Genomic DNA, 135,987 nt, shown 5'->3' with positions numbered 1-135,987 from the left:
TTTGTTACAAGCACAACTAACTCATTAGCTTCTTCATTAGAGAGAGAAGGAAGTTTCGGCCACTCGACGAGAGCTGAACTATTGGTAGCATTGGGTCCCCACAGCTTCTCGTAGGACTCCGTAAAAACTCCCTCAATTTGATCAAGCTCTTGCACCCACCGCTCATCGTCATGGAAGACCCCGAGGATGTGGTTGCACTGGCGATGGATGGTAGCTAAGAGATGAAAGAATTTGGAGTTGCGGTCTCCCCCCTAAACCTATCTCAGGCGAGATCTCTGGAGCCACTTGAGGTTGAGTTGTCAATTGAAGGTAGTCTTGTTATTATATAGACTTCCTAAGGTATGAAGGTCCGAGTCACCGAGGAGGCCGTGTGCGTCTCTCGCTTCCAGCTCTAGGATGTCCTTCTCCACATTGTGGATGTTGGTTTCTAGGCTACCGAGGTCTTCACGGCTCCACTTCCGTAGTGCACGCTACATGGAGTTGACGTGGTGATAGAAGCCATGTAGAGGCCCCTCACGTGCATTACTCTGCCAAGCTTCCTTGATCAGCCGCCCACAATTCTCATATTCAAGCTAAAATAGTTCGAACCAGAATGGTCTGGTGAGACTTTGCATCGAGGTTAGGATAATGAACAAGATAGGGGCATGGTCCTACATAGCTTGAGCCAGGTGACGCACCTTGCTGAGAGGGTTCACCATAACCTAAGCAGCATTGTCGTGCACCCTATCAAGCCAGACCTAGATATTCTTATCTCCTTATTGATTGTTACATTAGGTGAATGGCATGCATTCATAGCCCCAGTCATAGAGGCCTGCGCAATCGACAAAAGCCACGAAGGGCTCAATAGTTTAACCCGAGCTCAATCGTTCCGCAGCTTCATTTTTCATGGCTGTAGAGGAAGGTGTTGAAATCTCCTACCACCACCCAAGGAAGATCAGTTTGGGGGGCGACACAAAGCAATTCCTCCCAAAGCTCCTGTTGAGTAGCAAGGTGGTTACTGGCGTATACAACCGACCACATCAAGGTTGCGCCAGTCCGGTTAGTCACCACCAGGTGGGCGGCTGACAGAGAAATCGCCACAGTATCTACTCAGGCCATGGTAGATTGCCACAGTACAATGATACCACTAGAAGCTCCGATGGCTGGTATGGCAAACTAAGACCAGTTGCATCCCAAGGCTTTGGCCACCTAGCCAGAGGCTTTCCGGTTGGTGTGAGTTTCTAAGAGCACCAAGACATCTACCCTATGCTCTTTGCAAGAACCTTGCAACGATCAAGCATTGCTTTCTTCCTAGCTCCTCTGCAATTCTAAAATATTGCACTTATCATGAAAACAAATGTAAGAATAGAGGAAAGTCAGGTAGTCCTCCTCCTCTTGGAGGCATGCACCGGTTAATAGTCCTTCACCTTAGTAACATTGAGGCCTTCTATTTCCATCTCTCCAGCTTCTCCTTGGGAGCCACCAGTATAGGGTACAATGGCAACGAGGCTATCACCTCATCCAATGCCATGGCATCAACCTTGGTACCCTACACCCTCATTAGACCTTTCATGAGATCATTAGTCGCTCCTTGTGTTGTTGGTTGAGTGAGTCCCGACGCTAGTTCTGGGTAGGCTAGAGTATTAGCGATCCCTGATGGATGATATCTTTTGGGTAGATCTTTTCCACTTGAATGTTTTTGACTTGTCCCCCGCTAGTTTTCATGTAAGCCATTCTGACAACCCTATCATGTCGAGAACCTAGCTTGATTGATGCCATTTATTATTGCCTTCCCTTTTTCTAGGACCAGAACCTCTATTGCAATCCCATTGGTAGCTGCTGCACTTTCCTCCCACTGCCTGCGTAGGCATGTAGCGTCCTCTCGCCCAAGGAGACATTTGCTATTATCTCATTGGCCTCCCTATGAACGCTACCTCGACTTGGTTCATAGGTTGGCACAGATGTCGAGCTGGCTTCACCTGTAGTTCCCTCCTTGCTAGTGTTACGTGAGCAGCTTGGCTCAACTTGGGGTTCCACTGCCTTCCCTTTTTTGTTTGACTTCTCATGGCGTAGTATGGATGCTTTATTAGGTCCCTCGTTGATATGCGAGCTTCCTCTAATAGTGTTTTTGGCTCTACACGGTGTTAGTCTCAGCAGACCCCTTTCCCTTCCCTAGATTTTCTCCCGGGTGAGCTGATTTCCTAGGAATCTCAGATTCACCCGTTTTGGTGATGGATTGAGCACTAGTTCTTGGAGGCACCTGCTGCTTAGCAGTTGGGTTTCTAGAAGCATGAAACTGTTGGTTATAAGCATCCCCCGAGCTGACCCTACCTTTCCCTACTATCAGTGGACTTTTCTGACTCTTGCATTGGACTATGCACTAGGGTCCAAACGTTGAGTAGTCCTCCGCCTCCGCCTCCGCCACCGCTTGTTGGCCGGTGGCCGCGCCAAGTTCAACTTGCACCGGACTTGGTTCCGCTTCCTCCTTTGTTCCCTCCTTGGCAACCTCCCTGTCGGCTACCCCGTATCTGTCCGCTTTCTGGCCTATTGCCACACAGGTAGTAGAAGGTAGGGATGCTCTCATAGACCACTCGTTGATCAACTTGGTCCTGCTTTGGCCTGAGCCAAACCGCCATTTTGAGAGGCGTCTGCAAGTCCACTTCAATGCATACACGCGCAAACCTGCTCTGTTTAAAACTGGCATGCCAAAAATTCATAATGGCAAAAAAGTGAAATTCTAGAAAGGATTGGGGACTATTCTCTTGTGGTGGTAAGTTGCTGCAACTAATTATGAAGTACTAGGAATTCCAACCAAGTAAGGTGAAACATGTGAAAGATTGGGTTCCAAATGACCACAGCTGAGGAGAGAGAAAAAAATGGTGGTATATCTAGTTAAGTGCAATGATTTGGACTCTGTGGTTAGAAAGAAATAATAGAATTTCTAATAACTATGCCACATCCTGTGAAACTTTCCAACATAAGATGACCTTCTTGTTTCTCTAATGGGGAGAGAAAAAAAAATGGTGGTATATTTAGTTAAGTGCAATGATTTGGGTTTTGTGGGTAGGAGGGGATTCAAGAAGAGAAGGCGGCGAAACAAGCTCGTCGACTGACGGATGCTTACTTACTGAATAAGGTGGTAGAGTTGGAGGAAGATTGAAGATATATGGAGTTTTATTTTTGCTGCTCTCTTCAAATATTTTGAGAAAAAGCTGTGTAATTGATGTTAAATTGCCTGCTGTTGCTTGTGTAACTGATATTAGTGTTGATTGGGTAGCAAGCCAATACTTATATAGTATTAATTTGAAGTTAGTATGGATGTTTTCGGTAGAAGAATGGTTATTTGGGTTATTATAGCTTTGATGTTTGTAAGGCCTTTAGGGTCAATTGTTGTTATAGGTTGTATTCACTTATTTTTGGGGACTAGGTGAATGATTATGTTACTAATTAAGTTTCAACGAAAACAAAGGCTGCAGCTTGTTTGTTAAAAAATAAGATTTGATATATTATCTTTAAGTGTTTTATTTAGTCTTGAATATTTTTAATCACATTTTATGTGTTTATATTATAATTATTATGATTCAATTTGTGTTAATTTGTATAATTCTCTAGATATCTTTCTTATTAGATTTATCTTCACTATTTAACTTTTTGACTTAGTTTCGCTCTCATTACCACTAGTTTTGACACCACACACCCATTATTCATGAGCCATATGTATTTCAATATGGTACATTACAACGAAATGACTATCTAACTTGTGTGAAAGCTATTATTACACTAAAATAATTATTGATATAAAAAAATAATGAGAAAAATAAAAAATAAAAAATGCTTTTGAATTAAAAAAAGAAAACGGGAACTAAGTTCGATTTGGCTTTAATTTAGTGTCTTCTTTTTAATATTTGATAACTTAGATTTGTCTCATACTTTAGTGCTTTACTAGAGTAAATTATTAAGACGCTACAATTAAATCTTCTCTTTACTAGTCTGTGTGATCAAACCGCCTAGTTTATATTTATGTATCTAATCCTTCTTGACTTTATAATTAGTATGCCTTCTTATTTCTTTTGTAAAGGGAAATGATGAATTTTGATTTGTAAGCGATTTAAAACTATTGCACAAGGAAATTCTTTGAATTTGGGTAGGTACCTTTTTTTTTTTTTTTTACAAAATGAGATTTAGAATGTTCTATGCATTTTAAGAATTTATTGGTTGAAAAAATAATGTGGATTGGATTATGATTTTATTTTGACATGAATAGCAAGCTATGCATGAATGCTTGGCATGCATAAATTTTTTTTTTCGTATTATACCTGCTTTTTTTCACTTGGTATATTATTTGAGTGCTTCCATGATTATTTGATAATCTCATAACACTTTGTGATATACTCTAGCAGGAATTTATAACGAGTGAGTTTAGATGGTTATATTTAAAAAAAAAAGGTATTTGTTCACAAAATTACTAAAAGAAGAGATTGTAAGGATTTTATGTAATTAACATTTAAAATATTTTAAATGTATATATCTAAAAATTTTGTATGAGCATATACACAACTGTTGAGAAGGTTGCCGAAGAAAATCAAAGTTTAAAATAAAGAATATTGAAATGAGAACAAGTTTTCTTAAAAGTATTCATAAGTCTGTTCAAACACAAATTTTGGTGTTCTTAAATACACACTCAATAAGAGTTTGAAGTGTTGTTCAAACAAGGGCATGCGAACATACTTAGACCTTATTTGAAAACGATAGTTTTTAACCTAACTCTAATAAGCCATCTATTATCTTTTTCGATCATTTTTTTCGACTATTGGAGATATTCTAACTTTGGATGGAATGTGCTGTAGAGTTTAAAATAGTGTTAACGTTCAAAAACACTATAACTATTTTCTAATAGTTCAGAGAGTTATTATGTACCAAAAAAAGAGTTCAAAGAGTCATTATAAAGAAGAGTAATAGTTCAGGATAAAAAGAGAATTATCTATTTAATATTAAAAAAATTTCAATTAATATTTGAACTTATCTAAGAATTAATATTTTTTCAACAATAAAAAGACAAAAAATATACTTAGTTTTATTTAAATATTTTCTTCCTATTAACAGCATTTGTCTTTTCACCTATTTAAATTGATAAGATTTTAATTTACAAACACAAAAGATAAAAAATCATCGATTTTAAATGGTATACATACGAAATATTATTAATATTATTTAAATAAAGAACTTGTCAGGAGTATACATGCAATAAAAAAAAAATAGAAATTTTCAAATCACACCATATCTTTTCTATATATTTTTTTCCTTACGCAAATCTCTGTGTAAATACTCATTACAAAATTGTGTGTATTTAATATAAAATACTTATTCATTTAATTTTAAAAGCCCAATCTTTCTATTATTTACACCTAATAGCTTTTTGTTTCTGCAAATAGCTCCTCATTTTTCCCTTTTAAAATTTTATCTAAAATCCTGAGTTAATTTAACCTATCCATAACCTTAAAGTATACTTAGTAATTTATAAAATATATAGATCAATCCTTAAGGAAGAGGGTTTAGTTTGAGAAAAATAATTTTAGATTTGAAAAGATAATTCAAAGAGTCTAGTTTTAAGAAATATAATTTAGACAATATTTAGTTTTGAAGAAGAGAATTTAGATTTAATAGAATATGATTTAGTTTTAGGAAAGATAATTAGATTTAGTGCAGTTTAGTTTTAGGAACGATGATTTTGATTTAGCTAGTATGAAATAAAATTTTTAAGGATCTTTTAGTAATTTAATTAATAGAACGATATAAATCATATAATAAAACCAATATCGTTAATCAAGATAATTTTAGGATGTTATATAAAAGTTATATAAAAAAAACAAGAGGTTGAATTACAAAATACTTAAAAGAGGGATTGTTAATCAGAAAATAGAAATATAATAGGGTGTGATTGGTAAAATTCTCAAATGAAAAATGTGTCTTAGCCACAAGGATTTTAGTTGTAATTTTAAATTAATCTTAAAACATAATAGTAAGAAGTAATAAATCATTAGTAATAAGGTAGAATCAACAATCAGCAAAGTAGAAACAACAAACAGTCGAACACCCAACATCTACTGATACTTCTACATCGATTTCCAACCATTAATACCACCACAATCAATTAGAACTCCAGTATGACAACCATCACATATGTATCAAGTTATCAACATCTACAACAATGATAAATAGCATAAAAGAGAATAACCAGAAAGATCACCAAACACAGGTATCATCACTGTCACTTTGAAATAAAGGAAAACAAGGATGTTTAAGAACACCAATGATGCTTGCTAGTTATTACCAGCAGTAATGATACAATAATATTGATATTAATATATCAACAACAACAACAACAAGCACTCAACTGTATAAAACAAAGCATCCATAGTAATAGTAATAGAACTAAAAAGAAATTAAAATCATCAACACTATGGTCACAAGAATCACACCACAATAATTTACTCACAAAAAAAATCAATACAAAAACAATCAACACCAGAAACACTAGCATCATTTTGGCAACAACAATCACAATGACAAATCAGTAACAAAAAAATTACAATGAAAGAAGAATTACACAATTACAATAGCAGCAAAAAAACATAATCATCAAACACACAATACCATCACCCCATCAAACCCACCAGAAACACCAGCATCATTTTGGCAACAGTAATCACAATGACAAATCAGTAACAAAAAAATTACAATGAAAGAAGAATTACACAATTACAATAGCAGCAAAAAAACATAATCATCAAACACACAATACCATCACCCCATCAAACCCACCTCAAAAAAAAAAAAAATTCATTCATTCATTTGTAGGTACATAAGTTAACATACACAAAAAGAGAATAACACAACAAAACTATAATCAACAACCACAACAACAGCCATTATCATCAAGATAAACATAAAACATTGACAACAACAAACAAATAGCAGCATAACATGTACAAAATGCCAACAATGAAAAATACTGTAACCACAAACAAAATAACTGCTGCAACATAGACCAACGCCACTAGCAAAACTCTATAGTTATCATCAATCACACCAAAATCTCCATCAATACTAAGACTGCAATGTCACTACCACTGCCACAATAAACCACCACCACTACCAAAACGACAACAACAATAACCATCATCATCACCATGCACAACAATAAAATGATAAATCTAGTATTAGCATAACAACAAGAAAATAATAAATATAACTACCGCTACAAAAACCACACCATTACAACCACAACATCACCACCATAGATCAAGCCTCATGTGAGGACGATCTTTGGTAATGATCTATATACCACTTCCACCACCACCATTAACACAGCAAATCACCTATCATTAATATACCAACACCAACACCAAAGAGACCACAATATTGTCACCCATCACTAACACAACACGCCCACCATAGCAATCAGCATTTTTAATGTAAAATTTATCTATGTTTATTGAGCTTGTGCATATGTGCATGTAATAATTCATACATACGTGTGTGAGTATATATATGCAACTATGCAAGCGTGCACTTATTCAATAGTGTGTGCATGAACCAAGAGTTTAAGCTTACCTGGTGAGGTCGCCCTTGCTGCATTCATTTGCCTATTAAATTCATTTGCTACATTCTAACATATTATAAAGCAAACTAAACATTAGAATTGAAAATCACTACAACAAGTTTAAAGATTACCTTGGATATTAGCTTTGATTGGTGAAGCTATTTCACTATTGTTTACATGACTATTACTTTGACATCCTTACTTAGCGGTCACTCCTGCTGCTGATGAAGATTGCGCTCTTCGGGAGTAATACCTAATAAAATCATCGAATATATTCTTATTATAAAAAAAGAGAATGATAAAACCAATACTTACCTCTCAATTAATCTTGTTTGGCAAATCATCCCTTGCTATTGGCTAGTGGTTAAAATTATAAACCACTATAGGTCTAAAGATTACCTAGTCATTCAACGTTGTTTACAACTCTTACTTGTCTTTGCTTGGTGGTTGCCCCTGCTGCTAGTGGAGATTGCACTACCTGGAGTCATATTTGGTGAAATCATCTAATATATTTTGCATTATTATATAAAAAAGAATGATAAAACTACTACTATCGGTTTAAGTGATACCTCTCAATTGCTGATAAGAACTTCTTACTTGACATCTACATTTAATATGGCCATCTCTTGCTGCTGATATGAACTTCATACATTTAGTGTAGAACTGTTTTACTCGAGTAGATGAAGTCAAGTTTCTGATGTTGATAAACATTGAATTATTTAACACTCTTACCTGTCCCCACATCCTTATTCAATACTTTACACACAATAAATCTTTAGTAGCAATGCTACAAACAATACTAAACATCCATCACCTCTACCATCTCTGTCATTAAAAGCTCTACTACCGGTACCACCATTATCACCCTTACTACAAACAACCATTAAATGAACATCAACATGTACAATAATGATAATAGCATATAAGAGAACAACTATAAATAATAAAACCATTGCTGTTAGCATCACTACAAAAATGAAATAAATAAATAAATAACCATGATATCAATATACCATCAATGACATTTTATCACCAACTCTAAAATAATAAAACAATATCAACAGCCACATTAAAAACATTACCAACAACAACAATCACTTAATAGTATAGATCACAATATCTGCAATAACATTAGTAAAACTAGGAAGATTACAAATCAACTAACTAAAATCCTCACCAATTCACCACTATCACCAATCAATAGAAACAATAACAATATTATCATCATCAACCACAATAATCACCACAGCAAACATTCAGGACATTGTAGCAATGAAAAAACAGTTACAACAAAATCAACAACCACCAGTACCATCAGGAAACAACTATCATCATAAACACCAAACATTAGGAACAACAATATAAACAACTATCATTGCCACAACCACAACTACCATGAACATCAAAATCAGAAAACTAACATTACCAACAACCACTATTTCTAACACCATTATCAGCATTTAATCTAAAAAATAAGATCCACAAGCACAATATGAACATTATTTGGCTCGTGTAGGCATACAACAATACAAAAAATATTTTGTACACAAGTTAAACACACAAAAATGATAGGTTCATGAATGCATTACACATGTACAAAAGAACTCATGCAATAGAAATATTATCATCATCACTACCACCAATCAATAAAAACAATAGCAATATCATCATCAACCACAATAATCACCACAGCAAACACTCAGAACATTGTAGCAATGAAAAAACAGTTACAACAAAATCAACAACTACCAGACCATAACAGTGAGAAAAGTAAAAATCATTTAAAATAACCACTACCACTTAAGCATCACCATCATTAGAGCAACAATAAGAACAATGGACAAGTAGAGCAAGGATAATCACTATTATCGACAAAATATAAATGATAATATCAACAAATATCACTATAAACACCAAAACAATAGGAACAACAATATAAACAACTATCATCGCCACAACCACAACTACCATGAACATCAGAATCAGAAAACTAACATTACCAATAACCACTATTTCTAACACCATTATCAGCATTTAACAAAAAAAATAAGATCTACAAGCATAATATTGACATTATTTGGCTCGTGCATGCATATAACAACACAAAATACATTTTGCACACATGCTAAACACACAAAAATAATAGGTTCATGAATATGCTTGCACATGTATAAAAGAACTCATTCAATAGAAATATTATCATCATCACTACTACCAATCAATAGAAATAATAGCAATATTATCATCATCAACCACATCACCACAGCAAACACTCAAGACATTGTAGCAACGAGAATACAATTACAACAAAATCAACAACCACTAGTACCATCAGGAAACATGCATACAAGACCATAACAGTGAGAAAATTAAAAATCATTCACAACCACTACCATCTAAACATCACCATTATTAGAGCAACAATACAAATAATGGCAACAGAATCAACAAGTAGAGCAAGGATAATCAATATTATCGACAAAATATAAACAATAATATCAATAAATATCACCACAAACACCAAAAAAATATGAACAACATAAATAACTATCATCTCCACAACCACAACTACCATGAACATCTGAATCAGAAAACTAACATTATCAACAACCACTATTACGAACACCATTATCAGCATTTAAAATAAAAAATAAGACCCATAAGCACAATATTGACATTATTTGGCTCGTGCATGCATACAACAACACTAAAAACATTTTACACACATGCTAAATACACTAAAACAATAGGTTCATGAATATGCTTGCACATGTACAAAAGAACTTATGCAATAGAAATGTACACATGCTCTCTGTGTATTCACATTTATGCAAGTATGATCTTGCACAAGAATGAATATATAGTTGTGTGTGGTGTATGTTAGCAAACATGCACTCTGAATCTTGCTTTCACTCATTGCTTAGTATTGCATGTAGGGTCACAGACACATGAATAACATATTGCAGACACATGAACGGCACATATAGGCACACATTAATATACTAATAAATGCATGCACACGCTCATTGCATGTAGACTCGCAGACACATGAATAACACATATTGCAAACACATGACACATATAGACATACAGTCAATGATAGCCGTGCCACAGGCACAGACCTTGTCGACCACCGACCAGCACAGCATGTGCCGTAAGAGAAGGAGAGAAAAAGGTAAATAATACTTACTTTTGCCGTTGCCGTTGCCGGTCGCCTTCGTCGTTGCCGGTCGCCTTCGCCGTCACTGATTGCCGCTTGCCTTTGCTCGAGTGCCCTAGCTCAAGGGAGGAGGGATCTGGATCCGTAACTTAAGTTTTTAACTGATAACCTCCCTCTCTCTCACTCTCTATGTTTCTTCCTCCTCCGTCGAGTTAGGGCACCCGATGCAAGCTCGAGCTACGACGACGATGAAGGCAAGCGACGATGACGAGGTCGATGGAAAGGAACAAAGTTATTAGGAGCGACAACCCTCGTACCACATGCCAAGACATCGCCGGCATGGCCATCCATGCATGCATGTGCCACATGCAATTACAAGCTTGTGCACAAGGAGTCAAACATTGTACGTGCACACACAAACTAGCTATGAGATACAAATATCTATTGAGAATAAACTCATGCAAGAACATGTGCATGCATGCAATGACTCACACAGGAATAATATAATATATTAATATCTTAAGCTGAATATAGGCTCATGCGTTTTAAGGGAACCTTTCCAAAGAGTTGTCTAAGAAACACGAATAGTCTAGAGACTCTACATGATAGAGAATACAAATTTTGATCATAGAGACGAAGAGAGGTAAAGAGTAATGAGTAATCCCACATTACTATACTATAATTGAAGAAATATGGTCCAAATGATAAGGTTCAATATAAATTTCAAATGTAACGACAAATAGTAGATTACATCCAATTTAAGACTCAGATAGTCAGATGAAGATCTTTTACTCTAGATATTGGATTGATGATACGCATAATAGGATCATCATCTAGTAAAAAAAGGATTTGATGAGTGGTTCTTTTTTATGACTGTTGCTTAGATTAGGCCAGAAATAAGATAAAATTATTGTTCAGAAGCAAGAAACTTAAACTTACAAAAACATTGATAAAGAAAATCTGATGAAATGAATTTGGAATCAAAATATGCGCTAGATAGAATTTTAAAACAACAAACCCTTAGCAAACAAAACTATAAGTTAAAATAACTTATGACCAATATGATAGGAAAAATAGCAGCACATAAGGATGCATATCTGATTTTTAGATGCAAAATTAGAATTCAATAAATCAACATACCCTTATTAGGTATCAACATCAACTGAACTTACTTATGCTACTGTTAAAAATCTGAACCATTTGATGAATAGCCAGGATATAGAACATAGCAATGTAGATTATTTTGAACCAAGAAGTCGGATCATCTAGATATTATAAGTGATCAACATAAACTAGAGTTAGCAAATAGTGAGATCATAAAGTAATTACGGCAAAATCAAGGTAAAAAGTATTCAAATCTTTATCAAAATTTGACCAAGATCTATGCAACAAAAATCAGGATCCTCTTAAGATGGCAGAAAGAAGTGTTGATGCAAATCAAAGGAAATATGACGAAAACAGAGAGAGAGAGAGAAAGGGTACATAACACATACAGAGGTCTCGAACTAGAACTCACCTAATCAATCTTTGTTTCTGAGAAGAAAGAACTAGAGAAGCCCAAAATCTTTAGATTTCGTCAATTTGGAGAAGCATAAATAGTTTAGCCACCAAGCCAATGGATGTACATAACACATACAGAGGTCTCGAACGAGAACTCACCCAATCAGTCTTTATTTCTGAGAAGAAAGAACCAGAGAAGCAAAAAATCTTTAGATCTCATCAATTCAGAGAAGCATAAATAGTTAATCCACCAAGCCAATGGATGTATATAACACATAAAGAGGTCTCGAACTAGAACTCACCCAATCAGTCTTTGTTTTTGAGAAGAAAGAACCAGAAGCACAAAATCTTTAGATCTCATCAATCCAGAGAAGCATAAATAGTTAATCCACCAAGCCAATGGATGTATATCTAAACAGTGTTAGGTCATATTATTCATCATAACAATATCTTGAGAATCAAGCTAAGCACAAATGCTTCTATTTTGATCATAATTCAATGTTAATCAAAATATACCACAAGAAATAACAAATCCCACTAACAAGCTATGATGTAGAACCGAAAGAACACCCAATATTTTTTCTAGATCAAGGGGGTATGAATATGTGAAGAAAGCGCTATCCTGCATTAAAAACAGACAGGCAATATTTCTGTGTTCATCTTAATTAACCAAATGTTTGTTGAGTCAGGAAATATTGCAATATTTCTTTAGTTTAGTGGTTTAGTCAAATAATTGCTTGTAAAAGATCATCAGTAAAAGTGTAGAACTTATGTTTAGCTACCATTAGTGAATACGCATATAGCTATCATTAGTGGAAATGTAGACTTATGCTTCTCAGTACAAAAAATTAATATAGAATCTTATAATTTCCCGTCTCTCTCAAGCTATTGAGTTATTGTCACTATTAAACCCTTTCAAAAATTAACTCGTTTTGGAAATATCATCATAAATAGGAATTAAATAGTGAAAAAACAAATAAGTTCTTCAAAACGGAAAGCAAGATATCTTGTAGGAATAAATTCTGTTAAGATATACAAATCTATATTAAAAACCTAATTATGGCAGAAAAGGCTTGGATAGCAATTAAAACATTACTCTATCCAATTAGTAGTTATTAGCTAATGCTCCTACCATCACTCTCCTTTCATTATTATACAAGGTTTGTAAACTTGAAAAATGAATGCACACTATCCCCAACTTACATGAAGTAGGCTCCAAGGACAATGAGTCAAAATAGAAAAGTGACCCTTTCCTGCCAGATTGTAGAGCTACAATACAAGATATATTGTTTCTTTTCTTATGTAGATAATCCTATATTCAGGCACTATTGAATGCAATAATATATTTGCTCATTAGAGAAAAAAACCACAGCATTCCACCAACAGGATATTAAGTTTCACTTATTTCACTAACAACAGCCGGTAAATATGCTTGAATTGTTTATTACATCACTAAAGTCAAGTTAAATTATCATATATGGTATATTATTATGTATCATTTGCATATTATATATATGTATGTATATATGTATGTAAAACCCACTTTTAAAAAATGCGGTGTGATATATATATACATACATTTATATTAAGCATTGATATATCTTATAAATGAGAGATCATTATCTAGAATGGAAAAAAAAAATATAAAGATATATCAATCTTTGCGAATATTCCAATAGTCTCATATCATGAATTATAATTTTAATAATTGTATCAATTCAAATGGGACAAACATGTGTTTGCCATCCTATATTTCACGAAAAACATATTGATATACTAATAAAGTATCTAATATATTATTTGCAAGTTTATACTCAATGAAATCATTTCCTAGAGCAGTAACATATACTATTAATTGATAATAGATAAAGATGAGGAAATAGATTCACTTTTAAAATTCTACATATGATACATTGAGATAATATATGAAAGATGCAATTTCTGAATAACATAATCATTTTGCATTACAATGGATTCCATTAATATAGATTATTCCTTAATACACATACAGAAAGTAGTTTGTTAGACTCCTAGCAATTCCTATTTTTGCACCAAAAAGTGACGAAAGGACTTAATTTTGCCTAAAAGTGCTAAGGAACAACATAATAACTGCAGCTTTAAGCTCACAATTAGGAAAGTAATCCTTATTCACAAAAAGTAAAAATAGTAGCTCCATATATGCATCACAGTTAAAGCTATTACCCAACTCTTCATAATAGTTTTAATGGGCTAAGCTATTTAAAAAAAACAGCTTTAAAAACTAAAATGAAGTGTAAGAGTTAATTAGCTAGAAAGAGAAAGTCTCTGTTCCTAAAATCTAAACTCTTTTGAGTTTTGATGACTTAAAGGCATATATAAGAAACAAAGAGCATGTTATGATCTTCGCACCTTTTAACATGATATCCATCCTTTACGAAGCCTACCTTGTCTGGGTATGCTCAGATTTGCAGATCTCTAAGTTAATGGAGCAGTGCATTTGGGGGTTTTGATGATAACAGGACCTCATCGTCTTTACACTGCAAAATGACATCATTTTAAGCCACTAGTTCTTCATTTCCTATAAAAATTATACTAACAGCAAAAGGAGATATTGGAAAGAAATCTACCTGCCCATTGCAGATAAAATCTTCTTAAGGCTTTGTTAAAAATAATCTTCAGGTAGATTCTCAGCCACAGTAATATGTGCCTAGTAGGAACAAACAGATCAACTAGTGTGATTGGAGACTATGAAATAACCTAGTACAGAAACGAACTTGGAGCCTGCAGTCCTTCCACATCTGATTCAGTGAATGACTGCTGATGTGTGACAATTTTTCCGACTGTCACAAACAAAATGCATCAGTTATGAGTTATAGAAGAAAATATGTACTTAGTTGCTTACATTCGTACCAACTACTTGTGCATTAGAATACTGCATACCTTTTCATTGCTGATAAAAAAATAAAAGATGGTAGAACAAGATGAGTCTAAGACTCTAAGTTAATGAAATAAAGGCAATAGATAATTCCAATAACTTTCAAGTCTCTGTGATCTCCAGAGAGAGAGAGAGAGACATAGGGCGCTATTTGTAGGCTAGAGCTTGAACTTACTGAAAATCTGCAACAAGTGATACTGATTGTGGACAAAGAATAAGAAACACAAGTTAGTTTTGCATTAATTAGAGCTTGATACTCAAAATTTTCCATGTAGATAGCAGATATGCTTTGGAGCAATATACTAAACATTAAAAATTTTAAGTGGCTTAGTCAGACGGACGACACATATAATCTAGTGTGCAAGAAGACAGAGCTTACAACAAAAGTTATTTAACCGAAGCAAAAGTACATGCAATTTCATGCTTAAGTTTGTTCCCACACACAAATATATTGCCTCTAGCATATAACATCAGCCCTTCTGAATGCAAAAACAAATCAATACATAATGCCAATATCATCAAAAAGATCACCTAAATGCAATTGTTTCCAAGGAAAATGCACAAAACTACATAAGTATAAACCTAGTAACAAATTGTGTTAAACTGATCCAATTCTATATCTTGCAACCTAATTATGGCATAAGAGGCTTGGCTAATTATTCAACCATTACTCTATGTCTCTATCCAATCAATAGCTATTAGCTCTCACTCTTGAGCCATATGATTACTCTACCTTCATCAGTATATGAAGGCTATAACTTGATAAATGAATTTTGACTATACCAACTTATTTGAAGTTGGTTCAAGGACAGTGAATAAAATTACAGAAGTTATTCTTTGTTATCAGACTGTGGTGCCCCATTAGCAGATAATATCCATTCTCTTTCTTAAGAAGACGGCTAATGTTTTGTCACTGCTTAATTTATTTGCTCATTAGAGTGGGACCATACCATTCCACCAAAATGAACTTAAGGTTCCCATTTTTCATCAACCAAAAGATTTAAAAAGTGTTTATTACATAACTTGTTGAAGTTGAAATAATAAAGTATAATATTTTGATATGTACCTTCACTGTCACTGCATATGTGGAATATATACATTTGTATGCTAGTATTAATATATTTTAGAAAAGAAAGCTTTTACTCTAGAAGGAGAAAATAGGGAGATGTATCACTCTTTTTTAACATTTTCATATCAAGAATTAATACACAAATAATTGTGTAACTACATGCTATATACATACATTTGTATGCAATGCTATATTAATTTACAATAAACAGAGGAAGTTGTAATCATGAAAGACAAAGACAATAAAATTTTTTCATAATAATAGCACAGATAAAAATGTTGAAAAAGACTACACTATTCAAAAATGCAAGTTTCGAAATCAACATACACATATAAATATCCTAACATATCCTAACATATCCTGATTATTACGTTCCTCAATATCTGACAACATATATCAATCTGCACCACATTGGACTCAAACTAATATAACTTATCCATACATAGGCCTTAATATATATAAAGCAAGTAATTTGTTACATTCATAGGAGTTCCTATTTTGAACTAAAGAGATCAATGAAATATAGACATCTAAGACCTAAGTTAAATCCTTGCCCTCAAAGTGCTATAGACCTAAATAATACTTGCAGTTTTAACTTTCAAACTCACAATTAGGTAAGTAATCCTTACTCACAACTAGTAAACAATCCTCGCAGTAGTTCACATAAGCAAAAATAATCAATAAACAAATTTAAAATTGTAAAACATAAATAGAAGAGTAAACTAGCTAGAAGGAACAAGTCTCTGTGCCTGAAAAGTGATCTCTTTTAATAACTTTAAGACATAAGACATAAGACATATTTAGACAGGGGAGAAACAAAGAGCATATTGTTATCTTGCCACCTTCTAAGAAACATGATAACTATCATCATTTATTAAATAACAACCTTGCTTCCAACATGGGAGATGTTGGTTGTCCACTAGTTCTGATGAATGATAATACAATAGAAACAGAAAAAGGCAATATTGCAAGAAATGTACCTTCCCATTGAGGAGGAAAACTTCATAAGGTTTTGGTAACGATGATCCTCAGGTAGATTTCATCATACATCACAACAATACGTGCCTAGAGAGGGATGATCAGATCAACACAAGTGCTGCTATAAAGACAGAAAAAGCATTAGAGTAATTTAGTACAGAGATGACGGAATGTTTCCTTCATCTCCTCCGGATCTGATTCAGTAAAGAACATCTAACGCCTTACTTCTTTTGATCGTCACTGAAAAGTGAAAACCTTCATCACTTTATTTTTGTTACTAAGAAAAAATAAAAGATGGTAGAACAAGAAAAATCCAAATTGAAAGTGAAAGCCATCCAATCATGCCGATAACTTACAAGTTCTGATTTCTAGTTTTTTCACCTGAGAGATTCAGAAAGCAGGGAGTCATTATGGACTAGAGCTTTAATTTTCTTATAACTACAACGAATGGTAATGAACGCAGCACAGGGAATTATCAAATACTTAGTTTGCCTTAATTAGAGCATGGTACTACAAAGTATTCCTTATATAGACCATCACATATTGCAGTTGTATATTACAGAAATTTAGGGGCAATTATCTGACTAACTTTAAGGTCAAATTAAGGAGGAGATAAAAAAGAATGATACAAAACTGTTAAAATCCAATTCACGAAAATATGAATTATAAAGCGTGAGGAAAGCAATCTTGGCCCTAATATAACCGATGATAGCAAGACTCTCTCTCAGAGAGAGGCTTCAGGAATTAGGGTATCCTCCTTGATGAAGAATCTTGGAGTGTAGACTTTGCAGGTGAGATGGAAATGAAATAAGAATTGGGGAAATATCAAGATAGAGAGCCAGACTAAAAAAAACAAATTAGAATGGACAATGAACACAATAAATTCCAAATTTAAATCAAAAACAGAAACTTAATCCAAGGAGGATTGAACGAATCCCTAAGATCCAATGAAATGATCAAGAATTATTTCTCAAAATGTTGAAAATCCATCATGACCCAAATCACAAGAGAGGGAGAAACGACAAATAACGAGAAAACATAGAATAAATTTCAATTTCGAACCTAAAGACCAACTGAGACTAAGACTAAGGGCTTTGCATCTGACATTCGTTGGGCTTCCCTCTGCGGGAGCCAGCGTCCCGGCCTTTTTGTGAATCGAATTTGATCCATGAATCTAAGAAATAGTGAGAATTCCAATTAGATGCAGGTTTTCTTCTGGCTTGCCATGTGAAGAAAATAGTTTATGTACCTGCGGACGATTTGACTGACCCTAGAAAGAGAGAGGGTGAGGAATACCCTAGTACAGAAACAAACTTGGAACCTGCAGTCCTTCCACATCTGATTCAGTGAATGACTGCCGATGTGTGACATGTTTTCCGATTGTCACTAAAAAAATGCATCAGTTATGAGTTATAGGAGAAAATATGTACTTAGTTGCTTACATTTGTAACAACTACTTGTACATTAGAATACTGCATACCTTTTCATTGCTGATAAAAAAATAAAAGATGGTAGAACAAGATGAGTCTAAGACTCTAGGTTGGTGAAATAAAGGCAATAGATAATTCCAATAACTTTCGAGTCTCTGTGATCTCCAGAGAGAGAGAGACATAGGGCATTATTGTAGGCTAGAGCTTGAACTTACTGAAAATCTGCAACAAGTGATACTGATTGCGGACAAAGAATAAGAAACACAAGTTATTTTGCATTAATTAGAGCTTGATACTCAAAATTTTCCTTGTAGATAGCAGATATGCTTTGAAGCAATATACTAATCATTAAAAATTTTAAGTGGCTTAGTCAGATGGACGACACATATAATCTATTGTGCAAGAAGACAGCTTACAACAAAAGTTATTTAACCGAAGCAAAAGTACATGCAATTTCCTGCTTTAGTTTGTTCCCACACACAAATATATTGCCTCTAGCATATAACATCAGCCCTTCTGAATGAAAAAACTAATCAATACATAATGCCAATATCATCAATAAGATCGCCTAAATGCAGTTGTTTCCAAGGACAATGCACAAAACTACAAAAGTATAAACCTAGTAACAAATTGTGTTAAACTGATCCAATACTATATCTTGCAACATAATTATGGCATAAGAGGCTTGACTAATTATTCAACCATTACTCTATGTATCTATCCAATCAATAGCTATTAGCTCACACTCTTAAGCCTTATGATTACTCTGCCTACATCATTATTTGAACGCTATAAGCCTATAACTTGATAAATGAATTTTGACTATCCCAGCTTATATGCAGTTGATTCAAGGATAGTGAATAAAATTACCAAAGTTATTCTTTGTTATCGGACTGTGGTGCCCCATTAGCAGATAATATCCATTCTCTTTCTTAAGAAGACAGCAGATAATAATTCTCTTTCTTAAGAGTTAAAAAAGACGGCTAATGTTTTGTCACCGCTTAATTTATTTGCTCATTAGAGTGGGACCATACCATTCCACCAAAATGAAATTAAGGTTCCCATTTTTCATCAACCAAAAGATTTAAAAAGTGTTTACTATATAACTTGTTGAAGTTGAAATAATAAAGTATAATATTTTGATATGTACCGTTACTGTCACTGTATATGTGGTATATATACATTTGTATGCTAGTATTAATATATCTTAGAAAAGAAAGGTTTTACTCTAGAAGGAGAAAATAGGGAGATATATCACTCTTTTTTAACATTTTCATATCAAGAATTAATACACGAATAATTGTGTAACTACATATGCTATATACATACATTTTTATGCAATGCTATATTAATTTACACTAAACAGAGGTGGTTGTAATCATGAAAGACAAAGATATCAAAAATATTTCAAAATATTAGCACGGATAAAGATGTTGAAATAGACTACACTATTCAAAAATGCAAGTTTCGAAATCAACATGCACATATAAACAACCTAACATATCCTGATTATTATGTTCCTCACTATCTGACAACGTAAAGCAATCTGCACCACATTGGAGACTCAAACTAATATAACTTATCCATACATACTCCTTAATATATATAAAGCAAGTAATTTGTTACATTCATAGGAGTTCCTATTTTGAACTAAAGATATCAAAGAAATATAGACATCTAAGACCTAAGTTAAATCCTTGCCCTCAAAGTGCTATAGACCTAAATAATACTTGCAGTTTTAGCTTTTAAAGACTCAATTAGGTAAGTAATCCTTACTCAAAACTAGTAAACAATCCTCGCAGTAGTTCACATAAGCTAAATAATCAATAAACAAATTTAAAATTGTAAAACATAAATAGAAGAGCAAACTAGCTAGAAGGAGCAAGTCTTTGTGCCTTAAAAGTGATCTCTTTTAATGACTTTAAGACCTAAGATTTAGACAGGGGAGAAACAAAGAGCATATTGCTATCTTGCCACCTTCTAAGAAACATGATAACTATCATCATTTATTAAATAACAACCTTGTCCACTAGTTTGGTTGTCTGATGAATGATAATACAATAGAAACAGAAAAAGGCAATATTGCAAGAAATGTACCTTCCCATTGAGGAGGAAAACTTCATAAGGTTTTGGTAACGATGATCCTCAGGTAGATTTCATCATACATCACAACAATACGTGCCTAGAGAGGGATGATCAGATCAACACAAGTGCTGCTATAAAGACAGAAAAAGCATTAGAGTAATTTAGTACAGAGATGACGGAATGTTTCCTTCATCTCCTCCGGATCTGATTCAGTAAAGAACATCTAACGCCTTACTTCTTTTGATCGTCACTGAAAAGTGAAAACCTTCATCACTTTTTTTTTGTTACTAAGAAAAAATAAAAGATGGTAGAACAAGAAAAATCCAAATTGAAAGTGAAAGCCATCCAATCATGCCGATAACTTACAAGTTCTGATTTCTAGTTTTTTCACCTGAGAGATTCAGAAAGCAGGGAGTCATTATGGACTAGAGCTTTAATTTTCTTATAACTACAACGAATGGTAATGAACGCAGCACAGGGAATTATCAAATACTTAGTTTGCCTTAATTAGAGCATGGTACTACAAAGTATTCCTTATATAGACCATCAGATATAGCAGTTGTACGTTAGAGAAATTTGGGGCAATTATCTGACTAACTTTAAGGTCAAATTATGGAGGAGATAAAAAAGAATGATACAAAACTGTTAAAATCCAATTCACGAAATATGAATTATAAAGCGTGAGGAAAGCAATCTTGCCCCTAATAAAACCGATGATAGAAAGACTCTCAAAGAGAGGCTTCAGGAATTAGGGTATCCTCCTCGATGAAGAATCTTGGAATGCAGAGTTTGCAGGTGAGATGGAAATGAAATAAGAATTGGGGAAATATCAAGAGAGAGAGCCAGACTAAAAAAACAAATTAGAATGGACAATTAACACAATAAATTCCAAATTTAAATCGAAAACAGAAACTAAATTCAAGGAGGATTGAACGAATCCCTAAGACCCGATTAAATGATCAAGAATTATTTCTAAAAATGTTGAAAATCCATCTTGATCCAAATCACAGGAGAGAGGGGGGGAAACGATAAATAACGAACAAACGTAGAACATATTTTAATTTCGAATCTAAAGACCAATTGAGACTAAGACTAAGAGAAAGAGAAAGGGTGAGGAAGACCAGAATCGTTCGTAGATGTAGAGGCTGAAGAGATTTACCCCCTCCTCCTCCTCCTCCACCACCACCACCACCACCACCACCGCTCGAATCGCGGTCCTCTATCTCAAAAAGAGCGCAGGACAGATCAGAATTGCTTGGAATTCTAGGGTTTACGATGATCTCACGGAGCCGGAGAGCGAGGAATCTGAATTGAGGAAGAGACGAAAAAGAAAGGAGAGAAGAGAGATACGAATTAAGGAAGAGAGGAGAGGACTTATTTATAGGCGCCAGATTCGACTCAAATGGACGGGAAATTCAAAATTACGGAGGAGAGCCGTTTGAAAGAATTAGGAAAAGAGGAAAATCGTCTAACGTTCGACTGGGTGTTTTATTTTAGAGATAATTATAATAAAACCCCTCAACTACTGCTCATTTTTCACATACACTCTCTTATTTTAATGTTTTTATAACTTAACCCCTAAACAATAAATAATCTCGATATAATTAAAGCGTTAAATAGCTATTTTACCGTTGCTTCTTTTTTCTAAATAAGAGTAAAATCATCTCTTAAATACCCAAAATTGATCACATAGCACTCACATATTATTATTTTTAATTAAAAAAGCTAATTGTTAATTAAATAAAGGTATTCCTAAGCTTTTCTTCCATAGTTAAAAACGGAGGTTAATATATCACAAAAAGAAAAAGAAAAATTAAGTATAATTATTTCTAAGTATAATTATGAAATAATTGACGATAGTTAAGAGAATCTAAGTATAATTATTTCTTAGCTATTTTAACGAACTATTTTATTCTCTACTTTACTCTCTTTCTATCCAAAAAATAAAAATAAAATGATCTCTAAAGAGTCGAAGCTTGATTAAGTGACACTCATATGTTTTAATTTTTTAATAGAAAAGAAATATAACTGATAATTATAGGAAGAGGCATTTTGAAAGTTTTTCTAAGAAAACTAATAGCATAATAAATTTGGAACATTAAAAGTAAAATACAAAGATCAGATAAATGATATCAACCATATCAATCAGAAATCATCAACCACATTTTCTTTGAAGTGAGTTTATGAAATCCTTAATCCTTATACAACTATTTATCTAACTTCTTGAGAAACAACAAAATATTTAATTTTGCAGCGTTGACTGCCACAGGCTTCTTTGTTGGGATTTGGGAACACCCTTTTGCTTTGAAGCCTGCTATGCTCTTTGTCAATTGTAACTCTTGGTTCGCCCTCTTTTCTCCTTGTACATTCTAATCTTTCTTAATGTAGTTGGGTACAACCATATTTTTATTAACCAGAAGTCAAAAGGAAAATATTTCAGTCCAGTAGGGCAAAAGTATGAATCATGCCTGATCTTTGATGCATAAACAATTAGGTTTTGAGAAGAGGCAAGAGCACCAACCAAACAGAATTTGCAACATACTTTTTTTGGAGATATGACAAAGATCAAACAAAATTTAATATTCACGAGAACTTTCTCAGGAAGAATGAGGTTAAGATAGTTATGCAGCTAGATCCAAAGCAAAAATAGGGAAATTTAAGTGATATTTTACGAGCAACTCTAATCGGATTCCAAATTTGAAATTTGGAGCCCCACCAAGGCTGTATTTTTTTTAAAGTTTTTTAAAATTTCAAATTTGCATGTATTGCATTCAATAATATTAATTTTATCTGTATCCTTTATTAAATAATTTAAAAAAAATTTCTCACGAAGAACGAGGTTAAGATAGTTATGGAGCTAGATCCAAAGCAAAAATAGGGAAATTTATGTGATATCGAAAGAGCAACTTTAATCGGACCCAACCAAGACTGTATTTTTTTGAAGTTTTCTAAAATTCCAAATTTACCTGTATTGCATTCAATAATATTAATTTTATCTGTATCCTTTATTAAATAATTTAGTTGATTAAACTGAGTATATAATTAATTTTTAACAAAAATAATACTATTGAAAAGTTCTCATCAAGACATTTAAAATAAGTCTAATATTAAATTATTTTTAAGTTAATTTAAAATTTAAGTTTTTTATTATTTATAAAAATGAGTCTAATATTTTATTATTTATAAAATAACTATTTTATTATTATTTAAAATCAATGTGTTCTAAAATATAATTACTCAAAATAATTTTCCAATGTAAGTATGAAATATTAAAATACATTAGATATGAAATACATCAAATAAAAATTACATTAAATATCTATTATTTGTATTATTAAATGTTAATTTCTACTTATTTTGTGTAATATAATTTTGATATTTTTAGTTAATAATATATAATTCTTATTTCAATGTTTATTCAATGTAATATAATTTCGATGCGTTTAATTAAAAAATTAGTAATTTAAAATTACTTCTAAAACTATGGGATATTAGTCTTATTTTAAAGATCTTGCTGAAAGTTTTTCAACTATAAATTTTTATTAAAAAATAATAACACTAAGATGATCTATTAAATAATTTAAAATAGATAATATATATATATATTATTACATTATTATTTTAATAAATATGGAGCCCACTGCGTTGAAGTGCACTGAGTTCTTAGTTTCATATTGGCTCCATATTTAGAATTTTTGGGCTCCAAATTGAAGATGCTCTAAGCCATTTACTCATCTTTTAGTCTAGTTCGTTTGTGGAATAGGACCATGATGTAGTAACTAGACATTTTACTTTATTTTAGATTACTAATTCAACATTTTTTTCTCATCTTATTCCATACAACTTTCTAAAATCTATTTATTAATAACTCAAGATTACCATTTTACTCTTTGAGATCACAACACATAATTACTGTAATCATATACCTTGTCTCTCTCTCTCCTCTCTACAGGTAGCCCTATATACCCACACAATGTGAGGTATTACCCTACACACCCCGTGGTTATAACTCTTGTACCTACACAGTGTCGTATAATGCAGGGAAGTTTTGAAAATATTATTTCCCGATGGCTCAATGGTATTTTTATTATTTGGTTTAAAACATCACTAATTCCCAATACTTTTGTATTAACTTTGTGTCACATTAAATAATTATTATTCCTTATACTAATATTGAGCTAAACATTAGAATAGTTTATACTAATATTAGCTCTCTTCTTCTAATATTAAAAATTAGAATAGTTATGCCTACTCTACCCTTATTACACAAGTAAACACAACCTAACTAGTATATTTCACTGTACATTTATCCTGACATGACCAAATTGTTTGCTGAAATAGTTTCACTATTGAGAAAGACAATTTTTCAAGAAGAAAGTAGAGGTGCTTAAGATTGTATCCAACTAGATGTTTTCCTCAGCTATACAAGAGAAATAGGTGGGGATCTTCCCCACTGATCTAAGAAGAGAAAATAAGAACAGACATACACAAAAACAAAAGACCTCACTCTACATATGAGGTTTGTTATGTACAATTCTTTTCTATGCATATTGGGCTAGTTGACTAGACTTTGTGAACCTAAAATTACGTCCCATGAGGAAGATAAATGAGGCTGCTAGAAAAGGTCTAGTCCAGCCTAACTAGGTTAGCCCTTGCATACAACCAAACTGATAGATGTGCTATTTATGGTAAAAGGAGAATCAAAGTTACTCCTAAAGTAGGGGAGAAAATTATGGTGTGGTGGTAAATGGATCTTAAGGTTTAGGTAGGGTAACCTAGTTGTTTGAGATACCACAAGGCCCCTTCTGCGGCATGTTCTTGTGCAGCTCTCTTTTGCAGCTTAGGTTCACTGTAGCACTCCAAACAAGTTGATGTAACTCCTTTGATGTGCACAATAACCTTGTAAGTGAACCTGCATATACAAAAGAGAAACAGTAATATATCAGATAGATGAAAAATAAATTTTGCTGAGGTGTATGGTGAATTTGGTGAAGAAACCCCCAGATCTACATAGGACATCAGACATTGCAAATGTTCAGACAGAACCTAATTGGTACAGATAGTATGCAATTTAACTAGGATATGCTTACTTACAATCTATTTGTGCCAATGGCACGATAACTTATCATGGATTGTTAGCATTTATCAGGGTTATTACCACTACCATCACTCTAATATCAAGGCATAGCAGACAGACGGAGGATTGTTTATCACAGTTTCTATTCAGCATTGATACTGACAACACGTATATTATTAAATAGCGTCCAGCATTACTTTCTTTCAATATACTAGCTCCTTTCTGACTGGAGTTGTAACTCAAACTACAATAATCCGAGTCTTGAGAATTAGCTTTTTATGGAACATCAGCAAGTATAAAGCTTACATTCTTAGGTGGCTTGGTCCTTCATCTTTACAGCATTCAAAAAAAGGAGGACTCCAATAATTGGCAGCACAGAATTCAAGTAGGCACGACCTTGCCATTTTGTGATCCACAGAACCTATTCAGTAAAAGTAACATTATCAACTACTATGTTTATGAATTGCCATTCTTTTCAACATAAACTCTCACTATTTTATTCATAAGATCATCAGGGGTAAGAATTAACATACTAGTGATCCCATTTAGTTTGCTATCCGTTGCCACCCCATTAGAAAGATCATATTGGTGTATGACTAGTTCATGTTGGTCGTTGCTTCCGATGCTGATCTTGCTGTTGTCAACCTTACAACTCCCACCAGTTCTTGAAGAAACAGAGGCTTTACAGTTGGAAGACAAACAAGCTGCATTGGTCCATCGGAGAGAGAAGTTATTCTCTTCTTTTTCCTGGATCTGTAGCTTCTCAATATGAATGGAGTTATCATTCTGTATTACAATGGGATCTTCATCAAAGCCTATTAGCTCTGCATTCTTCTTCCTAGTTGAATGCACAATATCCTCCAACGACTTGTTTTTATGCTTGCAACCATGAGCCTGCATAACATCAGCTATGTTAGGGTATTTAAACAGAGTCATGTAAATCAAATATATCAAAGATTTGCTATTTGTCTAAAAAAGTGAGTTTAATTTCAGGGATATTGCACAAAAGCATATAATGATGCCTCAAATTAGGTATTACCATTTCTAAAGTGCTAATATTATAGTCTTATTATTAGTTTTCCAATAGTACCGGTCCATACACAATACAATTGGTTAGGGATCTCATGGAGTTATGAGACATTCTCAGTCTTAATTTCCCTTATGTGCATGAAACAATATTTTTAGTAATAGACTATGTGGCCCGTGTATGAGACAGACAAGTGCCCTAGTAGTTTGTGGTTGGATGGACCAGATGTCCCCAGTACTAAGGAGAGGGCTAGCCCCTTGTCCATACCCCTTACCTGTGGTATACTCAGATTAGAAAGAGAACACACTAGATATTATTAGTTCAACTAAAAGAAGGAAATCTATGTTACATAAAATTGTACCTATAAGCCTATAACATCAAAAGTAATCTTTTAGATGGTGTTCTTTTCCTTTTTCTAGAGTTAAATTCAGTTGGTGACTTGGTATAACTTTGGGCATTATTCAGTCTATTATCTATTTATCTTTGATTCAAACAGTCGTAACTAGATTCACAACAAAGTTAGTTAATTAGTCAATCTATTAGTAGTTGCCAACATTTTCCAAGACTTAAACTTAGATATGGAAAAATTAAGGAGTTGGTTCAGAGTCAGATTTGATTGCCTTATCTTGCTCCTTTCTCTTCTTCTACCTCTCTTTCCATCACAAACTTTGATATATTTCTCTAATTTTTCTTTCTTGTCAGAAATTTATCTTTCTCTGCTCTAATACTTATTAGAGTTATTAGATTTATATTTTATTTATTTATCTTATTTCATGGTGACTTTGTATAAAGTAAACCTATTATCGTTTCATGGTATCAGAGTTTTCCGATCTCGAGGGACATTTTAAGTTGGATCTCTCATTCTTCAATAGTCTCTCTCTCCATCTCCCTCTTTGATCTTTTTTTCCACCATTGTCAAGCTCGAGAGCTGCCCCCTCACTCCTCGAGCTTGCTGCCACTACAGCAGCCACTGCTGCAGCAGCCGCAACCTCCACCTCCACCTCCGCTGCAGATGCAGCAGTTGCAACAGCTGTGTGCGTTTCGGCCTCCTTGAGCTTGGTCATCCCGTCGTCTTCCTCTTCCTCGGCGCTAGTTCCCTACAAGTGCAGCAGCAACTGCCACAGCAAAGCTGTAGCCTCTGGAGCAGCAGCAGCAGCACAGCCACCGGTCTCCACCCTCTTTTCGTTCAGCAGCAGCAGCGTAGCAATCCTTTGCAGGCTGTTGTTCTTGATCATGCCACCACGGTCTCATCTCTTCAATTCTGACAGCAGCAGCACTGTGCCCACCAGCAACTACCCACCATATGTTTGACGAAATTTCACTGTATTCACAACTCTCTTTTTCTGCTGCACTGTTCAAAAGTTCCACTCATCAGCTACTCGACGAAAGGCTTGAGTGGACTAAAGTGAGAAAATCTTGAATCGCTCTCAAGGTGTATGATAGATTGCCGTCCTTTCTAATGGCATCTTATGTTCCATTCGGTTGTGAGAGCATATCATTAGTCGAGTTTCTACTTGTCATTGAGCGGGATTGGATCACATGGGCCTCTTCCATTGAGATAGTCCTCCATGGCAACGTCTTCTATAGCATATCAATGGCATCTTTGCGGGGTATGCTCCCCCACGCACTATCATCCAGACCACCACTGTGGCCTCTATTGAGTCTGACACACTCAAGGTTGTTCAGTCGGAGGTTCCGTCTCCATATATGATGAGCAGGTCCCTATGTGACATGGAGATTTGCACCAACATCATCTTGTAGGTTGATCAATCGTTTCGATCTTAACTCTAGACCTCGACTTCTTCTCAGGTCATCTGGGCCCATCTCAGTCGTTGATTCGTTCAATCGAGTCTGATGCGTCGCTTTCAGCTTCGTCGTGATACTCAAGAGGTTAGATGCATGACTGACATATGGTGTAAGCTTACATCAATGGAGCCTAGTCTCTGCTCCTCTGACTCGATGTCTGCTCAGCGCCACCATGACGAGGATCATCTGATGGATTTCCTAAATGCCGTTCGTTTGGAATTTAGGGATCTGACTCGTCATCTATTGCATCGCTCTACTCTCTCGAGCCTGGACAGTACCATAGTCGAGCTATAGGTTGAGGAGCTTAGGCAGCGTCTCTTGCCCTCTCAACAAATCACCACTATATCGCTTTCTGTTGCCATGGAGAGTGCTTGGTGTTGCTCTTGCTTCTATACCAGTCACACCTGATATTGACTGCTACTTGCGTCACTTATGTGCCTGGACGAGATCATCACTTATCGCGTCCTATGTGCACTCATTGTGATCATCCTGGTCATCTTGTCGCTTGCTACTATTAGCTTCATCCTAAGCTTGTTCCCTATTTTGGCAAAGGAGGATCAAGCAAGGACAAGAGTTGTCACTTGGCTTTGTCAACCGCTGCACCAAGCACCACTCTAATATATTTATATAATTCTATTACAGAACTTTCTATGATCAACTACCAATTGAAATATAGAACTGTAAGGTACATTTCATAATAGTTCATACGTTATTCCATTGTAAAATAATAGACCAACAAATTTTATTGAAACACTTACATCTAGATATCATAAATTAGGTTAAGTTTTCTTTTTGTTATACATACCAAGAATGGTCATGTCAGTGTAGTATCAATATGTGGCACAAGGGTGCTGCATGACACCCCTCCTATCACCTCTTAGCATCAAGCAAAGCACACGAAGGAAGTGAGTAATGACGGACAACATTGCTGTGAAGCTGTCGCCCTCCTCTCTCCTCCTTGCCTCATCTCTCTCTCTCTCTCTCTCTCTCTCTCTCCCGCCCTAACGGAGGTTGAAAGCGAGCTTTTCAAAGCTCTTAATGGGCCAAGATAAAAGTATCTATATTGTTGTCAACCCGTTGCCATTTCCATTGTCTTCTCTGGTCTATACCCCAACCTAGCACACCAATGAGGAGAGAAAGGAGAGTGACGACGACTGTAGGCAAAGGTAGCATGGTAATCGCTCTCTCCCTTTCTCCTTCCCTTTTCCTCTCTCTCTTGCACGGGGCCGAAGTTAGAACCTCTACTCTTGCGGCATGGATGACAACTGCTACGGCACATGTTGTGCCACAGGCACGACCATTCTTGTGCATTACAAATGAAACATGTCCTCTATCTTGCTCTCTTTCTTCCCTAATTATAAGCTGAACATTAACATTGACAAACTCTATTTTGCCTGAGAATAAAGTTCAACAATGGATAATACACACCCCCTGTATAATGCCTTGATGTTTTAATCAATAATCTTAGGATAGGATTTGGATATTGAGGTAGTACATGGAGAAGAAACTTAAAGAGGATAAAGCTTTTAAACAAGTGCAGCTAAGAAAATACGTGGAAAGTATACTGCAGTAAATTAAGACATCAAGATGGTGAAAAAATAATCCATGATGGTAAAGTACCTTAGAGGAAATTTTTGCAATATCGTGGATCGACAATTTAGCGGAATGAATACAATGGAGAAATGTCCATTAGACAATAGCAAGACCAACCATGCTTTATGAAATCAAATGTGGGGCAACAAGGAAGCAACATATGATTATGTTTGTTATAGTCAAGGTGAGGATGTTAAGGTGAGTGTGTAGGATTTAGAGACAAAATAGCAAATGAGTATATCCAATAAAGTGGAAGTAGCAGTTATTACAATAACGATTTTTTTTAAGGTCACATTCGTTGCACGTAAACCTCCTTTCTCTTCTCCTTGCCCATTACGCAACAAGGGAAGCGGGTTCGATTTTCTCGATGAGTCATCGGATTTTCGAATCAAATTCAAACCCTATAAATTTCCTCTATAAAAGCCCTAACCCTATTCCTATCCTCCCCATGTCATCATCTCTCTCTCTCTCTCTCTCTTTTTTCTCTCTTTCCTTTTCTTCTCTTCTTCTCTTGACGTTGTTGGAGCATCCATTGTGGGATCAAATCGCCAGACACCGCCGAAACAATCGAAATGCACCCCTCAACTCACCGATGGGTCCCTTCTCCCATGCCATGTATTTCATTTGAATTTAATAGAGTAAATAGTGTATACCTTTGTTTTTGGCATTAGTGGCTTCGTCAGTGAAATTCGCCAATTGACCGCTTTGGGTCGCCACCGCTCTAGTGTGAGAAGCTTCCCGTTGTCACCCTTGTGTTGTGGATACTTTCAAATGGTTCCTATAAGTGATCGAGGGAGGCTACGCCATCCAACTTCCGTCAGCTTTTAGGCTTGCATCTTGCCACTGCCTTTATCGCCTGTTGCATGCGACCTCCTAGACGAACTCCTCTTCTCGTGAGAGTCCTTTGCCATCTTTTGTAGTTGACTGGTTGCCCTTGTAGTCTTGTTGGTTAGATAGCTAACCACCATGGCCAACGGCCATGGATAGCTCTTCTCATCATCGATCAACCCGACCAACCTCCGTCTACCTCAAGCAAGTAGCGATTGGTACAGTCGATGTGGACTGTTGATAGTTTTCCCTCCCTTCATAGTGATCCCTTGAGGAAGATGAGTCGGGCTCAACCTGAGTAGATTTTCATTTAGAGTTTTGTATGCTTTGGATTGGCTGAGCAACCCAACCCATTTTGAAATATTGGGTTTGGGCCTCGGCCCAGCCCATGCTAATTAATCAAATGGGTTGCAGGAGCTGCAACCCAGCTCACCCAAATTACTGCAATTGGTGGGCCACAATCTACAGCCCAACCCAACTATTCAGTCTTGATCGGACCTAATTTTATAATTAAATTAGTTTTAATTTTAGAAGTCATATTTACGGTTAAATCAAAATATACTATTTGTTTATTATTAAAGGTGGCAATTTTTCTTCATACCTGGATGGAGATTTCAATTATTCCACTTAGACTCAGGTAAGTGAATTCACTCACATTTTATTTCGTGAGTATTCTGTGCTTTTACACTGCCATGTTATCTTTGTATGTTTGTGCAAATATTTATGATGCTATTCTTCATGCAAATAGTAATTATTATGATCATGAATAGCTAGTGAAAAACTTAAGTTGTGACTTGTATGACTTAGAACAGTCTCGGTATCAATCGCACCATAACTTTCTGAAGTGACTTAAGTTTACCTAGTAGTCCAGAGACCAGCCTGTTTTAGATCACTGTGATTACTTTCTTAGGTGATTTTAGAGGGATTAGGAAACATTCCCAGATTAGATAGAAAGACTTTTTACGACGACTTTAATTTCTTTCAATGGTTAATGAAAGAGATAGGGGGTGCATTTATTATATAGTGACATCTTCTAGTGACCCTAACTGGAGCGTTATCTTGAGGTAACTCTAGTTGCTAAAGATCCATATGGCACATACCCAAATGAGACTTATTTAATTTTCATTGAGAAGTTCCGCATGTTTAAATACATGTTATTTATCATTTTATTATTCACATTACTATTACTTGTGCCTTATCATTCTAGTTATGAGCATGCTTAGCTCATCTATTTAGCAGTTTTGTTAATAAAACAAAAAAACCTTCTCCATTTGATCTCTAGAACGAGAAATCCTTAATCTCTCTCAATCCCTCATCTCTCTCCTCTCTCCTCTCTCAAAGGTGGACGGCAAGCGATGCACAACAGTGAGCGGTGCATGACGATTCGCCACACTAAGCGAAAAGACGCTATTAGGGCAAAGCCAAAGAGGGTCAAGAGGAGGCTACGACAAGGAAGAGCATGGCGATGATGACGGTTTGGGGTGTGGTGGGGCCCTTGTGAGGATCATGGATTTGATGTCTTTAGTCATTGGATGCTGCTACTAGCATTGTTTGCTTTCCCGAGTGCCTGTTACTCTATTTGGTTTCATTTGAGAAGAGAATTGGAAAAGAAAGTGAGGGAAGAGGGGAAAGATTTGATAGTCATTGGGCGACACGTGGTGGGTGGGAGTGAGTTGTTATCCTTTTTTCTTATTTAGATGTTTTCAGCTTGACCAAGTCCAAGAAGCATCGCGCTAGGCCTTTAGCCTTCGATAAGCCCAATTCTACCTTTAGTAATTGTAGTAGATATATAAAGATTTGTTATTATAGTTGGGAATTGTTATTTTTTGGGAATTATGATCATGAGTATTTTGGTGTATTGCACTATTGAAATTTTTACATATGTTGATCATATATCATATATAATTATTTTTAATTTTTTATGTTTTAAAAATGCTAGATCACCTTAGTGTCCACCTTGCGCTCGTTTACTGCCTAGACGCTATGCGGTGGAGTAACCGTCTACCACCTGCGGTCGTCTTTCAACATATTGGATTCTACTTACTGAGCTATAATTGTTGGCTTATAATATTTTTTCTTTAACATTTTAGATGCTGGTCAGCGTAATGACTAAAGCGTAGTGCATTGGAACTTTACTTACTCTTAGAATCTGGTCTTTACTTTCAGTTGTATCAGTCATTTTTGTTTCCATTTAAACACTATTTGTTGACTTAGTTTACTTGGGAAGTCATTAGTTGTTAAATTGATTTCCAATATTATCCTTTTGGGTTTTTATTTATTATTGACTTGGAGTTGGTAGTTCGTATTGAATTCTTGTATATCATAGATTTTGAAAGTTTATTTATTAAGGCTTCATATATCTCAAGCAACGATTGCTGTACTAGTGGCACGACCCTGTGTGCTAGTGGCATGCATTTAAAATTTTTTAATAAAATATTTAAAAATATTTTTTGGTCTTCGGCATGTCAATCTTTGAATTTTAATTTAGATATGTGTATTAAAACTGAGGTTCGAAAAATCAGGATCAGCCTGATACATATCGGTCGTATCGGTCAGATTGGCCATATTGGCCGCTTGGATCTGATTGGCTAATTTTAATTACATAAAATTCTAAATATTATTTTAAAAATGTAAAAAAATTCTAATTTTTTTAAAAAAAAAGAGAAAATGATAAAATAATAATTACTCACATATAAAGCCTAAAAACTAAAAAAGGTACTTACTTAAAACTACTACAAGGAGAGAGAGTGGAAGAAATGAAAAGGAAAAAAAAACTCTGCCATAGCGAAGGAGAGAGGAAAAAAACTATAGTGAAGTAAAGAGAGAAGAGAGAAGAGAGAGAAATAAATAAAATAAAAAAATCACATAGTCGAGGTCGTTAGAGTTGGATATGCATCGGTGGAGTTTGCTCGAGTTGGATTTCTACTTCGAAGAAGTAATAGCTATGGTAGGAAGAGAAAGAGAGGAGAAATAGTGAAAGAGAGAGAAAGAGGATCGATCGATCCCACCCAATCCCTATGGCCGATCCTTCGAACCATGTTTGGAACCTATATTATAGTGTTTTATCTTTAGATTATTTTTATAAATGATCAATTTTATTAAAGATAAAATAATAGTTAAATATAAATATTATTTAACACATAATATGATTAAAGACATTCACTAAAACTAATATTCAATTAAACACTTCATAATATGATTAAATACTCCATAATATAATTGAACACTTAATAACATTCAACGCATAATATTAATTGATAATAGTTTAATAATTAAAACTAGGGAAATTTGTATATAACACCCTGCTTTTTAGCTAAATTTGCATTTACACCTTACATTTTCACTATTTGCAAATCGAGCCCTATAATTTGAGTAATATGTGCAGAAAACACCTTATCGTTAGATCTGTTAGTTAAATTTAACCCAACCTTTGGGTTAAGTTAACTATACTAAGAAGATTACAAAAATACACTCAACACAACCCAACTTAACCAACTAAACCCAACCCAACCCACTAACCAACTAAACCCAACCGAACCCAACCCAAACCAACTAAACCCAACCCTTCTCCCTCATCATCCCCACTTAACACTCCTCCCTCCTCCCTCCTCGGTCCCTCCTCCTACCTCCTACTAGACCTGATCATTGGGCCCAACCCGCTCGTGCCCGGCCCGACCTGGCCCGCTGCTACAGTAAAAAATAACGGGAAATTTTGTACACCGTACCGTTTTATAATTTTTTTAGCCCATCTCTCCTATCACAATTCAGCCCAAGTACAAGTATTGTTTAAATTTTTTAGCCCATCTCCCATCACATATCAGCCCATGTACTATTTAATTTTTTTTAATATACTTTTTCTTTTCTAAACAAAGAATAGAAATATTTTAAAAAAAATATGTATCGGTAAAAAATATTCTAAAAATAGCTAAAAAAATTCTGAAAATTAGCAAAATAGGACCTCTACTTTTTTTTACCATTTTACCCTTTTAACAGAAATAAACTAGTTTATAGGGGTATTTTGGTAATTTTAACTTTTCTCATGCTTATAAATAGATGATAAATTTTCTAAATTCATCACTCATTCTCAAATTCTCTAATCTCTCAAGTTCTTTCCAAATTAAAGGTTTCAAGATTGTCTTCAAATTAGCAAATTCTCTCCAATATGGATTCCTTTGATGATCATATAGAATCTCAATTGGAGGGCGGAGATTCAATTAATCCTACACCCGCATCTCAACCTCAACCTGATCTGGAATCTCTGGCTTCGGCTTCATCATCAGGCAGTTTTAAGAGATTAACATCCGAAGTTTGAAAATATTTCAAAAGGATTAAAATGAAAGATGGCCAAGGTAATGTTACAGATTGTAGAGCTAAATGTGTTCAATGTAATCATGATTTTTTTGCATTAACTAAGAATGACACTATTCACCTAATGAGGCATATTAAAGACAAGCATAAAAAATGTCAACTTGATATTGGTCAAATGTTGCTTAATCAAGGTGCTTCCGGAATATTTCTAATTTTCAATGGAATTATGAAAATACTCGTAAAGAAATAGTTAAATATATTATTCATAGAAATAAACCTTTTGCTATGGGTGATGATCTGGAACTTGAAGGTTGTTTACAAAGAGGTTTTAATCCGGCTTTTAAAAGAATTTCTCGTCATACAATTAGAAGAGATGTTTTAAAATATATTTTTAATGATAAAAGAGCTAGAACATTTACAAATATGTGTAAAAAGTGTGGATTAAAAGCCAAAAAACTTCAATTGGATGTATAACATAGATGGAACTCTACTTATGAAATGTTAGAATTAGTACTTAAATATCAAAAAGCTATAATTTCTTATGTTTCTTTAGATATTAATAACGAACTAGAATGTCCTACTGATTTAGAATAGGAAAATGCAAAAAAAATAAAAGATTTTTTAAAAATATTTTTTGATGCTACTAATATGTTATCAAGCTCTTATTCTCCTACAATTACAATCGCTGGTATACAACTTGTTAATATTGTTCAACTTTTTATTGTTTTTAAAAATGATCGAACTTTACATAATATCTTACAAAAAATGGAAACTAAATATGCTAAATATTTTGAACCTTTTCCTTTATTTATTGGTTTTGGCATTTTATTAGAACCTCAACTTAAAGAGACCGACCTTTTCGATATTTTTAATGGTTTATATGAAGATAAACAAGATGACTATGTTTCTCGTGCGGTAACTATTAAAAATTATTTTGAAACTCTTAAAAAAAATCCCGCCAAGTGACAGCCCGAGTAAAAAAAAAAATTGGCCAAATGGGTAGTGGCCAACTGGCAACAGCTGGCCACCACCCATAATAGCACAACTCCATAAGATGACATCATGACAAGACTCTACAAGACCACAACTCTCTCACTCTCCGTCTCTCCAATCTGACAATCTCAATTTGCCCATTTGCCCAAGGCCCCAAGCTACGGAGGGGGCGAGTCCGACGAGATCTCGCGACCGAAAGCGGTAGCCTACCTACCTCAATACCTTGGACCCTTGTGTTTGTCACACTCGGATCCTTTCTTGTCGTCAGCAAACCGCCGCCGCTCTGTGCGCTCAGCCGCAGCGAAGAACTCCTCGATCTCGGCCTCAGGTGGCGCCATCCCGGCGATCAATTTCATATTGGCCTGTGTCCCTTAGAGCACTCGTCGACGTCGTCTCTTCCGGTCGATATACCACAATGGCGGCTCTTCCGGCGGCACCTCGTAGGAGGCATTGCTCGAGCAGCGTGAGATCCGCCCGAGATCTATGGTGGAGTGTCGCCAACCATCGGAATTCTACTCCGTTCTCGGCGTCCACGACTTCATCAGGACATTACGGCTCCGGAGTTGGAGGTAGGAGATTTGGAGCTCTGCCGCTGACCCCGCCTTTCGGCCGCGAGATCTTGCCCCCTCCGCCGCGACATCGCCGCCAAAGCCAGCGTCCTGGCTCTTGTCCAATATCTCACGGGTCGAGTTCGCTAAAAATCTTAATTGGCAGAGCCTGGCCCGGCCAGCCCGATATCTCACGAGCCGACCGACGGTAACGAGCTAGACTATTCTAGCCCGGCCCGAGTGATTGGTGGGTCGGGCCGTGGAAAAATGCTTAAGCCCGGTTAGCCCGAAAAACCTGGCCCGAATCCGGCCCGGCCCGCCTGATGATCACGTCTACCTCCTACCTCCTCATTCCCTCCTCCCTCCTCCCAACCTCTCTTGTCGGGACTCCGTGTCTGCGCCGTGATGGTCGGGAGCAGCCCTCCGCCGGGATCGGGGGTCAACCTCGAGAACTCGGGCGAGGCTTGAAGACACCAGTGAGGCTCGAGGACGCCGACGAGAGGTGAGGGCCAAGGACGCCGGATGCCCCATCGAGCGCAAGGTCTCCTCGGCTACACCGCTGGGATCAGGGTCAACCTTCGGGGACGCCGACGAGATCGAGGTCAACCTTGGGGACGCCGGCAAGGCTCGAGGACGCCGACGAGGGGCGAGGGTCGTGGCCGCGTTCTTCGCGGGTCAACCTCGATGTCAACCTCGGGGTCAACGGTCAACCTAAGGGCATTTTAGGTATTTTAGGTATTTTAGAAATAAAATATCTTAAATTAACGGAATATTCTCACGGTGTTAATCTAAATCTAATTCAGGGTGTTTCTTGCATATATTCCTAAATCATAGGACTTAATTTGTAAATAGTGAAAATATAGGGTGTAAATGCAAATTTGGCTAAAAGGTAGGGTATTATATACAAATTTCCCTTAAAACTAATATCTAGTTGAACGTAACATGATGAGAAGGATCAATGATTTCATTCGCCAGCACAAAAATAACATGATAATTATGAGAACTGAAAAAAAAAATTGAGAGAAGAGGACGTGCGCTGCTGCACGTGCGACCCCCTCCCCTCTCCCTCTCCGGCATGCGACGAGGCACAACAGAGATCTCACTGAATCCGAATCAAATTAGATTTGAATTTTTAATCTATAAATTAAACCCTAATTTTCTCTCTCTCTCTCCTTAACTCCCCTACCTCATTTCCCTCTTCTTCTCATTTGTTTTCTTCTTCCTTACCGTCGGATTCACGACGTGGGTTCAGCTCGTCGGAGCATCGCCGGAGTAAATAGGGACCATCACGCTCCTCCTTGGTAGGCCCTTTCTCATCCATCTAGTTTAATTTTAATTTAATAGAGTAAATTAGAAGTACCTAATTTCGGTGTTGCAGCCTCATCGGCCGGCGGCTTTGGGTCGCTACTGCTCCGTCACCGGAAGCTTCGCATTTTAAGCCTAGTGTCGATGATACCTTCCAGGAGGCTCTCGTGGCTCGGGTTGTGGTCGGCCATGGGTGGAAGTCTTCCACTATTGGTCACCGTGATCGACCTTCCCTCCTCTAGTACAGGTTGTTGAGGTCGCTAGGAAGGCTTCGACGAGGTCGGTAGGCCGCCGGCAACAATAGTCGCCAACATTGTTCTCTCTCTCTCTCTCCCTTCCCTTTCACTCTCTTCTTTCTCCCTCACCGATCTCTTTGGGGAAGAAAATGGTGGTGGGCTACGGGCCAGCTACAGCACAGTCCAATCCAATGGGTTTTGTTCAGCCCATTATAGTCATTTATTAGTTTTAAAAATTCAGAAACTTAATTAGGGATAAAAATTAAATTATAGTTATTTTTGTATTGTTTAAAGGTGGTGATTTTTCAGCACGTGGACTGGACTAGAGACTAGAGATTTCAATTATCTAACCTAGACTTAGGTGAGTGGATTTCCTTACATATTTATTTTTATTATACTTTGTACCTTTGTCAGACCATGTAATTTACTGTGTGCAAATTTATTTATTTCATTCTTACGTGCAAATTTAATTGTTACATTTTTTGTGTGCATTTAATCATTACACTTAATGCATTGCCATACCTTGGTATAACTTAGAGAATAGTCCCGGTATAAATCGCTTGCGGTTGGTGACTCAAGTCTATTTAAAAGTCCAGGGGAAAGTCCTATATCACATCATTGCGGTGACTTTCTTAGATGACTCTGGCGGAGTTAGAGAACAGTCTTAGAATGAATGAGAATTTTCCTAGGTGACTCTAACATCTCTCAACGGTTAGTGAAAAAGACAGGATATGTTAATCATATAGTGATATCATTTAATGACCCTAATCGAATCAACTATGAAGAAAAGTCCCGAGCGTCATCTCGAGATGACTTTTAGTTGATGTGAATCCACAAGGTATAGACCCATTGAGATAAATGAAATTATAAACATTGAAAAGATGTTAATATGTTGAAACTGAGCAAGACTACAAGTTATAACTCTATTGTTATCATTGTTATTATTTAAAAGCATGCATGTTGGAATTTGTTATTTATATTGTTGAACTTGGGTTTTATTAACACTATAAAATGTTTAGAATTTATTTGGTTTTTGAGTGGATTCCATTCACTGAGCTATAGTTGTAGGCTCATGAATTTCTTTTTTTTTTTCTTTTTTTTTTATTTATTTATCTTAGGTAATAGTCAACGTCATGACTAAGTGAGATGCACTGGGACCCTACCTCCACTTAGGACCTACATATTTACCTTTCTGCTCTTTTGGATTTATGTTTTAGATTAATTGTTAATTGTTAATTTTATTTCGTTTAGAGACAAACAATGACATTCTTTTATGTTCATTGCAATTAGTTTAAATTTAATATAGCAAATCTTCTTCGTTTATTTATCCTTGCCATTATACACTTAGGAAGTTTTAGTAAGGCTTCGTGTATCTCAGACATATTGAGGTGCATGGCCAGTCATAATTTCGATTTCGGGTCGTGACAATTGTTAGGTTTTTTAATTGTTGACAATTGTGTACAAAATATTCTAAGTGTATTTTTATATGTATATGAGTTTTATACAAGTCTAAAATATCTCTGGTTTGAAGAATTGCAAAATTATTGGAGAAAAGCTGTTAAGTTCACACCGCGTTCACAAACGCGTTCGAACGCGGTGCGTTCACAAACGCGTTCGAACGCGGGTACTGCATTCACACAGACCGAGAGCTGCGTTCACAAACGCGTTCGAACGCGAGTACTACGTTCACACAGACCGAGAGCTGCGTTCACAAACGCGTTCGAACGTGGGTACTGCGTTCACACAAACCAAGAGCAGCATTCACAAACGCGTTCGAACGCAACCTGAAGAATTCAAGCTATCGCGTTCGAACGCACTTGGGCCCGTTCGAACGCACCTGAGATCAAGTCAGGCCGTTCGAACGCACCCGGGCTGCGTTCGAACGCACCTATGAAATTTGCAATTTATTGGATTTTCGTGAGTACGGATAAGACTTAGATTTGGCTCTATCTTGGAGATCATATATAAGGATTGTGATGCCCTATCTCTAAGATGGTTGAAGAAGTATTATTAAAGGAGACTTCTTGAGACTACATTGTTTTTTCAACGAACAAGGTTCCACTCATCTACAAGAACTTAATCTTTCGTTTTAAGAGCTATCTAAACGAAAGTTTAATCTCGAAGGCTACTGAGGTTAGACATCGATTACGAGAAGCAGTGAATCGTGGGTTCTAGCGAGCAAGACTAAGAGGAACAAAGTCGTTTGGATCAACGGGTTATTTTGTGAGTCAGTCTTGTAACTGCTACTATCATAGTGATTAGTTTTGATCCGAGTTTAGATCCGTGGTTTTTTTTCCCGTTTGGGTCTTTCCACGTTAAAATCTTGGCGTTCATCTTTGCTTTCGTTCTTAATATTTCTTCAGACTTCTACTTAAGCGAACGAGGGATATCATTGCCTAGTGTTTAGATACATACGTGTGTCTAGGGGTTTTTCAATGACAATAATGTTACACCAAATACTGTCGATAATCTTCATTACTCGTCCACTAATAGTATTGTTTGTTGTAACATCTCATATAGTCTTCATACAAATAGAAATTTTATAATTTTCTTATGATATGATATAAATATTAAACATGCATGAAAACTCAAGTTGATTTTATGATGATTGATGAAAATAGGAAACTTTTTTTTTTAAAAAAGGGCTCCACATGTTGTGCCAGACGGCAAGAACGACACGGCTTGGCACAGAGTGTGCCACTAATACACCTCGTGCCAAGTGTTGTGTCACCGCTAGCACGACCATCCTTGATCTCAAGTCTACTGAGGTACATGATCAATTATGATTTCAAATCTAGGTTATGATAGTTATAGAGGATAACATATGTAAGAATTAACCATACACATCAATGTTTGTACATGTTACACATATATGTTGGAATATAAATGCACATACATTATTTCATATTGTTACATGTGTGGTGAAATGCATGTTCTTCATAAACTACATGGATGCTCCAAGTTAATTAGTTGCTTTTCTTAGGACTTAAGAACTTTTTACAAGTTTGCCAAAGACAAAGGTAGGAAAGTGTATTAAAGAGATTGACAAGAAAAGCAAAGGACCAGCAATTTTTACCAAGTTCATCACCCTTGAAACTATACTGACAGTTTCACAATGCATAAGCCTGAAAATAAACTTCAATGAATCTAGCAAATGATTTATATATATTCATAATGAAAACTACAGTAAATCTCGAATTTCCGTACCTTCAATTTCAAAAGTGCTTCTTGTGCAGCCATTTTTCTAGCAGCTTTTGTGTTTTTGTTGGTAGCAGTACAAGTCAAAATGCTACCTTTTATATCAACTTCGACTCTGACAAAGTAACCCTCTTTATCTTTTATTGGAACTGGAAGGCACAGTTTCATATCATAAGACTGACAAAGTTCTCGGAGTTCTCTAACAGGGTTAACCTGGAAACTGGAAAAGTTCAAGGCTGGTCCTAGAAGCAACAGCATTAAGCTCCAAACACGATTTAAATCAAATCCCGTATCTAGAAGTACAGCACCAAAACAAGATTCAACAATGTCACCAAGTACCTGTACAAGGACAGCAAAGAAGACTTCAGCACGCAAAATCGTAGATACAGCATGTACAACAAAGAGAAGATAGGTAAATACCCATAAGCACGTTCACAGATAAACAATTTAAGCTATGGATACATGATCGAAAATCTGTTTAGTAAATTAATCTAGTCATTAACTGATATTCATTCATTCTAATCAAAATAGATTTCAGAACACAGTAATCTCCAACCAAGTTAAGCAGAAACCATGGGAAAAGGAAAAGAAAAGCTAAATCTGTTTTAGCGATAGTATCAATATCTCCATATATGAAATATATGTAGGGGTGAAAACGGATCGGATTTTATCCGATCCGACCCGCTAACCGACCCGAGTCGGATCGGATATGGGTCCAAATATTTTACCCGGTCCGGATTCGGATACGGATACGGATAGCAATTTATTAAAATATCCGAATCCGGATCCGGATACGGGTATATCATATATGTTCGGATACGGATTCGGATATCGGATATCCGAATACCCGTATCCTATATAATACTAACAAACATCCTACCCTTAAAAACTAACCCGACCCGTTAATATAAAACCCACATCCAACCCACTAACTTACCCTAACTCCTCAACAATCAACCCTCATCTCTTCACCACATCAGCCGCCGCACTCTCACCATCTCTTCACCACATCAACCCCCATCCCCATCTCTCCCTCACTCTCAACATCGACTCCCGCCGTCCCGCCGTTCCGCGGCCCTGTCTCGGTCTCTCTGACCGACAACAGCGATGTCGTCGCCAAGTACCTTCGCCTCCAATAATCACCATCATCGCTGGGTACCTTCGCCTCCGATCATCACCATCGTCGCCGGGTACCTTCGCCTCCGATTATGTAAGTTTTCTTTGCCCTTTTCGTCTCTCAAGTGCATCGCATGTGACTCTCTCCCTCCTTCGACCCCTGAGTACCAAAATCATCCCTCTCTTCTACTCCCCCCGATACCTTCGTTCCCGAATTTAATGCTATTCTCTGTGTGCATAGCTCTCTAAATCTTTAGCCCGAATGTGTAGATTTGGAGCCCCTATACTCTTTAGTGTTCTCCAAATTTGAAGCTAAAGCTAACTCTAAATTTGGAGCCCTATAAATTTTTGACCTTATTTGTTTTGAGTTAGGATGTCTTCGGAACCAATTCAGAGACCTTTAACATGATTAAGAGATTCTTAATATAGTTCAGTAATTAAATATTTTTTAAAATTTAATTAAGTTTATTTTAAAATTTTAAAAATGAGATCAACTAATTAGATAGTTTTATTCTTTCGTAAGTTTTATAGTATCCTCTAAAGATATACAACATTTGTCTTGGACCATAGAAAGCTTAAATGTGAAGATTAAAATAATAAGAGTGTAAGAGAGTACTAAAATTGACTCAAATTGTCGTTATATATTTACATATATAAAAGATGGAATAAACACATGACTAAAATTGGTGGACGAATGGACTTTAGGGAAGTGCAGAGGGACAGCTAAAGACAGTAGAAAGTATTCGAGAGTCTGGATGTCAGCTTATTGGTGGCGTATTTGGATTGAGAGAAATACTGAACTTTTTCAGAAGCTATCTCCTGAACAACTTGTTGATCTATTCCAATTCAGTTGAAACTTTGACATCCAAATTGTTGAAATTGTTGAAATTGTTGAAACTTTCTGCATTTTTTAAAGATTCTAAAACTTTTAGCATTTTTAATTAGTAACGGCACATAAATGCTACATTGTCTGTTTTCTCTTCCATGTGGGGAGTGAGAAATTTAGATTTTTAAATACTTTGAAAGCATCGTTAATTTTTTATTTTAAATGAAAAATGTTAGGTATATTACATCCAAATGAGTGTTATATCCCAATTATGGGGTCCGCTACATCGATCCTTTCTCTTCATTCTGCTCTTATCTTGGGTACTCTCATTTTCTAATGGAATGATCAACATATCATTGTGTATTGTTAATATTGTCCAAGCCTTTGTTGTTCCTATCATTGTGTATAGTGAGCAAAAGTAGCAGAATAAATTATTACATTATGATTTTCTGCAATATTTGGAACATGTTTTGTGAAATTTATTTCTAAGATAATGTAGTTCATAATTTTTTTAATGACATCTGTAATTTTTTAATGTAGTAGAGAAAATTGCAATGACATCTACAAGTGCGTCAGTTCAAGATGACACCAGTAATAGTGTTACTCAAGATGATAGAACAAAGAGAAAAAAATTGACATCAGATGTCTGGGATAACTTTGATAAAGCTGAAGTGATGGAAGTAATTAATGGGCAAACAGTGAGCAAGTGTAAAGCAGTATGCAAATTTTGTCATAAGCAATTTAATGGGGAAAGTTCTATGGGAACGACACACTTGAGGAACCATTACAAAAATAAGCATGGTAGAGAAAGAGGACAATTGTTACTTAATCTTGCAAGAGTCGGAGAAGATGGAATTTTAGAGTCATACAAATATGAAGAGGAAGTAAGTGCAAAAAAACTTCTAACAGCAATAGTTATGCATGAATACCCTTTCTCTATTGTAGAACATGAGTATTTTCTTGAATTTATAAAATCTCTATAACCTGCTTTTCCAACAAAGTCACGGATTACTATTAGAAAAGAGATCTTAGAGTTATATGTTGAGCAAAAAAGGAACGTATATGATATGTTTGGTTCGCTTTCATGTCGTATGAGTGCTACTATAGATCTCTGGACTTCTAAACAGAATAAGGGTTATTTGTGTGTTACAGTGCATTTCATTGATGATGATTGGAGAATTCAAAAAAGAATTGTAAATTTCATGCATTTAGAAGGGAGACATACAGGATTAAATCTGTGTCAAGCATTTCTAAAGAATATGATTGAATGGAATATTGATGGAAAGCTATTTTCCTTAACTCTGGATAATGATCGTGTTAATGATGTTTGTGTTAGAGATGTGGTTAGTCGGCTCAGTGATCAACAATCTCTTGTTTGTAGTGGCATATTTTTTCATGTCAGATGTGCCACGCATATTATCAATTTAGTTGTGCAAGATGGTTTGAAAAAAATAAAGGATGCAGTGGAAAATATTCGTCATATCATCTTAATTCTCAGAAATTCACCCTTGCAGTGGGAGGATTTTCAAAAGAGAGCAAAGGAATGTAATTTAGCTACAAATAAAGCTCTTTCTATTGATGTACCTACAAGATGGAATTCTACTTTTTTTATGCTTAGAGATGCTATATATTATATGAATGCATTCAAGAGGCTTCAGTGTGCTGATCCAATTAAATTTGCTGCATGTCCAACAAATGAGCAATGGGATAATGCTAGAATGTTATGCAAATGTTTGAAAACCTTCCATATAATAATTGAATTGCTTTCAGGAACTTCATATCCAACTGCTAACTTATTTTTCAAAGAATTTTGTGATATTCAATTGCAAATTAGAGAATGGTGCAGAAGTTTGGATGGATTCGTTCTTTCTATGGCAACATCAATGAAAGAAATTTGACAAATATTGGCAGCAATGCAATCTTATATTAGCTGTGGCTTCATTTCTAGATCCTCGATATAAAATGAGTATTATGGAATTTTACTTTCCTCAAATTTATTCTCTTGGTGGTGTTAAGGAACTTGAGGAAGTTCGTGAAATCATAAAGAAGTTGCATGATGAATATGCATCTAAATTTTCACGTCCTTTTGATCGTGATGTGAATGTAAGCACAAGTGAAGTTATCCAAAGTAGTGGAACTGTTTTTGATGAGTTTGACGAGGATAGAAATAAAAGATTTGAACAATTTTTAATTGAAAAATCTCAACATCAATCTCCTAAGACAGATTTGGATTTATATATTGAGGAGGGCTCACTTCTATGGCAACGTAATAATACTAAATTTGATATACTATCTTGGTGAAAAACAGAAGGTGCAAAGTATCCAATATTATCACGAATTGCTCGTGATGTGTTGGCAATTCCAGTTGCCACAGTTGCCTCTGAATCTGCATTTAGCACAGGTGGTCGAGTAGTAGATGCTTATCGCAATAGGTTGGATCCTGAAGCCGTGGAAGCTCTAGTATGCACTCAGGATTGGATAAGATCTACAAGAAAAGGTATTGATTGTTTTATTTTCTTAATTTTTATAAATTAGTATTGAATACTAATTTCAATATATTTTTTTTCTTATTAGGAGAAGTAGCATCAATTGTTAAGGATGTTGAAGAATTTGAAGTATCCGGGCACGTTTCAGTTTCTGACATACAATCAATGGCATGTTCACTAGATTAAATGTAATGCAATCTTTTATGTTTAAATTAAATTTGAATTGCATATGAAATTGTATGAACAATTAATGGTATTACTTGATATGTTTCAATTCATAGATTTTTAGTTCAACAATTAAACTAATGTCATTCATTTATTTTTGCAGATCCTCTTTAAAGTGTATCACTACTCTGTTGGCTTGATTGAAGATTAGAAAAATGTGAAATGTCACAAAATTGTAGTGGAATTGGTGGTCACTTTGGAATATTGGCCTTTTTATTGTACTTGCATTATTTTTTAAGTTTTGGTGTAGTATGGTTATTATTACTATGTGAACAAGTTGGTCATCTTTTTGTTATCCTCTTTTTATTATATCTAAGCATATATGTCATGAAATATTGTGAAATTATAGTAGAATTGATGGTCTCATGTTCTAGTGAATTGTAGTGTTATCATTTTTTTTATAGTGAATTGTAGTCGAATTGATGGTCTCATGTTCTAGTGAATTGTAGTGTTATCATTTTTTTTATAGTGAATTATAGTAGAATTGGTGGTCTCATGTTCTAAGCATGAACAGAGTAATCTTATATTTTTGCACTAGATGTTAGTTTGTTATGTTTTTAGAATTGATGCTTTTATGTTATAGTGAATTATAGTGTTATCATCTTTTTCTAATAAATTGTAGTGTTATATCTAAGCATGAACAGGGTAATCTTATATTTTTGCACTAGATGCTAATTTGTCATGTTTTTAAAATTTGTGGTCTTATGTTATAGTGAATTATAGTGTTATCATCTTTTGTAGTGAATTGTAGTGTTATCCCTCTTTTTATAGTGAATTATAGTGTTATCTTCTTTTGTAGTGAATTTTAGTGTTATCCCCTTTTTGTTATATCTAAGCATAAACATAGTGAGATTCATTTTGTATTCGTATCCAATTATAATTCAAATTTTTTTATCTAGTTTGTGTTCGTATTTGATTAAGATTCGATTCGTAGCCGATTAAGATTCGATTCGTATCCGATTAAGATTCGATTCGTATCCAATTCGTATTCGTATCCGTTTAATATCCGACCCATATCCGAAAAATATCCGTATCCGTTTAATATCCGATCCATATCCGAAAAATATCCGTATCCGTTTAATATCCGATCCATATCCGAAAAATATCCGTATCCGTTTAATATCCGATCTATATCCGAAAAATATCCGTATCCGTTTAGTTAGGATATGGTTTTGCATTTTGCTATCCGTCCAATATCCGTATCCGTATCCGGAGTAAAAATATGGATCCGGATGTGGTTTGAGCACTATCCGATCCGTATCCGAACCGTTTTCACCCCTAAATATATGTGATGCATGAAAAAGAATATGAGAAACCAAAGAGGTGCAACACTTTCACATAAAAGATCAAACATGTGAGAGAATACATTTGACAACCTGAAGCCCACTTACACTAACATGCAAATGGAGTTGGGTTCCATATATTATAGGTTTCCTAGTTTCGAATGAAGCTTTTCAGATATTCACTACACACTTGTTTTCTTCTACAGCAGTTGGGTTCATGCTCAACTTTGCAATCCTATTTGATACTAATCAAAGAATCAGATAGCACTGACAATTCAATAAGGATAAAAGGACACAAAGACAAAAGATATTCTGTATTTCTGTAAGAGACTGGACTGCTACACAAATGCAACAAGACCAGTCAAGCATACTTCAAAAAAAGGAATTACCTTGGGACATGCTGGTTCCTCAACCAAGTCCTTTTCTGCTTCAGAAAGCTGAACAAAATTCTTGAACTTGTTTACCGCCTCAGTGAGACTATTTGAATCCTTTATGAGATACTTGTGGAGGGATCGCGACACTGCTATATGTGCAAAGGAATTGTTATTGACAGTTATTGATCTTAGATCAGTTATTTGACCAGGCTTCAAGTCTGGATAAGCTGAGAAGAGATATGATGTTATCAAATATTCCAAGACAGCATCACCAAGAAACTCCAGCTTCTGGTAAGAGGGTAAAGGTACATAAATTACAACAGTGAAGAATTACCTTATAATCTGCAAGCACGCAATAGCAATTATACAAACAAATAAACCTCCTTCGAAATGAGATCCAATATTTGGTGATACCGACCTGGTAACATCCTCCCGCATGCTTACTATAGGAAGGATGTATAAGTGCCTGCAGAATGAGACCTTTATGATTAAATCTATAACCAATCAACTCTTCCATCTCGGAAACATCAACAACATTGATAAGTGACAAGTTATTGTTGCTTGATTCACAAACTCTATAAACTTCTGCAGCTTCAAAATCAACTTGTATTCCAATCCATCGGAGAAATGCAAATGCAGCTTTAAATCCACTCTCAACAAGAAATGCTCCAATAAGGGCTTCCACAACATCTGCAATGGTTTTCCTATGCAGCCAATGATGGGATTTGGTGCATTTCTTATTACCAGATTCTTGTCCATCTGCCATGGAATCAGTTTTCCTTTGATGTATACTTGACTCTCTATCAACATCACAAACAATTTTACAAGGACGCCCTAGTGCAAAAAACTGAGTTGGTTCAAACACCTGATCACGTATGTACACCTGAATTTGAAGAAAGAAATGTAAATAGAAAAAATCTGATGTTTTAATTAGTAGATGATTTTGACATGGAAAATCTTAAGAATACAATATCATATATGTACAAGCTAGAACACACCAGTACACAAAAGCAAAGCAAATTGATGTCAAAAGCAATAACAAATATAATTATCGTTCAAGCCTCTACCCAGAGCAAAATGGGGTCAGTTATAGCACAATTAAAAGATGAGAGGACACCAAAAGAATTGACAAAAATTTCTAATTACATCAACCCTCTTAACCTTGGTGCCTAAGTCCTGGCAAATGCAAAATAAAGGGACTTACAATTACCATAAAGGCTATGGCCATTTCAGCAGGATAGAGCAGTGAGTAGAATTGTTTACCTTCTTGGTTGCAGCTTAACTTCATGCCAAAAATTTATTTGAAATATATCCCAAACAATTATCACATGAATTTGTTTGCTAGACAAATAAAAGCAACTTGTTCAAGACATGGAAAAGGTAGGCTTTCAAGAATCTTTGGGCAAAGATCTAGTGAGAAATTTCACATAGTTAACAGTAGAATATCTAGATTTTCTTGATGTATTGAAATACATTACCACCTTAAACCGTTTTTTCAAAATTTTAAATGATAATCAACTTCCACATAATTAACAATATGACTACTAGATAATTGTACCTACTTAGGTTAGAGTGCTCAAAAGGTCTATCTCTATGTCACCATGCATGTGTGTGTGTGTGTATGGGTGCATGTGTGTGCGTGGGTGCGTGTCTGTGTGGGTGTGTGTACGGTTGTGTGTGTGCGCGTGCCTATCTGCGTGGGCGTGGGTGTGTGCACACGCGCGCATGAGCATGCACGTGAGCAAGTGCTCGCATGCGTGTTTTGCGTACACCATCTAGGTTCTTTATTTAACAAATCTTCATCTTCACACTCTAGTCATTTGTTTCACTCAACGCTCTTTAGCTAGGGAAATCAAAGCCAACCTCATGCTATCTCCGTATGGGTTGTTGATGTACATATGGTCATATGTTATACCTCACGGTGATTTATATGAAACTGTATATATGCAACCTCTGCCTAGTCTGTCTATTACTTTTTCTCATGTCTGTCACCTCTGTTATGCTATTTATGGATTCAAGTAGGAACCTCATGCTTGGTTAGAGCGACTATATCGTGCATTTACTGAGGCTAGTTATGTTGACAGTGCTCATGACCACTCTTTATTTATGTGGTCTTCACCATAAAAGTGAGTCATTATCTTACTCTATATAAATCACATGATTATTATAAGTGATGATTTGTCTTCCATTATGTCTCTACAGACACACTTATCTCAACATTTTTAGATGCAGGATTAGAGATTGTTACATTATTTTTTGGGTATTGAGATTGCTCGGGCAACAGAGGCATACTTGTATCACAGAAAAGTATTTCTCTAATTCGATTAGTCAGATTGTAGTATTTGATGATAGAACAGCTGAAACCAACGATTGCCATATTGTTGGCAAGTGTTGTGCCAGCCACCTGTTGGCACACCGTGTGTCGATGGACGGCCCAGCCAACATGGCTAAGAAGAAAGAGAAGAAAAGGAAAGGAGAAGAAGAAAGAGAAAGAAGACAGGAGAAGAGAGACATACCCTGCCATAATTGCCCTACTCTCGCTCTGCCCTTGTCGTTGCCCTGCCTCGTCTTGCCTTCGCTTTAGCTGTAGGAGGAAGAGGTGCTGAAGTAGAAGATGATCCAAATGGATCGAAATAACAAAAAGATCCGCAGCAAGGGCAAAGATGAGATGACAGCAAGGCAAAGGGTATATGCGAGGGACTATTACTCTCTATCTTTTGATATATGTGCATTCTTCTCTTATTCTTCATGCCCATTATGATGCTGATTAGACTGAAGATCCTATTACTCATCGTTCCAACACTGGGTTCCGCTTGTTTCTTGGTGACTCTTATCTCCTAGCGAAGCAAAAGGCAGGACGTCGTCTCTCTTTCTAGTACTGAAGCAGAGTAGAGAACATTATACACTACCGCTAAGGAGATCATTCATTTTTGTCGTCTATTGGGTGATATGGGTGTTTAATGCCTACTGCTCTTTTTTTGTGATATTAAGACTGTTATACAGATTGCACGTAATCCTATAATTCATGAGCAGACCAAGCATATCGAAGTGAATGCCTATTTTCTTCAATATAAATTTCCTGCTGGCATTATCAGTCCTCTTAATATATCTTCTACTGAGCAGATAGCTGATCTTTCATATCCTACTCCTCATCTTAAATATCTTGTTGGTAAACTCTGCATGTTTGATTCACCTTAAGTTTGAGGGAGGTGTTGATGTACATATGGTCTTATGTTATACCTCAGGGATAACTTTTAACATGTTTGATGAATATATATTGCATGGTTCGCCATATCGACCGATCTCGATACGGATCGGCCGATCTGGATCGGGATTGGCCGAACCCGATTCCGATCTAGGCCCAATCCGAACTCTCTCTCTTTCACTCTTTCTTTTCACTTTTTCTCTTAATTTTTCTTTCTTTTTTCTACTCTTTATTTCTTTTTTTCTCTCCTTATATATAATTATTGTTTCTCTTATGGAGAAAATTTAGCTCTGGTGAACTCCGACGAACTCTAGCAAACTTTGGCGAACTCTGACAAACTCCGGTATATAATTTTTTAATTAATTTTTTTATTTCTCTCAGTTTTCTCATTTCTTCCACTCTCTCCCTTCTTCTTCTCTTTTCTTTCTTTTTCTTCTTCACTGCATCATGTTTTTTTTTTTTTTTTCTTCTACTCACGCTCTTTCTAATCTCTTCTTTTCAATTTTTATTGCACCGTAGTTTTTCTTTTTTTTCTTTTCTTATTTTTGGTAAACTTTTTTCTAAATTTTTTAGAAGTTTTCTTGCATTTTTAAATAATATTTAAAATTTTATGTAATTAAAAAGTCTGATCCGATCCAGGCAACCGATACTGCCGATACAACCGATCCAGCCAATACGTATCGTTTTTTCGGAAGGCCGATCCCGATCCTAATCCCGATTTTTCGAACCTTGATATATTGTCTTCATAATGAGAAAAAGATAGAAAATAGATGTAATATCCGAAAAAAAAAAAATTGGGTGCACCCGATAGGCATGTGGTCTATAGTGCTTCTTCTTCTCTCTCTAGGAGATGAGGTTTGAACACGATTAGTCGTACTCATCTTACTACTCTTCTATAAAACCCTAGGCTTGCTCCTCTTCTACGAGAGGCGGTCATCATCTTCTCCCTCCTCATCTTCGTATTCTTTTTCCTCCTGCCATAACTCGTCGAGGTCATCATTTTGGATCCATCCATTAGAGCACACAAAGACAACCCTACAACTCCTTGGTGATTACTCTTCCACCTCCAATTAATTCCAGTTTAATTGAATATCTGGGATTAATATTGATACTATGAGGTAACATCATTTTAAGGATCCACAAGAGGGTTGGAAAATCAAAGTAATTGCATATAAGCTGTGATAATCAATAAATAGACCCATAGAATGATAGACAAAGTCCTGAGTAGAGATCTTAAACAGAAAATGCTCCACGCTGATAGGACCCAATAGTACGGGAAAAGGTTCCGATGCTCTAGATTCTTATTTTAACCAGTGCCTCTTTGAATAATTTGGAGATGTGCCTTTGTATGTGATGTCACATATTTCTATAAAAGAAGTTTTTCACTTGCATAACTGTATGCATAGGCACACATTATTTGTGTACAAGCATATAATATATGGGCATCCTAAGCATATTGTATCACTGTTTTTTTTCAGTATTTGACGTATAGGTATATCCATATTGTGCAAGTTGTGTCGCATACATGTCCTGTCCATGCCTCATATGCTCAAACTAATCTAGAAATAATACCCTAAATGTTACTCCTGCCTTTGTAATGGTTTTAACTTGTAAGAGAAGTAAGAAAAACAAACTCTTGTCTAAGGAAAGAACTAGACATATTTTCAACATCTAAATTGATCAATTGTACATGATTAATTTTCAGAAGTCATCTCAGATTCTCAATATCCAGTAAAAAGGTGTCGATTTTGCAAAAGATAATTACCAGGTTTCATATGATAAGCCAACAGAGAAAGTACCAGCCTTATGGGCAAAATATGTTTTGCCAATTAAAGTATTACGATCTTCTATCATGCTGACAATACAGGAATTGTAACAAAACACTAAATTCTAATAAAGTACTTATAAAGGAAAACCATTCAAAAATAAGCCAGCAAGAACTTACACACCAGGTAAAGAGAAATTTAGATTGTTAACCAGAAAGCTATTCCATAAGACATGAATGGCATTATTCAGTTTAACTTTACCTGTAAATTTTTTCCAACAGCTAGTTCATAAAGATTGGAATTATTTACTATCATTGAACGCCTGTTGGTCAGTTGCCCCTCGTCCAGGCCTTCATATGATATAAAACTATGCCGGCCAACTGCATACTTTAAGAAGGCATCTCCAAGGACTTCAAACCTCTCCAAAGAAAGCCGCTCCAAGCATTTCTCTGTAGTGAGTGCTTGTAGGATCTGAGATTTACTTCACTTGCTTAGAGTATGAGGTTTCAATAAGCATGACTAATATTTTTTGTTCTCACATGAACTTCTAACATAACTTTATATGGATTGACAGATTAGATGGAAAAGGCCTTACACAATCAGCTCTAATTTCAGAAGCTTCAGGAAAAGATGATACCAACACATCCTTCAACTCGATGGCCACAAGTAAATTCTCCAGCCGATGCATTAGAGAAGGCAACAAAGACAAAGAACTGCCAATATCTTTTGAGAACCCAACAATTTTCAAAGAACACAATTCGGGAGGTAGCTCTACAAAGTGCTCCACCAACTCACGAGCCTCTGATTTTGCAGAACCAACCATAAAAAAAGGAAGCATTATTCAAGCACAATAAGGAATAGACAGGACCATACTAGGATTGACAAGAGTAGCAACAGTACAAAAACTAACACTCTAACCTTAAAAATGACCATATTTTGTGAGTTTCAAAATTAAACATCAAGTTCACCAACTTAGCATAGAAGGCTTTGCAAATACATCGAACTAAGGCAGACCAATTAATGCCAGTGAAACACAGATACTTGTTCATGATCAGAACAAATTATATATATATATATATATATATATATAATATCAATAAAGCTAGGTCCAAATCAAATCAAAGCATTTCCTTATACTGAAATATTCGTTTATTTATTTGTTCTAAAACATATTAAACTTGCATTATGAGATAAGTGAAAATTGGTAAATTCAGCCCTTACCAATCAGTCAATTATGCGGTCTCCTCAACATATACTCAAAATTCTTTTGTACTTTAGTCACATATCAACCTTAAATGATGATAACCCTAAGTTTCCATGAATGAGGATGAATCCCTTACAAAGCAAAGGAATGTTAGCAAAAATGATATCCCCACTAATATTTCTAAAAAGGACAGTTATAAAATGGAACGAAAAAATGCAGTAGCAAGAGGATAATTTGCATTATAGGCTGATGCTGGATAAATGAAGATATATGCAACTTGAAGAACAATAATAAATCTAGATGTTCAACTAAAATGAAGCATCAAATAGTCACGTGCTCAAATATTTTCCGAAAGTGCAGACATTAGAGAATGCAAAATTAGATGTATTTTCGTAATAGGCTAATAGCAAGTATCTAGAAAAAAATAGGAACATGTAAAAGTCAGGAAATCCTTTCACTAGCAATGATATAAGAAATCTGACGAATCCAAAAACAATCTGTGTAAATCATTAAAAAGCTATTGTAACAACAATAATAGTAACATAGTGAAGGAAGATAACAAAAGATGGTTAGAGTAACTGATTTGCATGAAGAACATAAATCAACATAGCGGACAAATGTGAACTATGACAGTACATCTAGTTCCCACAATCTAAGATCGTCTTTATTGACATATAATTACAAATACCTTTTGATGTTCCCATATACTTCTGGAACTGACCTCTCACTGGTTATAGTACGTTAGGGCAACAGACAATACCTCCTACTTTTTTAATAGATATTAACAAGGATTGTCATGTCGTCGGCACGGCAGGCCATGCCCCAGCCGTGCCGCAAGCATCAATCCGCCTCTGCCTCTCCTCATTGTTGTAACCTCTATCGTCTCCGCCTTCATTTCTTGTGTCAAACTGCAAAAAGCTGGCCTCCACCTCCACGGGACTCATCTCCCTTTGAACCTTAAAATGGAGAAGAGGAGGGATCTCACGGGGTGGAGGAAGAAGATGACTCTTGCAAATCGGGATTATCTCCGAATCTGCTTGGAAGATAAATTAAGATCTATTTTCTTAGCATCTCTTAACTTATTTTTCGGATCCTCTTTGAGAAGTCAAGATCCGCTAAGAAAGTGGATCTTAACTTAAGCGGATTGGGAGATAAATCCGATCTGCTAAGAGTTATCTTCTTCCTCCACCCCATGAGATCCCTTCTCTTCTCCATTTTAGGGTTTGAAGGGAGATGGTGTTGGCGCCAGCAGAGGAGGTGGCGAAGGCCAGCTTCTCATCTTCTTCCTCCACCTAGCGCTGCAATGTTTGCCTATCACCCTAAACTATTGATTTTGGAGGTTGCCGTCGGCACCCCACGTGCCGGCTCCCTGTAGCATGGGCCATGTCGTTCGGCACAGCAATCCTTACTAAAAAGTTTAATAACTGAAAATGTCAAGCATGCAGTGGTTAGATAAATCAGCAGCTTAATAGGATCCTTTTTAGATAAATCTTCTATAGGGTTGCAGGGAATATCTTTTTAAAAAGAAGATAGATACCATCTCCTTTTTTGGATCCATAAAGCAAAGAGTGTTGTACTCCAATAGTTTGATTTTCCTTATATTTCTTATCATTTCCTAAGAACAAAATAAAAGAAACTAGTAACTTCAGCGGAACATAAAAGCTAGAGAGGTTAGGAAGATGATAGCATTGGTATCTCTAGTTGACTAAGATTTTGCAAAATTTAGCAGAACTAGTTATTATACGTTAAACTTCTGTTACTGTTATTGTCGATATATGACTTGCTATCTCCTGAAAAATATAGGAGAAAACCAATTTATTGGTCGTGTGAGAACTGAAAAAAAAAAATTGAGAGAGAAGAGGGTGCACGTGCGCTGCACATGCAACCACCTCCCTTCTCCCTCTCCGACACATGACGAGGCAGCCGCAGAGATTTTGCCAAATCCAAATCTAATTTAGATTTGGATTTTTACTCTATAAATTAAACCCTAATTCTCTCTCTCCTTAATCCCCAGCCTCCTCTCCTTTTTCTTCTTCTTCTCCTCTGTTTTCTTCTTTCTCACCGTCAAAGTTACGCCGTGGAATCAACTTGCCGGATTGTTGCCGGAGCCATTGGAGACCACCACGTGACTCCTTGGTAAGCTCTCTCCCACCCCTCAAGTTTAATTTCAATTTAATAGATTAAAATAGAAATACCTAATTTCGGTGTTGCGGCCTCATCGGTGAACCCTGTCAGTCGGCGGCTTTGGGTTGCTACCACTCCGTCATAGGAAGCTTCGTGCTTTAAACCTTGTGTCAATGATACCTTCCAGGGAGGCCCTCGTGGCTCAGGTCGTGGTCGGCCATGAGTGGTAAGTCTTCCACTGCTGGTCACCATGATCGATCTTCCCTTCTCTAGTACAAGTCGTTGAGGTCGCTAGGAAGGCTTCGGCGAGGTCGGCAAGCCGCCGGCGACATTTGTAACACCCCAATATAAAAAATAAAAAATAAATAAAAAAAAAAAAAAAAAATTTCTGACTGACGCACGTGCCAAGCACGTGCGTCAGCCCTGCCACTCTGCCCCCTCCTCCTCCTCTTCTTCTTCCCCTTCCCTTGCCGTGCACGCCATCTCTGACCTTCTTATCCCCTTCCCATCGCCGCAGACACCTAGATTTTCCCCCATTCCTCCTCCACCGCATTGCCTCTCTCCCTCTCTCGCGGATTGCCGGAGCCGGAGGCGACGAAGTACCGTTGCTGCCGAAGCCGGACCGAGTGTTGCCGAGCCCGTCGACCAAACCTCGGTAAGCCTTTCCCCCCGCCTTTAGTCTTGATAGTGTAAAACCCTCCCTCCCTCGCCGTCGTCGGAGCCCTCGGCGGCCAACGACCTCGCGTCTAGCCGCCGATCCGAGAAGCCCCCGGTGGAGGTGGAGAAGCCATCTCGGGGCTTCGGGCCCTTGGTGATGGGGCGAGGACGGACTCCCCATGGCCGCCGGCCATGGAGCGCGACCGGCGCCGGCGGGTCCACCTCCTTCCCCTTTCTCTTTCCCGTTTCCCCTTTCGCTTACCCGTCGGTCTCGTGGCCACCGCCGGCCTCGTGCTGCGCTGCCGGCTTCGTGGCCGTGTCGTCGGCCTCGCGCTGCGCTGCCGGCCTCGTGCCGCGCCACCGCAGCCCCGCAACCCCGTGGACCTCTCTCTCCGCCTCGACCTCCTTTCATCGGAAGGAGATGGGGTGGAGGGGTGGGGGTTAAAGCCCCCACCCATTTCCTCCTTAGTGGGCTGCAGACCACTGCAGCCCACTAATCTAGTGTTGGGGTGGGCTGCAGACCGCAGCCCACCAGTTCGGTCTGGGTGGGCTGCAGGCCGCAGCCCACCTAGACTCGGGTGGGCTGCAGACCGCAGCCCACCAGCTCGGTCTGGGTGGGCTGCAGGCCGCAGCCCATTAGCCCGCTGTTGAGTGGGCTGCAGTCTGCAGCCCACTATCCCCAACCTTGGTGGGCTGTGGCTGGGCCCCCAGCCCACCAAGGCCCTTTTGCTTTGTGGGTTGGGTTTGGGCCTACCCATTACCTCTAGCCTAGCCCATTTGTGGCCATTTGGACCCTATAACTCCGTTTACCATTTTCACCTAATTTGATTAGCCTGATCCTTAATTTTGGGATAATACAAGATTCCTATGATGCCCTTGACTCGTACCAAACATAAATGTGCTAATAAGATAATTAATTTTATTAGTTCGCTAATGACTTTACTTGCGTGAATTAATAGGATTGACACCGCGTGAGGAAGATTTTGGGATTCCGGACTAGCTGACGAGTTTTACCATACCGTGGAGACCCCCCAGGCGAGTAGAGTTATACAAATCTAGAATAACATGATACAGTAGAAATGTCAGTATTAATGCATGCAGTCGGCACTCCCTGTTATATCTTTTGCATATGTAGTTATTTATAACCTGTTCATCATAGTATCATGAGAATGTTAATGTGTATGATAATGTTTTACATGTGTCCTGCATGATATACCGTTGCATAGATATATGATTGCTGTGAATATTGACTGTAATGACCATGATGACTATAACATGCTTTATACACGCATAAACACTGCACCACTTCCACCTATCATTAGTAGTCGAATTCTGACTAGGCAGTACCCCTACTCACTCAGCCCAGGGTTAAGGGCAGGGTGTATCATATATGTCTATACTATTAGCGGCCTACACCTGAGGTCGGGAAGCCTGTGTGGCATTCAGGTAGTTATACTGCATAGTTAGGACTAGATTATGATGATAGAAGAACCTGATTGTGAGGCGGGGATATAACTCTAGCGGTACCCGACGACGCAGGGTTAGGGCGTCTATTGATGAGCCGAGGGCTCCTGATTCTCCCGCCGAGGGCGGTGATGATTTAGAGGGAGTGAGATATGGGCTTACGACCGGGGTCCTGAGTCTGATGGCCACAGACAACCGGTCACATGTAGTGTCGCCATACACGTGTAGGTGACATTACCGCTAGATGTGTATATATCCCCCCCCTCGATGTATGTGATGATGGATGATTGTTTCGTAAGAGTATTTACCCTGTGTGGTGAATAGCTCGGTGAGCGATGATAAGTATGATTATTGTTTTGGCAGACATGAGATGACTGAACTGCTATTTTATTGTTATGCATAACATGTAAACCTATGATTGAGATGTGTACAAATAAGGGATTGTCTCAAACTTTATATCTGTGTGAACTGATCATAATATGTTTGGTAAACTAGCATATTCCAAGATAGTGATTGGTAATCTTTATCAACTGCATTAACTTAGTAAATTGTGGTAAGTCATTTTAATAAGCATGTCGTTATCGTTAGCAAATTTAGGCATACATTGGATATACACCGGTGATGTCATTATTTTAGATTGTATGGATCCTACTCGTTGGGCTGTAAGCTCACCCCTCGTGGCGTATTATTTCAGAGCTAGGGGACGCAGGTGCGGGTAGCGAGGAGTAGCCGCTTTCTTTCTTTTTAGTACGTATGTTAGTTGTATTAAGCCCCTGCGAGGGTATGATGATGACGTTGTATCTTTTTGGACTTTATCATTGTATTTTGGATGTATATTTGGAAGGCTTGTTGTGGCCTGTGGAACTTGTATCCGGACTCCTTTAGTTGAGTTATTTATGGTGAATTTGTGTGGTTGTGTGCCTTGTGAAATCCTCGTACTGACAGGTCATGTGATGTACCGCGTGGGAGGGTTTATCCACGCGGTTTACACGTGTATTTGGAGGTTTAGGGTGTTTCAACATTGGTCGCCGACGATGCTCTTTTGCCCTTCCCTTTCTCTTTCTCTCTTCTTTCTACCTCACCGTTCTCACTAGGGAAGAAAAAGGTTGGGCTCGGTTTCTCGGGTTCAGGTCTGGCTTGCAGACCCGACCCTCTAACGTTAAGTCATGGGCTGCAGGCCGACCTGCAGCCCTGTTCCTTGTAGGTTTTGGGTTGGGCCCTAGCCCAGCCCAATTAACATGAAGTGGAAGGGTGGGCTGTGGGCCAGCTGCAGCCCAGTCCGATCTAATGAGTTTTATTCAACCCATTATAGTCATTTATTTGGTTTTAAAAATTCAAAAACTTTAATAGGGATAAAATTAAAATTATTTTTATTTTTGTATTATTTAAAGATAGTGATTTTCAGCACGTGAACTAAACACTAGAGATTTCAATTATCTTACCTAGACTCAGGTGAGTGAGTTTACTCACATATTTAATTATATTATACTTCGTACCTTTGTCAAACCGTGTAATTTGCTGTGTGCAAATTTGTTTATTTCATTCTTATGTGTAAATTTATTTATTATATTTTCTGTGTACATTTAATCATTATACTCAGTACATCGTCATACCTTATGCAAATTACAAATTTTAGTGAAAAGAAAAAATAAAACTAGTATTGGTATGACTTAAAGAACAATCCCGGTATAGGTCGCTTGCGGCTTTCTGTGGTGACTCAAGTCTATCAAGAAGTCTAAGGGAAAGTCCTATATTAGAATACTGGAGTGATTTTTTTAGGTGGCTCTGGCGGGGTTACGGAACAATCCCAGGATGAATCAGAAATTTCCTGAAGTGACTCTAATCTCTCTTAACAGTTACTGAAAAAAACAGTATCCGTTGATCACATAGTGACACCTCCTAATGACCCTAACCAAATCAGCTATGAGAAAAAATCCCGAGTGTCATCTCAATGTGACTTCAAAATAGATGTGAATCCACATAGTATAGACCCATTGAGACAAATGACATTATAAACATTAGAAGGATGTTAATATGTTGAAACTGAGTAAGACTATAAGTTATAACTCTCTATTGTTATCATTGGCATTATTTTAAATGCATGCCTATTGGAAAATTGTTATTTATATTGTTGAACTTGGGTTTTATTTAACACTATAAAAATTTTAGAATTTATTTGGTTTTCGAGTGAATTCCACTCACTGATCTATAGTTGTTAGCCCATAGATTTCTTTACTCTTTTATTATCTCAGGTAATGATTAGCGTGGTTACTGAGCGAGATGCGCCGGGACCCTACCTCCATTTAGGACCTACCTATTTATCTTTCCGCTCTTTTGTCTTATGTTTTAAATTAATTGTTAATTTTATTTCGTCTAGAGACAGTAAAAATGACATTGTTTTATTTTAATTGCAATTAGTTTAAATTTAATAAAGCAAATCCTCTTCGTTTATTTATTCTTGCCATTGTACACTTAGGAAGTATTAGTAAGGCTTCGTGTATCTCAGGCATATTGAAATGCATAGCCGGTCATGATTCCGTTTTCGAGTCGTGACAGATTGCTTTGCAATGCAAATCTGCATACATGTAACCCAAGTTCAGATAGCATACTTTAATTTATGGCAGTTGTTTGTTCACCTGCTTCAAGGCAGATCTAGACAGCAAACAACAGATTCACAAATCAATGAAGAACTTAGTTTGGTATCATGAAACTAAGATATTCTTGAGGATTATATTCATTTATCCCCTATATAGGGAATCACAATAGTATTAGCAATTGTTTGGTATGGTGGAGGATATATTCATCAATTGGAGAACCTCTGAACCCTAAACCCCTGACTTGATTGTTTGAACTTAGAACGTGGAAAAAATGGAAATTCGTTATGTGAATAGCAATCAAATTAACTGTAATTGCTACTTCCTGATGCTGGCCTATCAATCAGGATTTTTTGGATCCTGGCATATCTGTATGCTTCCAATATATACTGATTTATAAGCAAAACATGCAAGACGTCAAATATTATCTAGGTTTTCCCCAACAAAAAAATTCTTTCTGATGCATATAGAGTTTAAGAAGATAAGCTTTACCTACTAAACAGAGTTATAGGAATTCCAGTAAAATGACATCAGCCAAAAAACAAAAAAAAAATATTGATAATGTGAAAAGCAGCAAGGAAGTCACCTGTACTCTCTTGCAAACGATTATGGAGCAAATTGCGCAAAAAGAACAGCTGCTTAGCCTTTAGAAGAGGTTGTTCTGGATGGGATAGCTGAATTCCGAACCTGATTTTGCAGTGATAATTTTAAACATAAAACAGCCATGTAGAAATTTCAGTGGAACAACAATGTACCATCTTCCATCTCATTTTCATTGGTTTGAGAAATGCAAAGATTAAAAAAGTAAAAAAGTGTAAAAGATAAAAGCAATTCATAGCCTAATTATTATAGGATTTAGTCATAAATAGTTTAAATTACCCATATGTTGACAGTATTCAAAGACATGATAGCAACTATAGGATCAGTTAACTCGTATAATTGGAAAAAGGTAAATTTGTCCTGAATAACCTCAATTAGTTTGTAAGAAATACTGTCTTGCAAGTTAAATCTTAAGGATCTCTTGGGGAGAAAATGCACAATAGTGAGAGTCTTGAAGCTTACATTATATTTCAAGTTTTCAACAATGTCTTCTTAATCTCTTCATAGTTTCCTCTTAAGTGCATCTTCTAAACATGGACAATTATGGGATAAGAAAACTGATTGCAGATATTGATCTCTTAAGAGAAGTACCTTTCCAGTCATGTTCTATGAGACAACCCAAAATTTATAGAAAAAATAGTAATAAACAAATAAATAGGAAACTAAAGATAATCATATAGATAATAATAAATTTAATTTTATCAACCTTATTAAGACTTTTTTTTATCTATAAAGAAAGAGAGGAAAGGTTAGAGTAAAATAAGCCCTAGAGGAAGAGATTGCCGTACCCGAGAGAAAGAAAAAAAGAAGAGAAAAAGTAACAGTAGACCAGATCTGGTTTGGAGAGAGAAAGGAAGAAAAAGAAATTAGATTTCCTTAAGATTTGAAAACCAGATTATTTGGAATTCAAGTGATCAAGGCAAGTTTCTACTTATATTTCCTTAAAATCTTTATTATTCAGAATAATATAGAATAGAATTGAGCAAAAGTATTTTATTGAAGAAAATTCTGTTAGATCTATTCTATATTATTCTGAATAATAAAGATTATTTAAAATGAATAATCTATTGATATGAGAAATTTAATTCAGATGATGTTAATGAAGCTATGTGCATAGGAAATAAAGAAATTCATTATTAAGAATTTTTACAATAAATTAGAGATATCAAGGTTAGATCGATTATGTAGAAAACCGTTGTTTATTATATTTAAAAAAAAAGGAGATTATGATTTCTTTATATTTCTAACAGATTAGAAATATTACACTTAAATAGAATTTCAATTTTTTTATTTATTTCCAGAATACAAGAAATAAGAGGAAATATTTATTCATAATATTTAATTTATAGAACATATAATATAAGAGATCTCTCTCTATCATATTTCCATAATAGGTTAAGTTGAAAATATTTATGGGATCCAATCTTTGATTATTGTTTATTCATGTTCTATATACATGACTTATAAAGAGGATTTGAGATGTATGTCTTAGAAAATGTTAGCATCTTAATGACATTTAATTATAGATAATTCTTGCATGAATTATATTGAGGACAACTAAGTCTAAATCACTCTACAGATAATTATGGTGAGTTTCACTTAGTTTTGCTCTGCATCGTATTTTACAACTTATGTGTAATTGTGTGTGCTACTTGTCATAAATTGCCATATTCTCTGTCAATGGTATTTATCATGCTATATTATTCTTCATACCATTTTATCCTTCGTGCAATGTTATATACTATGTTAAAATTGTTATTCTTTGTGCATCTAATGAAATCTAAATTATGAGTACAAATAACTGAACAATTTCAAGCTAGATCGAAAATCTCTCTATGGTAACTCAAGTCGACTTTGAAGTCTAGAGAATAGACATATTCCTGATAATATGGTGACCAGTTTAGGTGACTTTGGTAAAATTTGGGAATAGTCCCAAGCTAAACCAAAAATGTTCTTAAAGCGACTTTAGTCTCTCTCGACAGTTGAAGGAAAATATAGTGTGTTTATCACTCAATTATACCTCCTGATGACCTTAATCAGGTCAGCTATAAGAAAAATACCTGAGCGCCATCTACAAGATTGTCTTCTAGTTGATATAGATCTACGGCCACAGACCTAAGAGAGATAAATATAACACTTAGTAGAGATTGAGAGGTTCTGCAATCTATATAATGATATTTAAGTATTTTATTAGTTTCTTACTCGTACTGTTATTACTCGTGTTTTATTATTCATGTCATAAGCAAGCTTAGTTTCATATTAGATATTATTAGTATATTACAAATTATTGAAATTTGGGTTTTAAGATCATGCTTTACATATTATAATTTTCGCATGCTATTACATCTATATAGAATGGTCCACCATTGACGCAATATGAGATATTATAAATAATTTATAATTCAATTTAGCATGTATTGGATTTTAAAATGAAGAGATAAAAAAATTGCTTATTCTCTAAGACAGCTTTTGTATGTCATTATGATTCATGTTATGCTATTATATGTATCACATATTGATTTTTGTCATTTGACATATTCATGGTAAAGTGGGTTTACTTGCTAAGCATCTAACATATTATGATTTATTAACTTTCAAGAAATCAAGAAGCTGGTTAGAGATGACTCTCATGACCAAGTACATTTTTGTTGTGTCAATGTTTATTTAGGATTTGATTATGGGAAGTTTATCCTAGTGATTCGCATGCTCGCAAACATTATGCTCCCAAATCGAGGCATGAATCGCATGACATTCTATTCATTATAATCTGAATATATTTTGGTCACTGCATAAAAAATTTGTCAATATCACAAAAACTACTGTTCTCAAAGCCCTTGTTTGCTTTGAGTTCAAGGGAGATCCCAAAATTTGGTCAGGGACACGTAGCCAAGTTCAATAACCAAGTTCACTCCCTAATAAATAAAACAAAATTTTCAATATAAATTCAAATTGATTCTAATTTTACACTTGACATAACTTAAATCTATCAATTTCATATCTTGTCAATATTATCTCTTTTGTCTCTCTCCCCTCTCCTCTCTCTTCTAAAAAATACATCTTTATTTATTATAAAAGAGCTCCTCTTTCACTATGGCTCACAAAAATAAAATTAACCATGGAAAAAAAATTCGTAAACACTTGTGAAAAAATTAAAACTTTATTAGTTAACATAATTTACTAATAGGTTTAATATGGGTTTAAAATGATTTACCTGCATTTATATTTTATAACTTTAATAATAATATTTTGGCACTATTTGCATGGCAAGTACTCAATTTTTCCTAAAAAAATAGATAATTTTTTTACTTTTTCATGTCACCTCAGAGTAGTAATTACATCTCTATTTCAAATCTTCTCTCATCTATCTCTAATTTCCCACCAAAATAAATATATTTCTCTCCAAAAAAATTTTAAAACTTACTACGTCCACAATAAATTTTATAGGGTGATTATGGGCTTATAAAACCTTTAAGCCTGCAGCAACTCACTTTCTTTTTTTTAGTAAAGTTTTCAATACGAACAACTTCTAAAAAGATATTAGAAAAATAATATAGACTCGCATGTGGGCTTATAACCAAAAACAAAAGAATAATAAAAAATAGTAACCTTATACTATTATTTATAAATATTAATCTTACGATATTTTAGAATAAAATAAAAAATAATAATAATAATAATATGTAAGCCCGGTTGTGGGCTTACATGCATACTAAGCCCGTTTGCTCACATGTAAGCCTACAAATGGGCTTACATGCTTGTAAGCCCGCAAATCGGTAATTCAAAACTTTTTATTAATAAAAAACATAATGTTTTTAAATTTTACATTCAAAGTCAAAGAGCATTTTGGTTCATTACTTTTGTATATATTTCCCTTCAAAACCAACACATTTTTTACTTTTTCACATCACATCAAAAGTAATAATTATACTTTAGCCTAGTTAACAACCAAACACTATATTTTCTTAGTCTAATTCAAGGCAAAAGAACCTGTGTCACAGGCACGACATAGCACGGCACTTGCTGACCGTGCCGCAAGGGAATGAGAGAAAAGGATGAAAAAGACTACTCATCTTCACCTTTCCTCGCTCACCATCGAGTGCAAGTGATGCCTCTCGCTCGGAGGGGCAACGAGGACAATGGCGAGGTTGCCGGTGAGCGGCAATAGTGAGGTGACAGTGAGCGACGTAGTTACTAGAAGGGGTGTCGTGTGGCACCCCCCTGGTGCCACATGTCAGTACACTGTCGGCACGCCCTATGCCAGTTGGCACTACCATCGTTGGTTTAAGGTACTTAAATCATGACTAAGAAATAGAGCCAACAAGCCACATTCAAGATTTAAACTCAAACTAAGCATATACTAACCAAGGTTTCAAAAATCGATATCGAGATCGGGATCGGCCGTCTGAAAAAACGATACGTATCTGCCATATCGGCCATATCAGTCGTCTATATCAAATTGGACTATTTTAATTTAATAAATTCTAAATATTATTTTAAAAAAATGAGAAAGTTCTAAAAAATTTTTAAAAAAATACAAGAAAATAAAAAATAATAATTACTCATATATAAAGCCTAAAAAATAATAATTATCTACCGTCTCTCTCTCTCCAGCAGGCCTGCTACAGTGCCAAAACCAGCCAACCAACTAGTTTCGGCCCAGATCGGGATCAGCTCTGATCCCAATCCATTTCGGTCAATCCCATTCGGGATCACTGAAACTGGAATCTATGATACTAACAGCTTAAATTTTTAGAGCAGTTGGTAAGTTAACATAATATTAGAGCGAAGTCCCTAAGTTCGAATATTGTCAAGTCCATCTATCATTTACAATATAACACTTTCACCTATTTAAATCAAGTCCATTTTTTTGGACCCATCAAAATGTCTTAGCCTCGAAGTGAGGAGTGTTAAATATAAAATATAAAAATCACTATTCTCTTACAACTTAAGCTTTTAGAATAGGATGAGTTAACATTGAAGAATTTCACCAATAAAGAAAAAAAAACACATTATATCAAAAAGTACTTACCTGTCATAGTAGTATTCCGCATAGCTCATACTCTTATACTGCCTACTGGCATTTGTTTCGTGAAGAATGTCATCAATAAAGAAAAACAGATTATTGTGTGGAGTAAAAACTAAGCTGTTCAGGACATCATGTTTCTTGGCTGTTCCATTGAGAAGTTTTAACGAGTCATGTGATGGATAGGGATCTTCCCCGTACAAATTTGTGTCATGCCGAAAAACTAGTGATGATAAACAGCGCCTCACAGTTGACCAGTCAATAATCATAATTTCCCCATAATTTTGCTGCTTGACAGGAAGCAATAGATAAAAAGTTGACGAGCAATATTGAGATCCAACAAGTTGACCCAAGGGAACATAATCTGAAGAAAATTCTGATCTGTCAAGTATAATTTTCAGAAACATTTCCTGGAAATTTTGTGCAAGCATCATCTGTATGGACAAATAACTTCAGATTAGATTTCGTTAGGTGACAAACATACCGTAGTATATGCATCTACTGATAGGGAAAGAAGTCTTACCTCCTCTTTGTCAAATGTTGACATCCCTAAAGCTTCAATTCCTGCTTTCACTATTCTACCATGAGCAAGATGTAAATCAACCTCTAAATTTTCAGCCTCTTCTGGAAGGGGAGTCATGACAAAAAGACCAAACATTCTGTAGTCTCTGTCCAACGGTACAGGAACAAATCTAATATAGTAGGAATACATATTTATCTGGCTATTAAGATTGGACCATGATTCTTTGAGGACAGCAGGTACTAGCATCTCATGAAGTTCTTCTCTCGGACTATCATCTATAGAAAAAATATATAAATCTATCATATAATGACAACTAATTAAGCACAAATGGTTGAATATTGAATAGAAACTAGCAAACCTTCATTGGCGACATGTCTGACAGAGTGAGTAGCTGATCCTTCATTTTTTCCAGGACCTATACCAGGCAAAAGAAAATCTGTTAAAGCACCTCTTTCATGAAGATCCTCACATGCTTTTAGGCAAGCATTTCTCTTGGCTACATCTTTTGATAAACATGGTAGACTGTCAACTTCACGAAAAGGAGCATTTGGCGGAAGAATTATTCTGCAGATAATCCCATTGATGTCATCGATGTAGAAGAATTTTGGTGCAGGAGTGAAATATCTGCAGTGAAGGAAAGGTTATGTTTGTCAATTCAAAAGTATAAGATTGTACAGGTTTTGCCGAGGAAATATGATGCCAAAAGTTGAAAGAATGTTAGTCACTACGTACATATCTCGAGGAAGTTTTGCACAGTAACAATGAAGGAGTGACACGCTGCAGCCAGTACTAATGGAAGCACCAGTGCTACCAACTCTATAAATAGTCTCCTCCAAATTATGGAATGTGTCATTTGATGCCCTGCAAATTATCTCCTTATTCATGATAAGTTCACCAGCTATGAAATCATTCAGTAGTTTCTCATCCTGCTGATTCCCACTGAGATATTGAGAAGAAGACAGACATTCTAGGTTAATTACTAGATAAACAATATTAAAGTGGAATGCTTAAGCATGCAAAGGAATGAAAGAACATTTACAGAATGAAAATACCTCTCCAATAAAAATATGATTTTAGATTTTCTCATCCGAGCACGGCCTCTAGACTGTATAAAACTAGCAACAGTTTCAGGCAGATCAAACCGCACAACAAGGCAGCAAGTTTGAATATCAAGCCCTTCTTCAGCAACATTTGTAGCAACCAGAAGATTCACCTGTGAGTTGAATGAAATCAAGCATAAATGACAAGCTAATCAGAGAGAATGTAGCACATATACTCTACTTTTGTAATCCCCTTTAACACGTCACAACATACTTTCCTACTTGTATGTCATTGCTTGTCATTAACTTGCTCATGGAAACAATAAATGCCTTATCCAATGCTAAATTGTTAACAAATTTTAAGTCAATTTTTTAGGACATGTATTCTCCACTTTAAAGGAAAAATATATAGATTACGAGTAAATTGTCAACTATCAGTAATCAAATCAAGAATTCTGGTCTCATTTATCCATATATACATGGAAAGCTAGTGTAAGAATTTTAACAGAAACAAAATAATACCATAAAGTTCCAATGATAAATCTCCGAAAATTCAAACTGATCTTTTTCAAATTTCATCTTGTACACCACCAACAGAAGACGAGCCTCTAGCTCAAACTATTTCCAGTCAGCTAATCTTTTTTATCTATTAATGTCTGGCTGCCTGTTTTACAGTAAAATGTCAAATGTCTTCCAATTTAATATCAAGTTGAACCTGCTTGATCTAGACTGGAAACCTTAAAACTACAGAAGAAAAATTTGTTGCAGAAGAAACAAAGAAGGTTTCTTCAGTCAAACTTTACATATCTACTCCAACTTATATAAATAAAAGAAGTACATCAGAAGAAGATACATACTAAAAATAATATAAGAAAATAGGGAAGGGATGTCCAATAGTACCTCTCCGGAAGAAAATTTTTCAACAATGGCATTCATATTTTTTCGTGACATATTCCTTAATCCAGAATGACATCCTACAAGGAACTCGCATTTCCAAAAGTCAAGGAACTTTAAGTTTCCAAGAATGTATGCTAAAGATCTTGCAACAATGATTCTCTTCACAAAAATAATACATTTCATGTTTTCTTGTAGCCTGTCAAGAAAATAAAGCCATGACATTAAGTTAATACGTACCAAAAAGTGCACATTATAGAATGAAAACAAAATCAATAGGAACTCGTAAAAGATAATTTGACTCTTGCAGATTAGGTATCTAGTTCACTATTCTAGTGTCTAGATTCTAGACACCTTGGACAAGACAAAGTAGAATAGTGAAACCATTCTGCTGCAGCAGAACTACTTAGCTCTCAACTTCCATACAAATAGATGATTAATGAATTATTTTCTAACAGGATATATCACATGATTGCTATAAACCTATCAAGACAGATCTACTTCTTATCAGTCACCTTTGATGTATATATTACTTATTGCCTTCTCCGGATTGTCAATTTATTTCTGATTTTACTCGTTTTGATGAGACAAATGCTACACTGCATATCAGAGACTACTTGATTTATTTTATTTTTCTAATTAGGCATTTGATTCGATCCTTGTGCTACTGTTTCAAATCAGCAACTCAATCACAACAACCACAGGACTACCCTAACTCAGCCTTTCTATGTCAATGTTGTAGTTCAAATTTTGATAAGAGAATATGATGGTACAATTATATACTGATGTCTCATTGGATGTAAGTCACATTGACATAGGGAAAGATAAGGAGGTACATGGATCGACGGCCAAGCAGAGAAGAGATAGGAAATCAATGGATCTCTTGTTCTGCCAACAAGTGCCTTTTCTACACTAGCATAACTAGATAGATCAAAATGGGGTAGATAACAAACTTGTACATAATTCCCATGTGTGTGTCTAATCTAACATGCATGCATGAGCACATGTGTGCGGAGAGGCCACTAAAATTTTCCATGGAAGTAACTTTATATGTGCGTGATACAACTAGGGCTAGGCCAAGTTGTATCGAAAGGAATAAATTTTGTTTGAAGAATAAAACTTACTATCGGGGTGTGTTTAAATGCGAGAGGCTACACGCGTTCACACATACAAAGAATAGGTTTTGCGCGTTCGAACGGCCCTGTGATTATTCGAACATCTGCCTACAAGGATATACAGAGAACGCACCGCGACGAGGATGGATTATTTTAGAATTTTTTTTTAATTGTTTTGGTCAATTGGGTAGCATCTAAGTATTGTGGATTGCATTCAAGTTGGATTAGCTTTAAATGAATCTTCTTTTTTCAATCTCTCTTACTCTCTTCTCTCTTCCTCCTCGTGTCCTAACCTTTCCGTTGACCCCAAGCCGACGCGGCTAGATCCTTCTCTCCTTTTGTCACCACCCTACTTCTTCTAGGAGCGACTCCTTCTCCCTCCTCGTCCTATCTTTTCACCAAATTTCATTCATCTCCATCTCCACGTCACCCCACCTTCACTTCTTTCCACCACCATTAACGAACTACCTACCTTCAATCCAAACACACAACCTAATCCCCTCTTAATCCAAGAATGTAACGGTGCGTGAATATTCATTTGCTGCTTTTGATAAGGAAAAATTGAATTTGTTGGCACAATTTTATCTAGATGATTTTTCACTGCATAATTGATGGTACTTGACAATCAACTTAAAACATTCAAATTCGGTATGCAATCTGTTTTTCAATTTTGATATGCAATCTGATATTCAATTTTCGGATTTGAATGGTATAGGACAACTTGCTGAAAGAATGGTCAATTACCAATATTAAATATTCAATATCATTTCGTCTATTTATTGGTGAACTCGGTGCTTCTATTACCAATGGCAACAACTATAGTTGAAAGGATATTCTTTGTCACGAAAGTGATAAAAGCTCGGTTGCGCAATCAAACAGGAGATCAGTGGATGAATAATAAATTAGTTACATATTTAATAAATATATTTGCAAGATAATGCAGCGGTTTTATAAAATGAAATCTTGTCAAGGGCAACTGGCATTTTTAGTACAATTCAATTTAGAGAAATGAATATTATTCTATTATTTTCTATCATCTGAAGACGTAAAACTTTGTTTGATACATACAAAATTTCATAGTTTGCATTTTGTATAATTAAATATAATTTACTATGAAACATAAATAGATCGAAGTAATGTTGAACCACAAAATGTTTCATAGAAACTAGCATTAATATGTGGCTTGCTCCACTATGTTTTCATTTTGACATGTATAGATGGAATAAGATGTATTGTTATTCGATAAGAGGATTTTTGTTAAAATTTTCCATTTTAGGTCCACTTTTAGATACACTTAAAAGAATGCATTCCAGAAACTCAAGCCTGTAGACTCAAAACATAGAATTTGTTATTCATTTCTTTGTTTGACAAAACATAGAGGAAGAAATGATGAATGAAGTAGAGATGTTAGATAAAAACAACTTACAATATTAGACATCTAAATTCCAAAAGCACCTGATAGTAGCATTAGTACAGACCTGTATCTTGAAAGAACTTTGATTAGAACTGACAACTTCTTTGAGAAGAAAGGCTCTTCCAAAATCTCTAGATTAATTGAATCAGCAGCGGTTGTACCTATTAAACCAGTAAATAAAACCACTTGTCAGGTCTGATAGAATCACGGAGGAACCTGATCATTTACGTGTTATTACAATACAGATTAAACTCAAGATAAATCTATCTATTCAATACTTCAATTTACGAAGGCAGTTAAACAAACAATTAATTAAATAAGTCCTTCCAGCATTTATTTGTCAATCTCCGTATACATGAGCAGTAACATGGAGAAGAGACAGAAACTATCCCATCTTTATCTCCTTGTGGGATGGTAAGAAATAATAGTATTTCAATATCAGGAATGACAAACTTGTAGAATTGATGCACAGCATGATAGACCATTCAACTGGAAATAACATTATCAAGTTATGATGAATAATCGGACAACTTTTACAAAGTTCATATACTGGAAATAGAAGCTTCTGGATCTTATTTACACGTAAGTGTGGAGGGAAGAAAAGTTACCCTGATGAAAAAGGTAGTATCATATGGTACAAAAAATATACAAACATGAAATATAATGTTCCATTCCTGATTTAAGATGAATGTCATGATCCATGTATGAATCCTCAATCAGCTTACCTAAAATGCAAATTTACACTAACATGAATCATAATGAATTATAAATTTGTCTCCTGCTTATCCAGTCATAATGAGGTGCACAATTTCAATCATATATGGCACTATTTGGTTCAACTCCATTGGTGAGAATCTTAATGTTTCTTACCAAGGCTTGATACCAAGGTAAAAATTTTGTCCGAAAATTATGTAAATAAAGTTTTACAGAAATAATGCCTTTGTGGTTGCTGCCACAATAAGACATAGGTGCATTTCTATTAACAGAATGTAGTAATGAGAAAAGGGTATCATGTTGGGCAATGAATGTGAAGGTGCACAATAAAAACTTGTCCCATGTGGGCAAGCATGACCATGGAAACTAGCTCCACAGAGAAAATTTAAGTAGTGACTTAGAATATATGAACGTACTCATATAAAAGTGTAAAACCATGAAGTTGGTAGTGCGAACAATGAATGGGAAGAAGTTAATATAATTTATGTACTGGAGTTGCCTAGGTAGGAGGACAATCTACAAAAGAAAGTACTAAATAAAAACTTTGGTAAACTGGAGGGTCCAGAACCTAAAACAGAACGCATTAAAGATAAAAGGTTACATACAAAAAATAAACTTGTATTAAGGAATCAGTCTTAAATACCTCAATCAGATTATTCAACAACATCAAAAGATATTATGGAAAGGTGAATAACTTGAAGATGAAACTAACAAAAGAAAGGATAACATTGATAGGTGTGTATAAGATTGTAGAAGCATAGTTGATAGCAACGATAGCTATGCTGACCAGCATGGGGCGTATAGGTTGGCATGTGGCACAAGGGGTGCTGCACAACACCCTCCTAGCAGCGCTTCACTCTTCGTCGTCATCATCGCTGCTCGCCAGATTGGCAACTTAATTTTTTATTAGAAATCGACCTGACTCGACCCACTTGAGTCATCTTCCTCCTTGAGCCAGGGACTAGGGCATCCACCTTGGAGCGATCGGCGCCTTCATCAGTGACCTCAAGCTCGCTCGCAATGGGCAACAACAACGATGAAGAGTGAAGCATTGCTGGTCTTCCTCCTCTCTTTTTCTCCCTCTCTTGCGACACCGCAGGCAAGTGCCATACCGTGCCGACTGGTGGTCAGCATGAGCTGTGCCATGGCACAGCCATCCTACTCTATAGTTCATATAGAAAAGAAAGTGGGGATATTTGAGAGTCATGGAGGTTGTCAATAAGAACAAAAGAATGAAATAGGAAATATGAAATTAAATTTTGCAGTATTTTACCACCCTTTAGTGACAAAGACTTGATTAGATTAAACTATAGTCAAACATATTTTTACCAATAGAGCACTAGATAAACTAACACAAGATTTGTGAAGTTACACAAGCAGTTAGCTTAATTACATTGCTTTATGACGTGATGTAAGAAAACCTAGGGATTGGACCTATATGTATACAACTCTAAGATAAATTAAATGATGCAACAACAAAGTTCATGTGAATGATCAAGTCCCTAAACTAGATATCATCAAAGGTAATGCAAAGCTACAAGTAGAGAGACAAAATTTGGCGATTCGGTTATGAGTCTTAAACAACACCCAACCTGGAATAACTGAAAAACATCAAGTATCAAGAAAGTGACGTAGTTCAACTTAATACATTTCTTTAATTGATCTTCAACTCTTATCCCAGAGGTGACTTCTAGTTGATGTGGATCCACAGGGTTTCATCCTTTTGATGCCAAAATCCACCAAAAAAATAGTCAGCGGGGCGACTGAGCGTGATGTACCTGGATTCCACCTCCACTTAGGATTCACCTATTTACCCTTCCGCTCTTTTAGATTTTGTGCTCTAGATTAGAAGATTTTATTTTATTTTATTTAGTTTTAGAGATTCAAAAACATTAACATTGTTTATTTTATTCCAATTGAGTAATAAAAATTTTAATAAAGCATATTCTTATTTTATTTAATTATCTCGTCATCGTATAGATAGAGAGTATTATTAAGGCTCATATTGAGATGCATGGCATTCCGATTTTGGGTCGTGACACTTTTGATGCCAAAATCTTATTGATCATTAGAACTAGATAAAAGGCAGTGGCAGTTTCAGATTTCAAAACAAACAGGGCCGATTTTAATAGGATTTTGTGCAGGTTTTGAGCTTCATGTTAGTTCTTTTCACAATGAGATTGAACATGGAGGAGGGCTTGGCAGGGCTATTCCGAAGTTCTGCAGAGAACTTTGAAAGAACAGGAAAAGATGGTCTCAGGTAGGCTTTATCTGGAAATATGACTGACGAAATATTAAGATGTGAAAAGAGGAATTATTGATTTAGAAAAATCTTGTGCTGAGACAGGAATTAATAGGTACCTTTGATGACGAAAACCTATCTAGTGAATACGATTGTATGATCAATGGATTTAGCTCAATTTCACTAGATTTATCATTTGCTTAAAAACTAAATTGGGGTGTATAAGTGCTGGATTTAGCTTAATTTTACTAGATCTATCATTTGTAAGGATCATTCTACATAGATCTAACATTTTGGTGTTAGATCTATGAAAATACTCTTTAAAGTATAGGAATCAAAGGAAAATTTAGATTTCCCGCAAACTATTTCTCAAATTTAAAAAATCCAAAATTAATATGTCAAATTCATTGAAATTGGGTCAAAATGAGTATAGGATATGTTAGATTAACTATATGAATTGATTTGAACCCATATTTATAATTTACAGATAAATTTTCAACATAATAAGATTTCACCCAAATTTTAAAAAATCCAAAATTAATATGTCAAATTCATTAAAATTTGGACAAAATCGGGATAGGAAATTATTAGATTAACACCATATGAGTTGATTTAAACCTAAACTTTATTGTTAGCTAAAATTGCAGCATACTCAGAAATTATTGTTTTTTCCCCAAAATTATTGAAAATGTTTGGCGTAACATCCTCATGTTATTCTTATGCCGACAAATGAAGTCTTTGATCCTCTCTATCGCTCTATATGTTCAACTAAGTTTTGGTTTTAATTATTAAACTATTATCGGTTAATAAATGTATTCAATTATATAATGTATTGAATAATATTTCTAATTTGATTGTTGCTTTATCTTAAATAAAATAGATTATTTACAAAAATAGTCTAAGGATAAAATATTTTAATGTAAGTTTTAATACATATATTCAACTCAAAAATATCTCTAAATACTCTAAAAAAGTATATTAGAAGTGTGTCAAAGGAGTGTCAATGCATGTTAGTGGCATTCAGAGGCATGATAGATGCATGCCAACCGAGGATTAGCATGGCACATGCCTTCAGCTTTGCAATCCTTGTAGATGAGTATAGTTACATATAAAATTGGATTCTTAAAAGCAACAATGGTCATGCTAGTGGCACATTTCGTGCCACCTTCAGCATGTTAATCTTAAGTTTTTTTATTTAAATACATGTATTAAAACCTACAATATAGTGTTTTACCTTTAAATTATTTTTATAAATGACATATCTTATTAAAGAAAAAAATAACAGTTAAATATAAATATTATTCAACACATAATATGATTGAATATATTTATTAAAACTAATATTGATGATCGAACATTCCATAATATGATTGAATACTTCATAATATAATTGAACAATAATAACATTAAACACATAATATTAATTGATAATAGTTCAATAATTAAAACTAATATCTAGTTGAACATAAAATGACAAAAAGGATTAAATACTCCATTTGCCGGTACAAAAATAACACGAAAATATTGCATTACATACTATCGATAATCTTTAAAATTCATCCACTGATAGTATTGTTTATTATAATATCTCACATAATCTTCGTACAAATAGAAATTTTGTAATTCTCCTATAATATGATATAGATAGTGAACATGTATGAAAACGACTAGCACCGATACTGGCACAGGCACACCATGTGCATTAACTGCCTAAACTATAGAAACTTCTCACCCCTTTGACGGTGCCGACTAAAAACATCAATAATTATTTTACTCTCAATATTTCTCTTTTTTATCTAAAATAAGGACAAAATGGTTCCTAAAGGGCCTAACATTGATCACATGAGACACATTTTTAACCAAAAAAATCTAATGGAAGGGGCCCTTCAGAGATTTCCCATAGTTAAGACAACGGGATCAATTTATCACGAAAAAAAAAGAGGGCGTCTATATGGAAATGGACAACAGTTCAGAGGGTTAAGATATGATTATCCATTAATTTTATTAATAAAAGGATTAGAACTGATAGAGAATATTGATAAAGATAAATAATTTGTGAGAAAAAAGATTTGGGATGTTATTGACTATGCTTGGATGCTATGCTACTTTTTTATCTATGGCTTGCATATGCTTATGGCCCGCTCATATCCTCACTTCTTCTACAATTCACCCCAAATTCAACTACCGCTCTGCCTTCCAAAATTCCTCCCTCTCTCCCTCTTTCCCTCATTATACCTCTCTTCTCCACCTTCTTCTGCCTCTCTCTATCACATCCTCCATCATTGTTGCTACAAAGGCTGTGTCGAGCAAGAACAGGTTGATTGAGGCTCCACCAGCACATCCCTAAATCATCTAATTCAAGTAGACAGTGAGAGGAAAGAAAAGAGCACAATGCACATGAAAAGATCTACTAAGAGAAGAAATAACAGTATTTGGTTTGATAGAGAAATTTGCTCCAAAATGGAGCTGATTAAATATGGACTCTTCAAATAACTGGACTAAAAATTCAGATGCTATTTTTTGTCTTCATCAGTAATACGGTCTCAGTTTAGGATTAGGAGCATCAAACTCCTATGTGTCTATGTGCATACAATACAATGAATATGCACTTGTGGAATGGGTGCATGGATGAAAAAGTAGCTGACAGGCGAATTCTACTTGACATACATATGTACCCGGTACTTCACAAGATCTGACATTCAGAGCAGCGTATGGTCACTAGCAATTCATTGACTTAATAACTACAACCAGAAAAGAACAAGAAGACATTCAACTCGATGAAGGATTAATTTGTTTATGTCTGGAAAATAAGAATATGTGTTTACTATAGATTTAATGTTGCTTAAATTAAAGGAGGAAAGTCATTAACAATGAAGACATCATCAATATTTTAGTCTATAAAATAATGTTGGAGATACTCGATGAGTCACCTTGAATAAGAAGATGAGGCTACAAACAGAGAAATGTAATCAATTTTCTTCATCTATGTTAAAAACAATGACATGTGTAAGACATACCATCCGAAAAATTAGAAGTTAGAATTGAGATTGCCTTATTTAGATATTGATATCTGTGACAGTTTTCACTGTTATTGGTGTCTGCCTCCATTTTTGTCAGGTTTGTTCCATCAGAAGCTAAAAGTATCCTTGCAGCCTTTAAGACCAGAGAGAAAAAGGAAATCCATGATCTTAAATAATTGGTGAATACCAAATAAAACATATCTAAGATACAACAATTTATGTAGCATCTCCTGGCATATAAATTGAGAGAGAGCAAATGGTATCAACATCATACATATTGCACGCATATATGCCCAAAAAAAATGAGGAAATACTTTACATATCAACATACACATAGCAAAAGCAGAGAACAATTAATAGAATTACCTCTTATATGCTAACAAGTAACACAAAAGGCTAATGTACAACAGCCATTAATGTAAAATATTCTTACATTACAACTCTGACCATGTAAATAATTGTCATACTTCCAAATAATACAGATCTACAAATTGGATTATAGATATTGACATACAAAAACATTGAAAAGGGAGGAAAAAACATACTTCAGTGTCATAGAGGCTTATGTGAAAGCAAAAAATAATAGTAAAAAAATATCAGTATGATGGTAAAGTATGACTCCGATTATATAAATGTGTATCATATTGACACCAATAAGAGATGTATTGAGTAGTGACTGAATTTCCCATAAAGGCTTCCCAGTTTTCCCCTTACACTATAGAACTACTTGCTTTTTGATAAATGTATTCTATTAGGAAGTAACTCTTTAGTCTTCTTATCATAGAAGAGTGCCAATTCACATAATGTTAGAATAGGGCATGCTCGTTTTACCTACCTCCTGCAAACAGAAAATTAAGAGATAAAACAATATTAATCATTGAATTTTTCATCAATTAATATAAACATATTCATCGGAGGATACAATGTGACTAATGGTTAATTCATCTGTATTTTTCCATTTAGTCAGAAGACAAACTAATGGTTCATGTAGGATGTATTTACTAGGAATTTTGTAATAAGGTTTGAATCGCTCTAAATTTATTATTATAATATTATAATAATAATTACTTCTTAAAAGAAACTAAAACTATGTGCCAGATAGTTCTAGTTATCTTAATCTAAGGCCTTGTTTACATTAGGAATAAGATCAATTCTAGAATAAATATTCTTTTTTGTTATTCCCAAAATGAGATTAATATTTCAGGCCAGTGGCACACCCCGGTGCCGAGTCGTGCCGAGCTATGTCAGTCCGACACAGCCGCATGCCGGTCATTGTGCCATGTGGAACCCTTTTTTTAAAAGTTTTCTATTTTTATCAATCACTATTAAATCAACTAATCAATCGATCATTTAGAAGGTTTAGATAAAATTAATGATGATGAGACTAGAAATGATAATGATGATAATGGTGATGGTGATAATGACTAGACTCAATCTGATAACGGTGATAATAGAGATAAGACATATGTCCCTGTTACACAACCTTCTCAAAGAGATTATTTTTACAGAGGACTTGAGTTTGTAGGTAATATGATATCAGGAAAGGTGTATCCACAGGATTATATGAGTTTATCATCATTACCATCATATCAACCACACCCACTAGAGCTACAACAATCTTATTATACTCTATATCCACAATTTGCATATGCTTATGGTGTGCCCGTAACACGGTGCTAGTGCCCGTGCTAATCATTCTCGTGCATGTTTATTATTCATATCATATCATAAAAGAATTATAAAATTCTTATTTGTATAAATACTATGTGAGAAATTACAATGAGAGATACTATTAATAGATGAGTTTTGAAGAATATTGATAATATTTAATGCAACATCCTTGTGATATTCTTGTCAAAACCAAAAAAAAAAAAAATTAATTAGCGGTTGAGAGAGGAGGGTGCACATGCTCTGTACGTGCAGCCCCTCCCCCCTCTCTCTCCAGCACGCAACGAAGCACAGAAGAAAAAAAAAAGGATTTCATCTAATCCGAATCGGATTAGATTTGATCCTCTTCTAATCTATAAATTTATACCCTAATCCTCTCTCTCTCCTCAACCCCCCCCCCAGCCTTCTTCTCCTTCATCGTTTTCTTTCTTTTCTCACCGTCGGAGTCGTCGCTATGGAATTGGATCGCCAGAGAAAATTGGGACCATCATACTCCTCCCCGGTGAGCCCTCTCTCATCCCTCTAGTTTAATTTAAATTTAAAGGGGTAAATTGAAAATACCTAAAATTGGGGTTGTCGACTTCATCCGCAAATCAGGCCGGCCGGCGGCTTCGGGTCGCAACGGCATCGTCACCGGAAGCTTCGTGCTCCAAGCCCGGTGTCGGTGATATCTTCTAGGGAGCCCTCGTGGCTCCAATCGACGTCGGCCTCGGCGTCGGCCGTCGGTGGTGGGTTCTCCTCCACCACATGAGAACGACGAAGAGAGAGAGAGAGAGAGAGAGCCGGTCGTGAACCGCCGCCGGCAGAGTCGCCGGCGGCCACTCTCTCCCTCGATTCCTCCCTTCCTCGCGTCGAACGCGAGAAGGAAGAAGAACGGGTTGGTTGGGCTTGGGTTTAACCCGAGCCAACCCCTTTTCTATTAAATTTTGGGTTCAGGTTCAGGTTGGATTTCGGATCCAAAAACCCGACCCAAACCGAACCGTTTATTTGGGTGGGCTGTGGGTTAGCCCACAGCCCAACCCAATTAATTTTGGTTGGGCCTTGGCCCATTTTTCTTTGAATTGACCCATTTTAGTTCTTTTTAGTTTTTAAATTTTAGAAATATTGATATTATTCAAATTAAAATAATTTTATTATTATTTATTATTTAAGGTGGTGATTTTTAGTACGTGAGCTAGAGATTTGAGATTTCGGTTGTCTTGCCTAGACTCAGGTGAATGGATTCACTCACATATTTATTTTATTATATTTGGTATCTTTGTCAGACCATGTAAATTTTCTGTGTGCAAATTATTTATTTCACTCTTACGTGTAAAAATTTAATTGTTATAATTTCTGTGTGCAAATCTATTTATTTCATCCGTACGTGCGAAAATTTAATTGTTATATTTTCTGTGTGCATTTAATTATTATACTCAGTGCATCACCATACTCTGTGCAAATATTGAAATTTGTGAAAAGAAAAATGAGACTAGTATTGATACGACTTAGAGAACAGTCCCGGTATAAATCGCTTGCGATTTTCCGTAGTGACTCAAGTCTATCTGGAAGTCTAGGGAAAAGTCCTAAATTAGATCACTGCGGTGACTTTTTTAGGTGACTCTGGCGGGGTTAGGGAACAGTCCTAGGATGAATGAAAAAATTTTCTAGGTGACTCTAACTTCTCTCAACGGTTAAAGGAAAAGACAGAGTGTGTTGATCACAGGGTGATACCATCTGATGACCCTAACCGGATCAGCTATGAAGAAAAATCCCGAGCGTCATCTCGAGGTGACTTCTAGTTAATGTGGATCCACAGGGTTTAGACCCATTAAGACATATGACAGTATAAATATTGAAAATATATTAATATGTTGAAATCGTGCAAGGTTACAAGTTGTGACTCTCTCTATTGTTATCATTGTCATTATTTAAAGAGCATGCCTATTGTAAATTGTTATGGATATTGTTGATTTTTAGTTCTAAATTTTAATTTTATTCAATATTAATATAATTTAGAATTTATTTGGTTTTCGAGTGGATTCCACTCACTGAGCGATAGTTGTTGGCTCATAGATTTATTTTTTTTATTTATCTATCTCAGATAATAGTCAGCGTAGCGACCGAGCGAGACGTGCCCGGACTCCACCTCCACTTAGGATCCACCTATTTACTTTTCCGCTCTTTTGGATTTTTATGCTTTAGATTAGAAGTTAAATTTATTTCATTTAGAGACTCATTTTAATGACATTGTTTTATAATAATTGTAATTAATTTTAAATTTAATAAAGCAGATCTTCGTTTACTTATTTTTGCCATCGTACACTTAGAAAGTATTAATAAGGCTTTGTGTATCTCAAGCATATTGAGGTGCATGGCAGGTCATGATTCCTATCTCGGATCATGACAACGACCATTGTTGATTTAATATGCAATTAAATATCTTTTTTGTCTATCCCTTGTTTCTATGTCAGAAAGACCTTTAAGTCCACCCATCCGTTTCCAGAAAGTCAAAAATCAATTTCAACAATGCATCTTTACCTATCTTATCATCATATAACGATTGCTTTTGACTGTAGATCTCCATAACAACACCTCCAATCCCAACATCCTTCCCTCACTCCGAGAAAAGAAAAGAAAAGAAAATCTGAAACCCCTACAATGCTAATGCTAGACCTTTGGAATGAAGCATCAACTATGTGAATGACATTCCCAATCATAACTTAATATGCATTCATATTGGGGTGTATATGGCAAAAGTAATGTAGTGATTTCACTTGAAAAGTGCATCTTTACTGATATCCATCGATGACCGAATAATTATAAATAATTGCCACATGTATATGGCACCTTCAAGGGATATGTCACCAGCTGTAATAAGGGATAACTGGTTGATAGGACTGCAGCAGGCAATTTGTGGCATTCTTCATTCTAAAACTAAAGTAGCCTAATGAAAATTGAATAACTAGCCACAAGGATGCTTGGTTCAACATAAGTCAATGCTATATTAGTGATCAAGGATAAAATTCAATGTCAAATTAGTTCCAGCAAATACCTAATATACTTATATGAATAAACATACACACAGGTGACAGCAAAGAACGGTATATTGTTTTCTTTTTCTGTTTCCTTTTCCTTTCCTCTTTTTTTTTTTTTTTTGAGCAAATTTGAATTAATAGCAGTCAAAAGGACATGATGAAGAAATATAAGAAGACTACATTTGGTAAGGCCTCAAATCTTCCAAGAGAAAAATGAGTAGTAGCACTATATTATGTCAAAGTGAACAGCAATAATTAAATGAGAATTTTAATATGGAAAAAATGTTGTACTAGTGACTCACTTGTACACCTCCACAAAGACCAAGATTTTGCAAACAGAACGTCAAATTGTCATGCAACCTCCATAGGATCTTTATTTTCTTTTGACGATCCTTGAAATCACATAAATTTTCTCTTACAATGGACATACACTGGACACATCAGGAAAAAATGAAGTAAGCCAGACCTGGTTGTACAGAAAAGAAAGGTTATCCTCAGACAATATAGAAAAGAAGAGGGACCTGGAGTTTCAGCTCCTCAAGCTTTTTACTGTAGATCACTGTAAAACTAGAAGCAGTATGAATGACAGGACCGTATGGGTAGACCTCAACATCCGGAGAAGCAACTACACTCTCGAGGTCTAAATAATCATCAACAGAACATACCTATGAAATTATGAGAGAGTCATCAGATAACTTTGCATGAAAAAGAAGGCCAGTTAATAATCTTTCACCAGTTGCTATCTCTTATTCGTGTTGATACAATATATGGACCTTGGCATCAAGTAAATTCTCAAGAGTGTTGATGCATTTGGTGTACATTAGTTGGTTGGACCCACCTGGAAAGGATAAAGAGAAAAAAAAATGATAAGAGTAAATATAGAAGTTCAATCATTCACTGAAACTAAATTTCATCTTGCCATAAATGCAGATAAAGTATTTAGTTATGGTTTTCAAAAAAATGCAATAACTGTTAGCATTGAGTTCATCACCTCATCCTAAGGTATGAGAAGGATATACCAAACTCAAATTTTAAAATAAGATTATATAAATCATAAGAGACTATTTTGCTCAATAGTCAAGCCTTTTCAAGGATAACAACACTTTAGCAGGTACACGCAAGCAATAGACTAGTATTATCTATTATGTTTCCCTACTGTAATTGAAGAGAAACTGAACATGAAGAGTTCATGAACAAATTCTACATGGCTGATAGTAACCCTGACATGGCCGATACCCCTTATTGGAGGTATGTTTACCTTGTCTTAGCAGCTTCCAGAGCAACCTAAGGAATTAATGAGAGCATAACTTAGTCATAAAACACATGAAACATGATTGATAAATATTTCGTAAATAAACCTGTTCCGGTAAACGACGTCTAAGACTGGAAACATAAGATTACTGCCAAGACCTTATGAAAGCAAAACTTAACTAGGCTCATCATTTGTTATGAACTGAAGCTGAAGGGTACATTTCGAAAGAAACAAGATAAGTTCAGATTGATTTGAAACTTGAAAGCATACAAAGTTTGAGAAGATTATGCATCCACCATGATAAAATATATCTCTTAACAACACTGTAAAGCAGTGATGGCCGTGTTGTGCTATCTCTTAACACCATTTTGTAATTCTTCAATGATATGATATGGATATTGAATATACACGGGAACGACCGACACAGGCACAGGCACACCATAAGCATATGTAGATTGTGGATATGGAGTATAATAAGAGTGTTGTGGCTCTGGTGAGTGTGATTGATATGATGGTAATGATGATCAACTCATATCATCCTGTGAGAGCACCTCTACTAATGTCCTCCTACCTATAGACTCAAGTCCTTCCCTCATCTGACTATAATTATATTGAGCTTGAGATAGTCCCTTTCCTTTCTTTTGACTCTGATAAATTCAACTTTGTGGTTGTTTAGGTCTAGTAAATGAATTGTCATTCCAATTTTAAAAAATGACAAATAAGTTGTCATTTCAAAAATGACAAATGACAAAATTTAATTGATAGAAGTAAGAAAAAAATTTAAAAAATGGGTTCTACATGTCATATTATGTTTGTTAAGAAAATAAGTAAAGTTGATTTGATAAAGATTGATGGAAATAGAAAAAATTTTAAAAAAAAATCTCTACATTGGCACATGACCGGCACGACACATGTGCCGGTCGGCACGCCCCCGTGCCAAGTGCCATGCCTTTCAAGTATGGGACTAGCACCTTATGAGGCGTTGTATGGCTAAAAATGCATATCTCCACTTTGTTGGTACAAGGTTAGTGGGAGACAGTTATTGGGGCCAAATATGGTTTAAGATGCCATTCAAAAAATTATCAAAATCAAGGAAAGTTTCTGATAGCTCAGAGCTGTCAAAAAAGTTATGCTGATAATTGGAAAAAAAACCTGGAGTTTCAAGTGGGTAACATGATTTTTTCAAAAGTGTCACCTTCGAAAGGATTGATCAGATTTGGTAAGAAAGTCAAATTGAGTCCTCGCTTTATTGGACATTTTGAGGTGTTAGAACACATTGGAGAGATGGCATACCAAATAGCATTGCCACCAAGATTAGCTAAAGTACATAATGTCTTCCATATGTCTATGTTAAGTATGTACCTAGTGCTAATCATATGATCAATTTTGAACCTTTGGAGATCTGAAAAAATCTATCTTATGAGGAACAACCTGTAGAAATCATAGAAACTCAGCAAAGAACTCTTCGCAACAAGGTAATCACATTAGTAAAGATTTTATGGCAAAATCACAAGCCGGAAGAAGCAACCTGGGATCATGAAGATGAAATGCGAGAGAAGCATCTAGAGCTATTTCCTCAGTCTACGTAGCAACTATTACGGTATCACTTTATTCTTTTATTACATTAATTTTAATCTCGAGGCAAAACTTCTTTTTATTGGGAATAGTTGTAAGAACTAAAAAAAAAAAGGTTTAGAGAGAAGAGGGCGCATGAGCACTGCACATGCAACCTCCCTCCTCTCTCCTCAATCACGTAACAAGAATGGCTGCTAGATTTTCGACCACTCCAAATCAAATTTGGATTAATGATTAGGATTAAAACCTAATACTATCTTACTCACCCACCCTAGCCCCCTTCTTTCCTATCTTCTTACTTTTATACTGTCAAAGTCACGACATGGGAACAAACCGCTGAAGCAATTGTGGAGGTTGCAGCTTCATCGGCGAATCACGTCGACCAGCGGCTTCATCGGCGAATCACATCGACCAGCGGCTTCGGGTCGCTGCCCCTCCATCACTAGAAGCTTCACGTCGTTGGCAACGTGCCACAGATGTTCTCCTTTGAAGCCCTCGTGGCTCTAGTCGTCGTCGGCCATGGATGGAAGACCTCCCACCACCAGTTGCCATAGCCGATCTTCCCCCTCCTCTTTAAGTCATCAAGGCCGCGAAGAAGACGCCGGCATGGTCGGCGGACTGCTTCGGGATAAAGAAGCAGACTCGTGCAACCCAAGTCTCACATTCATCCCTTAAGTTAATGGATTCAGGTTGGATTTGGATTTCGAATCCAAGGGACCCAACCTGACTCAGTTATGGGTGGTTGGATAGGCTGCGGGCCAACTATAGCCCAACCCAACCAAGTGGGCTTGATTAGTTGATTTGGCCCAATTGAGTAATATATTTAGTTTTAAATTTTTGAAATCTTGACATTATTTATTTAAAATTTTATTGTTATTATTAAAGGCGGTGATTTTTAGCACGTGGACTAGATATAAGAGATTTCAATTGTTTTATCTAAGACTCAGGTGAGTTAATTTACTCACATATTTATTCATATTATATGTCGTACCTTTTATTAGACCATGTATTTCTATGTGTGCAATTTAATTATTATAATTCTGTGTGTAAAAATATATTATTCAGTGTATAACTATACTTTGTGCAAATTGTAAATTTTAGTAGAAAAAAATATAACTAGTATTTGGCATACTTAGATAACAGTCCTGATATAAATCGATTGCGAATGGTGACTCAAGTCTAACTGAAAGTCCAGGGGAAAATCCTATTTCAGATTACTACAGTGAGTTTCTTAGGTAACTCTGGTGAGGTTAGGAAATAGTTCCAGGATAGATTGAAAAACTTTCTGAATGATTCTAATCTCTCTCAACGGTTATTAAAAGAGACAAAGTGCATTTATCACATAGTGACACCTCCTGATGATCCTAATCGAATCAATTATGAGAAAAATATTCAAGTATCATCTCGAGGTGACTTCTTGTTAATGTAGATCCACAGAACATAGGCCCAATTGAGACAAATGATATTATTATTATTGAGAAAATTTCGGTATGTTAAAATTGAGCATGTTATGAAATGTGACTTTCTATTATTATTATTATCGTTATTATTGTTACTTTCAGAACATGCTTAGTAGAATTAAAACAAAAACAAGAACATATTGAAAACCGGATATTTAGACACAGTAACATGCCAAAAGTGATAGAATCACAAATTAAAAGAAAAGAAAACAGTATTACCTTTCCCAATGATAGGTGATGCAGTCATACCAAATATGCGAGGATATTTCATTCCGTTAGTTTTATAGAAGCCCTGAAAACTCTCAAGTAAAATTATGAAACTAAAATATATTGGAGCATGATCCAATTATTATTTATCAAACATATGTTTAAATAGACAAAAATGTACAGCTATATTTTGTACCATCTATTATAATTGTTGTTCTTCAATTTTATCTTTTTAATATGTACCTTCATAATTTGTGCATAAGGATGCCTCTTTTGTGCTTGTGCATGATGACATTCATCAAAAATCAGAAGTTCAATTTGGTCCATCTTGATGAAACAATGCTGCAAGTTATGTAGCAATATTTGCGGAGTCATCACAAGCACCTGTAGTTGTATAGGAGGTACCACATATCACCTACCATATTTTATGCATAACAACAGAGAATGCAATGACAAGACAGATGCAGGATAAGAGGTATTTGATTGCAACATATATATATATTTTGAGATTATTAATTATGAAACATAATTAACTCACTAAATTTTCCTACATTCCTAGAAAGAGATATCTCTTTGTCAGGCTCCATAAACCAAGATTAAATGCTAATTCTGTTCCTGTTAACATAGCATTAAATCAGGAAAAGAATGTAGATAATTGGCTCTGCCACGTATTTTACAGGATCTAGTACCCACAAATTTATTAGCAGCAATGAGGTAATGCATTGGCTTAAAGATGGAATGAGACACCATTCACCTACAATTTAAGGGCATGTTAGTTTGATTGATCTCGAACCTCCCAACCTGAGTTACACAAAATTGTAGCACTTCTAGTTGTTTCGTTAGGACACATCAGGGCCAAAGGTTGGAAACACAACCCCCAAATTTGTATGGATAAAGGGGTGTTTTTGGGACAGATTCCCCTTTATTACAAAAAAACAGATGTCATCAAATAGGCATTAACTAGCTGAGAAAAAAAAAATGTGAAAAACACTGTTTTCTTTTGAAAAACACTGTTTTCTTTTTCTTGATCTCAGTTTTTAGGTGGGGTAAGAAAATTGGTCAATTTTTTTCTTTTTCTTGATCCAAGTGAGTTATAAAATGAAATTACAAATATCTATTTATATTAAACTAAGGAAAAGGCAATAAGGTCAATTTAATCATTTTCATCTCTTATCCCAACTATCAGAACCATCTTATCCCTTATTTTTATCTGATAGATCATTACGTTTATTCTTTTTTTCCAACCAAACACCCAAAAGAAAATTTGGATAGCATCATCCCTTATCCCGTGATAAGTGCATGTTTTATCTCTATCCTAATTTTTCCTTATCCTGCAACCAAACAAGCTTCTAAGGTATTAATCCCCACTTCTATTCCTAGGCCTCATTAGGTTGTTGGGATAAAGTCGTGAGATACAGATAAACCCCTCTTTATCCCAAAAAAATTCAACCAAACAGTTTATAAGGAATTAGGAGAAAAATTGCGATAAGTGACAATTATCACATTTTCTTTATAGTTCTAAGGTGGAATAAGAAACTGTGACAAAGGGAGTTTATCCCTATTTTTGATAAATTACCTACGAGCCCTTGGACCTACCCAACACCTCTCAAACCTTTCATTATTTGAAGTTTCAACAGTTGTTGAATATTGCAATGCCGTAACATTACAATATGATAAACCAAGATGGTGAGCACATTGCATGACCGTCTTGCTAATATCTTATGATATTTATGTGGTGAAATGATTTTAATATAGGCTCTCCATCTAATTATTTATATTTCTGATAGTGTTTGTGACAATATGCAAATAGGATGTATTCAGTCAAACCACTTTTTCAACATGAATCCCAAAACTAACCATGAGTAGGTAGTAGATAGTAGATAGTATATAGTACATTATTTTTCCATATGAAAATGAAATTACAAACATCTACTATAAATCGAACCAAGGAAAGCATAATAAGGTCAGCTTGATCCTTCTTATCTATTATCCTAACAAAAGAAGGCCGTGCCTATGGCACATGTCTTGTCATGCCACCATCGGCACAGGGCGTGCATTTATAATATTTTTAATAAAAATTTTAGGATATTATAGATATTTTTAGGTCTTCGGCATGTCAATCCTTAATTTTGGTATAAACATATGTATTAAAATCTATATTATAATGTTTTATATTTAGATTATTTTTATAGACGACATATTTTATTAAAAATAAAACAACAGCTAAATATAAATATTATTCAACACATAATATAATTAAATATTCATTAAAACTAATATTAATAATTGAATACTCCATAATATAATTGAATACATAATATTAATTGATAATAATTTAATAATTAAAACTAATATCTAGTTAAACGTTAAATGATGAGAATCAAAGACTTCATTTGCCGGCATAAGAATAACATTAGAATGTTGCATATCGATATTTTTCAAAACTCATTCATTGATAGTATTATTTATTATAACGTCTCACATAGTCTTCATACAAATAAAAATTTTATAATTCTCCTATGATATGATATGAACATACGTAGAAACTAAAATTAATTTAATAATAATTGATGAAATAGTGGCACACCCTATGCCAAGTGTCATGCCATTACTGGCACGACCATCCTTGATCCTAAGTTCCTAACTATCACAACCAAACACCTTATTCTTATCCTACATAATAATTACATTATATCCTTCTTTTGCCAACCAAAAATAAAATAAGAATAGCAATATAGCATCATCTTATATCTTGTGATAAGTCCCTACCTTTATCCCTATCCTTGTTTTACCTCCTCACAACCAAACGGCGCCTAGTGAATGGATGTGGGAGTTCCATGTTGTCAGCGCTGACCTAAGGCAAACCACACCATCTGGAGTTCCGTGTCATGTACATTCAATATAATCAAAGACTAGAGTAGAATATTCATAATGGGCACCGCAATAGATCGAGCTTTGGGTAGGGCAATAAGTATGCAAACTCACCTCTAATACTACAATATTTTATTTATTGTTCAAAATCATAGGCTCTGACAATGCAACGTCTAGGTAGGCAAGAGATAAGCATTATTATCTTCATTATCAAAGAAATTGTTTCCATGAAGTGAAAAAGCATGACACTTAGGTCTATCAATATTACAATAATTTCTCCAAAGATCCATTTCCTAGTTTTCTAACAAAAGTTGTCAAGCTACCAAACACCAGCATCCTCCAGCATCCAAGCTTGGGCAATGTTGTTAAAGGGTACAAAATTCAACACATAGTAGAGAAGTTAAATGTAAGACAAATAAATTAGGAACATTAATTTGGATCCAATAGTAGATTTATATTACTTATGGTAGCATCTTAAATTAAGATAAGATTTAAAAATAGGAAAATTTGTAAAGATGCCATGTTTTATAACATAATTGTGGTTTACACCTTACATTTTCACTATTTGTAAATCGAGCCTTCTAACTTAGCGAATACGTGCAGAAAATACCCTGAATTAGATTTGAACTAACACCGTCAGAATATTCCATTAAGTAAAGATATTTTATTTTTAAAATAACTAAAATGCCTTTAGTATGACTTAGTTGAGGGTATTTTCGTAATTTTTTTAGTTGAGTTAACTTCAGAAATTTGATTAAGATTAACTAACTAATCTAACGGCAGAGTGTTTTTTGTATATATTCACTAAATCATAGGTCTCGATTTACAAATAGTGAAAATATAGGATGTAAACTACAATTTTATTAAAAGATAAGGTGTTATATGCAAATTTCCATTAAAAATAAGATAGAAATATAAAGAAGAAACTTTAAGCATAGAGAAAATAAGTAGGTCTTGATTGGTGATGTTCACAATAAATTTAAGTATTTTCCACAAAATGAATAAGGAATTAGTCTTGATTGGAAAGAGGTATTTAGAGGGGAGTATTTTCTTTACCTTGGTTCTCCAATTCAAAAGCAAAGCAGGGTAACATGGTTCAAAGTTTCTATTTCAGTTTCGGTCCTAGGAAAAAAAAATTGAAACATTTCGATTGGTTTAGGTGTTTCTGTTTCTTTTTTTGTCGATCATTATCTAAAAATAAAAATTCAAATAAACATAAGCAAAATTATAAAAAATAGCACAAAATTTGAATAGGAACATGCAAATGGCATATTTAAATAAGTTTGCTGCCATTGATCAGTAATTCAGAAAAAGTAATGTTGGTGTTACCAAATGTATTGTTGTTAATTAGAGTAATTACTATTGTTACTATACTTTTATATAAATTGAGGTCATGTTGCTCATGTTAGGAACATGGATGGCCGTGCCGACCGGTCGGCACTTGCCATGCCGGCGGCGTACCGACACATGGCATGAGGGGTGCCGCACGGCACCTCTCCTAATAGCTTCGCCATCGACCTCGTCGTCGAGCTCGCCGTCGCCGCTGGCCTTCGCCGTCGTCGCTCGCCCGAGCTCGTGTACAAAAAGGGAACGGAAAATAGAGCAGCGGATGCACTATCACGCCAACCCGATACCGCCAAACTTGCAGCCTATTCTTCTCCTACCTTTCCCTTTCTTAACGAGCTGAGGTATGCATGTACATCTGACCCAGATATTTTGAGATTGTTGCAGGAGGTGTTGGATGATCCGGAGCGCCATCCAGAGTTGGAGAATCAAGACGGTTTGCTGCTAGACCGTGGATGCATTCGAGTGCCCGCAAATGATGGATTGCGACAGAAATTATTGGAGCACTTCCACTAAACTCCAGAGGCTGGTCATGAGGGTGTTTTGAAAACTTATAGGAGGATATCTCAGAGTTGCACGTGGTCAGAATTGAGGCGGGTTGTGAGGAGTTTTGTCCGTGCTTGCGAAGTCTATCAAAGGACTAAAGCAACCACATGAAACCGACCGGATTACTTCAGCCTTTACCTATACCGGACCGTGTTTGGGAAGACATTTCTATGGATTTCATGGAGGATCTTCTGCTGGTACGTAATTATTCAGTTATTTTTGTGATGGTTGACAGATTGAGCAAATATGCACACTTTTCAGCATTGTCACATCCATTTTCAGTCAAGTCAATGAATGATTTTTTTGTGAGAGATGTTGCTCAGTTACATGGCATGCCATGCACGATTGTCTCGGATCGTGATCGTGTATTTATGAGCGACTTTTGGACGGAATTTTTCAGATTGCAGGGGACTTGATTGAACTTCAGTTCGACCAAACATCCACAGACGGACGGCCAAACCGAGTTGGTCAATCGAGACATTGAGCAGTATTTGAGGTGATTTGTTGGAGAGATGTCGAGACGATGGTTGGAATTCTTACCATGGGCGGAATGATCTTACAACATCGCCTACCATAGCAGCATTAGCATGACTCCATTTGAAGTGGTGTATAGACGCACGGCTCCGATATTATACGCTTATGAACTAATGACATCTGCAGATCGGACAGAGGTGAACTTAACTTTGATGGATAGAAATACCACATTGAGAAGGTTGCGTGCCCATCTTAAACTTGCTCAAAACCGTATGAAGCAAGTTTATGATCGTAGCCATCGGAAGCAGGAGTTCGACATCGACAGTTAGGTGTTTGTAAGGGTACAGCCGTATCGACAGGTGACCTTATGTCCGATGTGTAACCAAAAGTTAGCACATCACTACTTTGGTCCGTTTCGGGTGTTAGAACGTATTGGTCCAGTTGCATATCGTTTGGAGCTGTCGGAGGGGTCGAGAGTGCATCCTGTCTTCCATGTTTCATTGCTGAGGGAGCGGATTGGTGATCATGAGGTCGTTGGATCAGTTCTACCGGAGCCATTAGAGGAGATAGAGATCGTAGAGCCAGTTCGTGTACTTGCTAGGCGACGACGACGACATGGTACCAGATTAGAAATGGAGATTCTAGTCGAATGGCTTGGCAAGCCATCCGATGAGGCGACATGAGAGTTAGAGACTGATATCTTAGAACGTTTCCCCGACTTTACACCTTGAGGGCAAGATGGGGGAAGCGTGGTGGGCTGATACACTTTGTTAGAATCTTTTATTATTGCATTAGTTGTTTATTTTCAATAAAATAAAATTCTTGTAGGTCGCGTTTGAACACAGGAAAGGTCGCGTTCAAACGCCCTTGCGAACGTGTACATCAGGTTCGCAAATACAGAGAACGTGTAATGCGCGTTCAAATGCGATCGGGCGAGTTCAAACGCCTGCAACGCGTTCACACATACAGAGAACGTCTTTTATGTATTCGAACGCGATCGGCGGGAATCCTCTAGAATTAGAGTTACTTATTATTATTAGGACTTGTTGGCTAGCATCTATAAATATGTGGATGGCAGCCAAATTCATTATCCTATTAGAATATTGATTTCTTGCATCTTTATCATCTTTCTACCCTAATCTCCCTCCTCCCTCTTCACCAACCTACCACCTCTACCGTTGGCAAGGTTTCTCCTAACTTCTAATCTCCCTCGACTGTCGATTCCTCCCTTTTCTTTGGGATCTCGACCACTTCTTCCCATTCATCTATATCTTTTAACCACATCCACCATCCACCTTCATCTCCATAATCCTCCATAACCCTAACATCCACTCCACCCGTCACCACCACCATCACCCGCATTATTTCGTGTTTTCGTCCCAGCTGCAATTCAAATCTGTAAAGGGCGTAAATACGAAAATTGTAAGTCAGGGAGTTACGGATCTAATCCAATTGTTTTCGTAATATTCTGACTATAGGAGAAAATATGACGAATATTTTCCCACGGTTGCGCAGACTGATTCATGTAATAAATCTAGATCTTAAACAAATCATTCCGTAGCCTATCTTTAGTACAAGAACCCATTAGAGAAAGGAGAAGATCAAACTTATGTTGAGCAAACATAGTAAGAAAGCATATGAGATGATGAGAACACTTACTTTGGCAGAGTACCTTGCACTAAATAGAGATGAATAGAGAAAAACAACTCATATAGCCAACCCAAATAGTTGAGACTAAGAATCAGAATTTTATTCTAAGAATGTATTGAAAATCGAAAAAGGCGGCCGCCATGGCGGCTGGCCCGCCAATCCGCCTAGAACTCATGCAAGGCGGTCTGAAGCCTTGGCCCTAACCCCTTTTCGATTGTCCTCTCCAACTCAATAAAGCTGGCTGGTGGTTTGACCTATCAACCCGTCTTATCAATTAGGATGACAAAAACCGGTCATATTATCTACTTAAAACAACTAACACATTATATATAAAAACTCTCATCTCTCTTTTGTTGCTCGCTCCCCTCTCTCTCTCTCTCGCTGCTCTCCTCTCTTGCAAACAGTAAAACTCTAAATCCGTAACCCCTTTTCGATTGTCCTCTCCGACTCTCCCTTCCACGGCTGGCAACAGCAAGCGACGAGACAACTAAGGCAACAGCAACGAAGCGAACAACGATCTGCGGCAGAGGTATGGTGTCCAATGTCCACTATCCTCTTTCCCTCTCTCTTTCTCTCACTCAGTCACTTTCTCATGATCTCACTCTCTTTCACTCTCTCTCCCTCTCTCTCTCACTCCGTCTCTCACAGTCTCTCCCTCTCACTCTCTCACTCTCTCAATCTCTCACATAGTTTGAAGGGTTTTTTATTTTCAAATTTCAATTCTGTCTTAATCAGCTAATCTATTAGTTCTTAATTGAAGTAAATCAGTTACCTGCTAATCTGTTGAATTATTCTAATCTATTAATCACTTAGTCTATTAATTTGTTAATCAACAACCAATTAATTTGTCAAATGTTGATTGCTAATCTATTATTCTTCCGATTATTAATTATTTTACTTAATATTCTCTATTTCTGTTGAATGTTTTTTTTAAGAAAAATGTGGTATTGTTAAATGTTAATCACTTAATTTGTTTATTAATAATGAGTTAACTTTTAGTGTTAATTTTTTGTTGAATTAGCTTAAAAGTGAGTTGATTAACTAGAGGAAGTAATCAATATATAATGTATATTATGTATTATATAAGTTTATTGTTTTTTTTCTTTATATTAAAAATGCTAGACCGCCTTGTCACCCGCCTTCCACCTAGGCGCTAGGCGGTGGGGTGACCGCTCGCCACCCCTAACCGCCTTTCAAAACATTGTTACTTATTGATTCTGCTCTATTTGAGTAGTTTCTATTCAACTACCTTAATCAAAAATTTATTTCAAAGTTTTTCTCTAGCACCATGCATAAACATCCTTAAATACAACTCACTAAACTATTGTGAGTACTTGCACATTGTTTTTTGTGAATTAGTACATAATTTCAGTTGTTTGAATATATCTTGGTATCTTGCCTTCACTTGTATCCTCGATAATAACTTAAGAGCCCTTCTTTCAAGACTCAATCGTAATTAAAACCATCATAAGACTTGTCCTCATGATTGGAATATTAGGAGCCAGATTTGGTCACCATGTAACTATATAAGACCTAAGCAATGATAATACCAAGGTACTCAAGATCATAGGTCTATAGAGAAAACTAGCTAAACATGAGTGCATGCGGACTATGAATAAATGCAGTAAAAAAAAAATTGTATCAAACATCTGCTAATTGCCTAATCAAATTGAATAGAAACTAGTAATGGACACTGAAAAATGTAACAGTACCTCAGATTGTTCAATTTCCTTCTTCCATTTGTAATGATCGTTCAAATTCTTCCTTGCCCCATAGTAACACCGAACTTTGAAATCAGTGGAGTTCTCAATTACCATGGCTTGCTACAAAAATATAGAAGGTTATTTTTCTACTAAAATCTAAAAAACTTTACTAAAGCTCCATTGAGTTGAATGATATCTCATTTCTCCTATAACTAAACTATAACAGTTTCATATGTGGAAACTTTAAGGATATAAAACCTACAAGTTGATCATTTAGTCGTGCTAGATACGGGAGACAAAAGAAAAAGAAAAGAAAAGGACGAAGTAAACTAACTTATTGAACAAGTACTAATGAAGAATAGGTAAAAGGTATTAGAATAGCTAGCGAATTAACTTGATGTCAAAGCAGAGATTCTTAGTCTGAATCCTGCTAATCTTATCCATCATTTAAAATATAAAACTTCTACTTATTTAAATTAACTCTACTTCTTGAGCTCATTAAAATTTCTCCGGAGTGTTAGAATATAAAATATAAAATCACTGTCATCTAACGGCTTAAGTTTTTAGAGTAGCTATGAATTATCTGAAGATAGGTTTCTATTTTCTAAGATTAGCATATTCATAAGTCCATGTGAGAAAAAAAAATGACAACATGAGCATTGTCATCTACATTGTGGAGGGATAGGTACTTCACAATTGATAATAATTAAACAACTTGCCTATGCAAAAGTCATCTAGGACAGAAGGTGAGCAGAAAAAAGGCATCATAAAACAATATCAACTAGGCAAGTGTTTATGTCAATAAAACGATTATGAGTTGTCCTGGAAAAAAATGTACAATTAGATTATAGACGAAGGTATGGTGGACTATAAAAATCTACATCATCCGATATAGATAAGTATATAATTTCAAGTCCTTCTAATGGACACAATTCTACTCCATCTTTCAAGTTCTTCTAAGGACCAAAACTAACGACAGTCCAAAAACCGAAGGATTCAAAAATGGGCTTTCCTGCATCTATTAGAAGAAAATATTTCAAGAAATCGAATGATTCAAAATTGGGCTTTTCTGCTTATATCAGAAGAAAAGATTTCAAGAACTCGAAAATTTGGCTTCAAACAACAAAAGTGATACCCACATCACCACAACCATAAAAAGCTGCAAGAATCCAACTAAGGATGTGTGGAAGCGCATACCTGCCGAACGAGGGGAATGGTCGGAGCAAGGAAGACGCAAACTTTCTCACTCGGCTTCCTTATGAGATGGCCGAGCTCGTACATGAGCAGCACCGCTATATGCGTCTTTCCACACCCGGTTCCCAGATAAACGATTATGTTCCCCTCCACCGCCTTCTTGCACAGCTCCAATTGATACCTGAAACCCCACCGATTTCAAGAAGATTCCAGGGGGGGGGAAGAAAAATAAAAAAAAAACCCTCCAACAAAAATTCGACATAAACTCCCATAAAAAGAGAGCAGAGGAGGCGATCAGAGTGGAAACCATTACTTTCTCGCGATCGTTCTCGGATCTTTCGATAGGATTGGAGATTTCGTGCTCTCCTCCATGGTGGCGAGAGCGGAGGTTATCAGACTACTGAAGTGAGGGAAAGGTATTTTATTAATACTACAAGGGCCAAATTTAGAATAGTAAAACTATAAGGTGTAAACCAAAAAAAACACACTTAAGTACTTCGAATTAAAGTAGGGTGTGAAATAAAAAAAATCCTTAAATGATAAATTATTGAATCAAAGTTTCTAATTCGAATTCGAGCTTCATTCTTAATCTTTTCTAACTATTTCTACCGAGCAATACGTTAAAGTTTTTGAAGTTTAATAGGATTCTGGTACAATTCCTGGACTTTTGAGGGTTTATGTAGAAAAACTAACAAACAAGTACATAAAGTGTCCGTGCGCAAAAGAGAGCATGCCTTCATGCTTAAGTAAGCATATTCTTCTCCCAAGATTTATGATATTTTAAATTCGATCCCTGTTCTTTTTGCATTTCCAAACTAATCCCTCATTTTTAAATTATTAATAAGAATTATATTTGCACGAAAAACACTTCATTTTTGCAAGTCGGGCTTGTTTAGCAAGGTTTTATCTTTTTCCTTTTCGTTCTAATTTGTCATCAATGCATGCTACTTTGAGTGTATTATTAAATATCAATCAAATATTATTAGAATAGTAAAAAATATTATTATACTATCTTCCTCGTATTCTACCTTTCAAAATTCTCATATTTATTTATATGCCCCTCATAATTTGATATTTATATATATATACTTTTCAAAATCTCTATTTTTTCACAGACACCCTTAAAGTTCACTAATATTTAAAATTTTAAACAATTTAGGTATAAAATATTTAGTTTTGATAGATGTAAATATTAACTTTAGATAGGCATACATATAAATAAGCGATTTTCAAAGGGTGTACATGCAAAAAAAAGCCCCTCTAAAATTGGAAAAGATTTTCTTTCTTAAATATAGAGTTGAAGTATAAGTTTTCCCAACTAATATAAATACCTTACAGGTGACTATGAAATTAATTTAACATATCAATTCTATTCGAATAATATATTTGTTGATATCATTAATGATAGTGATCATAGTATATAATATCTCGCTATTATTATATAGAACTAAATAATTATTTAGGCAAAAAGTATCTTCGCTCCGAAAAGCAATAATCGGACCCACGTAATCAAAGAAATACATTTTATGTAAGGGTGATGTTTAGAAAATTCATATTTCATTGCTTTATATGATAATTGAACAAATTTTGAATAGAAAATCTAACCGTTGCAATTTGGTTTGAATTGAGGAGATAAAGTTACAACGGTTAGTCAGCTGAGAACGTAAAAAAAGTTAATTACCCTTGTGATAAATATTTGAAATCTGTAGATGGAGGGGTAGTTTGGTCATTTTGCTATTTATTAACGTCACGGAGCATTGCTAATTTTGAATGATAAATCTAACCGTTACAATTTTGTTTGAATTGAGGAGATAAATGCTTAAGTTTTAAAGTACAAGATGATAAACTAAAATCAAATTAAACAACAAGAGATTAAATTATAATTTGTTCCCAAAAACATAGGCTTTCTTTCCTATGGGCCTCCATCCCATAGGGTCAGGTGCTGAGCCAAGCCCATAACTCTCTTTCTCTCATTTGATACAATATTGCAATAAAGAGTAGCATTATGAGAGTAAGAGAAATCCAAGAGTAGATATAAAATATTTTCCTTTTTCCACTGACTGAATATTGAAGGAATGCCTTCTTTACATTTGAAATGAAATATCACATTGTTATTTCTTTTCAAAAAAGGAAAAGGAAAAAAATGAAAAAAAAGAAGAAAAAACACATTGTTTATCTATCATAGCTAGGTTTTTCTGTTAGCCCGTTTTCCATCCCTATTTTTTGAATATTTATTTTGCTACGGTGTCGTTGAGCTACATATTTTATTATCTATTGTATAATCTAAACTTGTATCCAAAGATACAAATTAGGACAAGTACAAGAGTGTCAATTTTTTAATTCATCTAATGCCATTTCCGTTGGGAGATGACAAGATTTATAATATTTGCAGCATCAACATATTGCGATTCTTGATCATGATACAAATTGGACATGACTAACTCGTATCGAACTGAATTATTTTTTATTTTTATTTTGGATAAATATGAGAAAACTTCTGGTTGGTGTATTCGAACACCTACACAGCGTTTACACATACAAAGCATTATTTTTTGTCATTCGAATACAGTTGAAGAGCGTTCGAATACCCGTCAATTAAGTTGTTTTGTATTAGAGTTTGTTTATAATTTTTGAATAATTGGCTAGTCTCAAGATATAGAATAGCAACCACTTTAGGATTATTTATCATTGAAGCTATTGTTTTGCATCTAGGTTTAAGCCAATCTCTCTCTCCTTCCTACCCCTCGGTATCCACCCTAAGCTTTCTTCCACAATCGAGAATTAACCAACCATACTTGGAAGCTCCCTTCTCCTCCCTCATTTTATTCAAGATACTATTCCACCCACCACAACCATCCTCTTCCATAACTCTAGCCCTAACTACGTCACCAACTTCCATCATCCACATCAATCCTATTATCCCTTGATCTTTAATAATTATTTTTTTCATATCTTTTGATCTATCTACCCGATTGATAAAATTTTAGTTTCATTGAATTTCTAACTTCTAGAAGAACAATATATCTGAATCCCAGATTATTCAACTATTCGATCAATCCCTACTATTTTTGAAAGTTTTATGTTTAATTATGTCCAAAATAGCAACTCTGATGGAAAATCATCTTCTAAGAGTGGGATTGCAAAACAGTACATTATTTTGTGATCATTTCACTGGCATAAAAACTATAAAAACACCCACATTAATTGCAGCAAAGAGCTTACTCATATGAGGTTGAGCCAAAAAAAAAAAGAGCACAGTGGGAGCTGGTCCCCCCTTCAGATAGCATTTCTTGTCCTCTACCACAACAAAAGGGCAAAGCTACAGTTCATTAATATGCCAACACATTTTGCCCCCCCTACTTCTGCTACTGTGTACTTGGACACAACTAAATGTTTTGAACTACTAGCTGAGGAAAAGGAACTCAAAATGCACATGCTCACATGAACATAGTTCACTAACCTAATAATAAATGATTGTACTATATGGTTATATGTCTATTAAGAGGGTCAAATGAGTCTCTCTATTATGTTTTGAGCTCTGTGTTTAACAACTATTACAAGTTGACATCTCACCAACCTGGTATCTTTTTCTAAGGCAAAAAGTAATATTGCTTAGATTATATTATAATTTACTAAACTTAAGCACTTAATTCTCCTGATCTAGTTATCTAGACTATGTTGCAATCATTACTCAACAGTTAATGGGAGTGTGAAAAAGACTAGATTATCTCCCCAAAAATATAATATGATTTAATGATAGCAGAGATAGTTTGACCATTTGAAGTATATGGATTTAAGTTGATATTGGGCCAAATAATAGGGGTGTAAAACACAATTTGCCTGATTGTTTGCCATATGTTGTTCTATAAGAAGGAAAATTATTAGGGCATTTAAGCTAACTGCATTAAAGTTATATGGTTGAGATTAATAACAAGTTGAAATTTAGACCATCAAGTAAGTTCCAACAAGCCCTATATACTGTTGCTATAGTTCTCACCAAACTATATCAGACTTTATGACAATTTGAAGAATTCAACTTCTTTTCACAGTCTAATAGGCTTCACATGTTATTGCCTATCAACATCTTTATTTCCATTTCTTGCTCCATTTTTAAGAAGAATAGTCATCAAATAAATTTACCAATGCTTGCTTATCTGAATGTCTAAGATACTTACGCTGACAGTCATATCTGTTCTGCAATTGTTAGTACTTCAGTTTATTAATCTACACAAAAACTAGAATGGTGACATCTATACATCACAACAAGCTCTCAATTGCAAGTCTCAGGAGTCATGACTGATTAGTCTATATAAAACTATCTGCAGCTGAACATGTCACAACATATCTGCTTCAGCTGTTAATACATTTTATGCGACGGCTTAACAGAAGTCAGCCATTGCATAAATTAGCAAAAGACCTATCTCAATTGTAAAAGCTTGTGCATCTGTCATCCAATGATTCAATGCTAGATCTAATCAATCTTAGTCTAGCTGACAGTTTCTGTCAAAACCACCAAAATTGACCTTCAGACTGATCTTAGAGCATGCATGCATTTTTCATGCTCAATGATTATTTGAAGTTTTACTATTGCCTATTGGTGTCACCAGAAATATTGAGACTATGTCAGCAAGATCCAATGAAACAAGAAGCTCACAGTTCAGTGCATATCCAACAAGTACCTATCTAATGAAATAAGAATTCATCCATACATAACCTACAGAATCATTTATCACTTTATACGACGAACGAGCCTACTTAAAACTTTTAGAACTAGAGAAATTCTAGATATGAAGCGACCAAAGAAGGAAAATTGCATATGATGATTGTCTTCAACATCAATAATCCTTCAAATTTGCATTAGTCATATGCATTGGAGATCAAACATGTAAAGGCACACCAAAACTAGAATTTAAGAGAATCCACACATCCAATCTTACTTCTTGAAACCTATATAAGTATTCTGAAATTAAGAGATAAAAGTAAAGCATACAATTCCCTTGTCTCTTTTGGACCACCCATCTACTCAAGTACAAACATATTCCAGAAGAAGAACAGTACAATGATAGGACTCAGCACCATGCTATATCATGTGGCTTAGGAAAGTAAGACCTTTGTGACCCTTGCAGTTGGTGGTGGTCATTAACATAAATCATGCTCAGAACCTGGACCAAATGACTGATTCTTTCTTATTTGTCGCATTAGTATTTGTAAAACTTCTAGTTTAAAACTATCATACTAAATTTTCTAGATGAGTGAAGTGATCAGGCTTTCAGACTAGGTCAATGATAGAACAAGAGATTAACTATATATCACAGGTATGCCAACAGCTATGCCTCTATAATGCTTGACAACCTAAAGGCATAGAAATTGAGCAATGAATTAATCAAAAGATGGGTCAGAATATGGCCAATTCACATCATTATCTTCTAATCCTACAAAAATCTACACAGTGAATATTCCAGATATTGGACAAGTTGCCAATCAAAAGATCCCAAAATAGAAATGCAGTGTTACTGAGATTGAAACAAAAGTACAAAACTTAATAAACACAGAAAGACAAAAATTCTTATAGGTTTGAAATAGTATGTTTTATATGGATAAGAAACAAAAAAGCTTCTAAAATATATGAACTTTGTTTAGAAGTTCTATGCAACATCTGAAAGGAACAGACCCACATGACTTAGCTAATCACAAATTGGGTCTTATGAAAGACAATTTTACCAATTTCACATCCCATCACCATATTGAAAACTTCTATTTGTTTAAACTGGAAAATCTTCTCGTTAAATGGGTTCCAGGAACCATGATGTTATCAAAATTAACAAGCTCAGGACTACATGATATCTTCAAAGTAATATGGCAAAGGGCATGACATTTCTTGAAGTGGAAAACGAGTTGGTGATGCCTTAAGGTACAAATAGTTTCTAATTCTAATGAAAGGATTTAAACAAAACAAATATATGATGAATCAAAGAAGTACAAACTCATCTGGCACAGACTAAAATGCTCAGTGTATCACTATAACTTCATTAATATACATTCAGATGCTGCAAGGTGGGACTTATTTTCCTTCCTCTGTATCACCAAGAATAATAACCAGAAGTCTAGTTTCTACAATATTATCAAGTCAGAATGTTCAAGAAGGCCAAACTATACAACAAATTTCTCGACAAGGGAACATAAAAAATAACACTGAATTTATAACACCAAGTGGGGTGGGGGTGGTTGGGGCGCCTTTTCCTCTGAAGTAGACCAACATTTGAGCTTCTCCAGTTTGATCATTGAAATATTATGCACAAGAAAATGGGGCAGATACATCATATGGCAAATCAAATCAGGTGGTTAACAACGAAGACCAGAATATCACTTGTAAGCATTCATCAACTCATGATCAACTGACTTGTTTGTTCATTGAGCAGAAAGTTTTTGATGTGCCCGAGGTGATGAATCTACAACTCTAAGTGTTCCTCCAAGCTCCACAGGCACCAGAGGAACAAGAGAGTGAAGGACATCAGTTATCAATGGTCTATAACTCGGTTCTGGCTGGATACATAGGACGGCTACCGCTGCAACCTGGACAAATTTACATATCGATCTGGTTAGCAAGGAAAAAGTTGATGTTCAAGTCAAGAAAGAAGATTAGATCCAGGGGAGTACTTGATATAAGTGTTTGAGATCCATCTTATCTCTTATTACGGGGTCAACTATGTTTGGGACCTTTGATCTGTCAGTCAGCTGAGGCATGGCCTGCATACAATAATCATTTTCTTGGATATATCAAAACATCTTATTGAAGAGGATCTAATAGATTCTGTGATCCCAATTTATACTTTTGCAGACAGTATAGGTCAAAGAATTGCATACCCATGTCACGATAGATTGGCATTGAGATGGTGTCATCTTTTCAACTGGCTTCCTTCCCATTAGAAGCTCAAGAAGAACTACTCCAAAAGCATAAACATCACTCTTCTCGGTCAATTTACCTGAAAATTAAGTCGTCATCATCTATTTTAACTAATATGTGTCATCTTCAAATTAACAGACAGGATTCCTTTAAGGATGATTTAAACAGAAAGGAATAGATGGAAAAAAGACAGAAGAGAGAGGAATACCGTCTAACAGGTACTCCGGAGCTACATAACCCAGTGTGCCCGAAAGTTTTACACTTCCTTTATTTAAATTACCACCAGTTACAGCAATACCGAAATCTGAAATCTGTACCCGAAAGCAAAATAATACAATAAGGGTACATCTAATCATTTTCTTTCTGAAAATAAGAGTGCAAACATATAGACTCAATTATGAGAAGTTTAATTTACCTTGGCATTAAACTCTGAGTCCAGAAGTATATTGGATGACTTTATATCTCTATGAATCACAGGTGGGTTGCAGTGTTCGTGAAGATATTCTAGTCCTCTGTTTGGCATTAAATTAAGAACTTGTTACTAGAAAATAAGCAATCATGGTAACTATTCAGAACTGACACAATACTGGAAGGGGGGAAAGCAATATCTAGATGTGGACCTTGCAATATCAAGTGCAATTTTCATGCGAATGTGCCAACTCAAAGCTGTCCCATGGGATGGCCCTACAAAATAATTAAAAAGAGAAAAAGAAATCAAGTCCAAGCTTCTCCTGTCTCCAAACCAATCTAGACAATCCAAAAGCGATAATTTTAGAAGGATGAGAAGAATGATACCATGCAATTGTGTTTCCAGGGACCCATTCTGCATTAGCTCATAGACAAGCAGCCTTTTCTCTTCATGAACACAATAACCCAAAAGTGGAACTATATTTGGATGCCGAATTCTTCCAAGCAAATCCAGCTCATTCTGCTCACAAAGAAATTCAAATTAGAAGGCTGTGACCAAACTGAACAAGTTGAGCAAACAAGATCCCCATCTATATGTTTTACCTCAAACTTTCTTTCACAGCCCAGGACACCTCCATTCAATTTCTTTATAGCTACAAGCACTCCCCCCTCGAGCGAAGCTTTATATACACAACTAAATCCTCCTTCACCCAAGATATTACTGTCACTAAATTTGGTCGTCGCGGTATCCAACAATGAATAATCAATCATCTCCAGGAATCCTTTCTTCCCCATCTTTAATGAATTGAATTTTTTCAACATTGGAGTTAATGTAAGACCTTTAGCAGCATCTACAGCATACAGTCAAAGCAATAAACAAGATGCCCTATAGCAAGCACAATTGCAAAACAATAAATGTAATTGTGAGACACAAGCAGCAAACCTGAGCTTTGGATGTCCTCAGATTTGCAAGTTTGACGAGATTTTCGCCAAATGATCCAGGCGAACAGTGTCGATAAAATGATCGTAACTACAGCAGCGGAAGCCAAGGCGATTGCGATAGTCAATTCTTTGTGGAAATGACGATGTCTTTCCACTATGATCTGCATCACTGCATTCAGAACAACACATTAAAGATGTGGATCCAATCATACACATTGCTCCAAGGATAAAGGGCATCAAACACTAATTTAACTTCTTAAAAATTAAATCTTTGACCAAGAAATAAGCAACTGTAAAGATCCAAAGCAGAAATTTTCTTGTGGGTAGCACAATAAACCAACAATCATTGAATACTAACACTGCAAATAAGCAGATTAAAAAAAGAAGAAACTTTTTCCGTCTAATCTTGAAGATAAACATAAAGTCAAACACGAGGCGAGAAACAAAGAGATTTGACAATGTGGTGGCGTGGAAACTAAAACCCAGAAAGCAAACGAAGTAAAAGATCACAAAAACCACTGATCTCTTAATTGCAACTCCTCACTTCCTACCTACAGGGGGTGACGCCACGGACGGAGAAGATAAAGAAACGTTCTTGGCCTGGGGAGAGGAGAGCGGGGCATGGACGGGAGCGAGTTCTCTGGCATTGGTGGGAACTGGGAAGAGGAAGGAGCACAAGACCCAAAGAGCGAGAGGAGCAACAAGTGGGAGGGAGGGAGATGGGCTCATGGCCTCCTCCATTAAAAAGGACGAACAGCAACAGCAACGAGTATATCGAAATCTAGAGATGGAACTATGGAACAGAAGACCAAAGTGGGCAGGGGGGATCCAAATGATACCATGGAAAGAGAAAGAGAAAAAGAAAAAGAAAAGAAAAAAAAAGACAGTTTTGAATGTGCTTTTTTTTGTGGTGATTTTTTATTTTAGCCCCTTGTCTGTCCTGGGATACGGAGATATAATATTTTTGGGGGTGTTTTTCGTAAAAAAAATAAAGGGAAAATGGGGTAGATAATGACAGATGCACGGAAAACAGGAGAGCACTTTCCATCACTGTGAAGAGGATAATGACAAGTATGCGGGCAGTAACCAAAAAGATGAGACACGGAGGCAGGTAGATATTGACTAAAATACCCTTTCTCACAGTTATTCGAAAAATTAAAGAGATTTTTATAAATTACGCCCTATATTTTATATATTTTATGATTCACACTTATTTTATGAGAATTTTATAACCGGAACACTCATTTTCTTTTATAATTCTTATTTAACAGGCAGACGTTATTTTGATTAACTAACGTCAATCAAATTACTAAAATACCCTTATAATTCCCTCTCATTTTCTATATCTCTCCGTCATCTTTCCCAACTACCTCCTCCACTGTCACCCATCGCTGCCACCATCTTTTCTCGTCTTCTCCCCTCTCTTTCCTTCTTCTTTTTTACGAAAAAAAAAGAATAAAAAAGATAAGAATACTTTATGTATTTATAAATTATTTTATATATTATAATAAAATATTTATTTTTTAGTGCCGCTTAAGTTAACATAAGGTGTTAAATAAGAATTATATAGAAAAATACACTGATCCTTAACAGCGAGGTGTGAATTACAAATAGGTAAATCCTAGAGTGTGATTCATAACAATTCCCCCAAAATTGATTGATTTGTGGTTCATAAACTAAATTGGAAAAAGAAATATTTTGGATTGTATATAGATGGAAATATATTTTGGAGATTGAAATTTATTAAAAAAAATGTCCTATATTTTCTATTTATAATCATTAATCACCACCTTATCTGTAGGTAATTATTATCTGATTCCTCTTTGTACTTTAAATACTTTAAAAATATCTAGCTGTTAGAGTAAATTTTTGTCAATTACTACTTACTATCATGATAAATTTAAATCATGGAATAATTCTTTTAATTTAGAAAAGAAATAACTACTATATACAGTTTGTATGATTGGTTAAATAAGTTCTTGTTTGGTTTATGCATAATTTTTATTAAGAATAATTTTATACACATATTTTAGATATAAAATAGATATATATTTATAATTTTACTCATATTTTATTAATTAATATAAAATCTGCATAATTTTACCGCACCTCTTTAAAAAAAATCTAATTTCGAAATAAGAATCTCTTATGCACGAAACGAACATCGTTACTGTGGGTATTAATTGTATAACAAGATATCTCTATTATGATTTATTATTTATGAGTTATGAGACATTTGATTCTAGAAAGAGACTCCTTAATTAGATGTCTATATGTGTCTGCTTTTATTGTGGCTTGGATTCTTGATTATACCATTCAAACTCTTAGTCACCACATTTAATTACATATTGTACTCATGAAAATAAAAGCTTATAATTTGCTTCCACAACTGTTTAAAATATTATAATATCCACTCTAGTAAAAGAGTGCTCAGTGTTACACTTTCGAAATTAAAAGGTATATTTAATGTTTTCATTATCCAGAGGTTTCATATGATATTAAGTCATATTACAGAGGGTGAAAATATAATTAAACCAAGTTAATATTTAAATAATGTTACTATATAAGTAGTATTCAACACTATATATGATATAGTGTTACTAAAACACAAAGCCTAACAATTCCTGTACTTGGGTAGCTGACTAAGCTGTTCTAATAACCCTAAACCACTCTATAGAGATCATCTCAATGAGTAATGTTCATGTTATTTAGAGGTTATTACTTACACTTGGTTGGTAGCAAGTCAAAAGCATTGTTGTTTCAGTGTTACTATCAAGCAGTAAATTGTACTCCCCTAGCTGTGTTAAAAGTAGGTTGATCACGTTCCTAAATAGTAGAGAGTTTTTTCTTTTTTTTAACTAAACTAGGCCCATTTTATTTATTTTTTTATTGAAATAAATCGTCGCTTATATTTTTTATTCCATCGAGGTCTAACTTACTGTAGCCCTAATGCCGATTAATTCAGTATTTTTGTTAGTTGAATTAGAATACAATACTTTTTTTAGTATTTTTTTATGAACATAGCATATGAACTGCTTATATTTTCCTGATAAATTGATCAAATAGAACAAAATCTTTTAAGAGGTTCAGACATTTCCCCTTAGCCATTATTCCAAAACCAATTTCTATTAATATTTTCTATGTTCACTGCCCAGTTGGCAACTATATTCCATTTTCTATATGCATGTATGGTTCTAAACCTTTACAAAAAGATTGTAGTATTCTATGACAGTCCTGAACAACTGATGTAACTAGGGTGTGACACTCTACTCCACCATTGATGATACCCACAAGCTCTTTAGCATCCAGCTCCAGAATTAGTTGCTCCACACCAGCTCTAGCTGCAGCCTTCAAAGCATCTCAAAGGAGCCATTGACATTTGTCTTGATCAAGCCGAGAAGGGGGAATGATGCAAAACATGACGAGAGAAAGAGATGGAAAAGAAAATTAAAGGGAAAAAATAACTTGAAATGGTTTAGCACTAATTTTTATTAACCTCAAAATAATACAACGAGTCAGTATATAGACTAATAATAAAAATTAATAAAAAAAATACTATAAACAGGAAATAAACAAAATACATTCTAAATAAATAAAAATTAAAAATCGATCATAATCAAATCCCTGTAGGGGAGATCATCACCTGTCGACATACACATCGTCATGTCCTATCAGTAACGTCCACACAAAGGAATCCAAGATACCAACTTCCCAATAATCAACATCACAACATTCCTTAGCCAAGCAATGGCATGAAGCAATGATAGCTATATAAGTTTTATCATACGAGCCTCATTATCCGAACTATCAATATCAATATCTAGCCAATTCCAGAATATTGTATCAGTGATAAGAAACCCAGTGGCCTCCTGAACGTGATACCAAACCTCAGAAGCATAATAGCACCCCAAAATAAATAGTTGCTCGTTTCTTCTGCAAGGCCAAAGAGTGGGCAGATGGGATCAAAATTGATTTAAAGAGATAGTAAATGGACTTTAGTTGGAAGCTTACCATGCATTAAATTCCAAAAAATAAAAAAGGTTCTTACTTAGGAGGAAGGAGCACCTTCCATTGCTTGGCTCACCCAGCAAGACTGCTACCTGGCCTCCATAGGAAGGAGTAGAATGAGGAGTACGACACTACAAAAAGTTGTTATGTTTCACCACTAAATTATAATTAATTTATGAAGTAACGAGTCACGAGAAAATATCCTTGATTGGAGTCTCTCTTCCAGAATATAAAAGCTTATACCATCTATTTTGCTATTGAGGTACTATCTTTGTAGTAGATGTAGATGGACTTAATAATTAATGAATGTACACAATATCCCTTATATTCTCACAATTTGCTCACATTTAAAGCTCCAAAATTTTATCAAAAAAGCTAACAAAGGTACTGATTAACTCGCTAACTTGGATAGAAATACAAAATATGAATATACTTGAAAATAGCTTATACGTTTTCTAAGAAAAACTCTTCTGACACAACCGTGGCTGTTAATCAATTATATATTTTTTTTCCTGTAAAAAAAGAGTATGAATAAAGATAAGCTTAATGGGTTTCAAGCTTAAATCAAATCATAAATGACTTACTCACTTTAGGAATTCTTTTTCCTAAAAGAATATTATTCTTTGAATTGAACCAATGTAATGATACATGGAGAGGTTTCATCAACCATGAAACTAAATGTAGAACTTCACCGAGCTTGTTCTAACACAAATGTATTAGCAAAGTAGATGAACATGAAGTGTTTAGCAATGAATAGCATATGTTTATGTGATTGATGTATGAGTGTACTTGTGTGTTTGTGTTGTGTGTGTGTGTCCATGTTTGAGACCACTTGCATGGGGTACATGTGCATGTGCATGTCTGTGTGTGCACGTGGGTATTCATGTGGATGAGTAGTTATGTGTTCCTCTATCCATGTATATGTACATGCATGTCAACATCCCAATACACACATCAATTATTTATTTTTGTTTTAGAGAAGTGCCCTAAGCCTAGCTTTTATTGCAATAACTTGAATTACATAAAAAGTAAAGAGGAAAGCTCCTTAAAAGAAGAATTACTTCCTCGTTAATTTGTATCATACCTTATCTTTCTTTTATCTTTCCCTTTGAGCTTTCCGCTCACCAAAAAGTTTTTTTTTTAAAAAAAAGAAGAAACTTTTAGTTTGTTCACTTGACTAATTCTAGTATATCTATTCTAATATTCTATATTAGCATAAAAAAACTCATATCGGTATAAGCAATTTTAGTATTTAGTTATATACTGGTATAGCGTGTAATATTATGTTAAAATAATAGTTGCGTAAATGACTAAAATATTCTTTATAATGAATGGATGAGAAGAAAAAAGAAAAAGAAAGAAGAAAGAGAAAGATATATTAATTGAAGTGATGTCTTTTCAATAGTAGAATAGTAATTGATAAATATAAAAATATTAAATAAAAGATGCGGAAAGAGAAGTAGGCAACTATACTAGTATATGCCTAATTAGTAGTTTATTTGTTAAGTTAGTATAAGGAGTTTTATACTAGAATAAACATATTTTTATTTCTGAATGAGGGCCAATATGTGCCCATAAGATCTGAATGCAACTACTCATTATTCAAGGATCACAACTTACAAAAGGTAGGGCTGTGAGACGAGAACGTGTGTCATGGAAATTAATTTTGGCAACATATTTAGGAAGATAAATTTACTCTTAATCATGTTTCATATGAGATGTTGGTTGTATCCCAGACAAAAAATACTATCTCCATAATATTGTCCTCATGGGTAGTACTGAGAATTCAGAGCACACGATTTCCAGAATAAATAAAGGAGACAGATCTAAACGACCAAATAATCAAAGGTCAACATTCTTTAGTTGGGACAACAATGTTAGTACTCAAACCTCTTTCCTTTTTATTAAAGAAAACTGCATAAAGTACATCCAACTTTTTTTTATTGTTTGTTAAAATGTGAGTGTTTCTTCAGAACTTTTATCTGTGACAATTAAGCTACTTTTGTGATAATGATTTATATCCAATAATAAAAGATGGCATTTTACTGCAGGAGGCTCCCATAACTGATGAAAGGAAAGTTGTCGACAATTTTTATCCTTATTTTTTAGGAGAATGTTTCTAAACAACCATATATTCTTTAGATGCAAGGGAAGTCTTACTATCATACCAAATGACTTCTACCCAAAGATACTGATAAAGACATTATCTCATCAAAACAATCAAAGTTTTAGCAATTTTATCATTATTTAGCCTTACTTTGAATTTCTGCAATCCTCAAATTCTAGAAATGGGAGATATTTAGGATGAAAGAAGCCAAAGGCCTGTCGATTCTCACAAAAAGCTACTTCAGTAACTGATTATAATTAATTAGAAGGTGTATTTTTCATCTTCTGCACTAGAATAACTTCCATCTGCCAATTACAAATAGATTTATAAATTGTCACCCAAAGGATTTAAGTGCCGCAAAATGAGAGTTTAGAAAAGCATTCTAAAATTTAGGCCTAACCATATGGAGGCAAAGATTACAAAGTTATCTTAGGTGGTGATAAAAAATGCCTAAATTGCTCAACTGCTATGTTATATAAATTTAAGGATAATCACATACATACTGCAAAAATATATTATATATAGTTGTTATACATTAATTTGTTGATCAATTAGCCTCTTGGTAATATTTCAATGAGATTAGGCAGCTGTTACAGTTGTTAATTAAAGATTTTTTAAGTTACCACAGTGCAAGTGCATTAGTATTTAGGAGCCTGATTAGAGGTCATATCAATGTAGGCCTGCAGAATGGGGGTTACCTGGAAGGAATTTTCTGATGCAGCAGTATGAACATGCCAACTCTTTGATTCTTAGGTCCCAGCCTAAATTTACTCCAGAATGAGTACATGAAAAATGCCGATCACCTCAAAAGCTTTAACTATTAGAGATCAATGAACCATCCTTTTCTATTCATAGCTGGCTTTTATTATCTCCAACCTGAGTTAATGAAACAATAATTACTGTGAAAGCTGAATAATTAGAGTAAAGAACTTACAAGTTTGTACTCCAACATGGTTTAAACTTATTCTATTAGAACTTAGAAGACGAACAAGTACTAGAGGAGGTTATCTCTGTATACATTGTAACAATAATAAGAGAGCTCCATGTAATAATGTAGACGTATATGGCATGGATCTATAGAGTGTAGATAACAAATCAGTTATACAGATGTAAACCTAAACTACATGTGATCATTAATGTTCTTGTATCAAGGTTTTATGATATGTGCATAAGGTACCTACAGATCATGACCTGTCTGGGGTTCCAACTAAAACCAGAGACTATTAAATGGTCCTGCAACTATTTGCTCAACTGGGACCCAGAATTGAACAACCATCAGGTGTTAATTAACAATTCGCCATCTCAGTCTAAGATGCTACAACATCCGAAAGTAAGCCATTTAGAAACATTGCATAACCAGCAGGATTTCTATGGTTCAGTACATATTCCATACCTTAGAAAACACATTTGTCTAAAGACATCGAGATAATCCATTTTCCTTGTGAGAATAGACAACAAAACAAAGATATAATATGAAAACAAATATCAACTTAGACATCAACTCCAAGAAAGAATGAGGATTGATGAGCACACTTGGGCCTTCTGACTAATATTTGGGTTTACTCTGGGCCATTTGGAGGAACTTGCCCCATATTGAGCAACCAATATTAGCTCAAGACCTGATAGTGTCGAGAAAAAAAACGGAACAAAATTTAAAGAATAAAACACTCAATACCATAAGTTTAATACCATGATACACTTCGATGGTTTGATTGTAACTGTAGTGCAGAGATCTATATGAATAATCACCACATTGACTGTATAAGCCACACAACATTTTTTTATATATGAGAACTCAATAAATCTCAACTATTTGATTGCAGATAGATGATAGGACATAATCCTTGAATACCAAGCAAGACATTTCCTCATGGAACATTCTTCCTTGTTTCATTGGATAGTTTAGTATGATAAATGACAGATATATACACCAAGATATCCTATCAAGAACAACCAATTGTAATAACTACGAAAATTTTCAATTTTCCTTCAAGAATAGTGATAAACTGTGATGAGGCATTATTAAGCTACCATGCAGAAAATAGTATTCAGTTTCAACATGGCCATAATTTTTAAGGGACAACTATGAAATTTCCGAACTTCCTTGAAAGATCCTTAACATGCTTGCAATAGGATTCAGTTCAGAATTGCACAAAATAACTGAGCGAACCATCACTTACATATAATATGGGAGAATTCCATATTGTTGTAAAGTTTTCCTTTTGATAACAATTCAACATTCTACAATCTGTATCTTCAAGCATTTGTTTGACTTCTAATGAAAATGTCCAAAATGATGTCTTACCCTTCTCAGAGAGCAAAATAGAAATATGTACCTGAGAGATTACTGTCTGTGGGGTTCTGCATGCTTTTCCACAGTTCCATCCTTCAAAACAGTGATGCAGAAATCTCCTCAATGTGGAGAAGAACCTAGCATGGTTGCTCATTTATAGAACAAGCATATGAAACAATGATTCTAACATTCCTCTCATGATGATGATACCTATTTCGCACCTTATGACTTTTAATAAGCTCAGTTGACATCAATAAAACACCTAAATCCTTAGCTCTTCTTTACACTTTTCAGCCACGCAAATCAAAAGCTATTTACATAACTGCATTTGGAGAAGCAGCACACGATATGAAATTCTAGGAAATATCAAGGCAAAACCAATGCCTTATCCTGAGACTACTCTGGAAAGTGAAAAGAGTATTTAAATTGTTCCTTCGTACCAGTTTTAAGTCGGTAGTGGAAGTCAATATCACTACCACATCCTTTGTAAGATATATACCATGTTGCTTTCTATTGAGAGGATTTCACATACTTCCTACAATATGATTGGTCATAGATATTGGAGGACAGTTGTTGATCACATTTTATAATATGGTAGACCAAAGTATAAATTAATAATTGATTGTGTACACGACCTTTATTGCTCTTCATGACAAATCATATTGCAGTTATTCTCAGAATAAATTAACCGAGTCTTATGTGCTTATACAGCAGAAAATAATGTCACAGCACCAACACAGATGAGTAACTATAACATAATTTGGTAGCGAAAAAACTTAAACCATTGATTTATCTCATGGTAAAGAATAATCACACAAATTTTACAGAAAGAAATGATTACATTTGAGAAACTAGTCTCACCATAAGTCAGGAGAAATGTATGCCGGCCTGGTTAAACATTGAGAGCAAATACAAGAAGTCAACTTGTGTTAGTTTTGAAGCTCTTTTCTTCTCAAAATCCCCCTGCATCAACACCCCCAGCACCTTTTCCTTGAAGTCAGATTGCTCACTTTGTTCTACCATATCCACATCCTCTACCTCCATCTCTTCAGCGTCCTTTGCATCATCTGACTCCATGCTTAGATCCCCGATCATATCCGCGAGAACTGATACATCATCTGAAGTAATACTGTCTTCCTCCATTTCTCCTATTTGGGACAGTTTTAAAGCTTGCAGTGTTTTAAAGTTCTTTTCAAGCAGAGAAAGGACAGTCTTTTGTCTAAAGATTGATCCCAAGGTCTTGTTTTTCCGGTTAAAACAAAGACGCACTAGTCCATCCCATTCCTTGAAGCTAACAGGTGGAAGTGATTTCCTTGGCTCAACTCGTATGACAGAAGAATCTACCTTAGGTGGTGGCTTGAAATTGTTGCGGCCCACTTTAAGGACATGGGAGACATGAGCAAGGAGTTGAGTGTTCACTGACAGCCGGCAGTAGAGATTGTCACCGGGGTTTGCAACCAGTCTCATTGCAAACTCACGCTGAAACATTATAATAGCACATCTGAAGGCTGGACGATGGGACAGGAGCTTAAATGTAAGGGGGGAGGATATCTGGTAGGGAATGTTTGCAACACAAACATCAAAATAGGGAAGTTCACACTTGAGGACATCTCCTTGAATGACCTGAACGATTTAGATTTCAAGAAACAAAAGTATCAAAATTAAATCAGTGTCAACCGGCAAGAATTGAAGATAAAATGTTGAAGAAATAATCGTGAACTCTTTCAAATGACAAGCAAAACGGTCTTATTGCATCAAAATTGGCATAGCCTTACTGCGCTCACTAAGTTTTGTTCTAGACCAAGAATTGTATTCTTCACGATTGTCATACTATTACAATTACTAGGATTGTATTCTACTACTATAATCTTACAAACAAACATCTAAATTTACAAATATGAGCGGTAAATCTTTAGTTTTGAACAAAAATGAAACAATTCTAAAATACAATCAAACTATGCAAGTAGTATTGAGAAAATCAGCTTCCTTGTAACCGAATTCGAATAACACAAAACCACCACAAACCATCAGATCAAAATCGAAACATCGAACCAACAGAAGAAAACAAACCTTGAGACGGCCGGAAATATCAAGGCTCTGGAACCGTCGGTCGATCTCAAGCACCATGCGAGGATCGATCTCGATAGCGACAACAGATTTGGCGACCTCGAGGAGCTTCTTGGTGAGGTTTCCGGTGCCGGGTCCGATCTCGAGGACGACATCCGTGGGCTTAATGCCGGATTTCTCGACGATGGTCTCGACCATGGTGGGGTTCTTCAAGATGTGCTGCCCTTTGGATTTATCGAAGGGGACTCCTCCTTGACAGTGTTGGTGCTTCTGGTGGTAGTAACGCTTCTTATGGATCTTTCCTCCCGCCATGACCGGAGTTCTGCTCTTCTGCTCCTCCTCCTCCTCCTCCTCCTCCGTGGGGTAGGGTTTAAGGTTAGGGTTTTATAAATCATATTAAGGGTTTAAACTGTATCCAAATTATTTGATACCGAGTCTGCTCCGAACTCACTCAGATATTAATTTTTTAATATATATATATATATAATAAATAGGTTGAATTCTATATTTTCATATAACAACTGCTTTTTTAATAAAATTGTAGTTTACTTTATACATTTTTTATCATTCATAAATCGAGCCCTATAATTTAATAAATATATATAGAAAATATATTAGTTTGAATTTAAATTAACACCGTAAAAATATTCTATTAAATAAAAATATTTTATTTCTAAATATTAAAAATATTTTTATTAATTTAATTTGACTTAGTTGAGTCTATTTTTATAATTTTTTTAGTCTAATTAATTTAACCCAGAAGTTTGGTTAAAATTAAACTAACAGAATTAACAATAGGATGTTTTAGTACTCATATTCGTTAAACTATAGAACTCGATTTATAAATGATGAAATTATAGGATGTAAATTATAATTTCATTAAAAGTTATATGCAAATTTTCCTAAAAAAGAAGAGAGAGGAAAGAGGAAAGGAGGAGGAGAAAAGAAGTAGGTAGCCCTCCACTCCCGAATCACTGGGGCTAAGAAAAGGGAGGAAAGGAAGACAACAATGACGAGAAGAGCCCTCCAAAAGAGCGAAGAAAGATGTAACTGAAACCCTAGCAAAACTAAGGTCAGCGTTCGTTGGAGCAATTTGGTGGCAATTAGATTGAAACAAATCTAAGTTTAAGTAAACAAGAAAATGCATGCCCTATGCAATCCATTTAATAAATAAGTGATATTAAGGCCATGTTTTCATGTCAAATAAACCTTAATAGAGAGAGATATATATATTAGTATACTAAGTAAACAATAGTTTATCTTAATACTATTTTACTAATATTTACTTCTCTAATATTTTATGTTTTACTAATTACTAATTTCCCCTTAAAAAAACATCACTTAAATCAACTATCATTACAATCTCTCTCTTCTATCTGATCTCTTCTATCTCCTCATCCATCCATTATAAATTATATTTTAATCATTTTTTAAAACATCTCTATTTTGTATGCCACATCAAGTATAAAAATAATTATACTATAGAGATCAGAAGTATAGCAGTATAAGCAGTGTTATGTATGTTTAAGAATTAAACATACCTAAATTAACTTAAAAGTTATTCCGCCACCTAAGACTTAATACTAAACATTTTAAATAAATTGTGAGTTAAATGAGTTATACATGTTAAGTGAGGTTTCATAATGTAATTATGGTTCACACCTTATAATTTTAAAATGACTTAAATGTCCTTAGTATGACTTGGTTAAGAATATATTTAAATTTTTTAGGTATAGTTAACTTAACTCAGAGATTTGATTAATTTACTAGCTAAATCATGAAGCTTAATTTGTAAATAATAAAATATAAGATGTAAACCATAATTCCATTAAAAGAATTAGAAATTAGGAGTTAATAGTAGTTACATGGGCTAGATGTTAGACGGCTTAATTATGTCGTTTAAATAATTAGTTAACACGATATAACTTATTTAACATAAATTGATTGATTCAGGTCAAACTAGTTGATCAAAGAACAAAACCGAACGCGATCCATTCATTGGTAAATATAATCAAATCAAGTTTAAAGCTTAATTGGGGCTTCATGTCAAATTATTGTTTTGGGCCAAAACTCCAAATTTAGAGTATCTCCAACTATAAATTATATTATTTAAGACTTATTTTTCAACTTTATTTAATAAATTTTAAAATAAGTATTATAACAAATTAAGGACATACTTAAAATATTAAATTATAAAAAGAGTGCTTTTCTATAATATATATTACTTTCTCTTCTTGTGCGTTCCTTATTTGCTTTGAGTTTAGAAATCTCTTAGAACTAATTTAGTAACTAAATATTTTTTTATTTTTTTATATATAATTAAATTTACTCTTAAAATAAATCACGACTAAAAATAAAGATCAATCAAATAAAGGAAAAAAGAAAAAGAAAAATCTACCTTAACTTAGCGGAAAATATACTGAGTATCCATAGAGCGACTCCATTAGACGCACACAGCGTGGCACGATGGATCGAAACTTTTCAACGGTCGTCGGCGACACGATCCATCGTGCCGCGCAGTGTCCGTCCAACACCATTCACTCTCTCTCTCTCGAAACACGATAGTGAGAGTAGAAATGGGCTCGATCATGAGAAGATGCCCTTAAAAGGCTTAATATTCACACAAGAAGAAGCTGAGGCTGAGGGGCTGAGGCTGAGGTTATAACTTATAAGGCTTCAGGGCATAGGATTACGATCTCATCTAGAGGCGGTGCACCTCCCAGAAGAACATACTGCGAGTTCCACAGTCGTGCACGTGGCGAAATCTCGGCCCTCTGTTGGCCATCACGTGGTAAATCATAGGGCGCCCCTGACCCAGCGATGCATGGGAAGGGTGACGTGGCGGAATCGGCGCCGTACGTGCGAAGGCCTGCCCTTTCGCACTGTCCAAGGGGCCGAGGGGCCCGGCGTGGGACGTGTGGGACGTGTGGGACGTGGACGGCTTGAATCTCGACACTTAGGCAGCGAGTGAGGGCTTGAGAGTTGGCTACTAATTGTTTGTTAAAGTTTTTAAACCAACAGTGGAGTAAAAAAGTAAGATTAATGCATGCAAGAAACGATTGGTACTATATGGATAGATAGATATACTTGCGTACGATTAGAGCATTAATTAATCATCCCGGAAAGGAGACGAGGGAGGAGAAAGTACAAGTGGAGTGTTGAAAGCAAACGAAGGTGGCAACGGAAACTCCGGCTGAGTTGTCTCGACGGGAGGCGGCGGATCGACTGGCACCGGCGTAAAGATGAGTGGGGGACTGCTATCTAAAGGCGACGGGGGATCAAATGGTAATAATGGTGGCGGAAGCGTGAAAGGTGGGAAGAAGGGAATTATCGGCGGCGTAGTGTCGACGTCCGGCACGAGCGGTGGAGGGAAAAAGTCGGGTAGAGGTGGTGGTGGCGAGAATGTAGGAAGGAAGGGTGGTAGTGAAATTATAGTTGGTGGCGGCGGCGAGAATGTAGGAAGGATGGGTGGTAGTGGAATTATTATAGTTGGTGGTGGTGAAGGTGGCGGCGAGAATATAGGAAGGAATGGTGGTAGTGGAATTATAGTTGGTGGTGGTGGCGACGAGAAGGTAGGAAGGAAGGGTGGTAGCGGAATTACAGTTGGTGCCGGCGGTGAAGGTGGCGGCGATGGTACGAGAGGTGGTGGTGGAGGATATATTGGTAGAGGTGGTGATGGTGGAGGAGGAGGCGGCGGCGGCAGTGGTGGTGGAGGAGGAGGAGGAGGTGGTGGTGGTGGTGGTGGTGGTGGTGGAGGTGAAAGAAAAGGTGGTGGTGGTGGTGGTGGTGGAGAAGGAGGTGGCGGTGGTGGTGGAGAAGGAGTTGGCGGAGGTGAAAGAAAAGGTGGTGGTGGACAAGGAGGCGGCGGAGGTGAAGAACAAGGTGGTGGTGGAGGTGATGGAAGAGGCGGTGGTGATGGTAGTGGCGGCGGCGGTGGTGTCGGTGGTGGTGGACAAGGAGGTGGTGGAGGTGAAGGACAAGGTGGTGGTGGAGGTGATGCGACAAAAGGCGGCGGAATAAAAGGTGGATAAGATGGGTATAATGGTGGTGGAGGAATAGGTAGGTATGGAGGACAAGGACGAGGACAAGGACAAGGCGGCGGCGATAGTGGCGAAGGGCGAGGCGGCGACGGTATGAAAGGGTTTTCAGGGAAAGGCCACTCTCCGCATGTTCCAAAGAGATACCCGAACAATGGATCGCAGGGACGCCTTGCTCTTCTACTCATTCTATTCCTTCTGGTGCTGCTTCTTCTTCTTAGCTCATCCTCTACTACTCTTTCTTGTGAATTATTGTGGTCGAGATTAGAATGTCTGACTTGTGTTGTTGTAGAGATTGTAAAGAAAAGAGTGAGGAGGAGGACTATCAGAAGTTTGGAGACATGTCTGCTTGCCATCGCTACTCTTTGCAATGTAGGAGTAGCAGCAGTACAGGAATTAAGATGTTTCTTATAAGAGAGAGAGAGACAGAGACTATGATATATTGGTGCTTGTGCCTTCTTCTTAGATCTGCTGCTCATCGTAAGTGTCATTAATTTCGAAGTGATGAGTGATAAAAGCTTTGCCAATAAGTGGTCCATATATGCCCAAAGATTTCTACGATATTGATGATGGTGGTGGTGGGTGAGAGAGTTGGGGGCCGGAGAGATCATTGTAAGGTGTGCCAACTGCAAAAGAATGGAATGCGGTCTCAAAATTATACAAACTCGCGTTTTGCGGCCACCGCAGGATTTTATCAACTGTTAAGAAACACTAATTACGACCCGTCCATGGCATGGCATGGCCATGGCGGGAGCTACCTGACGGCCAGCTCGGGTGGAGGCGATGATCCCCTGAGGCCCTAAGACTCCTGAGGATGCCGACGGAGGAGTTTTATGTGTTCAGCTGCTTTAGAGGGATATCTTAGATCATCCTCTATAAGATTTTCTTCCCATGGAATGGTGGAAGCTTGAAGCTCTCATTCCGATGGCCGCTAAGCCTTAGGATGGGCCTTAGGATGGATGAAATAAACATGGACGAAATCAGCTTTATATAGAGATTGACCTCTCTATTGTGTATGAATTATGAAAGCGTCTCAATCCTCTACTATAGATGGGTGTGATAATTGGGCAACCGACTGGACACTTGCCCTTTTGATCCTTTGGGGGGGAAGAGTGAGGCAAGTGATGGTTAGGAAACTAACCCACAACCATAGCCAAGCTCAGAAGACTTGGAAGAACTCCTGCGAAGACAGAGAGTGAGCATTCTACGAATGCTAGCTCTACTGCAGGAGAGGTGTCTAACAAGTATACATCTTTTAGTTTCATAAACATACATTTATACTATGTAGCCTAAGCTATGTTCGAACGCGCATTCAAATCAAGTCGATCATAGCATATACTAGCTCCATTCGAGCAGCTCGATTATTTCGACAAACCTAGCTCATACATGGTGAGCATCCAGTAGCAGATTCACAAGGCTATTTGGTCGATGAAATACCCTGTGCTAATATTGATCTTATACTACCCCTTTTCTATTCTTTTTATAACTCATCACAAACTCTATAGAATCCGATGGTCTAACAATGCTGCAGATAGGTTGCTCAAGTTCTCAGGCCCGGCTTTCCCAGTTCAAATCACTGACAAATGATTCAATAGAACTATAAATTTCTCCCTCCTAATCCTAATAGTAAGTAAAATTAATCGGAGGTATTGGTCATCTTAAGCATAAGTAACTGTCAGTCTCACCTTTTTTTTTTTCATGTTTTCTAGTTTAGATCCTAAATTTTTACTATTTACAATTTGGGCCCTACTTTTTAGGAACAAAAGACATCCTGCTGTCAGATTTGTTTGGTACAACGTATACTTATTCTGATTTACACCCCCTATTTTCAAGTCATATATGTAAATATACCCCTTTAATTTATCAATGGATGAATTTTCTTTAATACATAATTGGTTTGTATCGAATCATTCCTCCCCTATTAATTGACCTGGGCAATGACTTGATGCCCACCTTAGTACATGAAAGCACGACATGGAACCAATCAAAGCTTGGTCAACAAACACAAGTTTTAAGATGTTTCACATGCAAATGCTTCAAACTAGCAATTTTCAATTCTCATAGTACTAGAGTTTTATATACTTAAAACTTAGATCCAGAAGTTGACCAAAGAGAGATCTTTAAGGCATCATCGTTCACTGAATGAAAGAGGTTCCTTTCAAGTTTCAGAGTGCATTATGTATAATAGATTTGCTCATATATATGTAATAAGTAATATCCAACACGAATTCGAGAAAAAGAACCTCTACTGGGGGGAAAATATTGCTTCTGAAAAAGTTTTGAGGTAGACGTACATAGCTAACTACCCTTGAATCATAACAACTCAAAGGAGAAATTATTTTGTAGCAAGTATCATATGGCAAAAGTGAACTAAGAATTAATAGAACAAGTTATACTCACTAGTGTCTTCCGACATTGTTTCCGGTTCAGAAATGCTCCTTGTTGCAGTGGTACCTCAATCAAGCTTCACTGAGGAGAAGAGGTAGTGAACGAAGCAGAACGAAGAAATGAAGCCAACAGTGCCGGTCGCAAGCATAATGGCCAGAGCCATGAAGAGTGAGTAGCCAAGATAGAGAATGGCTGACACTGGTCCACTCAAACTCTTGAGATCAAACACAAGATAGTTGATAGAGTACAAGAAGATGTATATGGCCACAGACCCAGATGAGAAGAAGGCTTTCCACCACCACCTCCAATCCTCAACGCAGAGGTGCATGTAAGTGAGAACCAGCGAAACCTCAGCGCAGACAACAACGAGAAGGATCAACACGATAAAGAGGAAGCCGAAGACATAGTAGACGCGGCCCATCCACAAGCTAGACATGATAAAGAAGAGCTCAATGAAGAGAGTTCCGAATGGTAGAGTGCCGGCACTGAGAACCAGCAACCAAGATGGGTATTTCTGCACCGGGATTTCGCGGGGAATTTGGTTTGTTCTAACAGGGTACTCAATGTGAGGTGCCTTAGCACCAAGTAATCCACCCACAAGTGTAAGGGGCACAGAGATGCAGAACCACAGCAGAAGCAGCACAATGAACAGAGTAAAGGGAATGGCCCCTGTGCTCTGGCTATGCCAGAGAAGGAAATTTAGAGTAGTCAAGATCAGAAAGGCTATACCGGGGAAGAAGCACGCGACACGCCAAGCAACCGTCTTCCAACCGGAAGAATCTCCACACCTCAAAGTCTTCCAAATCCTCACCGCGGCATAACCGGCCACGCTACCGAGAAGCATATAGAAGAACAGCATCCCAGTAACAAGGGTCCCCCTTGACGCTGGCGACATGAAGCCAAGCGCGGCAAATAAGATGGTCACAATTGCCATGCAAAGAATCTGTACCCCGTCCCCGATCAAAACGCAAAGCAGCACCGGATTGGCCGGTATGCGGAAGACATCTCCGACGACAAGCTTCCACCCTGAGAGCTCCTCATTCATCTGAGCCTGCGCCTCCTTATCAAACTCCTCATACCGCGTCAAATCACGCCGCACCGTCCTCAGCAATATCACTAGCACAATGCCGGCAAGAAAAGCTATGACCATAAGCGAATTGAGTATAGAGAACCAGTGAACCTTCGCCCCCTCCATCTTCAAATACACGTCCCACCGCGAGGGCCACTTGATGTCGCTCTCAACAAACTCCACGTCGTACGTGAAGACAACGGGCTGGTTCTCCTTCAGCGCCATCGAAACGATGGTAGGATCACATTCGATTCTTTTAGGCATTTCATCAAACATCCTGAGGCCCTTCGCCGCCGCCACATCGTGCCGCACACTACACGGCACGACCTCGAACCCGACCACCATGTACCCCTTCTGTGCCGCCTTCCCCGGAGGGATCGTCTCGGAGTCTCCGAACGCCATCACAGCGACCATGTTGGTCTCTTCATACTCGTGAACTAAAACACGAAACTTGAGGTGGTTAAAGATGTAGTACTCATCCCCGAGGTGAGCCCCAAGTGGGTATCCGGTCGATTTGAGCCCAGAGGCATCGCCTTTATTCGAATATCGAATCGCCGGGAGGTTCTCGAGGAGGAGATTGACCTGGTACTCCTCGTCAATGCGCTTCTTGAAGAGATCCAAATCCTGGGCGGTGAACGGATTGGAACGGCAAAGGAAGAGGGAGGAGTCGTTGGAGAGCATGTGGAACTGGTACGGGGAGTTCTCGATGCGGTCACCCATGAGGAGCTCCCCGAGGTTCTCGGCGCTCTGCGTGATGCCATCGGGAGGGAGGCAGAAGGGGAGGGAGTAGTAGTTGAAAGGGATCTCAGTTTCGACGGAGGTGAGGGAGTTGACTTTGGCGAAGAAGGGGTCGTTAGGGAGGTGCTTGTGGGGGTAGCTTCCGGGGAGGTAGAAGGAATGGGTAGGCAAAGGGAGGAGGAGGTGGAGAACGAGGAAGGAGAGGAAGACCAAGATGGGTTTTTGATGTAAGGAAGACATAGATGGGGTTTTGGAGGGACAGACCAAGACGAAGAAATGGCGAGATCTTTCGCTGCTTGGTACGGTTGGATTTAGAAAGGTTTGAGGCTGTTCATGGTGGGGAATTGGAATTGGAGAGGTGGAGAGGAGAGGAGAGGAGTTGAGGAGAGGAAGAAGGTGAGAAGCCAACGAAGGAGAGGAGGGACTTTATAATATTAAATCTCTCTCTCTCTCTCTCTCTCTCTCTCTCTCTCTCTCTCTCTCTCTCTCTCTCTCTCTCTCTCATCTCTATGTAATGTAGTTGACTCGTTGTTAGATTCTTAAGAATTGAGATTGATGTGAGGGAAATGGGAATGAGTTGGGCCAAAGAGAGACACCACTGGGAGAGTAAGGTCTGCTTGAGTGCACTCCACGTTTAATAATTAAATTGGATATAAAATTGAAAGTTATTTATTTTTGGGTAGATTACAAATTGCCTCCTGTAGATATGCTAAAAATTAAAAGAAATTCATTTGAATTTCACTTTATCCATATTATTTTACTAAATAAAACCGTTAATTTTTTTGTTAATCCAAACTAACCTAGAATGTATTTGACTTGTATTTATAATATGATTGAAAGAAAAAAAAAGTGATATTAGTAATCTCATTGTTTGATTAAATATGAATTTTTTTACTCATATTTATAGTATGATTGAAATTTTTGTTTCATGAACATATATTTAGTGGGAGGTATAGTTTGTTAGTTAGATATTACCTAAGATTGGTGCTTATAATCTTAGATTGAAGAAGATAAAAGATGTTGAAAATGCAAAGAAGGGTAATTCTGACATTTTATGATGAGAAAGTTCCCTCTAATACTTTTAAATTTTTTTTTTGTTGTACTTTTCTCTCTTATTTTGGATGAAAATGATAGTGATTTTATATTAGTTTAAAGGCAAAATAATATAAAATAAAAATACTATTTTATAAATCACTCGTTATATTTTACCTATTTTATAATTCATATTCGATCTTTCACGATTTGTTATCGGCCCCCTCTTTTGCCTAATCGATATCGTCCAAATTAGTAAAATATTATTACTACTATTTTTTTTCTCCGTCTGTTTTATAAAGAAGGCACGAGTAGTTGAAGTATTTAAAATTTATTTTATATATTATAATGAAATATTTTTTTATCTGTATTATTTAAATTAACGGAGGGTGTTAAACAAAATAAGGATCGGGTAATAAAAACCTCAAAGACAATATATAAATCATAAAATAGATAAAATATAGGATATGATTTATAAAATTTTAAATAAAAATTCAAAGAGAGAGTTTAATTTTAGACATATTGGCACTCTTTGAAATTTCAATGGCACCAGTTTTCAAAATTGGCAACTTTGAAAACAGTTATGTTGTTTAATGGAGACTGCTAAGCTTTCAAACAACACCACGAAGTAACAAATTTATTATTTTCTCATGACAACGAGTCTAACTAGAAGTAGCTATAAAGATCGAGAAAGATATTAACAAACTATCATAAATCATGACTTTATAACACATTCGACCGATACCTTGTTCAATCTTTTCCAAACCCGGGATAAATCCCATTTTGACGGTCATCCTGGATCCAAACCACTTTGTTGTCTCTCAAAACCTTCTAAACTTGCCTCCACTTGTTTAGTGTGGCTTTTATTACCAGTAAGTTGAACACCCAATCCTAGTGACCTGGGACGTATGGGAGCTTTTATGGGATGAACTATTCCTCGGCCATCCTTTCGTAGGCCGCCACCTTCAACAAAACCCATCTTAGCCATCACTCTTGAACCAAATCCTCTGGTATGCATCTCAAAAGCACCAAGCTTTGAAGAGTTCTTCTCATCAACTTTCTCGGATGCGATGGTTCCAGTTGAATCCGCAGCCTGTGTGCCAGTTGCAAAATCAAGTTGCATGGTGCCACAGGAGATGAAAGAGACTGGACGTTCAGCATATGACACATAGTTGTTCTGGTTTCGCTCGTCGCTCTTCTTACCGCTTGCTTCACAATTCTTCATTAACTTCTCTGGAGCACATACACATCTTGCTTGACTGCAAAGTTTTCCCTGGTGAGCAAGATCGACCACAAGGTGAGCATTTGTGATATTTGATGCCAAGAGCTGAAATTCCTAAGAAACTTTGTATATCAGCACAAAAAAAAAAAAAAGAAGTTTGTTGACACTTTACGTAAAGTAGATTAAAACTTCTTAATTATAATCTGATTGAATCTATCTGCCAGTATATTACACCAATTGGGATCAGTCAAACTAAACAAGGAGCTGAGCAAGCAACTATAGGTGCTTCGAGGTAACTTCTCAAGGTGTTCTACCTTACAAAAAAGGTGGAACCCAAATAATAGTGTGTATTTCTGGAAATCGGCGAAATGTTGTCTGAAGAAACCAAAACTCACACTTTACCAAGAACACCAGTCTAAAGAGAAAAAATAACTGAAACATTGATAGTATCAAGCAGATAACCAGCTGAATGAAGACTCCACTGATGCATTTCTCATATCTAAAAAAGAACAGTATAAGCTACATTAAAAACCTAATAATCTGCCACTAGATTAATCAACCATTTAGTATTATGACGAAGCCTAGTCAAAAATCAAATGAGTGTGATAGACTAACACATAAGATCAGACATCAGCTTATGACTTGTTCAGCTACCACATTACTGAGAAACATTACACCTTTCAACAAACAGGCCACATACAACTGGAGTATTTTTGTAATGAAACTGACTATTTGGGCTTCTGTCCAAAAAAAAAGAAGGAAAAAAGCCAAAGCTCCTTCAGGACTCAAATGCCATGACACTCTCTGTGCATGGTAGGGAAAAGAAAGATAAGAAGCAAGAAAGTGGCAGATTTGAGAACATAAAATTCAGTATATAGTTCCTCAGGAAAAACAAATGAAGATAAAGGAAGACCAATGTAGTATAAGTAGGAGATCATTACCACTTCAAATCGCATTCCGTCAAGTGAAGATGATAAGTGTGTTTTCTCAGTTCTTGCTGCAGTTACAAATCTGAAAGAAGTATCTATTATTCTAGAACTCATTATTCTGGCCAATTCAAGTTGTTGAGAATAAGCATATGCACAAACAAATAACCCTCATTCTTTCTGATGGCCAAAATATGCCAAGTTTCAAAAGCATTAAAGAAGTGTATTCCTTCTTCAAAGTTTGATCCGATGCCTCCAAGCTCTTTCAAGTATAAGGCGGAAAGCAGAACAGAGACCCATAGAGCAGTCCAATATTAAAGATTCAAATTAAAAAGAATGACTTGTTAGTACAAAGTTTCCAATATATAGGGAAATACTGAACAGTACTGAACTTCAAAATAATTCAACCTCGACAGGCATTAAAGAGTCTATACCAATTGTTGGCAGTTCTGAACTTTCTCAGCAGAAAACATAGTCAAGTTTGTCTTTAGAATCCCTTCCTGATATTACCATAACAATGAAAGGAGAGAATTGCATTGTCCAAATAATGTGTGGGAGAAATGACTCTTTTCTTCCATTCATCTTGATCTGAAGTAATATTTTCCTCAAGGAAGAAATATCACGTCTCCTTTCATTGTTTATGATCATACCCTTCCTTTTTTTGTTCTTTCCCTCCCCCCTCTAGAGCTTCATACATATACGAAATCATCTTCTTACCATCCATTATGTTGTTTCAGGCACTTTATCATAAAAGCCATGTATTCCTCCAATACTCATTAATCACACTATGTTTCGACTTTCAACTATACTTCTTATTTACAAACTTAGTCATAGCAGTTCAAGATACACATAGATCAACCAGATTTACCTGATACTGATGTAAAGAGTCCCCACAACCTACTTCAACATAAGTTTGGATTCATTTTCTGGGTCATTGACTTATTTCTACTATTTTAAAAAGTTTTTGACCCGACATAAGAGAAAGTAGAAACAAAAAGAAGAATAAATAGAAGATTCAGTGAGCCATTTATGCTGACAAATGAAATAGAGAAAAACCAGAAATTTGATATATCAAATAAGATTTAGCTAGATTAATATGTAACAACGTATAATAATCAGAAAAGGCCCTCAATAAACTTTGAAATTTAATATATATTTCTGTCGTTTTCAATCTTCTGTTGATCATAAATGTTTTAAAGAAAGAAAGAAATGGTTTTAAACCACAAAGAGTATTTTAAGCTGCTAATTGACGAGTATATTCTAAAACATCCTCATGCATTCCAAATCAGTTAATTAATTGATAAACAACTATGACATACACATCTAGATCTAACCTGTATATAAAAATAAAGTAAATAAGTGGTTCTACTAGTGACTCATGACTTATATTATTGATGAAACTTATAGTATCATGGTACTTGAGCTAAGCTGCCCAAATACATTTTTAGAACTCATTTGGCATTGTTACCTTTTCCTGCATGAACCTTGGCAGCGACTTCGTAGATTATAAACTGATTTTATTCGTGGTACCTAGAGAAGCAAAAGAAATGATGATAAGACAACTTGATCGAATAGACATGCAACCACAATACAAATAACTCTTCGCTAAAAAAAGTCCACATTTGTGAAATTTGTAACCTGAGATGACGATCTTGAGAACCTGACAATATTCCGCATTTACTGAGTTAATTAATTAGTACATCAATTACTATTTTAATATGTAGAGAAAGGCATCCCAACAATTACTAAACAATAATGACTGAAGTCCTGAAAGCAACTCGAAACAAGCATGACAAAGATTTTTTGCCTTACTTTATATTTTGAAGCCATAGAAATTTAGTTTTGTGTGCTCACATAGAATTACCAAGTTATCCACCACCTAAATTACATCTCCAGGTTTTTGTGGGGCCATGAAAAATTGTATGGTTAGTCAAATGGTGCCAAAAACAATGAGGGCAATTACAATTGGAGGTCCATGGAAATTAGATGCTACAGTTCAATATTCCAAAAGGTGGTCCCATAAGCCACTATACAGCCCATATAATAGTAATTGAGTGCATAAGAAGCCACACAGGAAATCTCTTTGGGCTTTCCTGAGAATATTATCCCAGTGATGAATCTTAAGTGTAATATGCTTCCAAAACCTATATTACATATTATTAATTGCTTATAATTTTAGTATCAATAAGACAAACAATAGACTATATTACGGTTGGGATGAAGGGATCAACCGATCAACAGCAAAATGTTGCTTAAATCAGGACATAAAAATTACATTTTCAAATAATCCGCCATGAGTATGGCTCTGCTGAAAGAATATGGAACACCATTTTAATCATAGTAAGAGTTCAAAATATAGTAAAGCCACTGTAAAAGAATATGTAAGTCAAAGAACCAACATGGGAACAATCATAGGAAAAAATTGAATGAAAATTTGGACAACATAACAACCTTATTCATCAACATCTACCTCAACTTCTACAAATAAAGACCAAGTTTTCTAAATTCTAAAATAAAAATTAAATTGCTTGGGCAACTGCACTAATTCAATGCTCCACAAACTGCAATGCATTCAACTAAGCATGTAATGTAAATAATACAGAATATTTTGTCAAAGCATTTTGTCCAGGTAAACATGTTCCAAATATTAAAAGACCGGAAAAGAAAAACAAAATCTAGACTCATTTTTCTTCGTTTTAATTGTAGCAATTTAACCCAAAGCAAAATCTGAACCCAAACATAATATATTTCAGCATATATAATAACTGAAGTAGCCCAAAACAATTGCCCAAAGTAAAGCTGACAATGTAGGTTGTTATACGGAGCAGTAAATAATGGGCCAGCTTATAAAGGCAACAGAAAGAGCAAGTCAAGCTAGCACAAGGGAAGAGAAAGGTTTTGAAACTGGAAATATCACACTTCAAACTTTATTATAATTTAAATTAATCAAATCTGGTCTCTCACAGGTATCAGGTGATGAAATTAGAAATAACAGTTGTTTCTTCCGACACGTTACGTCCATATAATTAAGGATAAACGACAAAAGTATAGAAAGATAGTTGTACAATGACCGAGTAAGAAAGACCTTCTTTAAGCCAATTAAAATAGAATATAGAACTTAGAACACACATAACTAACAGCTTGAGAACTAGACATTTACATCAAATCTTACATAGTTTCTCTTGTGCTGCCGACAATTTACTGTGCTTAGATCCTTTTCGTGTTTCTTCTTCTCACCTAAAGCAAATTGGAACATTACACAAGTCAAATGAAAGGCCAGCACGTGATGAAATTCAGTGATACAGTCTGTCATAATATACATTAAGGCTAACCTTTGATTAAATTACATATCATTCACTACTATCAAAGAGAATAATCCTGTCTATCCCAGCTGAAATTGAGTCAATCACTTGAACTGGATAATACTCTATGCTTCACATATGTCAGCAAATCAAATAGAATTCTGATAGGATCTGTCCAAAACAGTAAATAAAAAAGCCGATGCGCTCCAGTTTCACCACATTATTTGGTAGACGTCTCTTAATTTTAAAGAAAGTAATCAATTCTCTGGATACAGAGCAATTAGTTAGCTACAGCTCTCTTATCTGTTATTGTCCCTCTCTGACAAAAAACAGTTCAATTGCTGAACATGGGCAATGAGCTTAAGCCATTTACTATCACCTGCTCCACTACAGAAGTAAGATGTAGCCATTCAGCGATTATCATCAAGGTTACTATCAAGAAAGATGTGGAAGTCTTGAATGTCAATAACAAATATAAAAAAAATGTGACATCTTGGTATAATATGTGAAAGTCAGAGAGAACAAGACAACGTGGCACACTGGCACAAATCAAGCTCCTGACTTGGACTTCACAAATCAAGGACTAGACCTATTGGATCTTTGCATTGTAAAAATATTTTATAATAATTCTAATCGTCAAAGTATTCTAGGTCAAAATATGACCAGTTCAGAAGCTGTACAGACAATTATTCGTCATTTTAAATATATATCAGGATTGCAATCTAAATCTGAAGATCTACTACTGATAAATTGCCAACCCATAGCAGTGTCACTTATGCACTTATAAAAGAAAAGAGAGATACTTGGAAGTTGCTAATACCACGAACATTACCATGCCTACGCCTCTTTCTTCTCCAAGCTTTCCGACGATCCGAGATCAGCAACACACCATCCGATGGCAAGTTACCAGCATCTTCTAAGCTATCCGTTCCTTTCCCCACCTCATTCTTCTCCAATTCATCCTTCTCCGAAGAATTTATACTTGCAATCTCTTCCAACTTCTTACCCGTATCATCCAAATTCTCACTCGCCAGCCGCTCGGCGCTCATCAGCTCGACTCTACCACCAACTCCTTCCATGTAATCCTCCGCCACCACGTCGTCGATGTCAGTATTGGAACGGCCCCTCTTCCTCTTCGTACTCTTCGTTTTCTTCGTTATCTTCGTCGACAAAAACCTCCTCAGCTTCCACTAATCAATTTGCAAAGATAAGTCTTCGATCTCGTCCTCTTCCACCTTCCTCTCGCGGTACGCAACCCAAACCCTAGAACTCCGAGCAAATTTGGAGGCCTAATTACCGGTTCTAAGCGTAGGCGGTGGCGGTGGCGGTGGCGGGAGATGAGGACGTTATCTTATGAAACCTCTTTCATTTTAATAATTTTATATAATTGGCACGGATTTTAATAATAATTCCCAATTCCGATAAAAAAAAGAAGCAACGAGCTTATGTTCTTAATTTGAATGATTACCCGATTTAATTAGACATTAAAAATAGAAAAGATGGGTTCTCTGTTGAGTGGACCACTGATTTTATTGAATTAATCCTAATTATTCTACCCTCACTAATTTAACACACACTTTCTAAACTTTTTTATTATTCACGTACAGTTTCTAAACTAAGAAAAATATTTATAAATAACCCCTTAAATCTAAAAGAAAAATATAATTATACGAAATTCTAAATTAAAATATTCTTTTGGATCAGGAGGCGTATATGGTTAAGAAAAATTGAGTGTACAGAAAATGGTGATAGATCAAAATATCAAATAAAATTAATTTTCCGCTAATAATAGCAATTTATTGATCGTCAGATATTATAATAAAATAGCTTGATACATAGACAAAATGGCTGTATAAGCTTTGACACTTAACCTATTTTATATAGCACTATAAATTAAAAAATAATAATATTAAGAAAATTTATAGGAAAGCTTAATCTTAAAAGCTTCACAAAAAAAGAGCCTCGACTCAATATGTAATTTCATTGTGATCTGGCAGTCCAAGACAGTTCCATGAAACTCTGTTAGGTTAAATGATCCAAAATTACCAACTAATATAGAAAAAAAACAAACACATAAATATGCAACAGGAACTAAATAAAAAGAATAAAAAATAAAACATCCCAAAAGACACAAAGCTAAATATAATCAACAAGTGGACGGGAGGTGAAAGCGATAGGCAGCAACGAGAAAAAAGCCGACGGATTTATACACTGGCAAGCTACGAATCAATGAGCCGGAGAACTTAAAATATCATAATTATTATTAATAAACATGCTTTAAACTTAAGCATTTAATAATTAGTACCTTACAATCCTTATAATTTATAATGATTTTTTTGCTCTTATTATAGTTAATACTCTACTAAATAGGTATTTAATATTTATACTTCCACCCTATATTTTAGTTTTATTATTATTAAATTGGTATTTAACCAGATAGCTAGCTAATGACAAAATAGAGAATATTCAATCTCTTTCAAAAAAAAATAAAAAATATATATAAATAAAGCCTTAGCCATATATCCATTTTTTGATATTAAGATTGGTTCCCTCTTATAATTTTACTCTTGTTTTATATATATATATAGTAGAGTTATTTTATCTATATGATAACTCTAGGTTATCTAGATTAATGATAGAGTGCTTTATAGACAATAAAATGTACAGGTGAAATGATACATACTAACATGATATTATAGTAGTGTTAATGATAATACCAAATTTATAGAGGTTTTATACGTAACATGAGCAATTCCAAATTTAGAATTTGGAACCCAATTGAGTTTCAACGAGGCTCTAAAACTAGATCCAAATTTGGAGCCACGAATAGTGAGGGCCGGGCTCCATTTGTCATTTCAACCTTTTAAAATACCAAAATTACTCAATAATTATTATATTCAATAATTTTAATTCTATTTGTATCCTTTATTAAATAATTTAGTTAGTTAAACTGAATATATAATTAGTTTTACTAATCGATTTTTGATAAAAATAATATCATTATTAGAAAGGTCTCATCGAGACCTTTAAAATGAGTATAATATTAAATTATTTTTAAGTTAATTTAAATTTTAAATTTTATTATTATTTATAAAAATAAGTCAGATATTAAATTATTTTTGAGTTAATTTAAATTTAAATTTTAAATCTAATATAGAGAGATGTTGTCAATTCATTTAAATAAAATTGAAAATCCAGATGAACGTGCTTTCTTTCAAAGAAAAAGACAGAAAATTTGTAGAAGAAGCAATATTCATTTTCAAGTCGGAGGTTTTATTATGTAGACACTGGTTCATCGCAAGAAGGTGGATACAGTCAAGAAATAGAAGGTGGCTACGGAACCGAAACCGGTGGCTACGGAAATTACCAAAATATTAAACATCTATTGCTTTTATTATGTTTGGTTAATTTCTACTTATTTTATGTAATGTAATTTTGATATTTTTAGTTAATGACATGTAATGCTTATTTCGATGTTTATTTCGTATAATGTAATTTCGATGCGTTTAATTAAAAAATTAATAATTTAAAATTAATTCTAAAACTATTGATTCTTAGTCTTATTTTAAAGATCTTGATGATAGTTTTCTAACAATATATTTTTTATTAAGAAATAATAATGCTAAGATGACCTATTAAGTAGTTTAAAATAACTAATATAATAATATATATAATATTATTATTTTAATATATATGGAGCTTGGTGCGTTGGAGTGCACCGAGCTCTTGCTCCATTTTTGGGCCAGCGTTGGATATGGTCTAATGGTTATTTGTAAGAATATTTACATACAATTAAAAATTTAGATAAAAAGAATTTGGAAGGGTATTTTGGTCTTTATAAGTTGGTCGATGGTAAGAAAATCTTTTATATCTCTGAATAATTCTGGACATATACTAAGCCTTATAATCATAGCCATAGCACAACAGGAAGAAGTGACGATGAATTTGAATTATCTTACTCGATTCTTTGTCCAAATCCACTTCAGTTCAATCAACCAATTTTATTTTCATTTAGAAATGATGAGAGATATCCAACAATAGAATCAGTAGACATCCAAAGGACATCAAACGAGCAAAATTGATCCTATATCTTACAGTGTGATCTGATAAAAAGAAGTCTCTATACAATTAATCAACCACTATCTAAATCCTCAAACTGAACTCCATAAATCTATCTCAGTCAATTCAGAAAGATCAGACCAACAGAATTCATCAAGGACTTAGAGGCTGCTACTCTCTTGGAGCTGGAAATTAGAAGCCAAAGCGAGCTGCCGTCTCTGGGGCCTTCTTCTTCCTCGTTTCAGCCATCTATGGAGCCTCTGTCTTACTCGCTTCTGCCGTCTGCCGAGCCTTCTTCTTCCTAGAAGCAGCCAACTCTGCTCTGCTTCCATTCGGGCTTGCTCTTTTGGCGTTGGATAGATGTACCTCTGCAACAAAATTAAACAACAGTGAGATTGTCCGCGGCCAGACTCAAGATTAGAAGCCACAAATAGGAATTGATGCAGAGAGGAATTGTAAATGTAACCTTCTTGGGATCTTGGACAGACCCAGAAGAGTTCTTGATGGTGTACTCATCCATGTACCTTCCCCGCTTCCGGCTTCTCCGTGTAGGCAAAGCTCTGCTTGGGGCCCTTGAAGCCGTCGGCGTCGACGCCCGGCTTCGCCAGCTGGCTGTTCTTCAACCGGCCAGGGCCGGCTTCTCGCGACGACCGACAGCCGCCGTCCCATTTCCGGGTGATCGACGTGAAGAAGTACCACTCGAAGAATCGATTCTGGCAAGGGAATTGAGCTGAGACCCGCATCAAGAAACGAAGAAATCGATCCAGAAAACCAAAAAAGATGACGTTTTCTTTTTCTAAAGAGAAAAGAAAAGGTGATCTTGGCGAGTCCTACCAGTGAGGTTATCGGAGTGGTAGGAATAGAGATCGATTTCGGGCATGACTTTCGCTGACAACTCCTCGCCGCAGAGCTTCTTGCGGAGGTAATGGCCGAAGATCTCTGGCTCCTTGGGGCGGAACTGGACACCGGAACGTACTCGTAGTGTTGCCATCTTCGTCGCCATTGCCAACCGAGAGAGAGATAAGAGAGAGAGAGAGAGAGAGAGAGAGAGAGAGAGCGAGGAGGAATTCTTGGTCTTGAGGTAAGAGAGAGAACGAGAGGGAATTCTGGATGATCTCGAAGTGCTTCTCGGATCGGAGAGAGTGATAGTATTATAGCGACAGTATTTTCCTACGACGGTTTCCCGCGCGAATTGAGATTTTCGGCAAAGAAAATCCCAGTCCTGTTCGGATCCGCGTCGCCGCGTATAAGATTAAAAAATTTATAAATAACACCCTGTGGTTTTCGTTTATTATCTTTGACATAAATATCTCTTGCACTGTCATAATGTTATTCCAGTATTTTCTTCTGAACTTTTACACAATTGCCACTAAAAAATTTCAAAATATCATAATTACCATCGAAATCATGGTGCTCTTTCAGGAATGATATTACTAACTAATTATAATTAGAACATAACTTAGATTTAAAAAAGACTATTTAGTTACACAAATTATTAAATATTTTATTTTATGTGAGATAAAAAAATTATTGATATTAGTTTAGCCTCACTTAAAAAATAGGGTACTTTTATCATTTAAATATGTTTATTAACTTTAACAACAATTTATTAGAAATATTTGTTAAAAATTAACCATAATAAAAGAGTAAAAACATTAGTAAAAATTCTAATATTTTAAAAAAATATAGTGGTAATTATGATATTTTGAAAGCTTTTACTGGGAATTACATAATAAAAGTCTTTATTTTATTAGCTGAAGGCACTTCTGATTAGTTTTCCTAAGAGAGATTTAAATATAGTGAATCAAATAATGCATCGTATTTTTATTTTAGGAATAGTATTCTTAGATTTATTTATTTTTAAAAATAATTATATTTGATCTGATATAAAGTAAAGATAAAGAAAAAAATTATTTGATTTAAATTAGATTGATGAGAGAGATGATAAATGAATTAATATATTTTATGTATTTAATAG

At 35.7% G+C, this 135,987-nt stretch overlaps 5 protein-coding genes and 1 long non-coding RNA gene across 18 annotated transcripts; 1 reads left to right on the top strand and 5 right to left on the bottom strand.

The window, feature by feature from the left end:
* Positions 1 to 25,046: 25,046 nt before the first annotated feature.
* Positions 25,047 to 96,907, bottom strand: LOC140766796 (endoribonuclease Dicer homolog 4-like). 3 transcript variants are annotated; one of them, XM_073106446.1, is made up of 25 exons: positions 96,821 to 96,907; positions 96,511 to 96,688; positions 95,323 to 95,433; positions 86,969 to 87,109; positions 86,738 to 86,810; positions 83,005 to 83,069; positions 82,753 to 82,896; positions 82,534 to 82,662; positions 77,544 to 77,679; positions 71,635 to 71,731; positions 69,048 to 69,240; positions 68,160 to 68,320; positions 67,840 to 68,046; positions 67,466 to 67,731; positions 67,108 to 67,382; positions 66,591 to 67,018; positions 61,548 to 61,648; positions 53,514 to 53,719; positions 53,180 to 53,389; positions 48,366 to 48,830; positions 47,963 to 48,235; positions 41,647 to 41,976; positions 26,329 to 26,689; positions 26,102 to 26,216; positions 25,047 to 25,630 (listed from the first exon to the last, which is right to left on the bottom strand). In XM_073106446.1, the coding sequence occupies exons 1-25, from the start codon at positions 96,877 to 96,879 to the stop codon at positions 25,480 to 25,482; spliced, it is 4,875 nt and encodes a 1,624-aa protein (XP_072962547.1). In that variant the 5' UTR covers positions 96,880 to 96,907; the 3' UTR covers positions 25,047 to 25,479. The 3 variants fall into 3 exon arrangements, with proteins under 3 accessions (XP_072962547.1, XP_072962548.1, XP_072962549.1); XM_073106447.1 differs by having other exon boundaries at positions 86,969 to 87,067; XM_073106448.1 differs by lacking the exon at positions 96,821 to 96,907 and having other exon boundaries at positions 95,323 to 95,429; positions 96,511 to 96,649.
* On the top strand, positions 56,650 to 59,304 carry LOC140767474 (uncharacterized). Its single transcript, XR_012105581.1, has 3 exons — positions 56,650 to 56,901; positions 57,863 to 57,938; positions 59,062 to 59,304. It is a non-coding gene; the product is annotated as an uncharacterized lncRNA (long non-coding RNA).
* A 5,587-nt stretch (positions 96,908 to 102,494) lies between the features above and the next one.
* Positions 102,495 to 105,600, bottom strand: LOC140767230 (probable receptor-like protein kinase At1g80640). Its single transcript, XM_073107069.1, has 10 exons — positions 105,313 to 105,600; positions 104,763 to 104,930; positions 104,423 to 104,670; positions 104,207 to 104,339; positions 104,032 to 104,095; positions 103,827 to 103,923; positions 103,620 to 103,722; positions 103,372 to 103,490; positions 103,165 to 103,254; positions 102,495 to 103,080 (listed from the first exon to the last, which is right to left on the bottom strand). Exons 1-10 carry the CDS (start codon positions 105,500 to 105,502, stop codon positions 102,916 to 102,918), a joined length of 1,377 nt encoding a protein of 458 aa, XP_072963170.1. The 5' UTR covers positions 105,503 to 105,600; the 3' UTR covers positions 102,495 to 102,915.
* A 2,687-nt stretch (positions 105,601 to 108,287) lies between these two features.
* LOC140766523 (ribosomal RNA small subunit methyltransferase-like) lies at positions 108,288 to 115,610 on the bottom strand. 11 transcript variants are annotated; one of them, XR_012105466.1, is made up of 5 exons: positions 115,240 to 115,610; positions 114,031 to 114,792; positions 111,575 to 111,752; positions 108,810 to 108,900; positions 108,288 to 108,694 (listed from the first exon to the last, which is right to left on the bottom strand). XR_012105466.1 is itself a non-coding variant. In XM_073105912.1 (3 exons), the coding sequence occupies exons 1-2, from the start codon at positions 115,546 to 115,548 to the stop codon at positions 114,037 to 114,039; spliced, it is 1,065 nt and encodes a 354-aa protein (XP_072962013.1). In that variant the 5' UTR covers positions 115,549 to 115,610; the 3' UTR covers positions 108,288 to 111,752; positions 114,031 to 114,036. The 11 variants fall into 11 exon arrangements, 2 of the variants coding, with proteins under 2 accessions (XP_072962013.1, XP_072962014.1); XR_012105465.1 differs by having other exon boundaries at positions 108,773 to 108,861; XR_012105464.1 differs by having other exon boundaries at positions 108,810 to 108,861.
* Positions 115,611 to 121,522: 5,912 nt separating this feature from the next.
* LOC140767718 (transmembrane 9 superfamily member 11-like) lies at positions 121,523 to 123,904 on the bottom strand. Its single transcript, XM_073107723.1, has one exon. It carries the CDS (start codon positions 123,706 to 123,708, stop codon positions 121,729 to 121,731), a length of 1,980 nt encoding a protein of 659 aa, XP_072963824.1. The 5' UTR covers positions 123,709 to 123,904; the 3' UTR covers positions 121,523 to 121,728.
* Positions 123,905 to 125,145: 1,241 nt separating this feature from the next.
* LOC140767372 (uncharacterized) lies at positions 125,146 to 131,286 on the bottom strand. The gene is made up of 5 exons (XM_073107248.1): positions 130,783 to 131,286; positions 129,821 to 129,885; positions 128,117 to 128,178; positions 126,664 to 126,733; positions 125,146 to 125,773 (listed from the first exon to the last, which is right to left on the bottom strand). The coding sequence occupies exons 1-5, from the start codon at positions 131,027 to 131,029 to the stop codon at positions 125,291 to 125,293; spliced, it is 927 nt and encodes a 308-aa protein (XP_072963349.1). The 5' UTR covers positions 131,030 to 131,286; the 3' UTR covers positions 125,146 to 125,290.
* Between the last annotated feature and the right edge of the window lie 4,701 nt (positions 131,287 to 135,987).

This window comes from Typha angustifolia, chromosome 9 (genome assembly GCF_048772165.1).
Source record: "Typha angustifolia cultivar Huaian chromosome 9, ASM4877216v1, whole genome shotgun sequence".
Taxonomy (NCBI): domain Eukaryota; kingdom Viridiplantae; phylum Streptophyta; class Magnoliopsida; order Poales; family Typhaceae; genus Typha; species Typha angustifolia.
This window is presented reverse-complemented; position numbering and strand designations above follow the sequence as displayed.

Excerpts from the sequence above, each read along its gene's own strand:
- LOC140766796 (XM_073106446.1), bottom strand. The coding sequence starts at position 96,879 with ATGGAGGAGAGCACGAAATCTCCAATCCTATCGAAAGATCCGAGAACG. Across the intron at positions 82,897-83,004 it reads AGAATTTACTTGATGCCAAG|GTATGTTCTGTTGATGATTA; the intron begins GTCCATATATTG and ends ATAATTTCATAG. Across the intron at positions 26,690-41,646 it reads AAGCACTTTTGAAATTGAAG|GCTCATGGTTGCAAGCATAA; the intron begins GTACGGAAATTC and ends GATGTTATGCAG.
- LOC140767230 (XM_073107069.1), bottom strand. The coding sequence starts at position 105,502 with ATGGAGGAGGCCATGAGCCCATCTCCCTCCCTCCCACTTGTTGCTCCT. Across the intron at positions 104,931-105,312 it reads CGTGGCGTCACCCCCTGTAG|TGATGCAGATCATAGTGGAA; the intron begins GTAGGAAGTGAG and ends TTCTGAATGCAG. Across the intron at positions 103,491-103,619 it reads TCCGGAGTACCTGTTAGACG|GTAAATTGACCGAGAAGAGT; the intron begins GTATTCCTCTCT and ends CTTAATTTTCAG.
- LOC140766523 (XM_073105912.1), bottom strand. The coding sequence starts at position 115,548 with ATGGCGGGAGGAAAGATCCATAAGAAGCGTTACTACCACCAGAAGCAC. Across the intron at positions 114,793-115,239 it reads ATATTTCCGGCCGTCTCAAG|GTCATTCAAGGAGATGTCCT; the intron begins GTTTGTTTTCTT and ends TAAATCGTTCAG.
- LOC140767718 (XM_073107723.1), bottom strand. The coding sequence starts at position 123,708 with ATGTCTTCCTTACATCAAAAACCCATCTTGGTCTTCCTCTCCTTCCTC.
- LOC140767372 (XM_073107248.1), bottom strand. The coding sequence starts at position 131,029 with ATGGAAGGAGTTGGTGGTAGAGTCGAGCTGATGAGCGCCGAGCGGCTG. Across the intron at positions 129,886-130,782 it reads AAGAAAGAGGCGTAGGCATG|GTGAGAAGAAGAAACACGAA; the intron begins GTAATGTTCGTG and ends AATTTGCTTTAG. Across the intron at positions 128,179-129,820 it reads GGCAGCACAAGAGAAACTAT|GTACCACGAATAAAATCAGT; the intron begins GTAAGATTTGAT and ends TTGCTTCTCTAG.